Genomic DNA, 121,896 nt, shown 5'->3' with positions numbered 1-121,896 from the left:
ACACCACAAATACAGGAAGTTCCAACACCCATGATTACAACCTAGAAAGAACAACCAATAAAAATTGAACAGCGACGGCACAGTACCACCTTGACCAAAAAGCCCGGGTCACGCCCTATAAGAATGAAGGAGCCCTGGACGATTCCTCCCTTGAGGATTGCACAGACTGGGGTCAAGGAGGAGGAGATTCCATTGGGTTGAAACAACAAGAGGAGACTGGGGAACAAAGCAACTATAAGGGGAGTATGTATTTGGGTCCTGTCTCCACAGGGGCACCAGGAGAGTCTCAACATCAAGTAACAGAACAGACTACTAGCAGTCGCCACTTTCAAAGTGGGCAACCTCAAGAAGAGGAAGCATCGACCAAAAAAAGGCAATCGATGAAACAACACCAAAAACAGAGGAGAAAAGGGAGGAACAAAATCTTATCCATGATGTTTTACTTTCAAGCAGAGACTAAGTCCCTGGCAGGAGATCAAGCAGGCCAGAGGGTGAGTAGGGCATCGCTAACCCCACATGCCAAGCAGATTATCTCCAGAGAACTCTGCAAAAATGTGGTCAACCACATAGGAAAGACAAATCGGCGTGAGGGCAAGGCCATTGTGACTGCCAATGTGATAGGTAAGCTTGAAAATAAATTAAAAGCAGATATAGCAAACGTAGTGGGAACTGAACCTTAGCCAGCCCCAAATCCTTAGAGGAAGGAAGTGGAGCTAATCACAGGAACACCCCCAAAATAGTTACCGATGGTAGGAATCCAAGATAATTCTGTTCATCCCAGAGTACAAATCGAAAGGCTGGCGTGACATTCTAAACAGAGGAAATATTCTCCGATTGCTAACTTCCATCTGCAACCTGACCAGGACAGACTCACAAGGTCTGGAATCCATAGAATTTGAAGTTCATAAACACCTGTCGGAGCAAGAGGTAACGGAAATAACTTGGGACACATGGGAAATAGGTTACCCAGAGTCACTGCTCAGACATCAACAAGAGCAGAATGACAAAAGGCCCAGAAACAGAAGGACCGCAGAGACAATCCAATCCGTGCTCAAAGGGGCCCTACAGTACCTCTGTCATGGCTACAGAGAGAAACATCCCGAGCCCTCTGCATATAGGCGATCAGGATTTATTAAACGATTGGTCCTGGATAGCGAGAACCATAAACGTCAGGCCCAAGAGCCCATGACAGATCACGGAACAGCCAAAAAATGATCCACCCAACGGCATAAAAGCAATAAACATGGGCATAGCAGGCCCTAACAATAACCAACTGTTAATACTTGTAAATATTTACTTACATCCGCGTGAGAAAAAAGCTGGCGCAAAACTCCTTTTGGCGAGCTCACAAGGCTAATTACAGAAGAGGTAACCCCGAATCACATTGTCTCAGGAGATTTCAATATGTTCCTCTCAGGGCGCGTCGATAAGGACCAGCCACTGGAAGACCAGCTGTTAGCATAGGGGGTTCTGCACCAGGAACAGTGCAAGTGGGGCAAACAACCTAGGACATCCAAAGACCTCTTAAAGGACTTAGAAAGTCTGTGTCTGGTAGCACTAAATGGTCAATTAGCGGGAGACCGCTTGCAAGCCGCAACCTTTCACAATGCTTCAGCAAACAAAGCAATAGACGACACCTTTTCATCATTATCACTTTTCAAAACAGTTAAAGGATAGGAACGTTAGACCACAGCGACCATTTACAGCAAGAGCTCACACTCTACGTACAGGGGACAACACTCACCCATTCAACTGGGGACCCAAGCACAATGGTCATGTCGAATTACAAAAGAATCAAATGCAAAACGAGCGACTAGGAAAAGCTTTTGGCAGAGAAAAAAACCCAGTGGAAGGAAAGTAAGCCGCTGAACGACAACATTTTGATTGGCTGGGAAAAATTTAGTAAAAGCCTTGGTGCAGCTAATTTTGAAACAAAAGCGACAAGTGCAACTGCAGGACTAAAGGCCCAACAAGAAACACTCTTCAGGCCGTCCAGTAAGCAAAGAATCCATCTCTCGACAATTCAAACCGCCCAACTAAGGTGAATAAAGAGTAAAATAAATAGAGCAATTCACAGTCTCTGTCATACGGGCCCAGTCAACAACATACAGACAGAATTAAAGAGGTTAGAGACTAGAAAGAAGAAAATTATCTGGCAAGCAAAAGAAGAAAATTATCTGGCAAGCAAAACAGGAAAATGCTGACAAGGCATGGGCCAAACTACTATATGACGCAAAAACCAACAACAGCGCCAGGTTTTGGCACACCATGAACAACGTAGAGAATCCAAGGGCTCCCGGAATCAACTCTCATGTGACTGAAGAAGCCTGGGCAAAGTATCTATGGCACCACTGCAACAAGGAAGAAGACAACATCAAACAAGATGCTGTGGTTCACAGATGCGATTAGCCGGCCCAAGAGCAGCAAGTTTTGGAGACCTACTATTCCTACACAACTAAACAGATCAAGATTAGAATCGTAAAAGGCAGAATGGAGGGTGCACCCAGGTCTAACGGTATTCCTCCAGTTTTATACAAGCAGGATCTAATCTACTGGGCCGAAGCATTATTACCCCAATTTAGGCACATTATGGAAGTTGAAAGAATTCCTGATTCCTGGAAGGGATCAATTTTATCCCCTATCCATAAGAAAGGCAGTAAGAATGAAGCGAAGAATTATAGGCTCATTGCGTTAATAGACATTGACGCTAAATATTATGCAGGCCTTCTACTGGAAGAACTTATAGAGTGGGCATCGGAAAAAGCCTTAATCTCCATTAAGCAAACAGGATTAAAAACATGTATGGGGACAACAATAAATATCCTTGCCCTTTCACTCTTAATAGACGTTGCCAAAAATATCAATAAGCTGTTATTTGTCTGCTTCATAGACCACACAGCCGCCTTCGACGGAATTGACAGGGAGAAACTTTGGGCAAAACTATTGGGCTGGGAAATCGCCCCAAGACTCCTAAATCAATTAAATCTACTCCACACCCACATATGGGTTCAAATAAAACTGGGGGCAGGTGAATGTCTTTCGAGGATCATACCGACTACCAAGGGGCTGAAGCAGGGTTGCGTCCTGGCCCTGACCCTGTTTAATCTTTTCATGTCAGATCTCACAACAGAGCTAGATAACTGTAACCATCAAGCCCGAATTTGGGCGGCTTTACTCTTTCAAACCTACTGTACGCCGATGACCTAGTATTAATCAGCCGTACTGCAATCGGCCTACAGCATCTGATAAGCACTACAAACAACTTTTCGGCCAAGAATGGGATAAGCATAAATCTAGACAAATCCAAAGTGATGATACTAAACCAGAGATGGAACAAATACCAGTATCATTGGGAGCTTGGGGGTTGCCGACTCAAGATGGTTGAAGACTCTAAGGCCCACATGCATCATTGTTACATTTTGCGATTTCTTAATTGCGAAAATTAAGGAATCACAATTAAGAAATCGCAAAATGCTACGCATTAAAAAATCGCAATATTTTTTGCAATACAGTATTTTTCCTTAATTGCGATTCACAATTTGCGAATCGCAATTAAGGAAAACCCTTCCCATTGATTCCTATGGGCCAAAAGGCCCATGGGAATGAATGGGAAGGCATTCACATTTTGCGAATTTCAAAAAGCGAATCGCAAAATGTGAATGCAATTTCAAGGGTGCAGGGGGGGTCCAAAGAACCCCTCCCTGCACCCCTGAAATGTAACTTTAAATGCAATTTACACACACACATGCCCCAAGGGCATGTGTGTGTGTAAATTAAAAGTTTCAAAAATGCAATTTGTGTATATTTGAAAGTTTTCGGTAAATTAGCATGAAGTTCAACTTCATGCTAATTTACTCCTTCCAAATTGCGAATTCGCTATTTAAAAATAATCATGCATTGCATTTAAGAAATCTCAAATTGCGATTACTTAAATGCCATTGCAATTTTAGAAATCGCAACATGGTTGCGATTCCTAAAATTGCGAAATGCATGATGCATTCCAAATTAGTCAATTGCATTCGCAAACGGCCGAAAATTGCGATTCGCACCATTTGCGAATGCAATTGACTTTGATGCATGTGGTCCTAAGTGCCTGGGCATAATCTTTGATAGAAAATGCACTTTCCTTCAACAAAAAGCAGCCATTAGAGGAAGAAGGACTTCACTGGCTGCCACATTAAAAAATATCAAACACAAAATAGCTGGTCCCAGCCTCACCCTCTACTATAGGTGCTTTGAGCGAGGCTGCTACCGACTATCACTTATGGCAGCGAATGCCTGAAAGGGAGAGATGAGGGTACTCTGGATAAAGCGGTGTCCAAGGCCATGAGAATAATATTTGATCTCCCACAGTATACTTTCCCAGCACAAATAAGGTTAGAGTTTGCCTCCAAAAGCAGCAAAAAGCACACAACTATGTTAAATGCGGGCACAAAATAAATGGAGCCCAGACTGGATCACTGAACTCATATTTATGGAAGGAGCTCAAACAGAAAAAAGACAGTCCCGCAATGGCCTACCTTCAATCTGCTAAAGCAGTTTTGCCTTACAGGGCCTTAGGGAAACTGGTGGCTCCCATAAAAGTTTCAATGAACTAATAAATAAATCAGTAAAGTTACTCTCCTTTGGAGAAGACAAAGCTGCATTAAAGGAGAGGGCCCATGGCTGGTTTGTCATTCAGAGCTATTCCAGGTGCTCGCCACAATCATACCTTGGCATAGGTTTTTCGAGAGCAGAGAAGGAAAGATTCCTGCATCTGAGACTGGGTATCTTACCAGCAATGCAGCACCCTCCACCATGGTAATGGTCAGATACAATAACACAGTGTAGATTATGAAGTGATCTGAAAGAAAATGTACTACACCTACTGTGCATCTGTAAGGGTCTAGACAAGGAACGAAGATCATTGCTAAAACCGGTCATTAATGAAAGACAGATTCGAACATGCAGAAAGGCAGTGAAAGCCTGCTTCGAATGAGGAGATATTCAGCTAGCCTGCAGCGGTCTGCTTTATGAGTGCAATCAGAAAAAAAAGTTAAACCCAGTAGCTAACTGATTCACTGGACACAAACCTGCAATTATTGCTTATTTTAGAATAAGCTGGAAGTTTTTAATTGAAAAAGTCTAAATGGACTTTAACCTCCACAATGAAATCCTACGTTTTAACATAGATATTATGGCATACATTGTTTTAAATCACTGTGTTTTTTTTAGTTTTATTAACATGGTTTTATGAATTTGGGGATAGATACTATGGCATACGTTGTCTAAAATGACAGAGCTTCTAGATTTATTAACATGGTTTTATTTTGGGGCACAGCTGTAACTCTGCAATGGTTTTAAGTAATCATGCAAATAAAGATTGATTGGTAATTGATTAAATACCCTAGAAAATCCGTACTATATACTAGTTACATTGAACTTTGTCATACACATAGTTTAGAGATGCATCATTGGAATAAATAAAATTAATAATTTCTCCACCATATATGTTTATTGCTTAGCCTTTATTATGAAGAATTATTAAACTTCTGTACCCATCGAATATTGTATTTGAATGTAATACCTCTATTCTTTCCTATTCCAATATGGCTGAAACACTTTTGTATTACCTAAAATCTTGTTTGGCACTATTTTAATGGAGTCCATTTGAGTCTGAGAGCAGTTTTTGTTTGTTTTCTTCTTGTTCTTTGCCTTACTGATTGGTCTGTACAATTGGAAGGCTTTTCTGGGTTCCAGTTTTTCCCTTCCTGCTAAAAATTATTTCCTGGAAAAGCTCTAGACTCCCAGTTTTATTCTTGCATCTTGGTTTGTTTCTTGAAATGGTACACTTTTCCTACGTACCTCCTCTTGACATCTACTTCTTGGGATGGGGATTTTAGGTTTCTTAGGTGGGGCAGAGCCAGGTGGTTATATGGAGGGAGGATGATGGGAATGGTGGGGATGTGGAAGTGTTTGAGGATATGGGAGTTTTTAGGTCTTTGGCTGTGGTTGCAACAGCTGGAATGGTGAAGGGAGGTGGATGGAAAGTGTTCAAAAGAGAAATTGGGGTGGGATTTTTTTATTTTTATCAATGTATTTATAAGGTTTCATATAGCACCAACATGACCTGTGAAGGTATCAGAGCACTTTACAAATGCTCAGAAGAAAAAAAACAAAAAAGCAAACAACAACATAATCACGAGAGGTATCAACTGTGAAAGTTCACGAAATGCGGAAGGTCTAGTGATAATCTCATGGGTGCAATTCTTGAGTTGAATTGTTTGACCTAGGGCAGGAATTTGTTCATAAGCAGAATTTTCACTTCTTCTTTTAAAGGATGCAAATGGGGGAATACTTCTGATTTCAGGTGGTAGGGCATTCCAAATTTGTGGGGTAATATCAGAGAAGACTCAGTTGCTTTTTTCTTTTTATGGAATTTTGGTGGTTTCAGTAACACAGTTTTGTTGCTTATAGAGGATCTGCATCCACCAGATAATTCTAGTTACTGTGCCAGGTACCTATAGGTGTTGTAATGTAGTGCTTTGAGGGTCATGCAGGCAATGTATAACTGTATCCTTGCCTCATGTGGAAGCTAGTTTAGGGTTTCAAGATCTGGGGAAATGTGATTGTTTCTTTCTGATCCTATGATGAGCCTGGCCGCGGCATTGAGAGAGGCTCTTAGAAGTGACAACTTGGATCGAGAAAAACCACAGAGGGTTGCACCTCCATAGTCCAAACTGGGAATGACTAGTGCCAGGACTACTGATTTGAAGTCGTCTTGAGGGAGAAAGGGTTTTAATTTCCTTAAAACATTCACTTGGTAGTTCTCAGCTTTGACTGTGGAACAGATGTGTCCCTGCATGTTCAAGTTCTTGTCAAGTGTTATTCCCAGAGATCTTGTGGAGGCTATAATGTGTGGTGTGCAGTTGAGTACAGTTAGATGATTTATTCATAGATCGATCTTGGGCAAGTGATTGGGTGGGACAATTATGAGGAATTCCATTTGGATGGCTTTGAGTTTGAGGTGGTTGGGTGTTAGCCATTTTTGAGTTTTTAGTAGGCTTGTGTAGAGTGAGCTAATATCTTCTGGGGAAGAGATTTTCAGGTACAGTTGGATGTCATCCATGTACATGTGTTTGTGGGTGTTGGAGGAATTCAAAATGTTGGCTAGAGACTCCATGAAAAGGTTGAAGAGCATAGTTGATAGACAGGAAACGTAGCCAGTGTGGCATTGGACAGGGAATGGTATACTTCATTTCTTTGAGTACTGTTGTGGAGAAAAGAGGAGAACCTATTTAAAATGGACCCTGCAAGCCCCATCCTCCTTTCAAGTAAGTCAAGGAGACTGGCATGTTTAACCGTAGTCTGCCTAACAGAAAGGCTCCTCAGATCTTCCAGGTCATCCTCTGAAACCAGTGCTTTTGGGATATGTGCAGGGGAGAAGCGCCTGGGACGAAGGAGACACTAGCCCATTCATGGCCTGTATGTTTTTCCATGGGGCAGTGGTGAGGGTGCTGAATGTAATAGTAGCAGTTGCTGTCACAGGAACAGATGGAACATCCTGCGATGGTTCTTCCTCTACTGCAAGGGCCTGGCCCTATTCGGAGGCCTCACATTCCAGTTTTAATGAGGCAGTCTTGGCCAACCCCATCAACCTCAGTGTCACTGGGTCCCTTCGAGTCAGTGGCTCCACCTTCCAACTCCCTTTGCACCCCCCCCCCCCGTTTCTCACGCGCAGTCTGGCCGACATCTAACTTTCTAGTTCCAAAAGAGGCTGAAAAGCACACATCAGTTACAGACTACAGAGGTCATGTACAAAACTTACATACTTCAAAAAGGACCAAACATAATACCTTTTATTGTACAATTCTCAATGGAAACCACACATATCAAAAAAAGGGCCTGATTGGGATATCAAACTACCGGTCGCTACTTCACATATGGCAAGTATATTATGCCCACTGTATCACAAGTGGATACATTAACTAACACCTGTAATAAGTGAACAAACGAGCCTGGCAGTGGAACCCTCTGATCAACAGCACTTGAACTGCTATCCCTCTGCCAATACCAACCCCTCTATACTTGCTGGGGTCTGTGTGCACACTGAAAGGCACCCACCGTCACAATGCAAGTCCGCTTAGGAACCTAACAGTTTACCACATAAGCACAGGTGCACCACACATCAATTTCAATACAACTTGAGCAATTATATAGTCCTTGTCCAATACTGATATTCTTAAAAAAAAAAATCTTTTATTCCAATTTCAGTCGTTTTAAAACGAGGTCAATGACAGGATTTTTCACAATGATTCAGTCTTTTTCACACTGATACAGCCATGTTTCGTCCCTCTACAGGACTTCTTCAGGGCACTGAGAAATTAGAGGGATCAATCTCATCAAGAAGGAAGCCAGTAAGTAACCGGATCCGTAGCCTATAAGTCGTTACCTATCAGGTTATTCAATATAAAATATGTACACCGACTTCATCATAACCATGAAGAGGTAAGAGGATCTGCTAATCCAAGATAACGGGTAGGTCCAATACTAAGATGCAGATGACCGAAATGATGTATAAAACGGGGTCACACCCAAAATGATAGATATTACAATTAAATATTAGCCAAGCGTATAGGTTCCTTGTCGTGAAAGGAATCTGCCAAGAGTATAGCGAGAAGCCCACGGATTGAGCAAGCACCAACAGAAGGCTGTTATAAGCCTAAATAATGTTGACCACTGGAGTTACATAAAGCATTGTGCCGTGGGCCACAACAAGGTTAGAGGACGGTCCAAACTGCGTCACTTCAAAAAAAATATTGTGTAGATGATCAAGGAATCAACAGCCGAAATGAGGCCGTCACGGTATCTCCAAATGCCAAGCGTCACGGCAAGAGAGATATGGAAAACACATGTAATAAGGTGGGAATCATAATGCAAACTCAAATTCATGCCCAAAACCTGAGACAAAATCTAATATATTTTATGTTCCTTCTATTTGCAACAGTTTTTAAACTTGAATGTCTGGAATTCTGATCTCACGGACTCGTCAGATGTCACATTAGTCTACTGCAATACATCCTATGGCATGTCTAATAAAGTAGATGGGATCTGCATCACACTTGGGATGGAGTAACCTTTGGCAAAACTCTACACCAGACCATAAATCTGGGTCTTTGAAGTCTTATTTAATGTTACAACACCCAAGATGAAGAAATTATTAATACCAACTTGCAAAGTTTTAAAGATCAATACACTTAACCCCTTGACGCTGCTCCCCATCAGGTATTAGTAGGCCACCGCCAGTATGTGCAGAATCATGGTGGTCTGCGACTGCCGCACCCACTTCTTTTGCTATGCGGACCCTCCCAGATTTGCAAGGAAAATTAGACAGGCCCACCATGAAGTATCCTCCCTCCTTTTTGTGCCAGTGGATGCTGAGGCACTTAAGATCCCCTGCTGCAGGACTTGCTTGGCAATGGCCCGCCAGATCTTCTTTTTGAAATGGGGTTGACCTATCAAAAGTAAGACAAGAAAAAACTAAAAAAAGACACAATAACTACAGAGTTTTCTGAAACCACAATAGATAACAAATATACTTATAATCAAGAATGTTGTTGAATTACTTTTTGTTTCGCATTTCACATGCTAGTTTGTCAATGCACTGAGAAAAATATCATCTACATTAGTGTAAGTACATGATGTACAATGTAGCATTGCATATGGGTTATCATTTTCCTTTTGATTCAATTAGATGGCAAATAACTTAATAATTAAGGCAAACCTTATACGGAGAATATTCTTTTCAAAAGTGAATTTAAGTCTTCATTTGTGCAGAACTCAGTTTGGGAAATACTATTCCATTCGCAAAAAGTTAGTGCACAATTTTTGGGAATCGAATAAGTGCACATGAGGCCCATAGTCAAGCCTCTGAACAAGCAATGCAAGCAGGCCCAAATATTGCAAATACATTAAATGAAATTATATAAGTGTTAATTGAGGATGCACGTTCAGGTCAATGCCACCTTATACAAGTCAGACATGGCATGAGAGTGCAACATAGGCAACATTTCATGCATATAGCGGCTGACCGTGCAAACCGGAGAGTAATAGGATGTATGGCATCTGGTATTATAGATTGCACACAATAGATGACACAGGTGCATGTTTCAATTCAAGACATTGTAGCACAAGTGGCACTGGACTTCATACCATCACTCCATATATATGCAGGAACACACACATACCCTACAAAGAATGTAGGCTCACATGCTGAGTTTTCATCCAGAAAGAACGTGTGACTCAGAGTAAAGCACCACAACTCCATCCCCTACCGTAACATCATTTTCAAATTCTGATGTTTCAAGCCAAGCAACACCTATCAGATCAAAGAAAAGTAAGTAAGTAATTTTAATATGCATGATTAATTAAAACCTTTGCATACATGGAACAGTAACACATTTCTTATTTGCAATTCAATAAATAAAACAGTATTAAAAAAGCCATTGTTATGCATTATTTAAAATTACGCAATTGGGCATTACGCTCCTCAATGAGTCTAAAGTGCTTAAATGACAGACAGAGCTAGGCTGGCAATAGCTTTCCTGAGTTAAGCAGCTGATACCCATCGTTGGTTTAAAGTGCCATCGTTGGTTTAAAGTGCCTGTGCGACTGTAAGGTGCTGCTGTTAGTTTTTGGGTCTACCTTCAGGTGCTGTTGTTAATTTTTTGGGTCTAGCTTCAAGGGGTGCCCGGTTCAGCTATATTTTGTGGCCAGTGTCCACTTGCGGGATGTTTTTAAGTCTCTTGGTTACTGTGTCAACATTTTTTGTGAGCCAGCAGTTTAGCTGTACCTCGGCTGGATTGAAGCACAGCTTCACTGCCTGCAGGTCCTGGTGCTGTGCCGCTTGAATAATAGTTGTAATAAAGTGCTTCTTAGTCCTTTAAAATAGGGGAGATGCAGATAACATGGATGATATCCTCCTTGCCTCTTCCGCATAGGCTTCAGGGCTGCGGACCTCCTCTCCTTTCCCATGATGATCGGACGACTCCTAGTCCTAACTTTCGAAATCTTTCCTTCGTCCTTATTTTGACTCCTGTTTTCAAGTAAGATTGCAGTGTGAGTGCTTCATAATCACTGAACACTATACAGCCATGTGCCTTTTTAGCGAGCGTTTCCTTGTCTTCTAAGATAGATACCTTTTGTATTGCTTTTGTTACAATTTTTTTGAAGGGTAAATTATCTGCTGGGGTTCCTCAAAGGCCCGACAATCCCAGTATCTTAAGGTAGTCAAAAAAATGTTCCCTGGCTGGTGATTTTCCGCGGCGAAGCAACTCGATCCAGAGATGCGAGTTTAGGGATCCTGCCTCAGCGCTATGGATCTTGTGCCAACTCTTTATGTATGTGCCACTTCTTTCCACCGATTGTTTTTGGAGCCCAAATACTAGCTGTATTTGGGCCGGTGAAACATATTTTGGTAGATGGTAAATTGCTCTGTAAGAATTAGCTATTACTATGTCCAGAGCTGCTGCATCTTTCCCTTTAAGAGATTCACTCCCATATGTTAAAGTTGGCTGCAATTTTGCACGGATCAAGTATTAGGTCAGGTAGCATTTTCTTCAGTGGTTTCATCGCTAGATAGGTCATATTTCCCTTTCTCCGAAGGGACTCCAGCTGGGGCTTAAATGAGCTTTGGTGGTCCAGAAGTATTCCATGGTATTTGTAGCTGGTTGTCTGGTCCAGACATTGCCCGTCTAAATACCAGTTTATTTTTTTCTTTTTTATGATAACTTACTGCCATGATTTTTGTTTTCTTAAGATTTATTTTTAGGGAGTTCCATTGTGAGAAGTTGTTTGTCATATTCAAGAGGTGTTGAAGACCGATGGGGGTCCAATTTATCAGCACTAGGTTGTCTGTGTATAACAGATTTAACAGCAACATTTTTCCCAATTTTGGAGCACGGTATGTGCTCCTGTCTAGTTCCCCGGGGAGATCAGCTAGGAAAAGGTTAAAGAGTAGAGGCGCTAGGACGCACCATTGCTTAAGCCCTTTAGAGGTGGGGATTTGTTTGGAGAGGTGTGTTCTAGCACCTAGTTTAATCCTGATCCAGGTATCAGTATGTAACAGTTTGAGATGGTCTAGGAGGGGTTTTGGTATCCCCCAACATTCCAGTTTTTTACAAAGTTTGGCTCAGTCAACATGATCAAAGGCAGCAGTATAGTCAATAAAGAAAAGAAATAAGGAAATGTTTGCCTCTTTAGCTGCATCCATTAACAAGGTTAATGCCATGATGTTGGTTGCAGTTACTTGTTGCCGGCAGAACCCAGTTTGGTTTGTGGGAATAATAGAGTTTTCTGATGCCCAGGATGTTAGTTAATCCAAAATTGTTCCCGCGTAGTACTTTGCCTCTACGTCAATGAGAGTGATTAGTCAATAGTTATTTGGAGTCTTCCTGTTACCCTGTTTGAAAATTGGACTGATAATTGATCCTTTCCAGGATTCAAGGATTGTTGTTGCACAGTTTATGTCCTTAAAAAACGGTGATAGTGCTTTGCTCCGGTATTCCACGTCGTGTTTGTACAGCATTGGGGGGATGCCGTTGGGGTCTGGGGTGCCTGCAAGTCTGCCCTTGGCTATTTGTTTCTTTATCTGCATTGCTGTTGGACTATACCATTCCTCATTGGCAGAAAATGAGAGGTCTAAGCCTGCTGCCGGATCACTCCTCTGATGTTGTTGCGATTTCCTGGGGAGTTGTGTTGCACTACTAAAATGGGGTTGTGCATCATTTCTTCCCTGTTAATACCGCTTTTATCCTTTCTCGTGTTCTCCATTTCTTTGTCCGCTTCTTCATCCTTTTGAGCTTTGTTGTTAAAGTGGTTGAAGAGGTAATCTACCCAGACAGCCTCTGGTATGTTAGAGTTTATTCCAGGATGATTTGGTCCCTCGATTCTGTTGTCTCCCAAAACTTGCCGCTATTTACTTTTTTGGCGTTGTGAAGTAACCTTGCCCATGGTTCCTCATTCTTTGATCTTTTTTTTCCTATTTCTTTCTTTTCATTAGTGCCTTCAGTTTCTGGAGGATACATTGCATGTCCAGGTTTTGCGGAGGTTTGCGAAGCCACCTTAGTGTTTGGTTTATGTTGCGTTTGTGTTTTTTTGATTATGGGCTAGTTGTCATCTGTGTTACGGTGTCATCCGTTTGCCTTGATTTTGTCCCTATCCCGGTTGCAAGTTTCCTACCAGGGGTTGTAATAACGCTTTCCCATGCTTTCACTGGTTGGGTTGGTGTATCGTTCCCTTAGTTGTATAATGTTTTAGCAGTGGTTGATATTGCTTCGATGTTGCTGGGGATAACACCTTATTCGCTTGAGGTTTGAGGTCAGATCAAAGAAGAAGCCTAGACCCAAACCAAAAAATTATATAAAAATGCTGTGACCCCTGCAAAGCAGTAACGTTTTATACTTAAATTGTAAAAGATCTATGAGTTACATCATTTTAATAAAACAAGTTTAAAGTTGTTCCTAATAGGTAAATAATTGATAGTTATATACACTTTAAAGAATGTATTGTGTTTTTATAAAAGATATGTAATGTGTAATATGATTTATATCACTTGTCTGTTTCCATTTATAGTGACTTGGAGATAGACATGTTGCTAATATTTAGCTAAAACTTATTTCCTTATATATAATTAAACTATAAGAAAAATATTCATATGTTAAAAGTTAGATTCTGCATTATAAACCATGGAAAATATAAAGTAACTTAACTATTCTGATTTATCAGTCATACCTGTATCGATAATTGTGTTAACTATAACTTTAAAAAATAGAAGGTTCCTTGAAAACAGAAACAACCATACAATAAACCACACATTAAAAAAATTAATCCAGGCCCTTATAATAATTAAGGGGGGTTTGTTTTGTTTGTAGTGTCTCTACTTTTCAAGGAACACCATCTAATGTTGTTGTGTGTCATTTGTATATATTGTACAGTAATGCTGTGTTCCTTTGTTTTTAACATGGGACACATTGCACTTATTTTATCTATGAAGAGCGATGGCTTTCTGCATCTACTTTTTGAGTACTTGTGTCTTCTATAATTATTTTTTAGAACAGTAAACATGTACCTAGCCATTGTGCTTTACATTATCATTTAATCCAAGTTATCACTAATAAGAACCACTGTTTTACCTTAATACTTTTAAAAAGTTGGCATTTTCCTACCATAGCCATTTGGTGCCTGCAGCCTGTTTCTGGGTTAGATAAAGGAAAATGTCAAAATAGCACTCAGAAGCGATAAGCACATATATGGGTTATCTGGTCACACTAAGCTAGGGCAAAGTTAAAAGTTCAGGATGACTATGATGGAGCGTGGGCCGGATACAGGGCCTCACCTGGGCCTGCTGAACCAAAGTACCTTGATCTGGGATGCGTTGTTGACAGGGTGTGATGTGCAGCCGAGGTGATGCATTGATGCCGAGTTACCCAGTGGATGAGATGTGTCGATTTTCTCCTCGTAACTGCAGTGATGTGCAAGGTCTTAGTACGAGGCACTGGTCAAAAGTGCGATGCACAGCTGCTGCTCCCTTAGTAGGTGATGAGTCGACTCTGAAGGTGATCCGTTGGTTCCCGGTCCGCTCCAAGTACTGATGAGGATGAGCTGCTTATGTCTCACACAAAGGCGAGCATTCACCGGTTCCATTGAGGATACGTGGGTTGTGTATGTAGAGCACCCTCAGCTTCACTTCTAAGGGTCCAGGATTGGGTGGCACCATTTGGCAGGGCAGACTCACAGCTTGCACAGTCCAGGTGCAGACGAAGGTGGTTCAAGTCTTCGATATTGTTGAGACTTGGAACAGGAGGCAAGCCGGCAAGCCCTTGGAGTTAGTTTGGGTCCAAGTGATACAGGTACTGTCCTTCTCACTCAGGCAGGAGAACAGCAAGCGGTAGGGCAGCTCAGCAAGGCAAGAGCACAGCACAGCATAGCAAAGCATCAGTCCAGCAGAGTTGCAGTCCTATCAGCAGCACAGCAGCTCGTGGTCCTGGCAGAGTAGTCACAGACCCATAAGCATACTGAAGACATGATGTCAAGGGTCCAGTACTTATACCCTGAGGGGCCTTTGAAGGGTTGGAGACTTCAAAGAAAGCTTTGAAGTGGCAGAGAGGTTCTCCCTGCCTGCACTGGCCTCAGACATACTACAGGGGACTAATCAACCATTTTTGTGGCCACAGGACAAATCCCTTTCAGGTGTAAGTGTCAGCTCTTCCCTCCCATCCTGCTCAGGATGACCCATCAGCAAGCAGATGGCCACTCAGTCACACCTACCCTTCCTTTGTGTGTGACTGTCTAGATGGAATAAGGAAGCCAGCTGTCACCCACCCACAGACGTGTATTCCAGAGACAGACTGAAGGCACCAAATGGCTAAGTAAGTACACGCCAACTTTCTAAAAGTGGCATTTGCTAAAATTGAATTTTAAAGTAAACTTCACCATAAATTGTGGTTTTAAATTGTGATTTCAGTGAAATCAAACTTGAAAAGTCTATCTCTTCAAAATTTGCAATTACACTTAAGAGGTAATAAGGTAATCCAAATGTAATCCTATGGGAGAGATAGGCCTTGCAGTAGTGAAAAACTAAATTGAGAGTTTTTTACTACCACAACATGTCAATCCTAAGTCTATGGCCTGCTTTGTACATACATGGCACCCTGGACTGTGGGTAAGACAGTGCCTACGTGAGGTGTGACTTACTTGTATAAGCCTGGCAAGAGGTTTAACTTGCCAGGTTGACGTGGCAGCTTAAATCTGCATATACAGGCTCTCTAATGGCAGGCCTGAGCCATGATTAGAGGACACTTAAGTGGATGGTAAAATAAGTGTTTCAGGCCCACTAGTAGCATTTAATTAATAGGCCCTAGGCATATGCAGTGCACGTTCCTAGAGACTTATAAGAAAATAAAAAATTACAATTAGGATTAAACCAATTTTGCCATGGTTAGGGGAGAGAGTACACGCACTGTAGTACTGGACAGCAATAGTAAAATGTGCAGAGTCCTAAAACCAGCAAAAATAACTGCAGAAAACGGGAGGTTGACAGGCAAAAAGTTGAGAGAACACCCCCTAAATCTGTTAGGTTCAACAATAAGTATTACACATTTTGCACTAATGTCATTTTTTTTGAGGGGGGGGAATTCTGAGGTAAACCAATGTCATTTATTTATAGGTGTGTACCGGAATAAACACCTCTCTTTCTGTGTTTTTTTCTTTGGAGCTTTGACCCAAATTTTTACTGGTACCCTTTGCTCCCCTTATCTTTTTTTTGTTTCTCTACCTTTGGATGGAAATCTTTCTTTCTCTACTTGCCCCATACTATCCCTTTCCAATTTCCTTTTGAAATAAAGGCTTTCTTCACCCAGTACCTTTCTCCTAGCATTGCCATTATCATTTTTCTACATAACTTCTAGGATGTTTTTCATCATTTTTTTGCTTTCTCAATGCATTTACTGGTGTAAATAATTTCAGAAAAGAATATTTCACCCCCTTAACCAGATCACTGAAATTAACATATGCCATTATTGCTAAAGGATACTAAAAGGTGGGTGGTACCTTAAGAAGGGGCACTCTGTATCACTTAAAGAGTCCTCTTCACAGTACTCCAGCTTTCATATCCACACAGAGAGATAGGCACAATCAGAGAACTAGACAAACTAGAAGTAGTTTATGTTCTTCAAACTGAATTATTTTCTGGTAAGTGTAGATGAACATGTTGTGGACATTCCTTCTTCTGGTGTTTGTGAGGGAAAACTGCATAACTTATATTGAGATCACCAGTACATTTTCAATGCTCCAAAGAGTCAGTGGGGAGGTACTTCAACTCTGGAAAAATGCAAGTATACAGGAGCAGCAAAGGTGTCATCCTTATGGGTAAAATAACTTAATGTGAATTTGGAGAAGAGTTTTTTCCTAAGTAGAAATAATTCCTATTTAGATGTGGTTCAGTTGGCCTGACTAGGCCTTAGATAGTTTGCAATGACAGCTATTCAAATTTGCAGTTTAATGGTGTTTTTTCTTATATGAGTAAAGCCTTTTTTCTCTCTCCCTGTATGCTTGTGTTTTTTCCATTCCATTAAAATCATTAAAACCCTCAGAGGAGTCTGCAATGGAATAGTTTGTGTTCTGTCAAGAAAGCAGTGTTCAGGTTGTTCTTTATTCTGTAACGTTTTAGGGTTTCCAACTGAGGCTCTGTGTATGTCATGAACACCTTGGCTGCTAGGGGGTTTTCCCCTCCTGTGCTGATGATTTATGAATACTATAGTTTCATGACAAGGTCAACTCGCCATAAGCACAGCGCAGGTAACACCCATGACGAGTTGACCTTGTCATGAGCATGGAAGGGGTTAATAAGCTGAACATACTATAGCCTTAGAGCCCACCGTAGCAGGCTCTACAGGCCGTTAAAGGCCTTTTCCAGCCTTTATTGGCCGGTAGAGAACGCTGCAAAGGGCTCTAAGGCTATTAGAGCATTCTGCTACTAGAGGGCAGAATGTTCTAATTTGTAAAAACAAGGGCCTCATAGAGCCCAAGGGGCTTGAAATTCCCTCGGGCCTCATGTGGCCTTTGTAAAACACTGGAATGTTGTTGCACCGAGCTTCTACCAGCCATTAGAAGCCCTGAGCAGTCCATTGTTTTCAATGAAGCTCCAAACATTGCAATGTTCCAATATTGTTTTGCTTTCTTATATAAACATGCCGATTCATTTAAATAATTAGGTATGTATAGGCTAACCAATGAAACGTAGGTGTCTCTGGAAATATTTTATGAACTAAAATATTGAATGATCCATGTCTTGTAACATTGCTGGTCCAACCCTGTCATGCCATAACAAATAATGACGTGCATGGCTTCAGTTTGTTGAAACCTTATCAAACTGGTATATTTTGTAGATCTTTCAGGATTTCATTAGAGAGGGGACTATATGTTGGTCAATCTATTTGGTTCTTGTTTTGATTTCTTCAGAGAGTCGCCATATGTTTGTCCTCTCGCAGAACTTAACTTTGACGTTTGTGTGGGCTAATTCATGGGTAACTAACTAAATACCGTTTGATATCTGTAATATCTAAAATCTGTCCCAGGATGCTTGTTTCCGGTCCTGGGAAGGCATGGCTTGGCAGTTCGGGCTGGACTGTTCCCATGAAGCACAGGGTCAGGACTGATTTGCATATAGCTGTGTCTGAACTGAGACGGCAAAGTGAGCTAAAGAATGATGATGGATTGGTGCACAGACATAATATCGAGTCCAAAATATCGATTGGACATAATATCGAGTTGTAAATATAGATTGGACAAAATATCGACAGGACAGAATATAGATATCCAAAATATAGTTTTTAAGGTAAGTGATGTAATATTGACTGTTAAAAATATAGAAAGTTAAAATATCGAAGTATATAATAAAGATAGTTAAAAATATCGATTTTTTAATAATATCTAATTTTTTATAGCGTGTTTTTATGTTATATTATGTGTGAAAAGTGTGTATTTTTGTTATAATTAATTTTAATGAATGAATTTTGTTTTTATAATTATTGCGTAATTTAATTCTGTAGCGGGTGTGGGTTTATAGGGGAATAGGGTGGGAAGTAATTTAATTATATTTAATTAAATATGTAAATGTATTTATTGGTAGTAATTTTTAATTATTTGTTAATTAACTTATATTTGTTAGTTAATTAAATTTTTATTGGTAATTAATTTTAATTATTGATTAATTGGTAATTATGTAAATGTTACTCATTTATTTTCTGTAGCCGGTTGTGGGTTTATAGGGGAATTGGGTGGGAAGTAATTAAATTATAATTAATTAAATATGTAAAATTATTTATTGGTATTTATTTAGAATTAATTATTCATTAGGTTTTTATGGGTAATTATAAAATTTGTATTTGGCAATTAATTTATTTTAATTGATTAATTGCTAATTATGTTAATTTTAATAATTTATTTTCTGTAGCGTGTTGTGGCTTTATAGGGGAATAGGGTGGGAAGTAATTTATTAATAATTAATTACAAAAAAAACATTTATTTAATTGTATTTAGTTCGAAATATTTGTTAAATAATTTTTAATTATTAAATAATTAATTGTGAATTTGTAATTAATTTGTATTAATAGGTAATTAATTGAAATAATGATTTTTAATTAGTAATTTTAATATATTAATTATTATATTATATTGTTAATTATTTTTTATTAATTATTTTTAGATATTAATTTATAATTTTTCTAATAATATATGAAGTATTTACTCTCCCTAATGTTGTATTCTCTGGAGTGGGAATAGTAATTTTAACCCTTACGCTATCCAAAGCTTTTCCTACTGTTGCACTCTTTGGAGTGGGAATAGTAATTTTGACCCCTACGCTATACAACCCTTTCCCTACTGTTGCACCCACTGTAGTGGGAATAGAAAATTTTACCTATACGCTATCCAACGCTTTCCCTACTGTTTCACCCACTGGAGTGGGAATAGTAATTTTAACCCCTACGCTATCCAGCCCTTTCCCTACTGTTGCACCCACTGGAGTGGGAATAGTAAATTTTACTTCTACGCTATCCAATGCTTTCCCTACTGTTGCACCCACTGGAGTGGGAATAGTAATTTTAACCCCTACGCTATCCAACGCTTTCCGTACTGTTGCACTCTTTGGAGTGGGAACAGTAATTTTACCCTTACGCTATCCAACGCTTTCCCTACTGTTGCACCCACTGGAGTGGGAATAGTAATTTTTACCCCCACGCTATCCAACGCTTTCCCTAATGTTGCACTCTTTGGAGTGGGAATAGTAATTTTTACCCCTACGCTACCCAATGCTTTCCCTACTGTTTCATTCTTTGGAGTGGGAATAGTAAGTTTTACCCTTACGCTATCCAACGCTTTCCCTACTGTTGCACCCACTGGAGTGGGAATAGTCATTTTTACCCCTACGCTATCTAACGTTTTCCCTACTGTTGCACTCACTGGAGTGGGAATAGTAATTTTTACCCCTATGCTATCCAACGCTTTCCCTACTGTTGCACCCACTGGAGTGGGAATAGTAAATTTTACTTCTACGCTATCCAACGTTTTCCCTACTGTTGCACCCACTGGAGTGGGAATAGTAAATTTTACTTCTACGTTATCCAACGCTTTCCCTACTGTTGCACCCACTGGAGTGGGAATAGTAATTTTAACCCCTACGCTATCCAACGCTTTCCCTACTGTTGCACTCTTTGGAGTGGGAATAGTAATTTTTACCCTTACGCTATCCAACGCTTTCCCTACTGTTGCACCCACTGGAGTGGGAATATTAATTTTTACCCCAACGCTATTCAACGCTTTCCCTACTGTTGCACCCACTGGAGTGGGAATAGTAATTTTAACCCCTAGGCTATCCAACGCTTTCCCTACGATTGCACTCTTTGGAGTGGGAATAGTAATTTTTACACTTTTGTTATTGTACGTTAATAATATTGGATATTATTTAATTATATTTTGTTACTATATATATATGTTTTACCAAATATGAATTAAAAAAAAGTATAACATTTATTAATTATTTAATTATTATAAGTTAATTTAAGTATTTTTAAGTATATTTTAGTAATTACTTTTTAATATTAATTTAATTTAACATTGTTTTTAGTAAAATCGATATTTTTTTTAACTATATTTTAGTAAACGATATTTTTAACTTGATATTTTTGTACTTACCTGTTTGTAGATAGAAACTCGATATTCTGTCTGTCGATATTTTTTCAACAATATTCTTGATGGTCGATATTCTGTCCCTCGATATTATGTCAGTGATACAATGGATTTAATCCAGATCTGTGACTAGGGGTGAGTGTCTGAAAAGTTTCAGCACTCCATCTATCATCTCCTTCTGTTTGCATTGTTCGCCCTAAGTTGGCAGGGTATGCCCAGACATAGATCCCTTGCTCCCTTTGCCACTGGATTCAGGCTAGCCTGGCTGATTTGGGTAAGTTTGCCCGAAACCTGTCCCAGGATGCTTGTTTCCGGTCCAGGGAAGACATGGCTTGGCAGTTCGGGCTGGACTGTTCCCATGAGGCAGAGAGTCAAGACTCATTTGCCTATAGCTGTGTCTGGACTGGGGTGGCAAAGTGAGCTAAAGAATGATAATGGATTCAACCGAGATCTGTGACTGGGGTTGAGTGTTTGAAATGTTTCAACACTCTGTGCATCATCTCCTTGTGTTTTAAATGTTCACCCGAAGTTGGCAGGGTATGCCCAGACGTGGGTCCCTTGCTCACTTTGCCACTGGATTCAAGCTAGCCTGACTGATGAGGGCTGTTTGCCCGAAACCGGTCCCAGGATGCTTGTTTCTGGGCCAGGGAAGACATGGCTTGGCAGTTCGGGCTGGATTGTTCCCATGAGGGACAGGGTCAAGACTGTTTTGCATAGAACTGTGTCTGAACTGAGGTGGCAAAGTGAGCTAAAGAATGATGATGTATTCAACCCAGATCTGTGACTGGGGTGAGTGTTCAAAAAGTTTCAGCGCTCCATCCATCATCTCCTTGTGTTTCTATCTGTAATGAAAACATTTTTTAATAAAACCCTGACATTTTAACATGGAATCTTGCCTTTCAAGAAGTCTTACGAAGGCTCAAAAGGTGTTTTGAAGACAGCCTGGATCTTGTGCATCACCCCTCCTAATTAGTTAATTAGAGCATCTACAACTTTATCACAAACATGTTCAAATACCAGAATAAGCAACTTTGCCATTGACATTTCTAAAATTAATAAAGCGGACGTTGGTGAGAATTGTCTGTTATTTGTGCACATAAAAATATTTCCTTTTGTACATTACATTGGTATCAGATTTAATAATGTTAATTGTCGAATCCCAATCCTGACATGGTGGTCTGCATCACATATACATGTGGCACAGAAGTGCCAGCAGAAGTCATGAAAAAATAAATTAACAGCTGAAAGGGAATAAAAGAGGAATATAATCACATCAAAAAATGGAACCAAAAAAATATGTTATTTTTCATTTATTGATTTTGATCATTCAGTACTGACAAAAACCGCAAGGCCCTGTAATCACATTATGCTACTGAGAAAGACTATTCATTAACAGGGAATAAACATTATATGTTAATTTAATTTGTTACATCAACATTCATTTAATGTTTTTGGTATAAGGGTGAAAGTGGGGGCAACTTGTGGTCAGGATCTGATGGACAACCTGCTGAATCTGAAGGGTGAAGGGGGAATGGCTGTGGTTCTGGATCATGAAATTGTCCAATAAAACCTGGAACAACAGGTTGTTCTGGCCCAACAGGCCTTTGAACTGGTGGAGATCCTGGGAGAGTAATGGGGTGTGAGGGGCCAGGATTGCTGGGAGAGGGAAACACATCAGTTTCATTGATCATAGCATAGTAATCCACAAAACCAATAGGTCCTCTCGTAGGTGGAGGGATATGCTTTCCTTCCATTCTTTTGGCAGATGAGCCTTCAACAGGTTTTTTGGCAGGGTGAATCTGAGGTTCACCAGAGGGAGCTTCATGTTCATGATCCTCCTCATGCTTTTCCTTATGGTGGTCTTTGCTGCCTTCTGGATTGTAGACAATTCTTCCACTAGGATCAAATTCGAATTCATGAAATATGTGAACATCCACATGGTCTTTACTGTGATGATGATGGTGTCTCATGCGTGGAAGACCGATTTTCTGTAACAGTAACAAACACAAAATAATGGAAACATGAGAGATGTTTTTTTAAGTAGTAATGACAGCTTGTCAATCAATTTTAATAAGATTATATACCTAATTAATCTCAGTATTACTTTTTACATTGTTACACACTTTTATAAAATCCAAACTGCAGGTTGTGGACACTGCACCAGGTAAATGAAAAATACAAGCACTTAACCCAAATGATAAGTATGGCTACTTTTAATTTTAAATGCCAAGCCTTTTTTTTATTTGAAATGTTGGTTTTTATGGTGTAGCTATCACTCTGTTTGTAAGATTAAAACCTGTTTCGATGTGTTTATTCTGCTTTTTGATAGAAATCAATTCTATGAATATTGTTTAGTATTTAAAATTGCTAATGTCATAAATCTTGATCAAATATGCGGTTTGGTCAAAATGTAACCCACAAAATATTTTAAACACATTGAACAATGAATGATTGATAGCCAAAGAAGAAAGTGGTGACTCGCCCTTCCTTTACCATTTCATAGTGACAAATCTTCCTTCCTCGCTCAAAATATATTTTTAACTAGTGCATTCTTCACCAAATAGCCTAATCACGTTTCCATTCAAATTTTGTTTCTGGAAAAAATTGAGTTAAACTACACTACATTTTTCTTTTCTGTGTTTCTGTCCTGTGGTTTGGATGTGTCATTTGTTTATCCTTCCTGCTGAAATTCAAAAAATATTTTGGGTATCTTACCATGCATTAAACAGTTAGAACAGATACATTTAAAACGGATTGCTTTTGACATCTTGCGGAAGTACTGGCACTATGACTGTAAGTACTCTATGAACTTAGGGTTATGGTAACAGTCAGAACGCAACATTTGATATCTGCTTTTTTATTTGGTTAGCCTTATGTCTCAGGCAGCTTCTCTATCAAGAGGTTAAAATGTCAGGTGATGTCCCCTGTCCTCTGGGAGACTTTCTATCAGTAATACCAACCCTGGATCTCAGCACCTCTTTGATTACTTTCTGGAGTACTCCTTACCTTGGTTAGTGAAATATCTTGGAACTGATGTCAAGTGATAAGGTGTGTTTCCCACTTTTATACATGATTTACTTATAGGGTTGTGGGTCTACTGTCCATTGTTCAGGAACTAGCTAGGGATGGTCCCTTTTTGATGACTTCTCCAGTGCAAACTATTCGTTGTGTAAGGTAGACAAATAGATGGTGACATCAGTGCACAGTCTGGGCACACCATACACGCAGAACGTTACCTGAGCTGGTCAATAAGTAGTATATGAATAGAAAGCTGCAGAAGTTATCCAAAAGGAAGCTGTGAGTCTGTCTGAGACACGAGGGTCCCCGCCTACAGAGTGGGTAAACGTGAGTGCCTTTTTCTGCATGGGTTTTCTGCCCAAGAAGGAGAAGCCCAGATACTGATTCTAGGCAGAGAAGCACACCAAAAGAAGCAGAATGCCAAAGGAATGTGTTCAAAGTTGCCCAACGTGAGCCTGAGAGATTCAAGGTCTTTCTAGCTGACAGAAGATAGACCAAAGACCAACTTCATACGTAATAACCAACCAGAGCGCCTGCTCCGTTACTGCAATGGAGGGAGACAAAGGACTTGTGCTGACTCTGTCCTCTCCGTACCCAAAGAGCTCACTACAGTGTCAGAGACCAGAGCGAAAGGAATCCCCACCACATGTGATAGATCAGTTTTTCAGAATTACATTTACCAAGCTACTGCGGTCTTCACAGACCCAAGAGGGAGAGGACCTGGCAGGTCTGCTGAAACAAGCTCCAGTGACTTTGAGCACAATTGCTCAACCCATGAGTTCCACAGCTACATAGCTGCATTTGGAAGTTCTGAGTGATACAATCATCAAAGAATATGAAACAATGACTCTGTATGGTATAAGCACATTTTTGATAGGACTTAGAAAGATAACTGCAGCCAACATTCAAGAACTGTCTAGTCAAAGATTACAGGCTGACCTGTTGGTCATAAAGTACAGTAAAGGTACTCTACTTCCATTGGTCAGCGCCATGAAACCGCCTGGTTTAAGTGCGCTCTAAAAGTAATTTTAACATAACTTAACATAACATAGTGAGTCTGCACCAGAGCTTAATTATAGGACTTCCCGTTTATCTGTGAAATGAACCCACTTTTAGTGTGCACTCAAATTGAGCTACTTTTTCTCTATGTATCAAATTACATTTTGGTGTCATTCTCTCTCTCTCAAAGTTTTATATAGCGCGAACTTGACCCGAAATCAGGTATCAGAGTGCTTTACATGAGTGCCAGTTGCGTTACATGAGGACACATTAATTTTTTGTTAGGCACGGGGTGGAGCGTGGTTGCCGAGACTCGAACCCGGTTCCCCAGATTTGAAGTCCACCGCCCTAACCGTTATGCTACATCCTCTCCCACTTATGTTTATCTTAAAAAAAACAGCACTGGCTGGGCATTCACTTCCGATGGTGGGGAGCGGCACTTTGGGTGGTTTCGGGATCCGACGAATGTGTGACTACAGGACAACGCCCCAACCCTACCCAGGGTTCAGAGATGCAATACAATAACAAGTTACATTTCTAGTCTCATGAACTAAGGAGACAAGTAAGGTCACTGCATGACAATGCATCAATACATCTTACTAATAAACGGAAGCGAGCAATGGTGATGGTGATTCTAGGGATCTTAGTCCTGAGGAAGGCCACTGACCCTAAGTGGTGATAGATGATTGGCCGAAACATGTTGATAGCATAAAGAGATGATAGAGCAATAATATCTCCAATACCATCTCATGGGGAGTTTTTACCCATACCTAGGAGACCCAGAATAAACTGATAGGGATACGTACAAGGTAGTTTTAACAAAACATTGCACAGTAGATCCCTAATATTGTTTCTTTGAAACTTTCAAAAAATCATTGTTCCACCCTTTGTGTTACTTATGCAGGGAGTGTTGTAGCAGGTCCTATGATGAAGTATGCCACCATTAGTGGGTGAGGGCACTTTTAACCCATATATGGGTTACAAGAGAGTGAGATAATCTTTTTATTCTTACCTTCTCATCTTTTTTTGTGTGTTAGACATTCACTCATTGTACCTTTCATTTAATTGCATAAGGTCTGAGTCTCTAACTCCCAAGCTACAGTCCTAAGACATCTTGGGCCTCTTACCCTCACTACCCTGAATGCCAAGTGTGGTAGGGGTGTACTTGGTGCTGTTATAAAACAGCCAATAATGGTAGAAGGCTCCCACCCTCCCATTTGTAACCACTGATTGCCTTGTCCCACCACGTCAAATTAATTTTGACAATGGCTCAAAGACAAATTCTAAATTAACTATGAACATTTTCGTCATCTTAACAATTGTTTAGCATACACTGGGATAGAGCAGCTCATTTATGGATGAGATGCTTATTCTGGCATATTGGAATAACCTACAAAAATAAATATTATAATATTTTAACATATTGATGGACACACCAGTGGATTAGCTTCCATGTATTGCAGTTTGCTCTGTTTGGCAGTATAGCCACAGATTAGATTTAAGAATGTGGCAATTATCCACAAAGCAATAGAAAGGCAAACCCATAATTGCTTGAACAATAGGTAAAACATGTAAAATCCTATTTAGAATACACAAACCTTCGGTAAATGTAATGTAAAGTTACCTTAGGTACAATACAGCATGTGTGGGTAACAAGTCCTTTTGTGTCATCACAGTAAATTCTGCTGGCATTTCAACACATGCTAGCATCATTTTGACCAATAGAAAGTTTAACAGTAACTTTCCTGTTCTCTACAATGAATTTTAAAGTCAAAGTAGCCATTCTTCAACGAGAACCTCACATATAGGCTCACTACTTAATAATCACTTTTAGTCACATCTATCTTCCACAGTTTCTTAACCAAATAAAGCTTCACTCTTTTCGGGCAGACTGCAAAATAAATATGAATGACTGACACACCTATAACTTTTATACTTGAACTTGAAGCCCACAAAACAGTATTGAGTGCAGGCTTCATCACATTATAATTACGACACCTGATTAAGATTCAAAGGTAATCAGAAAATTAAACCATCTAAAAAATAGTCCCACATTAAACTATCCATCTTTAAATAAGGTATGAAAAAATCAGTGGCATATGGCATCTCACTAGCAATGATACTGATAGAAAACAATGTAAAATATACATGCAAGGATATTCAAGCTGCATAAAGGGTCATAATATTCAGGTAGTGACTTGGGTAAATATACCACTGATGCACATGGACGACTTTGTCTCATTGACCTGAAAGCTCTTAATCTGGTACAAAGGTCACCTGAAGGGACATATTCGGGGACAAATTCTGGCTAGAGCCATACGAAGCGTTGTTATCATTGATGTCTTAACATATGTTGCAGTTTTGTTATCAATTATGTTATGGAAAATGTCATGAGTGATGTTTTATGTTAGGTAATTAGCAGTGCATGGCGAGGGTGCAAGTTATACTTACTTTATGGCAAAAGTTATAGCGCCATACATAAAAAAATATTTATGTGTTCCGCAAAGGACAGCAAGAATACTTTTACATATGTAAGAGTGCACAAATTACGATTCAGTAACATGTTACTGAATAGCAACTATGTGTTTAGTGATTTGGTATGTGAAAGGGGCATGTTTAGGAAGTCCTATCCTAATACCAAATTGCAGTGGTATGTATGAATGTTTTGCGACTGAAGTATGGTCGCAAATCATTAATTCTTTACCAACACCTCAGGAGTGGTGGTAACCATTCACAAATGGGAAGGGATCCCCACAGGACCACTCCCACTTTGTGAATGCTGAACCAAATATGTTTTAAGAGCAGGCAGTGGTTTAATGGACTGTTGACAGCTCTTAAAAAAAGAAACTTCAAAGTTTCCTTTTTTCTTTGTAAATGTATCCTGTTTTCTTTTAAGGAAAACAGGCTGCATTTAAAAAAGAAAGGTCTTCTTTATTAAAATGCAATCATTTACTTAGTGGTCTGCGGGACCCTACAGGCCACCATCCCTGTGCTAGCGGTGATTCCTAATGGATCGCAAATTGCGACCCGGATCATTAATGTTCATGAGGTAGGTCGATTGTGCCCCCCATTAGGAATCACTAAATGAAACTCAATGGGTTTCATACATTAAGAATTGCAATTTCCTAATTGCGATTCACAAAGAATCGTAATAGGAACTTGCAATCCCTAAAATTCTTACATATGTCCAAGAGTTATTTAGGATAGCTATAATTGGTGAATTTCAGTGTTGTTTAGTTTCGAATGGTATGTTTTAACTGACCTTTATACCTAACTATAACTGTTGCGTTAATCTTTGTTTTTTCAGTAAATATCTAGGGTCTTTTTTATGTAAATTACTTTCAATATATATACGGCAAGTCTATTTATTTTATCAATAAACCTTTCAATAAAGCAATAAAAGTAAAAGAAAACCATGTATGATTCATTTTTTACACTCCTCAGGCCACATAATGCAGCCATAAAACCAAGCACAAGGGGTCCCTACATTCCAAATCAGAATAGAAAAATCTCCACCTCTGGGATATACGTTTCCTGGGGTCATATTCTATAGATCCCCAAAAACATAGGGTTAATTTGTTTAAGAATTTGTGCAAAGATATGTGTAAATTAGTCCCACTTGTAAATCAATATACTGTGACCTGCCTTCACACAAAGGACTTCACACTGGAGCCAGGGCAGGGGAGGCAAGAAATCCCAAGGACTTCTACTATAAGCTATAGAAACTTCTCCCTACTTCAAAGTTGGCACCAGTTGTAAATATAGGACACACAAACACAATCTTCAGTTCACTTTCTGGACTGTTGCAAAAGGACGCTCTGAGGACTGCCTGTTGCTGTGGCCTGCTGTGTACGTCAGAAGACTTCTTTCCTGCACCATGAAGGACTGCTTTGCTACCTGAAGCCTGCCTTGAACCCTCAGAGGCCTGCCCTTCTGCTTGAGCCTTGTTACACTCTTTGAACCCAGAACTACCAGAGTGATTCCAAGGATTAGTTGGCTGGCCTCGTAATCAGAGCTTCAGAGACAGAAAAGGCTCCAACAATCTTGAATCTGCACATGGACCAAGCCAGAGTGAGTCCTGGCCCTCCAAGTTGTGCCTCTACAGTACAAGATCTTTGGAAGTGGTGTTTAAGTAGCCAACATCAAAATTTTTGAGCTAAAAAGTGCTCTGAGAACTGAGAGGAGACTGGGACCTACCTGTTTGTTGATCCGCCCAAGGTTCATCTCCGGCCAGCCTGACTTTTTGCAGCAGCACATGCTGCGTACTTCTCCACAGCAGGAAATCCTATTCAGCGGTCTTTCACAGAAGGTCTGTCCTTGTGGAGCCCTCGTTGGGTACAGCTTGCAGCTTCATCCAATTAGAGATTTTCAACTTCCAAAATTAATGACTAAGGGCCTGATTACAACTTTGTTGGTCCAACTACCATGGTTGTATCGGCATTGGACCGAACGCGGCGCTGATGACAGTCCGACGACGAATTTCCAGTACATCAGTCTGTTGTTCGACAGACCACTAGAGAACCACCAACTCTGAAAGCTTTTATCCGACCTACCAGATGGCGGTGGGAGAAAAACAGCAGCCACAGGGCATTGCTGAGAACTTCCCCGCCTACGGATTATTAGTTGGCTTTCTGGCAAGTCGACTGTAGTGGTCAGGCTGCTTGCTTCAAGTCATCGGAAACAATGGTTTTGGGGTACATTCTCATCAATTTCCTCCACTCCCTTGCAGCCTCTGACCTGGATCCCGTCCTCCAGGACCCCCTTCACATCAGCACCTTGATCCTGAAGAAAACTACCCTGTTGGTGCTGGAGTCCAAGTATGTTGTGCTATGCGTACCCATTGACTGACCTGTGCACATATGGTCCACACTCCAGCAATGGGTACATACTAGCACAAGGCATTTTTTAATGTGCCATTCATGTGTATACATTCCACATTTTTTATGTGTAAATATACACACCTGCATCAACAAATTCAGAAATAACTACACTGCTGGCAATGACACTGCCGCAGTACCCGCGGTTGCATTGTAATATAGCAGGCAGGAGTCCGCGGACTCAGCAGTCTTTTTCGGACTGCTGCCTCTGTGGTCAGGGGTCAGACTGGAGAAGTCGTAATCAGGCCCTAAGTCCAAACAGAGAAATCTTCACCACACCTTAATTAAGTGGCTCCCCGACGATGTCTCCTCAGACACCGCCTGTAGCCTTGTATTGCTGAACTTTTCCTTCTCAGCCATTTTTCCATGAGATTTCTTTTAAGTCTGAAGGTAAGCATGGCTGGCTCCAATACACTTCTTGTATTTAACCCGTGCTTCTACGCACCATATTATTTGACTTTGACCCTGTCTAGCGAGAGTACATGTCAGTGGTTGGTGCTTTAATCTTTTAGACACTAGTTTTTACCTTAAACTTTAACAATTCATAACTCCTGTTCTGCTAATTGGATCTTTGTTGTTTTAGTGTCAAATAATTTATTTAAATATGTATATATAATTAAGAAGTATAAAATAATCACCACTGTGGCTTCACATAGAACAAATCACCCTGATGGTGTTCCATCTTGTATATATCGTATCCATGATATTGACTACAGCATATCGTCAGTGTGAGTAGATGGTAAGAATATTAAAGTAATATTCCAATATGTACAATAACCTGGACAATAATTTAGCATTTATATTATGGATAGTATATATTTGTGAGGATCAATATGAAAGATGCTGAATCCTGACCTACATACAGCTGATGAATAAATGACAAATTCAAGTTCTGTAGTCTTAACCCGCGGAAAGAATTGTTTGCAACTTTAACAACAGTTAGTAGGGTTTTATTAAGGGATTCAAAAAGAGGGGAGTTAGACATGGTTTTACAAGTATTAGGGTTACTCTAGACAGCAAAGAAACCCTATTCACTGGGAAATTGAAAATGCCTCGGTTTAATCAAACACCAACACAACTTCACTTACTTAGGGGTTATTGGTTAAATATATAAACAGAATAAGAGATAATGGCCACGAGGTCCATCCAGTATATGCCTTTCTTTGTTTTATTGATTTCTGGGTGCAACAGAATCAAACCCTTAATAAAATCTAACTAGTCATATCCTTCACTTTTCCATTCTCTAGGCTGCAAATCAGAAACTCAAACTATTCTTTATACCTCATCAGGGAGTTACATTCTGTCCCAAAGGCGGACACAAAGCTACTTTGAGATACTCCATCATTGTTCTGCAACCATTTTTTCTTGAGCATTCCTTTTACCTTTTTCACCACCCAGGCCAAGTTTACAGACACATAGATGCCATCTTGCTTCCTGCTCACACATGTGAAAGGTAGGACAGTATGTATTCTTCTTCTTGTAACTCTTTAAGGAACATTAAAACTGCCCTATCTTCCCTCATGATATTACAGTGAATCCTGTCTTGGAAAATTACTTCATGCACCTTTAGGTTTCCACATTTCAATTTATTCTTACATCACTTGAACAATGATCATGACACATCTACATGGGAGAATGGTGTCATGTGAATGGCTGCCATCATTTGTTTTATATCAGTTACGCATTACCATCACTTGATATGTATACATCTGAGACTATTTATTACATATAAGCAGAGTATACAGTACCTTGGGTTCATAGATTTCACAGGAAACAGATACTCCATCCTCCCCAAGTTTGCCTATTTGGCTTCCCTTGCAGTATCCAAGGCGCTGTTCAAGCAAGAAAACACATTATTGTTCTTAGCTGTTAACTGTAGCCTATTCTTGTCATTTTTCAAATAAATATTTTCTTTTTACAGTGACTTAGATCGTGTATCTCACTGGATGACCCTTTTATGCCAATATAACTCAAGTTTCTACCATTACTTTTGGTACAAACCATTGCAAACTGTGTTCACACCCTAAGGTGGGTATCCATGCATAGGAACCTACATCTGGAGTAGAAGTAGTTTTTTCAAAATCTTAAATAGTTCTATTAGTTTCCCTTGGAAGTTGAGGCAGTCACAGTGTTCCAGAAGTAATAATATGCATAAATGTACGTGGTGTACATTACACATATTTACACTTTGAAAAAGTGCATAGGGACATGCTATATTTATATTTCCTTCTTAATTCACTCCCTCATTTTATATAGTTTTTCTTGCCCTTGACAAGAGCAATTCTCAATTTGCATCCTGGGTGAAATTATACCACCATGCAAAAGTTTTTAAATAGCAATCCATACAGATGTTTGTTGGTGTTCTCAAGTTGATGCATCAACTCTCTCCTCTGTTATGTTATGTTATGTTAACAACGGTTTGTATAGCGCACTGACACCGATTGGTTTCCTGGCGCTGTAGAGACAGAGGGCAGTCAGAGTTGGATGCCTGCCGATTTAGTAGTATGCTTGTCGGTAAAGCCAGGTCTTTAGGGATTTCCTGAATAACATGAGATTAGGGCATATTCCCCATATAATTTTTTACCATGGTAGAATATCAATAAGCACCAATAAATCAATTTATAAGTGTAAACTCACTATGAGTGAATTAAAAACAAATTTAAAGCATGACACTTTTGCACATAATTTGAACTTTGGTCCAAAGCTGACCTTGTTAGTCTCACCATGTGAGTGAAAATGATTTAAATTTCCTTTCCTAAAATGAAGTGCTTTAAGTTGAGAACGAGTGGCTGGTGTATCAAAGGGCTTCACCCATTTTGTGCCCATAGTCCGTTATGGCCTAAAATTCTTGTATTGTTTGTTATCTCTTCTGAAAAGTGATCCTTAAGCAACTGAAACAGCAATGACTTGACATCTTTCATTTAGTAGCTCATACCCACATTTCTATGTTTAATAGTTTTTTATTGATATAACACAGATTGCATTTAGATTAATGCTGGGCTGTAGGCATCCAACCATGAACTCCAAAAGATAAGGAACAATTTCTATTACTAACTTTTTGCATCATAAACATTGATGTCTGTGTGACGTTAAACATCACAGACTGCTTCTGTCAACCAGTACCAAGTCTAATTTTAATATTCCTGCTTTTAAAAGCCTTGAAAAGCCCCAGCCTTAATGTGGCATAGGGGTGAAGCATGAGTTGGCTGTTCACTCGATACTGTCTCCTGGAAGCACATACTGGGGCTGATTCACAAAGTGAAATTAGACTTTTGTATAAGTTTCCGATTTGTTTCTATTCACAAATACATTTTACGAGTAGTATCTTTACGACTATGGAGTCTCCGCACAAGTGGTGGAGACTCTTCACATAAAGACAGGACAATAATATCTTTTTATGTGTGAAGTCTCCCCTATCAGTTCTGAGACCCCGCATTCATAAAGATACTAATCGTTAAATTCCTTTGTGAATAGCAAAAAATCATAAAGTAATACAAAGAGTTAAGTTTCCCTTTCTTACTCAGGTACAAAGTTATCAATAAACTGGGATAGTGCACCATTTCATCACCACATGTAAAATAGTATACAATAGTATATGAACTACAATAAAACACAGGATAACTAAAAGCAGTGACGGAGAACTATACTTAATATTAAATCTGATTACAAATTATCAGTAGATTGCATAGGTTCATACAGGAAGGTAAGAAATAATATAAGGAAAATGCAAATTTTGAGTTAAGGAGAAAACAAAAACAGAAACAAACAGAAAATAAAATGATGGAAGAAAAGAGAAAGACAAATAAACATGTGATACCAAGTTGAGGAAAACGATAGGGCATCAGAATCAAATTAATATGTTATAATTGATCTAAATAAGAGATAATTAGAAATAAAAAAAGCTATATAATGTTGATAAGTTCTCTTAGAATAAGCAACTAAAGTTAAATGAAATACACTATGTCACATATATATATATATATACATATATATGTATATCTATCTATCTATATTTAGTTTGGACCTGGGGGAGCCTCGAAAATGGGTTTCCTAGGGCGCAACGGACCTCACATCTGAAGCTACAAGTAGAGACGAACACTTTGTTCTGTATACTGACCTAATGAAAGGCTTAAAAACAATTAACAAATAACTTCAAAATATGTGAACTACAAGCACCAAGAGACATTGCGGCCACTGGAGCGGTCCAACGAGGACGAATGATTTAATAACGACTCATCCTGGACATCCCCCGTCGCAACCACATCTCCGGACACCTGAGAGACCTGCACTGGCTCCCGGTCAACAAGAGAATCACATTCCATCTCCTCACCCACGCACACAAAGCCTTTCGCAACCAAGGCCCAGGATACCTCAACAGCCGCCTCAACTTCTACGCTCCCAAACGCCAGCTTCGATCGACCGGCCACGCCCTGGCCGCCGTCCCCCGCATCCGAAGAGCCACCACAGGGGGAAGGTCCTTCTCCTACCTCGCCGCCAAGACCTGGAACTCCCTCCCGACCCACCTCCGCCTGACCCAGGACCACCTCGCCTTCAGGAAGCAGCTCAAGACCTGGCTGTTCGAGCAGTAGCGGACCCCCCCTCCCCAAGCGCCTTGAGACCCTCCGGGTGAGTAGCGCGCTATACAAATGCTTTGATTGATTGATTGAATAAGTGCAAGGCTTGTGGTCACACTAATCACGGCAACAGAGACCAATCGGCGTACCTTTGAGAAAGTTCCAGGGTGGAACGAAACATGTCAGGATTGCCGACTTGAATTGCTGAAATAAAGATGTAAGCTCCGTTGTCTGGTGTGCGGCTAAAATCTTTCTGCAAGGAAGAAGTGGGTAAATATATAACGGTGTGGTTCTACCGTATAGCGACGCACCTCCTACAATGTGCGCCATGGCCCTCCCGAAGCTGAACCGTTGTGTGTTGGGATCGTGAAGACGAAAGGGAGCGGCAGGTGAACACCAAAGACCGCCTTTGGTTTGGACCTGGGGGAGCCTCAAAAATGGGTTTCCTAGGGCGCAACGGACCTCACATCTGAAGCTACAAGTAGAGACAAACACTTTGTTCTGTATACTGACCTAGTGAAAGGCTTAAAACAATTAACAAATAACTTCAAAATATGTGAACTACAAGCACCAAGAGACATTGCGGCCATTCGGGCGGTCCAACGAGGACAAACAATTTAATAAGTGCAAGGCTTGTGGTCACACTAATCACTGCAACAGAGTTCAATCGGCGTACCTTTGAGAAAGTTCCAGGGTGGAACGAAACATGTCAGGATTGCCGACTTGAATTGCTGAAATAAAGATGTAAGCTCCGTTGTCTGGTGTGCGGCTAAAATCTTTCTGCAAGGAAGAAGTGGGTAAATAAATATATATATATATATATATATATATATGTTCAAAGAGTTCAAAACCAAAGGTCAGGTCCGCAATCCTCGGAACACCAACACCGACACAGCAATGAACACGAGACCCAGGAATCAGGTGAGCTTTTCATTTTAGTAGCACCTTCGTCAGCATAACGTTTCGGCCTGCACAGAGGCCTTTGTTCACATGACGCAATGGAGAGCGTGGGCCAAATTTAAAGTGCAAGTGCTTGAATTTTAAAACATTTGATTGGACAGCAGTGTGTATAGAAAAACACAATAGAAGACAGATTTGTCTAAGCACATGTTGGGATATATATATATATATATATATATATATATATATATATATATATATATATATATATATATATATATATATATATATATATATATATATATACACATATATATATATTATTTCCGCGTTTGCTCCGAGTGATTGCAGAAGGCCCCTTGGGAAGTGGCGTGTACTCCGCCCCACCAAAAGACGGCAGACATCTTAGAGTGGTAAATTTGTATACAAATTAACAACATCTCAAGGGTCAGCCTAGTATATAAGACAAATATACAAATAATCTGATATAAATATAGCTGTCCCTTCTAAGGATAGTACCCCCACGCGGTAAAGAGCATATCGCACAGAAATATCCATGCATCTCGTGATGTCATACAAATCCTAAACTGGATACATAACGCTGAAAATGCAGAATGCACAGGAAAATTACTGTTGTGGACTGCCGGCCGGAGTAGGATGTAGGATGTTGTGGGCTGTAAATTGGATGGAGCAGCATCGTCCAATTTCTCTTGAGGAGCTTTCCGTGGCACTGGGTATTACCATCTCCAAGGGATGGTTTCAACGAAACTCATGGACATAGGGTCTGTTCAGCATGGCAAGGCGGGAATCTATGCAGAGTTCCAGCTCTGTGATAGCAAACTTTTGCTTCGCTTGATGGAAGCGAAAGGAGGAAATTTGGTGTAGGTTTAAAATGGTTCGGGTGAGGCGGTGTAATGAAACTTGAGGGGGCCCTCCTGCAAGGTAGGCGAAGGGGCTCTCTCCTGATTAAATAAGGAGATTTCTGGCTGGAGCACTGCACTGAAGGGGCCTGGGAACCCCCCCTGCAGCACGGGGGCCTGTGTTACTGAGTTATAGGGTGGCTCTAAAAAGGAGAAGTGTGGCTCAATGGTTAGAGCGGCAGACCCTGAAGCAGAAGTCTGGACCGGGACCAGGTTCAATTCCCGCCTCAGCGGGTCTTGGGCTCAATTTCCTTGGACCTGAGAATTCTCGCCTCGGTGCCTATTCTAATCATGGGTCCCACTCTGCAACTCTGGGCAATAGCTTGCTTAATCTCCACAACGGCCCCAACAGCACTGGGATGCCTGGCTTCACCTTGGGGGTGCTCAGAAGTGGGCATTTCACAGGGAAAAGCCAGGAAGGGTTCAGAGCATATTTTATGTACGAATCTGTTCAAACTGTTGATGTACAAGTGAATACAAATGGAGGAAATTTCCAGGGTCTCTCCCTGAATCTGTTTATATTAGAGGTCTGGCAGATCAAGTGTTTGGTAATGATATGCCCGTTGACCCCCTCTTCCCCCCTTCTTTGCTCAAACTCTTTAACGGTTTGTGTCCTGTCGTTTGTAAAAGGAACGTAAGAGAGGCCCATGTACCCTGAGAAATAGCACTTAGACGTTGATTGGCTCGTTGGTTGTAATCGGTTTGAGTGGTATACGAGTGCAGTGTGTAATGTTGCAAAGATTACATGGTGCTGTGTCTAAGGTGCAGGGCAGTAGCGGCTCGCCAAGGGAATGCTGCATGAGTGGGGCCAGGGAGGGGCGGGGGGGTAGCAGAGTCTGACATACAATGGACAAGAGTAACGTAAGTAATGGAATAAATAAATAAATTTACCTTGTGTGTAGTGCATCACCAACCCGGCGCTGAAGCGCTCGCAAGGTAAATTGTTTTATGATATGATATGAAACAAGCTTTATTTCGATATATTACACATATCTTAAAAAGCATTACAAAAGCACATATATATTAAAAAAAATCAGTACAATGATAAAACATTTCAATTCATAATTTACATAAGGACAATTTAGGCATTAGTGCAGAATAGGGGGCTGACTATTGGGGTACTGTTGATAGCCTCAGTGATCGAATCCGCCATGCCCAGGCCAAAAATTTAGCAAGACAAAAAGCAAGCAGAGGGCGGGGGTCAGATCTTAAAATTCGTAGAGCCTCAAGATGGAATCTAGTTCCGAGACTCCTACACAGAGGCTTTAGCCAGATGCGGCGCGGGGCAATGTAGGCTGGGCACTCGAAAAGTAGGTGGGGCACAGACTCTGGCCTATTGTTACAAAATGGACAAAATGAAGATGATTGCGAAGATGCCCTCCAGCTAGCAATCAATTTTCCCACTGGCAGTAACCCCAACCCGAATTTAATATATAGCGCCCTATCCCAAGATTTGGTAATCAGGTCCATATATGGTTCACAATGAGGGACATCCTTGATCATCAGGAATTCGACAGAAGTTCTACAAAGTTTGGAGTTACAATTTCTGGTGACCATCACCCATGACCAATAGAGCGTCTTTAGTGTCTGTTTGGGCGGGGCAGATCTGTTGGCCCATGCATCCTCGAGGCCCAGTTCGGTGAGAAGACACTTGACTTCCTTTAGCCAACGGATTTTGGACCAACCAGGTGTTAAAAGCAGTTCCCTTAAGCCTTCAGCATAGCTAGACAATTCTGGTACCCTCCAGATACGTGCCCAGAGGAGGAGGGGGCGCAACCTCGCCTGATCCCCTATGGGACGAGTGCCTGCGTCTAGCAAGATTGGGAGGACAGGAGTGCTATACGGCAGGTTTTATTTATTTAATTACTTACCTTACTCCTGTCCATGGTATGTTGGAGTCTACTACCCCCCTTCCTGCCCTTCCCTGCCCCGCAGTACTCCCTCAGCGAGCCGCTACTGGTACAGGGATGAATTGGGGTCTAAAGTCGGCCGGGGTAATGTAGAAGAAATGGCCTTCTACAGATTGAAGGTTGTGGAAAAATAATGGGGGGGATGCTTTAACACAGAAATGGTTTAGTAACTTTAATGAGATGAAAAAAATGAAATGTTGTTTGCAGACTTTGTACATTGGTTTGTAGACATTTGTAAAGCACACTTGAATATAAGTTTAGGTATTGTCAAGCTTCCTGCTTGTGCTGAACTTGTGTACATCACAGGGGCGGCAGATCGAGAGACTGGGAATGACACGTCCCTTGGGCCCCCCTTCCTTCCTCCTACTCTCTAACAGTTTGTCTCCCGTTGTTTTTAAAAAGAAGGTAACAGAGGCCCGTGTACCTTGAAAAAATAGCAGTTAGACTTTCACTGGCTTGTTGGTGGCATCTGTGCAGCACACAGAAAGTTGCAGTTGGTTTCAGTGGTGAATGACTGCAGTGTGTGATGTTGGAGAGGTCCTGGGGTCTTGTGTCTAAGGCACAGGAATGAATTGAGGTCTAAAATGCGCCGGGGTAATGTACAAGAAATCGTGTTCTGCAGATTGAAGCTCGTGGGAAAATACTGTTTGGGCGTGGCTTTAAAACGGACATGCTTTAGTAACTTCAGTGAGATGCAAAAAATGAAATGTTGTTTGCACACTTCGTGTATTGGTTTGTGCATACTTGTGCAGCACACATGAATATAAGGTAAGGTATTGTCAAGCTTCCTGCGTGTGCTGAATCTGCATACATCACAGGGTTGGCAGATTGAGAGACTGGAATGACATATCCTTTGAACCCCACTTCCCTCTCCTGTTTCCTCCCGATGTGTAATAGTTCCTGTTTCCTTCTTTGCAAAAGGAAGTTAACAGAGGCCTATCTGCAATGGTCCTCACTGGTTTTCTGGGGACATGTGAGGAGCACAGAGAAAGTCGTAATGTAGTTCTATGGTATAGAGAAAAACTGCACACAGTTGCAAGTTACATATGACTCCAATTTACATTGCTCGATGATTTGTCTTAACAGTTTAATGTTGCTGAGGTATGTCTATGCTTCACCATCTATTTTCACACGAGTTATGAGTTAGAATATCTGATACCTATAAAACACAGGTATATATCTAGTTGTATGTTTTTTTTAAGTATGATGCCACTCGGAAAAGGCTTAGGGAGGTGTATGCATCCTTTGATTAATATGGTGACACTTTGAACTGTCTTATGGAAAGGGTTTCTTGTTTGCGTTTGGAAGGCCGAACATTGTCAGTAGTTTCTGAGTAGTGAGATGCGAGAGGCCAATGATGTTAAAGACATGATAAGAAATGATTTAGTGATTAAGGTACTTTGTATAAGTGTTTGGGAAGGTATTGTTGAAGAACACAGTATATATTTGTGTGAAATGAGTAGTGTTTTGATATTTCAAATACAGAAAATAGTAATGAAAATCTTTGCTTGGTAATTATTATCAGTAGTTATATGAAATTATTTTAAAATATTGAATAAATGTGAGAAACTAATGAAACTGTTCTTTGCTTTTCAGAAAATGATTCTATTTGGATCACAAATTGAAGATGGCAAGAAAAGATGTAAGGAGAAGGAAACGAAAAAAAAGATCTACCAAAAGAAAAAGAAACAAAATGTGTCAAAAGCAAATGAGAGTGTCATTAATGATAAAGTTTGTTTAGGTAAGACCACGAAACAGTTTCTTAAAAAAGTGGTGGAGAAATTATATGAGACGAATAGGAATGAAAGGACAAAGAAGAGTTTTTCAACTAATGAAAAGGAGAATGACAATTCAAAATTTATTGAAAGACTGTAAAAAGTATAAAAAAATATTACTAGCTTACAAACAAAAGCAGCCGATTGAAACTGTAGTAGATTCTGCTTTTAACTTGAAACCATTTTTTTTAATTATTTCTAAAAAGGATGACATTTTTGAATAAAATAATGAAGTTTCTGAAAGACAAAAGAAAAAGAAAAAGGCTTGTTAATAGAAGTAACTTTTGTAAAACTTTCAGTAGTGAGTGGAAGCACACTTCTGCTAGTGAGCCTTTCTTTAATGAAGAAAGCTACTTTCAAGACAACAATTTACCATTTGCAGTTGATACTAGTGGTCGTTGTTATGAAGTGTGGAATGGGTGTCCCATCGCAAATGAAGAAATAGTTGTTGAGTGCAGAAGAAGTAATAGCTCAAGAAGTGCAAGGGAAACACATGCAAGCTCCTGTATATAAGTAAGATTGTAGCAGTATTTGCAACATTCAACAGAAATCTATTAACATAATGCAACTTTTTGTGTGACCATATGCACAGAAAAGTGTTAAACAGAAGATTAGGTTGTTACAAGGGTTAGATCCATGTAATGTAGAAAATATACTAAAAGGCACGCTCGTTCTCTGGCTTGTTTTTCGAAAAAAGTATGTAAAAGTAATGTTCATAACCTAAGAATGTTAGCAGTACACCACTCAGGAATGCAGAAGTTTGTAAGGAAAGTGTACGATGTAAAGACTCCTGCATTATGTTTAAGTGAACTGAACACAGCTCTTTTACATGGTTGTTTACCAGATGTAGAAAAAATGTGTGATGAAATTGAATTTTGTTTTTTTGGCTCAGAACAGCAGTGTGTAGAAACTGAGAGCTTGACAAGATCAGATGTTGAAGAACATGGGAAAGAGATTAGCATTGACCAGTTTGAAGAAGAAATTACAAAGTTTTAGACAGCGTGTTCTGAAACACCGAACTATGGGGTCAATTAGGGTGGCGGACGGACAAAGTAAGTCCGCCATCCTGTCGGGGGACGGGACCGTCCACCACAGGGGCGGAGGTCCCGTGCCTCAAATTAGGATGCACTCGCCACAGTGGCGGGCGCATCCCGCATTTTTAACATTGTGGTGAGCGGTGCTGAAAGCACCGCCCGCCGCAATGCTAAAAATGCATGTTGTGCGTTTGAAAGCACAACATGACAGGCACTGCGGGGTGCCTGCCATGTTGTATTTTACCCCCCATGTACACCCCCCACCCCTCTTCACCCTGGGGGCCCACAATGGGCCCCCAAAGCAAAGACTGTATGCCTTTTCGTGGCGGCATTGCCGCCACAGAAAAGCATTGCCCAGAGCACATCCTAATATGGCTGGCGGTGTCTGATAGACACCACCACCATATTAGACCTTTTCCGCCACGGTCTCAAGGCGACCGCGGCGGAAAAGCGCCGGACGGTCTTCCCGTCCGCCGCGGTCCCCCCGCCATTGAAATATGGCGGGGGGAAATAAGTGGCGGACGAGCACGGATGGCGGACGGATCGCACCGCCTGCATGCGGGTGGCGATCCGTCCGCCATCCTAATCGGCCCCTATGTTTGCATTAGTTGTCAACATACTCATTATAAAAGTCAAACTAGGAATGTTAATTTGAATTTAAAAAGTAAAAAGGAGAACAATGATAGGTGGCAGCAATTTGGAGGTTACTTGTTCGTAGAAGGTCGATTTGAGTTGGGCACTGATCAACATATTTGTAAATATTGCTAAAACAAATTAGAAGAGAACAAAATGCCAGATAGAGGAATATATAACAACTTACAAATAGTACCTATTCCAGAGGAACTGGCAGATTTGAACATATATGAGTCAGTTCTTATTCAATCTGTTTACCCATTTTAAGCTATAACTCGTATGGAGCCTAAAACAGGCAAACTGCCAACAACAGACTTACAAAGAGGTCTGAAAGGAAGAGTTGTGTACTTACCTTTAGATGTTTAAAATGTTGGTGGAGACATAGAGGAAAATGAGGCAGTAGTTATTCTAGTAAACGGTGTACCAACAAAGAGTTGGAAAATATGGCAAGAGTTTGTAGATGTTAATAAACTTCAAAAGGCTGGGGAGGAGCTTCGCGAGCGACCAAGATGGCCGCGTAAGCTCGGAGCTCCGCGGACCCTCCGACCCTCCGCAAATATCCTGCTGAGAATCCTGCTCCACGTTAGTGGATTCCGATTGGTGAGAGGTCGCTGACGCAGGAACTGCTTTCCGCTTTCAAATCCGTTGCTCCTAGGCGAAGCTACGTCGAGCTGAACTTCGTGCCAGGGATGCGCCATTGTCTCATGGGTGGCTGCTGCTCGTACCGAAACTCCGCATGATTGGAATGCGAAGTGGACGTTTTCGGTCCCTGCTGGCGAAGTGCATGTAGCTGCGAAGTCGCCTGCTATCGGCCTGGTTTATTTGCTGGCTTCGCCTCTGTTTTGCACATCTGCTTCCTTGTCCGGGCGGCGTAGCCCTTTGTTCTCCTTGGGTCCATCATGGCCGGCAGAGGGGACCCCGACAAGACGTCGAACAGAGGCGTTCGAAGGACGACTAAGACGCAGTTGAATAAAATTGACCGGTATGCCCAGCAGCGGACCTCGCCCACTGTGGTGGCCTCCTCTAAGGACTCGCAACGTGCGGGCTCGCCTGATGGTTCTGAGCCTACTCTGAGTGATATTATGGGGGCCATCGCGGGCATTCGGACTGAAATGCAGAAGCAACACGAGGTCCTGACTCATAAGGTGGGCACTCTGGCAGTGGATCTCAACCTGATCAGGGCCGACTTGGGAAAGACCAACGATCGGGTGAAATCCCTTGATATCAAGACCTCCAGTTTGACTACCGATGTTTCGGACCTGCAAGCAGAGGTCCGGACCCTAAGATCGGTCAATGACCAATTCTCCAGAAGGCTGGAGGATTTTGAAGGGCGTGCAAGGTGGCAGAATGTTCGCATTATTGGTATACCGGAGGGAGCGGAGGAGGCGGCAGTGGACCTTTTTGTGGAAGATTTGATACAGACACATCTCGCACCATCTGGCCTGAGTAACTTCTTTTCTGTGGAACGGGCCCATCGGATACCTGGCGGCCCTCCGAAGTCGGGTGTTGCACCTAGACCCATCATTGCCCGGCTCTTCAACTTTAGAGACCGGGATGTGATCCTTCAAGCCTCCAGGAGACATGGGCCGCTCAAATTTCAGAACTCTGAGGTGCACTTTTACCCGGACTTCACCAGGGCCGTTCAGAGACAACGTCAGAGCCTTGCAGGGGTGAAACGGCGCCTAAGAGACATGGGTTTTAAGTACTCTATGCTCTTCCCTGCTAAACTACGGATTGAGTACGAGGGCCGAGCTCTGTTCTTCGATGTGCCAGAGAATGCGAGCAACTGGCTGGACACTTTGCCACAAAGGCGTGAAGACCACGACGAACACTCCGGTGGCGCAACTGGTGGCTCTGATCTCTAGGACTAGGTTCTGCTGTGCCGAATATGGCGGTTGGTGTTCCTGATGTCGGTGACTGCTGATACCAATGCTTTTCCGATTTTGATATTTCTTCTGTTTCTACATGGAGGGTGGCGGGAGGGGATTGCAGAGATTCCTTACTCCTCTAGGGTCTTTTTGTAGATTAGTTTATGGGGCGACAGGCGCACTGCTGGTTGGGGGGGCTTTTTAGTCTGCTGCAGGGGTGCAGGGTGGAGGGTGGTGGTGGGGAAGTTTGTTTGTTTGTTCTTTCTTTTCTCTTTCCATCTCTTAGGCAATGGGTTGTATATATTGATCTGTTTCACTTGTTGTTGTGGCTTGCTGGGGTTGGGTGGGGCCGGGGTCACGATGATGGGGGGTAGGAAACTACGAGTTCTCAGTTGGAATGTTAACGGGTTGGGTGACCGTATTAAGAGAGGAGTTGTGATTCAACTGATTAAACGTCATATGCCAGATGTCGTTCTCCTGCAGGAGACGCATCTGGTTGGAAATACGTGTAAAGCGCTTAATCGTAAAGGGTACAAAATGGTGGCTCATTCGGGGTTCTCCTCGGGATCTCGGGGGGCAGGTGTTCTTGTTCGTGCGTCCCTTCCGCTTGAGGTCGACACCACTGTGATCGATGAGAGGGGGCGGTACACCGCTGTGGCGGGTCGATGGGAAGGGCGTGCCCTGACATTACTTTCAGTTTACGTTCCCCCGGGCCTACAGTCTAGTACTTTCCAGGACCTCGGTGGCGCCATTTTGAATTTGCCTGCTGGATTGCTGATAGTGGGGGGTGATTTCAACTTGGTTTGCTCCGGCTCCTTGGACCGCCATCCGCCTAGAGACCTCCGTGGCTTCCAACTGTGGCTGCCATCTTTCCTTGAGAAGTTGGGGCTGGTAGATAGTTGGCGGCTTTTGCATCCCACGCAACGTCATTACTCCTTCCACTCTGGCGCCCATGGTAGTCTTGCTAGGATCGACTACGTTCTTACATTGGCTGCTCACGCGCCTGCTGTTTCTGAGGCTCGTTTTCTGGCGCGGGGTGTTTCTGATCATTCTCCGCTGTGGGTCTCTTTTGACTTTGACATTGTCATGTCGGAACGACCGGCGGTTGTCAACCCGTGGTATTTCCGTAATCCCAAGACTCGTAATCTCCTAGCCAAGGCCATCGATCTCTAATTTTACTGAAAACGAGGTTTCGGTTGCGTCGGCCGCAACTTTGTGGGAGGCGTTTAAGACAGTTTTGAGGGGCGAGGCATTTGCTCTTATAGCGGAAGCCCGTAGAGTTAGGGATGCTGATTTACTACGCATTGAGGAGGAGATCATGGAGCTTGACTCCCAATTGGAGGCTGAGCCCGATCCCGCTCGCCTACATGACCTCTCCCTCAAACAGTCGGAGTACCGTGACCTTGCTACAAACGCTGCCCTCGCCTTAGCTAAAGAACAGCAGGGTCGGGTATACAACGTCGGCGACAAGGCCGGGAAGTTGCTGGCCTGGCTGGACAGGAGGGAGATGGCTAGCCGTGTTGTACCCGAGATACTGGGGGAGGACGGAGTTGTCGTCACTGATCCAAGTGCCATTGCTGAGTCCTTCACTGACCACTTCCAAGGCGTCTACACCTCTGTCACGGACCGGTCTGAGACCGATTCGACAGTGTTTCTTTCGGCTGTCGATCTTCCGTGCCTGTCGGACGAAGAGCGCGAAGGCCTGGACAGGGACGTCTCTGTGGATGAGGTCGCGCTTGCGATCCGCTCACTGCGATCGGGCAAGACACCTGGTCCCAATGGTATCCCAGTTGAGTTATACAAGATCAGGCCGGATGTGGTTTCCCCACACCTGCGTAAAATGTTCCTGGAAGCGCGAGAAAATGGCCTACTTCCCCTTGACCAGAGGTTGGCCACCATTGTGGTCATCCATAAGGAAGGGAAGCCGAGAGATTTGTGTCGGTCGTACCGCCCCATCTCTCTCCTGAATGCTGAGCCTAAGATTCTCGCCAAGATACTCGCTAATCGCCTGGTTGGTGTTATCAGCGACTTAGTGCATCCGGACCAGTCGGGCTTTATTCCACACCGCAACACTGCCCTTAACTTGCGTAGACTCCACGGCGCCCTGGCCAGGGCCCATACTCTTGAGGAGCCGGCAGTCCTTGCGTCCTTGGACGCCACGATGGCTTTCGACTCTCTCGAATGGAGTTACCTTTGGGCGGTGTTGGCGAAGCTCGGTTTTGGCCCGGTGTTTGTGGGATGGGTAAAGCTTTTGTACGCTGACCCGCTGGCTAACGTTGCTGTCAATGGCCGTATCTCGGCGACTTTTGCCCTTCACAGGTGCACCAGGCAGGGTTGCCCCTTGTCGCCTCTTTTGTTTGCGCTCGCTCTTGAGCCACTCGCGGCCTTGCTACGGACACACCCGGATCTACATGGTATTAGCTGGGCCCCTGGCTTCGAGGACAGAGTCTCCCTTTATGCGGATGATATTCTGCTTTACCTCACTTTCCCCTGCAAGTCACTTATTGTGGCATGTGACGTACTTAGACTTTTTGGCCAGTATTCTGGCCTTGTCATTAACTGGGCCAAGAATTCCCTCTATGTACTGAAAGGGGACACACCGCGCCTCCCTAGAGTCTGCGGCATCCAGGTGGCCAGCCAGGGCTTTAAATACTTAGGGATCTATATCTCTGGTAATGCGAAGGCGCGCTATGAACGCAATCTGCGTCCCCCTCTTCTCCGCCTCCGGCGAGACGTGGAGGGTTGGCGCAAACTTCCGCTTTCCTTACTCGGGCCCGCGGCATTATTTAAGATGATGTCTTTGCCCAGGTTCTTGTACGCCCTGCAGAACACCCAAGATCCGGTTCCAGCCCGATACTTCCGGGAGATCGAAGGCCTTCAACGTGCCCTGCTCTGGGATGGCCGACCACGCATCGCTATCACGAAGCTAACGCTTCCGTGGTACGACGGGGGTATAGCGCTACCAGACGTGCGTAGATACTACTGGGCCTCCCAATTGGCGGCCATCAATCACGGTTTCTATGATCCGGAAAATAACCCTGGATACCCAATGGATAAGTGGCTCTTGAGTGGCGGCAATTATTACAGAGCGCTTTATTCGAGGTCTCTGGACAGGCGGATGTCGGGCCCAACGAGAACGGCGGTCCATGTTTGGAGGGCTATCACCAAGGCTCAGGGCTGGCAAGGCAGGCTGACTAGATTCACCCCACTGTACGATTCAGACATTTTGGGCAAGTTATGGCACACCAAAGGGTTTGATAAGTGGGACCTTATAGGTATTTCCAGGGTGGATGACATGTTATCGAAAGGTGAGATCAAGACCTTCTCCCAACTGCAGGCTGAATACCAGCTGGGTACCTCAGAGTCTTTCCGGTATGCCCAGTTGAGACACGCATTGCTTTCTGCTAAACCAGATGAGGGGGCGATTCCAGAAAGCTCCCCGTTGGAAGACAGGGTGCTGGACGGCCATATGCCTGACAGTACCATCTCACTGTCTTATAAGAAACTTATTAATGTTCGCACTGACCTCCTCCTGGGTGTGCTGGATCAGTGGGTGCGTGACGGATTGGAATTCGACGATGAGGATTGGCAGAGTGCAGTTTCTTCCCCTAAGGAGGTTGCCATATCCTCCCCTCTCAGGCTGGTGCAGCTCAAAATCCTACATAGAGTGTACGTGACTGGCCCCCGGCTTGTGCATATGGGCTACTCGGTCGATGGGCTTTGTCGCCGCGGCTGTGGTGCCCTTGCCACCTTTATGCACATTCCCTGGGAATGTCCCGCTATAGCCTCCTACTGGAGGCGAGTGCACCAGATTATGGATGAAGTAACTGGGGTGGTAGCGAATGCGGAAGCTAGGAGATGCCTCCTCATTATTTGGGGACCGACGGACCACAATGTGGCTCAGACGCAGTGGGTGACCCTTGGCAACATGGTGGCTAAACGCGATATTGCTCAGAAGTGGGGGGCTTCGGTAGCTCCCATGGTGGTGCAATGGAAAGCCAACATGGACTGGTGTATGTTCAGGGAAAAGACAGTCTATGTTGCCAGGGGTAAGCCCAAAAAATGGTTGAAGGTGTGGGGTGCCTGGAACACCTATAGAGGAGACATTTGTGTACCCCCGGAACCTGTCTCATTAGAGGAACATTTGTCGCCATAGCCTGTGACACCAGCTGTGACACGTTGCAAAATTTTTATCCTGTTCTCTCTTCTTCCCCCCACTTGTCCTGATCTATTCTCCTGTTTCCGTGCTTGTGTTCCCACTGCTCCCCCCCTACCCCGCTGCCAATGCTTCACTGGTCTTTTCTACCCCATTGCCACTCTTTCTGCGCCTTTCTGGCGCCTTTTTCTTCTTCTCCCTTTATGTTCCTTTATGCAACAAAACAATAAAATCAACCTTCATTGTACTGTGACATCGATTCTTGCACTATTGCTCTCCTGTTTACAAATGCTGCCTTGCCTCCGGGATGTCAGGCTGAATAGCTGTGTGCACTTTTTCAAATAAAGGTTTTAAAAAATTAAAAAAAAAAAAAAACTTCAAAAGGCTATGTTATGTCATGTACAGAACAATATTTTTTATAAACATGTAAATGTTGATGAAGAGGTAATAAGTTTAGAAGATGAATCAGAAATTTCAAGTGGTCAAATAGAGAAAGTGGACAAGTCGAGGAATGAAGAGATTCATGAACATTGTACAATATGTCCTCTACATTCAAAAGAAGGAATAGGAAACAGCATTGAGTTATTTGAAATGAAAAAATCAAAGGGAACTCCAATGAGCGAATGGGAGAACGGCTTTGAAGCTCGTTGTTTTCCACAGCTGTTCCCTACTGGACACGGTGGACGATTTGATGAGCGACCTGTACGGATTCCAGCTTCAGAATATCGCTCAAGATTATACTCTGAAGATTCTAGATTTCGACAGTGCATTCCATAAATATTTCACCTTTTGTTTGAAAGTGATTTGTCTTCTCTTTCGTATGCAGTGAACCACATAGTTAAAAAGGGAGTTCATCAATCACTTGCTTCAGCCTAAGAATTCATGGACAAAGTTGAATGTACAGATGAAAATTTAGAAGCACAGTTAAATAATTTGATGGCATGTCATTGTGGCACCAATGAGTATTGGTTTCGTCGTCATGGAGAACTTAAGTGTATGTTAAGAAACTTAGGTACACCAACATGGTTTGTAACACTTAGCTGTGCAGAGTATGCATGGGAAGATTTACTCGAATTTCTATGAGAAGCAAATTTCCACTATCAAAAATATTGAAATGAAGAAACCTGGAGAACTGTGTTTATTGGATCCTGTAAATGTCTGCGGGTATTTTAATCATAGGTTTCAAACGTTGATGTCTTTTATCTGCAATAAAAATAATTGTCCTCTTGGAGAAGTTATTGATTTTTTTGGCAAAAAGAGTATCAAGTGAGTGGTGCTCCACATATACACATGCTATGGATGAAGAATGCTGTGAAATTTGGAACGGATACTGATGAAACAGTATTGTCTTTTATCACACAGTATGTTACGTGTGAGATTCCAAGAGAAGGATGAGAAAAAAGCTTGAGACAACAAGTTTTATGTTTCCAGAGTCAACGTTGTTGAAAGTATTGTCAACGAAAATACAAGTCTAAAGGAACATTTTATACCAAGTGTCTGTTTGGATTCCCACGTCCCGTAATTTCTGAAGGAAGAGTAAATTATTTTATGCCTGCTGTGAGGCACACAATAACTCAGAAATTGCTGAAAAATACGTATAACTTAAAAAGAACAGTCAAAGTATATTAATGACTACAATCCAGGTATTTAGAAAATGTGGAATGCAAACATGGACATTCGGTATGTTGCAGATACCTCAATCGCAGTTGCATGCTATGTTACATCATATATAACGAAATCAGAAAAGACAGAAATGAAAGAAATGTGGGAAGACATTTTACAGGAGAAGAGCCTTAGCAAAAAAATGTACAGCTTTAGCTTGAAAATGCTTTCCGACAGAGAAATTGAATCATGCAAATGTTCGGATCCCTTGTGCTCTTCTAGTTTATATTCAAAGTCACATGGAATCATTTAGGTAAGTTTAGGTCTTGCCTGCACATGAAATAGAGTATTTAAAACATTAGAAGAAATTCAATACTTAGCAGAAAATGATCCGGAAAGTAAAGAAATTGTTAAAACAAATATGTTGGATACATACTATCCTAAAAGGAGTCCACATTTGGAAGAGCTTTGTTTGTATGAAATACTTCAACATTACAGCTTTAAAAGAAATGTTACACAGAATTTAAAACAAAGAAAATATGCAGTAATTGGATGTGACAGTTGTTTAGTGAAACATTCCAAAGGAAATCTCATTACTCATCGAAAATTCAGTTGCAAAACTCTAGATAAGAGAGGATTTTTATTATTGAGCACTTTTGCAACTGTTCAAGCCATGCATGGTGTAGCAAAACTGAATTACTTCGACATTTTGACTGCATTCAAGATTCTTTTAATGCATGCAAAGATAACATTGGATGTACAATTTTTCCTACATATCTACGAATGTTAAATGATGAAATTGAACAAGAAAAGACTATTACAGCAGAAATAACTAACAACAGTTCTCAAGATAGTTGAAGTTCTGGTCCAGCTAGTCAAGATCCACTGTGAAAACCGATTATCGAAAATGAAGCAGCCATAGCCATGTATGAAGTAGAAATTCCAATGCAACAAGCACAACAAGAAAATACTATGCTGGAAAACTTAGAAGAACAGCTAAATGTTGAACAGAAAGAAATATATGTACAAGATGCATAAAAAAGTAATGTATATGTTCATCATTTAAACCTATTCTTATGTACATCAGTGGTCAAGCTGGAACAGGTAAATGTTTTGTAATCAAAGTTTTGACAAGTTATCTCCCAAAAACTACAGATTCACATTTATCTTGCGTTGTAACAGCTCCTACTGAATTAGCAGCGCACAATATTAAAGGAATTACTTTACATAGACTACTTATGTTACCAGTTAAACATGATAAATTCGAATATCAGAAGTTGTCTGGCAATGTTTCTTATGAAGTGTCAAAAGTGCTGAAGAAAATTAAACTTCTCCTCATAGATGAGGTGAGCATGGTCTCAAATTTAATGCTTGCCTTTGAACACTTGAGAATGCAACAGGTTTTAAAAACAGATTACAATGTTCTGTTTGGAGGCAAACATGTAATTGTATTTGAAGATCTACTACAACTAACTCCTTTACAAGGACAACCAGTTTTTAAAACAGTTGTGCATGAAGACAGTAGGAAATGTTTGGAAAGTATTGGAAATGTGAATATATGGTTACAATACAATACAAAGAACTTATAAAGAATATGCGACAAGCAACTGATGAAGATTATAGAAATATCTTGAAAGACATAGGAATTGGTGTCCTAAACAAACATGGCAAACAAGCTTTAGAAAGTCGGTTACTAAGGAAATTGTTTACAACTGAAAATACAGCAGCTGAAGTAATATATACGAAAATTGGAGAAAAGTTTGGCTAATGCCTACACTGCAAGAGTGTTGTACATTTAACCAAGAGCTTATGAAATTGGAATAACAAGAAATAGTTCAGTTTCAAGCTATTGATAAAATAGAGCATCAGGGAGTGGCCATTCTTCTCTCAGAAAAACTACAGACTAAATAGGACTCTTTGGAAAAGTCTGTATCTAAGGCTGCTGGCTTAGAAAAAAGTTTAGATGTATGTTTAAACTGTCGGGTAATTTTGCGGCGTAATTTAAATGTAGAAGGAGGTTTAGTAAATGGAGCAATGGGGAAAGTTGTTGATTTTGTAAAATATCAGAACAGAGATGGAATATAATTTCTGAAAATAAAATTTTATCAGATTACAGAGGTAAAACAGATTGGGCCTTGTGCTATATATTTCCTGCTTGTAAAAGACTTTGGTAAATATTGGAAGTCCTTTGTTCAAAGAGGGGATGGCATATGTTGCATTATCTCAAGTTAGAACATTTTCTGGTTTGAATTTGATTGATTTCGATAACAACAAGATTAGTGCTGAGGTAAATTGCATAAAAGAATATAATCTGTTAAGAAGACTTTATGCACCACACTTAGGTAAATATCCCATTTATGAGAAATGTCTTAAATGTTCTAAACAAAAATGTGTTAATGAATCAAGTGCGGTTGAAAAGCATAAAAAAATTGAACAGAAAAGAAAAGATGTAAATAAACAGAAAATGGAAAGTGTTGATGACGTTGAGGGATACCATTTGGAAAACAGTTATCAACTGCTATGGTAATGTTATTCCGAATGTTGTATTTCACCTAAAAGATCTTCATAATGAAATTATGGGAAATCAGGAAAAAAGATTATGTTCTGCACTTTATGATCTATTTCAACAATTGACAGCTGACAGAAGTAAAATGCATACTGTTTGTGGTATTCGCCAACTCTTGGATATATGTACTGGTTTCAGGGATGTTATAGTTAGTTGGACATTTTACTCGAACATAACCAGAGAAATTCAGCCGTTATAGTTAGTTGACTTAACTATAACTTGCGCCCCCACAATGCACTGCTGATGACATCACATGTTATATCATTCATGGACATAGATCACTAACTATAACAGCTGAATTTCACCTGTTTTATATTAGTGAAACCTGAGCCTAACTATGATGTCCCTGTAACCTTTGGCTTTTTCAGTGAATTTCAATGTAAAAAAAAGAATTCTATTAACTAACTGTAACGTCCCTGTTACCTTTGGTTGTTTCAGTAAAAAAAAGTATATATATATATATATATATATATACCCAAGTTGATTTCTTCAGCTTTATGAGGCGGTTGTAGCTCCTTAAATATTTTACTATCAAGGATATCATGAGACCACACTCCACAGGTGCAAGCAGTATTGTATCTAGCAACTTGGCAGTAGCTCACATGGAACTGCTGACAGAAATGGATAAATTAGAGAGCGGGAATGAAGGAGAAAGTTCAGTTAACTCTACTCTAAAAGCGCAAATACACTTGGCATAGACATTTATGGAAGCATATCAACTCCTTTCAAACCTAAGTCGGTGTTCTTGCCTATTTTACATAGAGACTCCTTTTTTTTTGTCCTCATCTCACCTTAGATCAGTGCAGGTTTAACAAGCCGTCTGTGGTCGATCTGGGCGCCCTTCGACTAACTGCTTAGATCTATGCCCCCTGGGCGACCTCTTGTGACTGAGGTGAGGTGTAATCATTGGACCGGGGAACCTACAACTTTATGCTTAGAGATTGGTCAGGTGTAGGCGTCTGCCCCAGTTCAGAATGGGGGACCATATGTTGATCTGTCTCCCTGGCTGGTCTCCCTGGTCCCTTTGGGCGATGTTAAACATAGATTTTACCCAGCTCTCTCTATTAGGGGGTATCGGATCTTTCCATTTTAAGCAGATTTCTCTCCTGGCTAAAATTATCAGATACAGTAATAAACCTTTGTCCAGCTGGAGGAGCCTCTCATCAGTAAAGTCATTTTTTCCAAATATGACCAGGTTAATATCCATATCTAGATTGATACTAAAGATTGCAGCCAGTATTTCTCTCAAATTTTTCCAAAATAAAATTAATTCTGAACAGTCAAAAAACATATGTAGGTCGTCGGCCCTATCGAAATTACATCTGGGGCATTTGGGGGTAGAGATTGGGGCAAACCTTGCAATTTTGGCTGGTGCAAAGTAGAGTCTATTTAACACAAAAAAGTGATTCCTTTTTAAGCTTGCTGGTTTTATATATTTATACAGTGTTTTAAAGGATGATTCAAACCTTTCCTCTACCGGACAAACTTGTGGAAGGGAGTTTCATACAGCGGATTGGGGTGGAATCACACTATCCTCCGCCTCGAGCAGTTTTGCGTACCAATAGGCTATTTCTTTTTTTTTTGGATGTGGATCTAAAAAGAGCTGTTCGAGCTCCCAATCTCCTTTGATCTCGCTCTCTTCCGCTTCATACCATGATCTCAATTGTATGTATTTAAATCTTGAAAGTATGGGACCAATCTTGGCCGATAGATATTCCCAAGGTAATAAACCATCCCCGTCTGTCAGCTCTGACCAGGTCTGCAGACCCTCCCTCCTCAATGGAGACACTAGGCTGTCCTTCAAGCACTCTGGGATCCCGGGTGAGTCCCATATTGGGGCTAAGTTGGAAAAGTACCCCAGCCCCCATGCTCGCCTCAGCCTGTACCATGTTGACAAGGCAGCTTTCAGGACCTTCAAGCGTACTCGTTTAAAGAATCTGGGCACCCCAAATTTAAACAGGAATCGGTCTTGCCCGTTATCTCCTTCTGCAATAGTCATTTCTCTCAAAAGGCTACCCCACTTAGATTCGGCTGGTGTTGTAAGCAACATTCTAATGCTTTTAAACTGAAATGCCATTAAATACCAGTTAATATCTGGTAAAAGCTAAACCGCCTTTTAGTAGCTTCCTTCTCAGTTTCTTCCACGACAGTCTAGCACTTTTTTGTCCCCATATAAAACTTCCAATCTTCCCCTGGATTTTATTAATAGCTTTGTGTGAAAAAGTGAGAGGGATGGTGTTAAACAAGTAGGTCAATTTGGGGAGGACTGTCATCTTTACCAGGTTGACCCGACCATAAATAGACAAGGGGAGGTTTTTCCATCTTGCAAAGAGGTACTCTATATCTTTTTCGACTTTAGCTAGATTTAACATGGGGATTTTTTTTAGATCTTTTACAATTTTAAACCCCAAATACCTAAACTCCTCACTTTCTGAGCCACCTCTGTACACTGTATTCGAATACATGATTTCCGTTTTGGATGAGTTAGCAAGATAACCCGACAGTGTCCCAAACTCTCGCAGCAATGTCTCAATCCGAGGGATGGCTAAATTAGGATCACAAGTATATATAATGACATTGTCTGCATAAAGAGCTATTTTACACTGATACTGTTGTGATTTAAATGGACTGATGATATTGTCCAACCTGATCATTTGTGTCGTGGGTTAGATGTACATATTAAATAATAGAGGGGACAGAGGGCATCCCTGCCTTGTTCCCCTATTTATTTCAAAACTCGGGATAAGGGAGCCGTTTACCAGGATTTTCGCTGATGCCCCAGAATAGCATTTTATTAAGGTTTGTATGAATACAGGGCCCATTCCGGCAGTTTCCAGTACTCCCCAAAGGTATCTCCAGCACACTCGGTTAAATGCGTTAGCGGCATCTAAGGCCACAACTACTAAGGGGTTGTTCCTCCTCTCAGCCAAGTAGATGTTGCCAATCAAGGTCTGCGTTTGTTCCTGGATAAACCCTCCGACCATAAAACCTTTCTGGTCAGAATTGATCAAATTTGGTACAAGTTTTGCCAGCCTCCCTGCTAAGATGCCCATAAAGATTTTATAATCTCTATTCTTCAGGGAGATTGGTCAGTCGGAATCGGGCAACAATGGGTTCTTTCCTGGCTTCAATATTAAAATTATTGTAGCCTCTTTCCAGGATCCTGGAACCACCCCAGAAGTAGTGTAAACTGAGTTGAAGAGAGTCTGGAAGATAGGTGACAACTCTTCGCTTAATAGCTTATAGACTTCATTGGGGAGGGAATTGGGTCCCGCAGCTTTCTTATTTTTAGCTTTGTTGATTTGAGTCTTTATTAACTCCACCGAGATGGGTCTTTCTAGTGATTCATTTTCTGTTTTCGTTAAGGCAGGCATGGACTTATCCCTGAGCCATGCGCTAATTACTTCTGGGGAAGGTGCTTTTTCCTTGCTATATAAAGTTGTAAATAGAGACCGAAGGCAATCTTGAATATCCTCTGAATTACTAGATTTTGTTCCTACATTATCAATGATAAGTTCATTTATATCATTTCTTGCTCGGTCTACTCTGGCTTTCAACGCCAACAATGCTCCAGCTCTCTCCCCATACTCAAAATTTTCCATATTGCGTGTTTGCCATTGAGCCTTACATTTCCCATCCAGAAAGATCCTTAGTTTTTGTCTCGCATTCTCAAGATCTTTTTCCAGTTGTGCCAAGCGCCTAGGACTAGCCTGGATTACTTGGTTTCTTTCTCTCTCGAGGTCTGTTATTCTTTCCTCTAGAGTCTTAGGCTCTTGCACACTTTTCTTATGTTTTATTCTTAATTGAGTGCCCAACACCCCTCTTAAATTAGCTTTATAGGCGTCCCAAATTTGGTCCAATGAACTAGAACCCATATTAAGGGGGTCATTAGGATGGAGGATTTTTCGCATCCTCCGGGCCGGCGGAAGCCACCGCCGGCCCGGAGGATGTGAAAAATCCTCTGCGGACCCACCAGGACCCACCGCCACATTAGGATGGCTGGTGGGTCATGGTTTAGGTCCGCAGCTTTTCCGCCGCGGCTGGCTTACAACTGCGGCGGAAAAGCACTAAAATGGTGACGGTGTCTCTCAAACACCGTCTGCCAGATTAGGATGTGCTTGGGAACATGCTTTTCCACGGCGGCTTTTCCGCCGTGGAAAAGCAAGTGTAACTGCACTGCGGGGGCCCGTTGCAGGCCCCCTAGGTGTAGTGGGGAGTGGGGGGTGCACATGGGGGGTACCTATGGTACCCCCCTGCATTTGCGTGCACAATGCAGCAGGCACCGCGCGGTGCTTGCCGCTTTGTGCACGCAAATGCTGTGCATGCATTTTTAACATTGCTGCGGGTGCAGCTTGAAGCTCCACCCGCCGCAATGTTAAAATAGAGGATGTGACCGCCACCCAGGCGGTCACATCCTAATCTGCACAGAGGGAACGCCGCAGCCCATGCAGACATTCCCTCATGCTCTGGGGTCGCGGACAGACTCAAGTCCGTCCGCGATCCTAATGACACCCTAAATGTGAGAAATTCAGTGGAGGCCGCTTTTGTTACCTGGATGATATTTATGTCATTCAAATAGGCTCTATTAAGAGTCCACCTCGACTGTCGGCTTGCTCCGCTAGTGGTGAAATTAAAAAGTAAAGGGGCATGATCCGAAAGATGCCTAGGTGCTACAGAGATATTTTGAATCTTCTCAATGTCTTCTTTGTTAACTAAGACATAATCTGTACTTGCATGATGGTGGTATTTCTTGCTATGGAAAGTAAAGCCTTGTGTGGCTCCCATCTTCTCAATGTCTTCTTTGTTAACTAAGACATAATCTATCCTTGCATGATGGTGGTATTTCTTGCTATGGAAAGTAAAGCCTTGTGTGGCTCCCATCTTCGCTCTCCAGACATCTACAATGTTGGTATTGAGAAGAAGATTCTTTAGAACCCTTCTCGATCTTGGAGATCCAATCACTCTACTGCGATTGGACATATCCATTACTGGGTCTAGGCGGATGTTAAAGTCGCCCCCCACAATAATTGGAGGTGACGCTAAAATAAGATTCTCTTGCAGTTTGATCAAAGAATAGGGGTCGTCCACATTCGGACCATAAAAATAACTACATGTAATTTTTTCACCTTCCACCTCTAAGTGGGCAATAATCCATCTTCCTGATTGGTCTGTGAGGACCGATTTTATCTCGCACTTTAGACCTTTCTTAACCAATATTGCCACTCCTCGACAATGTACCACTTGCTGAGAGTGGCAGTAACACTGTAACCACGATAATTTAGTGAAGATGTTCTCAGCCTCTATTTGAGTTAAGTGCGTTTCTTGAAGTAGACAAACCTGTATTGGCAACATCTCTATATATTTAAGGATTCGTCTCTGTCGTCTTGGGCATCTTAGACCATTCACATTCCAGGAAATAAATTGGATATTAGGACCTTTCATCTTACCTCCCGTACTTAACAGACAACCATCACCATACCGTATATATATATATATATATAGCCTGTGAGATGAGAAACTTTTTTTCTTTATTTTTTCTGCCACCCTGTGCTTCCCCCCCCCCCGACTGACCTTCCATCCTTCCCACCCCGTGCCTCCCTAACCCATTACTCCCTTGAGGAACACTACCTACCAGAAAAAGGCTAACTGCCTATTCGGCCATTCCCCTGCCCCGGGCTTTTTGAAAAAAAAAACGTTTTAGTATATATTTAAACTGGCGGCTTGACTTGAGGCTCTATTTAGACTTTCATATCATCCTTTTCCTGCCCCTCCCTGTTTTTCAAGCTTTATATCCACAATCAGGGTATCGGCCTCCTGTGGAGAGCGAATTATATGCCTGTGGTTGTTCCACATTACGCGCAAGGTCGCTGGGAATCTCAGTTGGGCCCTTGCCCCCAGTCCGTTCAGCTCTGGCAATGTCTTTCCTAGTTCCCACTGCCTCTCAGCCGTTATGTGGGAGACATCTGATCTAATGAAAAATGAAAATGGATATTGATCTGCAAAGGGGGAGGAAATTGCACCTTCCTTCGGAGCTGCGGTCAAAATTTGTTCTTTTACTGTATAGGATAAAAAGTTCACCAAGATCCTCCGAGGCTTTATCCAGCCAGGATTCCTTTTGAACGGGTCTCTATGGACCCTTTGTATCTCGTGGTTTAGGACAATTCCCGATTGGTCTTTAAGCACTGTTCGTTTTAGGCCCAACCCGGGACGCTCCGAGGCTCGCCGAGGCCGACACCAGCAAAGACACGGACGCAAACAATGCTGACACCAGCTCCCTCGGCCACAAGTGGGTCCAAATAATTTCCAGGTACTTTTACATGAGGGGGGATTCAGATTGCAGATTCAATTCATGCCGCCGTTAGAGCCCTGAGGGGGAGCGCCCGCGGCCATTTCAGTCGGCGGCCGCCATGTTCCTCGCCACCAGAGACTCCTTGAACATTTTCTCAAAACTAGTAATTGCTGATTTGAAGGGGCTATCCGTAGAGTCATGTCAGGGATTTAAGTGCCACAAGGCAGTCCAAATGGCAAAATATCATCTGTTATAGACAAATTGAAATGGAGGAAGGATGTAGTCATCCCCCAACCAGACGGGGGAAGCATTGTCTTGTGGCCTCTTGATACGTACGAAGTAAAGGCAGAATGACAGTTAAGTGATTTGAATTATTACTGCTAGGTGTCTTAGACAAATATTAGGGATGTAAAAGAGAACTACTTTAGAGAACTATCCAGATGGAGAGGGATGGGGGTGATTTCACAAGAACAATATCTGTTCCTGAAGGTTGATTACCCAGTGACACCAATATTTTACCTTATCCCTAAGATGCATACACTTGTACAGAATCCTCCGGGGAGACCTATAATCTCTGCCATTGGGTATTTATTGAAGAATACATCATGATTCATTTACCATTTTCTGCAGGACTGTGTCTGTAATTTGCCCTCATTTATACAAAATTCTCCTGCAGAGAATCTATGACTACCCATGGGAGGACTCCTTTGTCTTTATGAGAATGGATGTCACCTACCTCTATACCAGTTTCTACCACCAGGATAGTTTAGGAGCAATGAAGCACTTGTTAGGCATAAGACCAATGTACTTGCATCAGCAGACCAAAATGCTCCTAGAAATAATAGAATGGTGCCTGCAGAACAATTTCTTCCTATTTTGTAAAGACACCTATAGGCAAGTCAGAGGGATTGCCATGGGCACCTGCTTCACCCCCAGCTAGGCTAATCTGCACATAGGCTGTTGAGCAGGTGCTAGTGGTAGAGTATGCCACAGAGTGGTCTAAAAACATAGTCCTTTGAATGAGTTTGATAGACAATCTTTTTATTATGTTGAAGGGTACACTCAAGTCAGCTAGAGTGTTCATGGAGAAACTGAATTCTAATAACCAAAACCTTGAGTTCACAACCAAAATCACTACCACAGAAATACACTTTCTAGACTTAATCATTTTTATGAAAACAAATAACATCAAATCACATTAAAACCTACAGAAAGCCCATGGCAGGGAATTCTATCCTGTTTGTGGGTAGCTTTCACCCCAGTAAACTTAAGAACAGCAATCCGTATGCAGAGAAGCTCCATATGAGGTGGAATTGCAGTGAGGTTACCTCATTGGGGGAGGCTCAGACAGAACTTCAAGGTAGATTTGTAGCGAGAGGTTCAAGCTAGGAGGTTATTGAGACAGCCAACGAGAAAGACGATCAGAAAGAAAGGGAAACACTGTTGTTTACCAGAACAGACACAAAGAAAGTTGAAACTGGACAGCTTAGAATGATTACTGGGTACAATGTATACCATCAGAAATTGAGGGTTATTCTTTCAAGACACTGGAATCTTATTAGACGCGATCCTGTGATAGGCCATACTGTTCCCAGAAAAACACTACTCACTTTTAGATGTGCCAAGGCAATGTGCCAAGAATTAGAAGTGAGCAGTCCTGAAATGATTAAATCAGAAACCTGGTTGAAAGGGAACCTAGTGTTTAAATGGTGCCATAGGTGTAAGGCTGGTAAGCATGGTTTCAATTTTAAGAAATGTATCTCACCATTGTTGAACGCCACACTCCAGATAAACAGGGCTTATAACTACAGGAGTGAACATGTTATCAATGTCTTACAATGTTCCTGTCCTAAGTGAATGTGGGCAGCACAATACATATGGTACATGTAAGAGCATTGCAACATTTGAGATCTATCAGCAATGCAGATTGGAACTATCCAATTGCTCGTCATATATACAAAATCCACAATGGCAATGTTGCTGATTTGGTCCATTTGGTGATAGAACCAGTGTCAGAAAAAATCAGAGGATGTAATAGGTAACTCCAATTAAGGAGACTGAAGTCCAGATACATAATTATTCTGAACAGTAAAATGCTGAATGACTGGAATTATGAGGAAATATATGTACACTTATGAAATATGAGTATTTACTTTTGTGATGACCTCCTCTCATCTCTAAACAGCCATGCAGAGAGACAAATATTATGATAATGTTTAGGCATATTAAGTATGCACTGTTTTATTTTATTTTCATCTTTGTTATCCTTTAATTTCTTATTGGTACTTGTAAATAGTCAATGTATTTTTGTTCATGGATTTATGTGAACTGTGTTTTTTAAGATAGAGTTAAGACACATTGATGACAATCATAGTTTAGCTGTAGGATTTAGGATTTAGATCATTTTATTTCAAGACCTGGGAGAAGCATTCATTACATACCAAAAGTGATTATAATATTGGTCAATATAGTGACGGTGAAAAGGGATTTTTTTTCCATTATGAAATCCCACTATGGGTTTGATAGGTGACTGCCCATCAGGCAATTTATAATGTCTTCTCTTTCCCCTTCCATCCCCACATGTATTTGATGACCTGAGATTTGCATTTGTTGATGCAAAGTGTGAAGGTGTAAAGTGATTTTTTTAACAGTTTGAATACCCACTTGGGGTTTAGATTAGTGAGGACATATCAGGGAATGTTTAATGTTGTTATTCCCTCCCTTAAGAACATGTATTCTTTTATACCATTGGTCCTTGATACTTTCATATGAGCTGTAACTTTTAAACCACTTGGGAAAGGGACTCTGGCACTTTTAGTTTAATGTTGCTCTCATAGAAATAATTCAAGCAAAGGTTTTATGGAGTGACTTCCATTCAGTATTGTTTTTCATAATAATAACATGATTGTCTTACCTTGATGTAATGTGATGCACTGTAGGTGTTTATTGTCCAATATGTTTGAATTTATTTGTTTGCCATACATGGAGAGCACATATTTGGATTTTAGAAAGAAATGAAACAGTATCTCTAGTATGTCTATGCCGCTGTACATGCAACAAGCGTCTGTGTAATAACAGAATTCAGAATGGCATCTTCGTTTTATGAGCAAGACGGCAGAATCCACAAACGCATCTAGCCATTAGCAATAAAAAAGTTTGCGTAAAGTCTCCATCCATGTCAGTACCTGTCCTTGTTGAGGAAGCAGGAGTGGGAGAGGATATATATTTATATATGTACTCTGCCCAGGAAGTTGTCCCATGGGTGTTCCCATGCATTCACTCATGGATTCTGAGACAATCCCAGATTTACCAACATCGGTAGACTTGGGAATGCATCAGAATTGTATGCCTACCCACCAGAGACACAAGGAGAAATATGTTTATTTCTCCTCGATTTTTCCTCTTTCTATAGTATAAGATAGTTTGTGTGCAGGGAGGTGCCCTTTCCTACACAAAAACAATTATGCCTGCAATGCAGGCATGCTTGCAACATTGTGCAAAGGTGTTTGCATTGGCGCTAGGCAGCAAAAGGAGTGCCAGTGCTATGTAAGAACAGGAACGTGCCGTAGAATGGTAATTACGGTGCACTCCTGCCATTTCCCTTTCACGCAGTGCAGCAAAGCAAGAATGCTACCTGCTTTGCATTTCATGAATTATTGATAACTATGGCCCTAATTGTGGTGTAAACTATATTTCACACTTTCAATTTTGAAAGTGCAAAATAGGGGCTGATTATTATGTTGACGGCCCAACAATGATGGCACGTTGGTATCAGACCCAGCGACATCTTACCCTTTGGTCTGCTCGCTGCATTACGATGCCATGGGTGGAGGCATTGGGCAGAGGAACCAGCCGCTGCTGTTCTGATGGGCTCCTTGACCCTGTTGGATCATCCAAAAAGTTCATAGTCTCCAATTAACTATGGCTCCGCCATCGGGATTATGACATCATTTTCTAACAGCCTTTCCATGTCGGCCTAAGGGGGAATATAGTTCTGTACAGTGTACTTACATTTTATTCAAATGACATATGTAAAAATTGCAAATAATAATCTACTGCACTATATTTACTATTAAAACCCACAATGCATATTAAGTGTCGGCTAAACAATATGATACTATACTACTGCAGGACTCTGCAAACTTTTTCTAAAATATAGAAAGTAAAAAAACGTTACTTATCTTTACACACTTATATAAACTTCCTCGTCCCTTCCTATACACTTATAAAACAGTAGGACAGTATATTTACACTTAAAAGACAGAATACAGCCAAAGTGTGGTCTAAACAATATGGCTACCTTTCACTTTTGTAAGGGAAATCTTTAGCCAATCATACACTGTTGTCATTGGCATACACCACAGTATGCTGCGAAATTACCAAAATATACCTCAGACCTATATATTATTAAGCTTTTGTGCATTATGGGCCTGATTCCACTTTATGGTTGTTTGCTATTCACAAAGGTAATTTACTAGCACTAGCTTTACGATTGTGGAGTCTCCGCATATAAAAAGATAGGACTGTCCTATGTTTATATGTTCGGAAACTACACAAGATACTACTCATAAAATACCTTTGTGTATAGAAAACAATCTTAAACTTACACAAAATTGCCAGTTTACCTTTGGGAATCGGACCCTATAACTTGAAAACTACTGAAACAATTCAGATCTACTACCAAATTCGACCCTCTACACACAATAGTATATATTTCTGTCACATTTCATCAAAATCCGTTCACCCATTTTCAAGCTACCTCTGTTCAAACAATAATCTATGACACAACACGACAGGCGACTCCACTCTATGACACGTCACTCCAATCTATGACAGCCCAGTCCACTCCATAGTCCCTCCATACCACTCTACGCCACGCCACTGGGATTCAACCCAAGAACCACCATGTCGGAAGGATATTAGGAGCAGGGGCATCAGCCTAAAAAAAAACATGTTTTATTTCTGAAGAATTATATTTTCGCATTTGGGACACTAATTATATGGCGAAGGTTTTGGAGGCACATGTGGCCAACTGCCTGTCTAACTTCATCGAAACATCTAACTGCCTAGACATCCATCAAGCGGGCTTCCGACCTGCGCATTCAACTGAGGCTGTGGTTGTGGCAGTTATAGACACCCTCAGGGACTGTGCAGATAACCGCACCCGCAGGCCTTAGTGCTTCTAGACTTGTCAGCCGCCTTTGACACGGTCGACCATACCATTCTGATCGACCGTGTCACACAGGCTGGCATTCAGGGCTCGGCAGCGGCTTGGCTAAAGTCCTTCTTGTCGAACCGCTCTCAAGCGGTCCGACTGGGTAACTTAGTGGGCACTAAACAAGCCATCACTTGCGGTGTTCCTCAGGGCTCGTCCCTATCACCTCACCTGTTCAACCTTTACATCTCCCCTTTAATCCAGGCCCTTAGGAAGAAACAGGTCACGGTACTAAACTATGCGGACGACCTACAGCTCTTATTCACAATCGACAATTCAGACACGTCCATTGCTTTTTTCCAGTCTACAATGAGGTTCATCCAAGCTTGGATGAACCAGAATCATCTAAAACTGAACCCTGGGAAAACAGAGCTGGTCCTGACCGGGGACAGTGTTAAATACTGGGCCCACACTATTGGCCACCAGACATGGGCCCTGCCCCGTCCCCCTCACCATCGGCAAAAACACTTGGCATCACCTTAAACAGTGACCTCTCGCTTAAAACGCAAGTTGGCCAGGTAGTTTCCAAATGCCTCTTTCAACTTAGGAAAATTCGGAAGGTCCGTCGCCTTTTGACCCACGAAGCCCTGATACAAGTGGTGATCGCCACTGTGATCTCCCACTTAGACTATGCCAATTCAACCTACTTGGGTCTTCCTCAGTTTCTCCTAAAACGCCTGCAGATGGTGCAGAACCAGGCAGCTAGACTGATCTTAAGCCAGCCTAGATGGCACCCAGCTACCCCCCTTTTGAAATCACTCCACTGGCTCCCTGTTACCCAGCGATGCATCTTCAAAGTCAGCTGCATGATGTTTAAAGCACTCTACGGCAAAAGCCCCAAATTCATTTCTAAACTGATCATAAAGTACTCTCCGCCTCGAAGTCTTCGCTCTGCTCACCACTGTCTCCTACAAACGCCATCTTTTAAACGCAAACGGTCTGGTGGTTGCAGATTTGGCACCCTGGCACCCCGCCTATGGAACTCCCTTCCCCTCGAGATCAGGCTATGTCCTGACCTCTTGTCATTCAGGAAACTCCTAAAGACATGGCTCTTTCTACAAGCATACCACTAACCCATAAGCTCCCATCCCTGACCACACTCTGTCCTCTCAGCGCCAGGAAACCAACCGGTGTCAGTGCGCTATACAAGCTTTTGTTAACATAACATAACATATATGACATGCCACGCCACTTTATGTCACTCCACTCAATGCCACAGTACAACACTCTACTCCACTCTACGCTCTTCCAATCTGCAACACTTTACTCCATTCTATGCTAACTCTGACACTCTACTTCATTGTACAACACTCTACGCAGCTCCTTACACGCCACTCCACACCACCTTGCTCCACTCTATGATACAGTACTGCACTATACACCACTGTGCTATGCTACTCCACTCTACACCATGTCCCACTACACCACTGATTGCCATTCCCCTCATACATACGGTACAACCCGCCAGTCCTCTCTTCGCTACTCTGCTCTACAACACTCTGCTCCACTTTATGCTCTTCCACTGTACGTCATTCTACTCTATTCTACAACACTCTAAAACTTGCCACTCCACAGCATAACAGGCCACTTCAATCTACGACTTGTGACGCCACTCTATGACGCTTCACTCCCCTCTACAACACTTCATGCCACTCCACTCTATGACACACTACTCCACGCTATGACATACCATGGAACTGTACAACACTCTACTGTACGCCACTCAACTGCACACCATTCCAATCTATGCCACACAACTCTATGCCACCCCACTCTACACAACACTCGGTTCACTGACAGAATATCGACCCCCAAAATATCGCAATCCAAACATTCTGTGACAAAAATGTTGTTGTAAAAAATATTGTCATCCTATAGTTATAATGGCAAGTACAAAAATATCGAAAATAAATATTGCTTTTTTAAATATATATAAAATAAAATAATACATATTAAATAGTTTAAATAATAACAATACTTTATTTTGTTATAGATTATATATATATATTTGAACAAATATAACAAATACACTTAATTTAAAAAAGTTAAACAGACATATATAAAAATTAATTTGTATATTTACATATATTTACTTAAAAACAATTTATAAATAAAATTTTTTAATGTACATTACAATTTCATAATTATTAAAAAATATAATAATGTTACAAATACAAACCACAACTTAAAAAAATTAAAATGTTGTAGAAAATATTTCACACATTAAAAAATCAATAACAAATAATATAATTTTAAATAAACAAAAACATAATAATATAAATGATAACAATTTAAACAAAATATAAAATCTAATATTAATACCACTACAATTTATGCAAAACTACGCAAACTATTATAATAAATATATAAAAAACCTACAACTCCCACTTCAGGCAACGCAAAAATAATCAAACTTGTTAAAATTTAAAAATCTCCCTCCAGTAAATGCAATTCTAGTAAAAATGTTTCATTGCTGTTAGATAATATTTACTATATCCATTCCAGCCAGTACAACAGTAGGGAAACTATTCGATTGCAGAGGGATAACATGTACTATTCCCAGTCAATACTACAGTATGGAAAGTGTTGGATAACAAAAAAGTAAAATGTACAATTCCCACTCCATTCAGTACAACAGTAGGAAAAGTGTTGAAGAGCGGGGGGGGGGGGGAATGTACTATTCCCACTCCAAAAACTGCAACAGTTTGGAAAGTGTTAGATTGTGGAGAGGTAAAATTTACCATTTTCACTCCAATAAGTGCACCAGTAGGAAAAGCCTTGGATAGGTGAGGGGTACAATGTATTATTACCACTCCATTAACTGCAACAGTAGGGAAAGTACTGGATAGCGGAGGGATAACATTTACTATTCCTACTCCAGTCAGTACAACAGTAGGGAAAGTGTTGGATTGTGGATGGGCAAAATTTACTATTCCCACTCCAATCCATGCAACAATAAAAACAAACCTCCGACCTGAGGAGGCTTTCCAACACATCGTAATAAGGCCCTATATTTTTTAAAACAATATTAATGACTTCGATATTTCAAAAAACGATATTACTTACCTTCAAATCAATGTTCTTGACATCAATATTCTTGCTATCGATATTTCCACATCATGATATTTTAGACTCGATATTCTGGAATGTCGATATTTTCAACTCAATATTTTGTCTGCATACTACTATTCCACTCTACACCACAACACTCTACCCCACTATAGTCTAAGTCATACCACTCTATGCAATTCAGTTATACATCACTCAAATCTATGCGACGCTACTCTGCACCACTCTATTACAGGTCACTCTATTATGCACAACTCTATGTCAATCTAATCTACCCAACGCCACTCTACGATATTTCACTCTACGCCACTCTACTATACATCACTCTATGCCACTCCACTGTACGGCATTCCACTCTACGCCACTACACTATTCCACTGTATGCCTCTCCACTATGTTCCACTCCACTGTGTGCCACTCCTATTTAAGACACTCCACTCTTTGTCACTCCTCTCTAAGCTATTCAACTGTATACCACTTAACTTTATGCCACCCCACTCTATGTCATTTCACTCTACACTATTCTACTCTACACTATCCCAGCATACAAAACTCCACTGTACAACACTGCACGTTATTTAACTCAACGCCACTCTGCTGTACGCCATTCCACTCTACGTTATTCCTCTCTACGTCACTCGACTCTAGGCCACTTTACTGTATTCCACTCTATGCCACTCCACTGTACTGAAGTCAACTCTATGCCACTGCAATTTCTGCTCCTCCATTCTATACCACTCCACTCTATATTATTCTACTCTGCGCCTATCCGCTCTTCGCTCTTCTACTCTATGCCACTCTATTCTATGCCACTTCACTCTATGCCACTCCACTCTACGCTATTCCACTATACGGCACTCCAATCTATGTAACTACACCCTACGCTATTCCATTCTACTCCACTTTACTATAGCCACTCCATTCTATGCCACTCCGCTCTATGCCACTCGCCTCTATGCCACTCGCCTCTGTGTCATTCCATTCTACACCACTCATCTCTACTCCACTGTATGCTATTCCACTCTATTCCACTCCACGCTATTTGATTCTACGCCACTCCCCTCTACACCATTGTACTGTACACCACTCTATTCTATGCCATTCCACTCTACACCACTGCACTCTATGCTATTCTACTTAACACCACTCCACTCTACACCATTCCACTCTACGCCACTACACTCTACGGTTTTCCACTCTATGCCACACCACTCTATGGTATTCCACTCTATGCAAGTCCACTCTATGCCTCTCTGTGCTATTCTAGTCTACTCCACTCCACTCTATACTATTCCCCTCTGCCACTCCACTCTACACTATTTCACTCTATACCACTCTATGCCACTATACTTTATACCACTGCACTCTGTCACTCCTATCTACGCCCCTTCAATGTACTCTATTTCACTCTATGTCACTCCGCACTATGCCGCTCCACTCCACGCCACTAAACTGTACGGCCATTCGACTGCCACCACTCCACTCTACACCACTGAGGTAGAGAGGCGTGGCATAGAGTGGAGTGGTGTAAAGTGTTGTGACGTAGAGTGGAACAGCATAAGGTGGAGTAGTCTAGTGCTGTGTAGAGTGGAGTAACGTAGAGTGTAGTGGCATAGATCAGAGTAGCTTGCAGTGAAGTAGCATACAGTAGAGTGTTGTACTGTACACCACTCCACTTTATGCCTCTCCACTCTATGCCATTTGGCTCCAAGTTTTTGCACTCTATGTCACTCCTCTCTATGCTACTCTATGCCACTCCACTCAATGGTATTCCACTCTACGCATTTCCACTGTATGCTATGGCACTGTATGAGATTCCACTCTATGCCACTCTACTTTATTTTCTGACACTCCACTGTACGACACTACACTCCACAACACTCTACACCACTTAACACTTTAAAAAAATCCTTTTTTTCGGCAAGAAATGTGCCCATAAACGCACAATGAACAAAAAGACAGTACATGTGAAGTTAAAAATACATTGCAAATTGGATAGCATTTTATCATAAAAAAGAAAACAATCAGTGACCTTATTGGCATTAAAATGCATATATCGTATAGCCCCTGTAGCTGATTATCCAAATAAAACCAGCTAAATACAGAGCAGATAAATAGGCAACACCGTGGTGCTACTATCTGTGCTTACAAATTAGTCAGAGATAAAAACCAGCTAAAACAACAAGTTCCATCTTTTTAAGGCATGTTTTAGAAAGGAGCAATTATTGACACCGTTCGAAAAGCACTCCATGGTTTGCAGATACTCCAGGGCAGACAGAGGAATCTGAATACCCGGGTTCCTGACATTGGGAAGCAGATACATCAAAAGAAAGCAAAGTGTGACAGGTTCTGAGGTGACACTTCGTAGCAAAAATATGGTGCCATTCCCACGACCGTGTGCAGGGCAGCATGCTCTCTGATCATGGCCTTGGAGGACTCAATTATTTCTCTAGTGGTTTGTATATTTTGCTTGAACATGGGAGGGTCATGGGCTTTTCCCTGATGCGTCCGGCCAGAGTAAAAACAAACTCAATAAAACCACAAAATGTTTGCCTTACAGCAGAGATTCAAAGCCCCCAATTCCCCCTTTGAGTCAAAAATCACTCCCAGATAGGAGGATTCAGGGGTGATGGCCACAGGTTGGACTTGTAACTTGGTGCCCTTCATCTTAGTTTGCCTAAAGTTACACATCATTATGAATGTTTTGGAGCGGTTTGTCACCAGACCCAGAGATCCCACAAATAAGACAAATTCATCAATTAAAATCTTTCAGCCATTTGGGAAAGAAAACTGCATCATCCACATATAACAATACGGGGACCTTTTTCTGATCTATGGATGGGGCATCAGTGACGCTGTCCGGAAAGACAGGACCAAGGCTATTAATATATAATAGGAATAATACTGGAGCTAAAAGACTGTACCTCTGACGTACCCCAGGCCCGACCTTGAATCCCTCTGTCCTCTCGCCTAAAGGATTGTACCGACTGAGGTCATAATGAAGGGCCAGATTGCCATTAACCCCCAGAGCAGTCAATATTCTCCAGAGCTTTGATCTCACCACACTGTTGAAGGTGCAAGACAAGTCAACATGGAGCTCTGCTTGGTGATGGTATTCTTGCTTACCAGCAAGTGCAGGTTTAAACATTGCTCCATTGAGCCCAGGCCCTCATGAAATCCGTACTGCTCCTCTGACAGTATACCAGTTGCCACCACCCAATGCAAAAGGTGACCCAGAAACACCGGACCCAATTTCTCAACAGCTGAGTCCAATAATGAAATTGGACAATAGAATTCAAAAAGTATGGTCTCCCAGGACAGCCTGGTGTGCCTCAGCCACCTCTACTTGATATGGAAGACTCCCCATGGGTTAGCAGAATTATGATCCCCCATAATTAATTAGGTCGTATATTTGTATGAAGGTTTTATGTTGTGTCAGCATCTGTTCTTAAGTATTTTTCTGTTTCTTATATGTAACTAACTGTTTTTTCTTCTTCTTGTTTATGAGCGTACTATGCTTCTTTTTTCTTTATGTTCGAAGAATATGTATATAACTGTAAAGGAATTGTTCTCACAAAAATAAAAAAATAAAAAGGACAATAGAATACAGGTAATTGGGGGTTGCCCTTTTTTAAAACAGGAACAATGAGGGATGAACACCAAGATTGTAGTGAGCCAGTCTTACATAAGGCATTAAAGCAGTTACAAAGTAAGGGGGCCCATAGGTCAGGGCGGTTTTAAATAAATCCATTGGCACCGCATCTGGACCTGGCACCTTCATACATGGGCTTTTGTTTATGGCTCTTACTTCTTCGACAGAGAATTCTTGTGACAAGGGAAATTCTACCTCCTCCTTTACAGCCATCCCCAGGTCACTTAGTGAGCCATAAACTGTATTAAAGTGTTCGACCCAGGCTTGCTGGCTTATGGCGGTGATTACAGTGTTCGAGTGTACCTCCATTGACTTGATGTTTCTGGCTACAGCCCAAAAGGTTTTGGAATCTTTCAGCCTACAGGCCCTCACCATATCTCCCCAGGACTCATCCTGTAATTGCATCTGCCTGATCCTTTGAGCACCCCTGTAGGCCTGTCAATAATGACGCACCTTCTGCCCACCCCTAGGGTTGGCCTTCAGGACCTCATGCAGGGATGTGGAGGCCTTTCTGCAGACTTGATCAAACCAAGTGAAACCATCTAGCCTAGGTCTGCTAGAGTTCATTAACATGCCCCTTGCCACTAGTCCTAAATCTACAGAGTCGGAGGACACGGCAAGAAGGCATTCAGGTGGCTTTAGGCAGGCAAGTACCAGTGTGAGACAGTTGGAGCAAATGTTACCTAAGAGGGCAGTCATATCCACATTCTCCACACCAGACATCACCCTTGTGTTTTGGTATCTAGAGTGAGTTTGTGTGGGCACGTTTGGTGATCATCCCCCAATCGAGTTGCATAATTCAAGGCTCAGGGAGTTGCGATCGCTAAACAGACTTAAAATAATTTTTGCCTCCCCAACACAGGTACAAAGTTCCTGATCTATGGAAATGTAGTCAATCACAGAGCACCTCTCCCCGCTCTCAAAGGTTACTTTAGTTGTGTCTAGAGGGTGGAATGTCTTTGTGATATTCAGCAGGTTGAATGACTTAATGAGTTGGAATAGGGCTTGATGCCCCTTATCTTTTGCTTGGCTAACACATCCTGTAGAAGAAGTTTCAAACATGTACTGAATATTCTCCACTTGTGTACGCCCCAGTTTCAAATCGAAGTCACCCTCTACAATAATCTTAAATCCATGACACACGGAGGCCAGGATCTCCTCCAAACCTGATATATAATTCATCAGCTCTTTAAGGTTGGCAACATGATCTGCGTTGACATTTTTTTAATAGAAATTCATGTTATGTTAAAATATTTATAGAGCGATTGCTGTCCCAGCAATGGGACATCCCAGCGCTAAAAGCAGCACAGTAGAGTAGGTCGGCTGAGGCACCTAATGATCATAGAATAGCCAGGTTTTCACAGCCCTTCTAAAAGCCCAGTGGTTGGAAGTGCTATGGATGGAGTGAGGCAGGGAGTTCCACTGGGCAGGCGAGATCGCCTGGAACGATCACCCTAAAGCTCTGGCTCTGTGTACCCGATGCATGGGGGCCAGATGGTGGTCCGCCGAGTGCAAGGCACGGCAGGTACATGAGGAAGGCACAGATCACTCAGAATCGCAGGGCAATCTTGTGGGTGATGCACAAAGCTTTAAAGTGGATTCTTTGCTCCATTGGCAGCCAGTTTAGTCAGCGGTGGAGGCCAGAGTGCAGGCTGCGGCATTCTTGGTGCGCTGGAGCCTTTTAATCACTGCCTTATTAGAGCCAAGGAGCAGTGCATTGCAATAGTCCAGCCTAGCTAAGACAGTGGATTGGACAATCATCTGACGGGTGTGAAATTCAAATAGTCCTAGAAAGGGCTTACGGCCCGTAACAGTCCGAAAAAGGTGCCTGCTACTGATTTGGCATGGGCATCGAAGGAGAGGGAGCTTCCACCCAGACACCAACATTCTTGACAGCAGGTTTAGGCAAGGGGGGTACCAAGCTCCAGAGACCACCAATGTCCACCCCAAAGGTCGGGGTCTCTCCCTAAAAGGAGGATCACCGACTTAGTGGAGTTCAATTGGAAACAATTGTCTGCCATCCAGTCAGAGATGGCAGTCAGGTCCTCCTGAAACTTTGCGGGGTCCTGACTAGGATCATTAGTAAAGGAGAGCACCAGCTGTGTGTCATGAGCATACAACACAAAGGAGATGTTGCAGGCTTTTACTACCAGAGCCAGAGGCCGGATTTAGACATTAAACAATGTGGGATAGGTGCCGAACTCTAGGGGACGCCACAGCATAAAGGGTGAGTATGGGAATGGAAAGGAAGGAAATTACTTGAAGTGTGCTATTTGCCAGGAAAGACGCAAACTAGGAAAGGGCTATGCCATTGATGTCGATCTCCTGCAACCAGTGCAGCAGGATCTTGTGGGAGACGTTTAAAATGCTGCACTCAGGTCGAGAAGAATCAGAGCTGAAGTTCTGCACTTGTCCAGCGAGGCTCGCAGCTGCTCGGTGACTGCGAGCAGAGCAGATTCCATACTATGCCTTGGCCTGAAACCGTTTTGATAGGGGTCCAGTATTGAATTGAGTTCCAAATACTGAGTTAGAATGGTGTTAACATGTGATTCTGTTATTTTGGCCAAGAATGGAAGCAGGGAAATGGAGCAAATGTTTTCAGGCCTAGAAGTAGTTTTTTTCTGCAGAGGGAGGAGCGTGTTTCTATGATTCCAGGATGGACGCCGAGGATAGAGATATATTAGTCAGATCCATGCCCTCGGGTAAAAGCAAGTGTTGGAACTTTATAAAGAGGTCAGGTTTAAGAGGATTGTCCTGAGGCCCTGACTTGACCTTAGAGAACAGGACTTCGAGGGCTTTGGCGGAGATGGAAAGGAAGGAAAGGAAGACAGAGAATGAATCACAGAGCCAGAGGTGGGGAATGGGTCAATGCTCTCAGGACAGAGACTGCCATCGATACGCTCAACCTTGCTGTTGAAGTGTTTGGCCAGTACTTTATTTATTTATTTATTGAGTTTCTAAGGCGCTCAGCTACCCAAAAAGGGTTTCCCGGTACCAGGACGGACATAGGCCACGTGCGGGTCCTTCAGTTGACATTATTGATCAAATAACCAGGTTTTAAGGTTTTTGAGAAAACGCATGTAATTAGTTTCTTTTAGGATGAAAGTGGGAAGAGTATTCCAGATGCAGGGTCCCAGATAGGAGAATGATCTTCCTCCCATTCTGGAGAGTTTAACCCTGGGCACACAAAAGTTTCCCAAGGTTTCAGTACTTCACACTGTTCGAGGATATAAAGCTATCAGGGGTGGGAGGGGATTTCACCATGTCTTTTAGTAGAGAAAGAATCGTTTTAGAGGGGTTGCTACTTGAGTTCATTTTATTATCATAATAAGTGGCCCTAACCTTCTGTCCCAGTTTATGGTAGGCCTTGATCGCATTTCTGTACTGCAGTTTGGCTATGGGATCGTAGGACCATCTCCAGGCTTGCTCTAGAACCTTGCACTTCTTCCTTTCCAATGTTAGAGATTCATCGAACCAGGCTTTAGCCCGCACAATTTTTGGGTAGGTCAGTTTGTCAGTTTGGCCGGGATACACTTGTCGAATGCTTGAGTGACCCACCCTAGAAAAGAGTTGTTAGCTGCCTCTGTGTTAGTAGGCAGTTCCGGTCACTGAGCGCTTAGGGCTGCTCGGAAGGTGATGGGATCCAATTTGTGCCCAGGAAGTTTATTCAGAGGGTTGCAATGAGGTTGTGATTTAGAGCCTGCTAAATGTATGAGAAAAAAATGAGGGCGTGATTGGTCTATCTCACGGGGAGGGGGACCTGACCCTCTAAGGATGGGATGTTAGAAAAAACAGGGTTGAGGAGATGGCTAGCCGGGTGTGTGGGTCCCAGGAACATTTGCAACAGTTGACAAGCTGCCAAATCACCTAAAAACTTTGAGATATCCTTGTGACTCCAGATGAAGATTCAGGTAACCTAAACTATTAAAATTGGCTGTTTTAAGTACCTGTGCGGGGATAGCATTAGCTAAAGCTTCTCTGAAAGTTTTAGACAGGCTGGGTGGATGATAGATGAGCAGCCCGGAGAAGGGAAAATTGTACGTCAATGCAATTTTAAAGAGAGCGCTTTCACAGTCAGGGAAGGTATCCTGCGTGAGACTACAAGCATAGGTAGCTTTGTATATATTTGCAAGTACCCCACCACTCCCCACTCAGGTTATTCATGGCATAGCCAGCGGATAGGGCCAGGACTGGAATAGCAATGGAGTCCTGCGAGAGCCAGGTCTCCGTAAGGAATAACATATCAGGAGACCAGTCAGATACCAGGTTGAACACCTCTGCATGATGCTTGGCCAGGGAGCAGCAATTTAGACTGCAGATTTTGTATTCCTTCTTGTAGGAGAGTACTTGCCCTGCGTGCCATAGCAGGTGCCTGGCCAGCTTTAGATTTACTAACAGTGATGATGACTCAATCTCTCTCTAGCTCCTTGTGCATTCTTCCGAGTAATCCCATCCTCCAAGCCATAAGAATTTATGTCAATAAGCTACCTTGCAATGTAGAGTTCCACCTGATCCATTGGACCACTTTGTTGATCAGATCTATGGTGGTCTCACTTGCTTTAGCATGCGGTTTGGGAATATCTACCAATATGGCCATGTAGGGAGTATATGTAACATGAGGCAGAGATTCTTACCAAGGGCACGAAAACTAAGGGAGTAGCCACGCCCAGGATCCTCCTGGCATTGACGGGAGCAGGACGGATCTGCCCTTGCCTGTTCACAGCCTATAACGCTGTAAGTTCAAAGCGCTTCATGCTTAGCAGCAATGGGCGTGAAGCAGGCAGCTCCTCGCTGGCTACAATGCATCCTGGAATACATAATCCTGTACCCCTTCTGACCTCCAGGCTAGCAATAGCAGTGAAGGCGTCCCACGCTGCAGAAAATCTCAAAGCGCTTAACGCGCAGCGTCAACTGTGTGAAGCAGGCCCTTCTTCGCACGCTACAAGGCATCGTGGGACATAGAGTTCTGTCCTCCTTCTGACCTCCAGGCCAGTGATAGCAGTTAAGCCGTCCCGGGCCAAAGGAAATTTCAAAGCGCTTAATGCACAGCGGTAACAGGTGTGAAGCATGCCCTTCCTTGAGGGCAGCAAGGCATCGTAGGACACAGAGTTCTGTCTCTCTCCTGACCTCGAGGCCAGTGATAGCAGTGAAGGCGTCCCGGGCCGCTGGAAAGTTCAAAGGACTTAGGGCCTTAGTCCAATGTCAGGCAGACGGCCATCCCACAGCTTGTCGGTGGTGATCGGCCCAACATCTGCTGCGCTCCAATTGCCGAATTACAATGCGTGCGGTCGGAGGCACAGCAGTAGGGATTACAATGTCCCTTTCCATCTGCCTGTCTATGGCAGTATGACCGCCATAGAAAAGTAGATGGAAAGGGACTTTGAGGGCTCCTAGCAGAGCCCCCATCCCTCTAGGCCTCTGCTATTGGGCTTGGGGGCACTTGTGGTGCCCCCTAAACATCCCTGCAATGTGTGGCTGGCACCACATGGTGCCTGCTACACAGTGCAGGGATATTGAAAAAGTGCATATTTCCTACTGTGTTTTGTTCTGTGACCTGCAGCACAAGCCACAATAGAAAAGATACATTTTTCGACTGCCGTGAAGGTGGTCACATCATTATTAGGAAGCAGGACCTGCGGTCCGTTACGAATTGATGCCCTAAATGCGCAGCAGCAACGGGCATGAAGCAGGCCCCTCCTCGCAGGCTGCAAGGCATCCTGGGACACAGAATCATGTCCCCCTCCTGACCTCCAGGGCAGTAAAAGCAGTGAAGGCATTCCTGCACACTTTACTCGCTGACAGTCCACTCTGCGATTTGAAACACTTTTTAATAGAAAAATGTATCCTTTCTGTACAAACCAAAATTGAACTACACAAACAAAAAAGTTCTAAAGTTATACTTATATGTAAAATTTATGCACCACATTCAAATTACCATAATTTGTGCACCTCCGAATACAGTGTTGTCAAATCACTAGCTAGACTACATTAACTATTAGTCACACCTTTATGATGCACTGCTTATACCCTGTCATATTAGATCACTTGCAATATGTGAAATGATATCATTTACAACACTTACGACATCTCAAATTACATCTTTTGTGACAATCCTGTGCACAGTGGAGTGGCGAGTTATAGTTCATGTTGTAAATAATTGAGTTAATAGCTATCTAGTATGTGATAACCACAGTGAGTTATAACCAAAATATCCTATTGCTTCACGATGAGAAACATTATTTAGAGACAAAAAAAATTGGCACACAGTATATTAAAGAAATCCAAAATCTTTTTTAAATAGTTAAACTTTAGAGCTTGTGGAAAACATAAGTATATATGTACTTCTTTAGCACTCACAATGTATTATGTTCCATCTTATGCATAAACACTGTAGTATAATATGACACGTTGTAAAAGAAGAAAAGTGACTGGGTAAAATTTGGACCCCTTGAAGTAGAATTAATGTTGTGCCATATTTTATCCCAAGTTCAAGTTCAAACTCTTCCCCCACGCCTACAAATCCTTAAACAACATCTGACCCAGATACCTCAACAAGATACTATCCTTCCACGTACCCAAGAGGAACCTCGGCTCCGCCGACCTCACCATGGCTACGCAGACACAGAACCGGCGCGAGAGCTTTCTCCTACATCGCAGCCAAGATGTGAAAAAAGCTCCTTGTGAACATCAGACGCTCCCTGACCCTGCACACGTTCAGGAAAGACCTCAAGTCCTGGCTCTTCAACTGACTCCGGAGCTGTCCCCGGCGCCTTGAGACCCTCACAAGCCCCCTGCTTGGTTGATTGATTGATTGATTGAAGTTGATATAGAGATGGTCAAGTCTGTTCCCAACGCTACCCAAAATGTCTCAGTCACAATTTTATTTACAAGGATTACGTTTTAGGATTGAAAAATCCTGAGTGGACTTCTGCTGATGTTTATTGAGGGAGAAAAGGAGTTTGTTATAGTGAATAAAATAATTTACGGATCATATATTTGTATTTGAGGTCTGTCATGGAGATTATATATTCATCTTCCTTAAATTGAAAGACTAAGATAATTTTCTTTGACTTCCAAAAATTCCCCTTACCATTTCTTTTAATCCATTTGTAATACCAGATAGAATTATCTTTGAAGTGTTCTAGGGATTAAATCCTTTTGTCAATGAATAGGTTTAATTAGGAAACATGAGTGGTAAAATGTTAATGGTTTCCAAAACTTTGGAAGATTGGAATATTAAGATGATGCGATTGTGTGAATAGGGAGATGTAAAAAAGTGTTCTAAGCAAAACCCCAATTTAATACTAATTATGTCTGGATCAAGAATATAAGATATTATGTGTTTGAACCTGAATGCAGTGTCATACTTAGCAAAACCTGGAAAATTGATTCTCCAATTTGATTGGGGTGTTTTAAAGTTTATTAAGAGATATTCTTGCTTTCTTAATATTACATAAAAAGCTAAAAATGCAACTTCTAGCACTCGAAAGAGTTTTACGATGAGTAAGATCATCATTTTGATTGTGTGTAAATGTTCCCACCAAGAGGGACTCAAAGGGAACCATTTTTCAATGAAACATTTAACTTTCAACAGTACCTCATTATGGTTGATAATTATTGAATTTGTCACTGAATTACTATGCCAAATTCCTGGCATTAAGTTCTGATAAAGTTCCAGAATCAATCATTTTTCTGAAAAGATCCATAATATAAACAGACAAGGCTTCAGATGTATCAGCAATTAGGGCCACATGTACGATCATTTCTTGCGACCACAAACTGATATTTGGGCCATTTGCGACCACTAAAAAGGGTTGTAGAAGTATCAACCCTATTTTGTGAGTTGGTAAACTGTTACTGACTCGCAAAATAGTGTTTTCAAGCTATTAGGAAGGGGTGTGCCAATCGCGTTGGACCAAGGTGGCCCCACCAAGCATATGGATGCCGCTGGACCGCCGTGCCACTGTCAGGGAATGGCAGTTCCCAGGCTGAGACGGGGGTCCCAGAGTGGCACAACTACTAAGGTCATAGTGACCGCCAACGTTGCCCTACCACAAGTCTGGCGGTCCTCGGACCACCAGACTCATAATCAGGCGCTTAGGGTGCAACAGGGAACTCGTATCAATCAGTTCAGATTGTCTAGAGCCACACTGCATGGCTGAATTTCCGGTGTTCTAATATCACAGCCCTTACTCTCAAAGGTCGTTGGGAAGAAGGGCAGAGGAATGTAGGCTACTGCGGTCTAGCTGTCCTTGTAAAAAGAAACTGTGGACAGAGCATTAACCCTTAACTTCTGATCATCAGATTTGAGACTGAGAGTGAAATTTAGAATGTTGAATGAGGAAGATGGGAGCTTCACTTTTTCTAACTTCTAGCATGCCAAACCTTCAGCTGTGTTGCTGAGATGAGAGGGGATAGTAAGAATTGGAATACAAGGGCATATGAATGCTCCCAATCTTCTTTTGACCCCCTTCCCACCCTTGCAAAAAAGGCAACCAAGAGCTGAATACTGTGGGCCTGATTCACAAAGGTAAACTTGGACCAAAAAGTTTGCGAGTTTCAGTATACACAAAGTTAAGTTACAAGTAGTATCTTTACATCCACACTCGTGGCAAAGTTTCCACACTCTGGGAGGAATCTCCACACTCAGGGTGGAGTTCCACCCCGAGTGTCGAGAATCAATCCCAAGTGCAGACGTAAAGATACTACTTGTAATTTACCTTTGTAAATACCGAAAGTCTAAAACTTAGACTTTTGGTCTGTTTAACTTTGAGAACCGGCCCTGTGTGTTTATGTTGAGGCTTTGCCATAAAGTTGTACACTTATGGTTGGCACTGGTAGGAAGTAAGGATGCATGACTCCAGTCACATATCAGAAAACCACATTAATTCACGTGAACTGAATCAGACACAAAATAGTTCCTAGGTTGTAGGCACCTAAACTAAAATTGATAACAAAATTTTGACTTTATACTGATGGGGAAATTTTAAGTTTGGTAGAGAACTGCCAAACCACTTCTCCATTTCTGTTAGGCTAGTGGTGGTGCACCCTCTACATGATGATTTGGTAATGCTTTTTCTGTGAAATAAAAAAATGATTGTCTCTCACATAGGGTCATTTTTGCCTTTTCAGGGATAGTCTGCCATGCCGTACGTGAATGGGCAACTGGAGTTGAATATCTAATGGTAGAGCGAGCTGATGCCCTGCTGTCAGAAACCCAGTTGTTTCTGCATCTTTCCCTCCGGTGGAGTAACCACAAGCGACGGACAACATCTTTTCTCATTACCACCAAACCGTAAGAGCCTGAGTCACAAGGGGCGCAGCACTGGTGGCGGAGGCCCCACAGTTGTGGGGGGAATCCCTGCACCACAACTGCGGGGCATCCGCCATCTGTTTGGAGGCCTTTGTCAATCAGGCCCTAGGTGACAACCTCAGTCTTTCTAGGCCAAGCTGTCATTAGGCTACAATATGCAATTTCAATTGTTACCAAGATTACTGAGAGCCAAATGAAGGATTTCTTTGTAGTTTATCCTCATGAAACTTTGGTTCCAATTGTAGAGCTGTCACTGGTAAGTGCAGCTCTCTAAACTGTGTGAATTTATGCTTTGCAATCCAATAAATGGCCCACATAGTACAGATAGCATGGCCTGAACGTTTATACACTGTTCTGGCTCAATCATTAATACTTCATTGTTGTGAAGAATCACCCTGAAGCCCTCACAGGGAGTCAAGTCAGTTTCACATTTGCAGGGCTGCACTGAGCCAAAAAATACAAACCTTTTTAGCAAAGCACATTTCAATGAGTGCTGTTTAGCAGGCCTCAGTCCACAAAGAGATGAAGTAATGCACAAAAACCAGTAGAAACACACAATGCAAATGAATTTCCTTACAGTAAATTAGAAAGGTAGCAGTTCTGCTCACAGATCCCATCCTCCCACCAAAATGGATATGGTTTTTGCAGTGAATTCCCACAATCACATATTCCTGCCTTAAGACGTGCCCTGCTTTCTGCCCAATCAATTGACAGTATACCATTGTGCATAAAAAACAGCCCACGCGTAATCATTTTTAAGCTTCTCTGACATCATCCTAATGCTCACATACATTTTTTTCCAGGTACTGTTGGCTGGTCACACTATATATTTGGCACCTCATAGATATAGCAATGATTTAAAAATAAACAGTAGTGAAAGGGTGAAATGTTAGCAAATTTGATTATGGAAACTTCCTAAAAATGTTGTCACCTATCCTAACAGGGTTGCATATATTGTAATAGCATAAGATGCATTATACCATTGGTGTAGATTAGCTATCATTTACAAGGACTGTATTTTGAATTCTGCACTTACAGCTTGTTCATCCTCCAGGAAGTGACAGTCAGTAACATGAGTTTCTGATTTAGAGCACTTTGTTTCCTTAATAACGAATTCCAAAAAATATGTTAGATCAACCACCCTCTGAAATAGAACAAATGCTTTTGTCAGTGATAGTCAAATGATGGGAAACACCTAATGTAGCAGCTAAACTTTACAACTATATTGATGCATAATGTCTGCAATGTGGGAAGCTGCACTTAACCACGTTTTACATTTTGCATTAGTGAGCACATTTCCCTTGTTTCACTGTGCCTATTCAACACCTATTATGGGAATGACCAGTAGAGCTGCTGTAGTGAAAGGCAAATGTTCATTGTAATTTGCAACCTCACATTTAAGATGACTATAACTATATCCCATAACCTCCGTTGCTTCTCAAATTATGTGTTGCCAGAGAGATAACTCAGGGAGGTAAGTACAGACAACTTAATGTTAAAATAAGAATTAGTGACACTTCATCCCTACAATACCCAGAAACTACAAAACTGATGTGTCAAGTGCTTTAGTAAAAACAAATCTTAATGTGTTGTTGTGTTTGGGCAATTAAGAGTGCCAGCTTTGTACTAACTAGTTATCTTTAGAAGTACATTAAAAAAAGCCATTTTAACTTTCATTCTCAATGTGGTCTTTATAGCAGAGACAGCAAATTCGTTCTTCCCCTTTTAATAAGGAACACACTTGTGGGTCCTCCTAACAAGTGTATTTACCTACAACAGTACTGACTTCTCAATATCAGCTACATTACATTGTCAAGGTAAGTAGAAGCTGAAATGAAATATTAAATCTATACTTCCTTACATGTACCTGAGAATATAATGGTAGCTGATATTGTGAAGCAGATATTTGTGTGGGTCTGTATTTTTGTTGATGATGTAGTGACATATAACAAATGTTTTTTTGCTGGAAACTAAATAACCTTGTTATTGGCAAAGGCATTTGGGCTTCCTGTGGTACATGACATCTTCTTCCTATGTCAGATCTCTTGGACATTCCTTGTAAAATTCATGACCTTGACCAGATGCTTCGTACAGTCAGGTCTGCCTGAATTAGGAAAATATACAATGAATGAGCCCTCTCACTGTGTCCTTTCTCTAAATAATGAGAATGACAAAGCTGCTTCTATAATACCTGTTGTAGTAAAAACATAACATGCCTAGCCCAAGTTGTTTACTGCCAAACTATAAAGAAGAGACACAACTGCAATGGATGGCAGCGGAGAGGAGGGCTCCTTATTTTACTTGATTTATCTGAAGCCTTAGACACTATCCAGTGCTCATTTATTCTTTAGAAACTGGCAGAGCCCTTGGAAGTGGGCTGTATAGCTATCACTAATTATAAACAATTGATTCCAAGAGTCAAGGATGAGGACTTTCTCCATTTTGTTTATTCGACCATCATTTGGTCAAAAAGTTGGAGATCAATTTCTAGCAATTTCTTAAAAATAAACTCTACAAAGTCCATAATTCTGTTGAACAAGAAAAAAAAAACCTCTTTGCAGGACCGATGTTTGGCTACGATGAGTGCTCAGTTCCCCAACTACATCTAGCACCATTGTGCGAAACCTGTGTCTTCCTGTTGATCATCTCTCCTTACCACCTTAAATTTGAGTAGTGTTAACAAACTCTTTACTTCAACACAAGCAAATTAAATACAAGTTATCTTTCTATTTCCCAAAGTGGCAGCTACAAATGCATGTGCTTTCGCAGGGCTGCTTTATGACAAATGAATATTATCTTTGAATGCTTGAGAAGATTTTGCACAGATTACAGCACATTAAGATCAGTGTTGCACTTCTATTGGAAGTGAAGAAATATGACTACATTATACAAACTCTTTCTCAACCTCATTGGCCTGCTGTGGTTTAAGTCGTCCCCCCCCCCCCAGTTTGTGCCAAGGACCTTCTGTGGCATGGACCAGTACTTTTGGAGATCAAAATCTTCAACTATATTAAATTTTTTGCAGCTTGAGGCTCTCCTCTGATCTCTAATCTGTTATCCCTTCTTTCAGTTTAGAGAGCTCTGTAGTGACAATTTTTATATCTGAGCAGCCCGGAACAATCTACATTTAATGTAAATAGGCAAGAAATAGCATCTGTTTGTCTGTAGGGCTTTGAAAAATATTTTGTGATGACCACTTAATTGCCCCTATGGAGCTGTTATGGTTCTCATGTACGCCTGTTTCCATCGTAACGTACCGTGAGAATTTCACAGCTGTAGGTAGATGTTTATGAATAGTACATAATAATAATAACTAAACAAATTATAATAAATCATGTAACTTAAAACAAGATAACAGTTCTGCAGCATGTATCAGCTTTTGATGTTTAGTGAGAAAACATTTTGAAATTACCTGTACGTATGTGAGTTCTAACATGAAATCCTTGAAGTACTGTGTGTTATTACTATCTTTGTTGTATTTTGCAACCATGATATCAGCTACTGATTGGTAGGAAGGCGCATCTATGCCAGGAGTGGGGCAGTCTGGACACATGGAGGATGGTGAAGGTTGATGAACTGTGAAGGTGAAAAAAGTAATAGTTTTTTTCTGAGCTGCAGTTCACATGCTACATTATGCCAACGTTGTGTTGGCTTTACATTAAATGCATTTCTCGTGCATGGATCATTCTACAATGACAGAAATGTAAAGATATAGCAGTCACCTGGGTCACATGATAAGTTACTTCACATCCTATTTAAAACCCACATACAAACCTCCAAATGCAATTCAGAAGCTGCAGCAAGTACAATTTTGAAAATGGCGCAAAAGCACAGCCACAGGCTTTTTAGTTTTATCGACAAAGTTGGAAGTCAAATCAAATATGGAGCCGAGCTGCAGGGATTTGACAAGACAAGTGTGTATGTGTAGGTCACTGTGAGAGGAGATTCTGGAAATATATGCTCAAACTGCCAGCAAGCTTCCCTCCAGCAGTGTTGTAATCAGACATCAGCTACTCTTCCATTGAGACCAAATGTCAGATGGCTACCATGAAGTATGAGTTCAAAAGGCTGAGTTTAAAGGACGCCAACCTTGTGGACCAAGCTTGGAAAGAACTTTTTTCTATGCAGTAGAAATCCATGTGATTCAATGGGAGGACAAGAAAGCTGAGAGGCTGGGTTTATCCCCTGATAACATGTAAGAAGTGAAATGCCACTGTCAGCAAGCCATTCATGAGTTTAAAGTACCATCCCAAAATCAAAGTTTTAGGAGATTTGCCACTGAGCTTGCTACACCGGCAAATTTGATCGATCCCCGAACACTTAATAATAGCTAAGAGGGCATGCCTGCTATTGAAAACAACCAAGATTAGAAGAAACCCTGCTGGTTCAGACAAATGCTTCTGTGGTAAAAGAGAGGACATGGATCATTGTATTCTGTTCTGCAAACTCTACAAAAAGATCAAGGCCACTACAATACCCAAGATACTACACAAAGAACGGTTTGATAGTACAGTAGGTGAAATATTTTATCTGCTAAGTGACAGTGACATACCGAAATTTGAGGGGGCCCCCTTGCAAGGTGCATGGAGGGGTCCCTTGATCTTACGAACTATGAAACAAAATAACTGGCCTATATTTAAGACTAAGGGGTTAATTATGATGTCGTTCGGGAAGGCTCCAAACGGCAATCTTTTTGGTCAAATCCAATTGATTCGGAAGCCTTATTTCCGACCGACTCTGACACATTTCCGGATGAACGAATATGATCTCTGGAAACCATTAGAACTGTCCGACTCGGCTCCGAACGGCATCCGGAGAAACAGAGTTGGTCGGAGTCGACTCGTACAGGACTACGGGCAAATGTTTCAGAACGAGTGATTAGGATGTTGGATTCAGACGACCTTTCCTAATTGGTTGTTCTGACACGGATCGGCTGTCGGAATCTGACTTTGGGAGCCCGTAGCAGGCCCACCTTCACTCGTGCCGGAATCTGACTTTGGGAGCCTGTAGCAGGCCCCCTTTACCCGGGGTACTCCAAATCAGACCCTTTGGGGTACCCATGGGTCCCCCCTTTCCATGCATGCACAGAGTGCCACAGGCAGCAAGGTTTTCCCCAACCACCCCTTTTTTCATTTTTCATTGTTCAGACACATCGTAATTGGTCAGACTCACCGTAGCCGAGTCGTTCGGAAAGCATTCCAAAACCGATTCGGTCAGACTGCTTTCCAAACGACATCGTAATCGGCCCCTAAGCTGGGACATTCATGTAAAAAGCCATGCCAACTAAAAATAACTTTTAGTGTTAAGGCATTCCTATAAGGTTACACACTGTGTTTAGCATGGTTTTATTCTTTTATGCATTTGATTGATACAGAAAGATACATCCTGTTTATATCATATTGCATTTTAGGTTTCCATTAAAAATTTTAATTTTATTTATCTGTATGTGTGAAAGGCATCTATGCTTTGTACTGTGGGGCAAAACCACTTAAAGAAACTCATATTTAAATTAAACATCATAATTACTGTATATTGATATGTCAGGCCTTTTTTAAGCCACTTCCTTCAAAATGGTGATCAATGTCAATCACATACATACAGACGACATCTTAAAATGGAAACAACAACGTACCTGGGTTGAGGATACAGTTATAACCGTACAGTTTGACTCTCCTCCAAGGCAAACTCAGATAGAGGATAGCTTTACACTGACCATAAATCTGAAAATGAAGGTTTGGCAAGTTAGACGTAAAACAAAAATATTTGTTTCAATTTTAAACAGCTTTATGATTTTTAGGTTTAAGTATATACTACAATACAAAACGTAATCTATGTTGGCATATGTCAAAGGAAACTTTATTCAGTAATTCCTAACCATAAAGTGCATTTCTTATATTAAAATATACGTTCTTACACTGTATAACATTTCACTTTCGAAAATACAATGCATCTTAACAGTTGATTAAAATTGATGGGAACAAGACCCTTATCCCAGGATAAGATTGATTAAAGATTATGTTATAAGGCTCCAGGAAGTTGTCTTTTTTGTGTTCCTCTGCCTGGATCAGAATCCTGGGTCCTAGGGCTACCAACATTTTATCTGGGATCACAAGTGCAATGTAATTAAAGCCATGCAAGTCTTTCCCTCAGTTTTAATGTATATTGTGTGATGTTTATATTGTGTTTGATAAAACATTGGGTTCTATTTTTTCCCCGGGTTGGGCTGTCCTTATGTTAAAATTACGTGTGCAAATCTGCTTTTCATAGAAGTTCATTTACTGGCGAAAAAAATGTTACTCCTCGACACGCCAGTTGGATGGATTCACAGCCCAGCTGATGACTGCTTGCCAGCCAGCAGGGTATGAATATTTAGTTCCAGGAAGATTGGTTTAAGGAGTGTCTCCTTTGGACCATGACCATTGGGCACGTACACATAAGATGACTAATTGATTCCATGTCATAGTCATTGCTTCCTGCCCTTCCATGTTGGAAGCAGATCTTTTGAGTCTTAAAAACCAAGATGATGAAAATGCGCTGAGATATATGCTTGTGGCCTCAAATTGTTATACGAATGTATCACGAGCCAAGCATGCCGCCACTTTGCAAGGATTGTTTCATCTTGCAAAAGCGACACATTGTTTGCTGCGGCATTACTTAACCGAGCAAATGCTGCTTGGCCCATCTTGCTGTCCCATGCTTCGTGTATTTCCTGATCAACTAATGTTTTCCTCAAGTCACCCCATGAGTTGGCTTGGTTTTTTCTCCATCTGAGCCTTTACCTCAACTCAACATCAATTATTCAGTGGTCCACTCTCTGAAGTGTGAAGTTTCCAGTACAGTTTGACAAAGGTGTTGATTCTTTAGAATTTCTGATTTTGAAGGCCAAATTTCAAATGAACTTAGGCTGGGGAGGATGTTTTGGGGAGAAACAATGTTTTGTACACCTTAGTTTGTAGCTCATTTAACATACTATCTCTTTGCTGTGACATATTTCCAGGGCATATGTCAGAGAAGGTAAGAGTTGTTCCACAATCAATGTCAGAAGCTTGCTGTGTGAAGGGCAACTCAATTTCTTTTTTCAAGAGCTTAAAAGTAAATATTAAAGATTGTGCTTTTGCTTGCAAAGACATAATATGATTTGTAATCTACAGATGGCACCCCAAAGTTATGCACAAATACTTGTATGAATGGGCTGACGTGACCTGCTAACCTTTGATAAACCACTTATACGTCTTGTATTTGGAATCCACAAGACGTACCACTTTGGTTTTCCGCAGGGTCAGCTCCAACCTTTGTAGCTCGATGTAACTTGCCAAGGCGTTGATTACTCTTTGAAGGCCGAGTGGGGTTTGACTCAGAACAACTTAGTAATTTGTATATGCAGGCAGTTGATGTACTCATTAGCCAATATGGGTGGATGGCTCTCTGCTTTTGTCAGAAAGTTGTTCATGTTAGGCAGATACAAATTAAATAGACTTAGTGCCAGCACGCAACCTTGTTTCAGGTCATTATTGATGTTAATTTTTGAGGTCTATCTGCTGCTGTATCCAAGTTTCCTCTATGCACAGTTATCGTTATATAATTATATAATTGCATTGAGCGTTTTTTGTGGTATACCCCATGCTTTCAGTTTTGTCCAAATGATGTCTTGCGGCTCTTTTAAGATCTTTAAAGCAGGGAAACAACCGGGATTTCCTCCTTATTGCATTTTTCATTAAAATTGCCAATGTTGCTAGGTTTGTTATCATACCCATCCTTGGCCTAAACCCGGTTTTGGTTTTTGGATTCAGGCATTTCTCCTCCACCCAGGCTTGTCGATCCTGCAAGATGCAAGAAGCACACAGTTTTGCTTCCACGTTAATGAAGGCTAAAAACCTATAATTTTCCGGTGATGTGTGGCTTCCATTCTATTGATAGATTAAACCAAAAAGTGGTATTAAATACCTAACCCAGAAACCTGCGTTATGCTTCAATAATTCATTGAGGAGACCATTTGGTCTGGCTGCTCCCTCTGTCTTCAATTTTTTTATGTTTCCATCTAATTGTTTTATTTGATTTAAGCACTGTGTTGCTATTGGTCTGTGCGTAATTGAGCGTATGTTGGCCTAATTTTTAGACATCAATATCTAGACACCCAGGTATAAGGGCCCGAATTTGCAAGTTTTTTCGCTCTATATAATTTTTACAGGCTGCAAATGGTGCTGTTTTTGAAAATTTGCAATGTAGTTTTAAAGATTTTGAAGTAATACTGTAATTATTGATTGAATTAACAGTTTTAATATAAGCAACATGCTGACGTGATTCAAGCAAGCTTTAGCTTGCGTTCCCTGTTTGCCCTTCAACAGAGCTAAACAAAAATACGTATTCTGAGGCACGCTTATCCTTATACAATGGATATCTCAAGTAAGTTCATTGTATATTTGCATTTGTTAGGTCATGCTGCCAAGTACATATTAATAACCTATTATACTTCCTATCTCTGACATTGTAGACTTTATGCTGACAGATCCTTTTATATGTTACCCACTAGGTCACGTTTTGGGTTAATATCCAAGAATCAGGAAGAGGAAGATTCATTCAGTTTGTGATTCATTTTATTGCTCAGCCGACCTGGTAGCATTACTAGCACTTTAGGTTAACACCGATTTGAAATATGTGGCTCTATAAGTTTTTATTGTAAATGTGCATTGTGTTTTTGAATTGATTAAATGGTGTTTTGACTTTGTTTTTTAAAACTTTCCTAAGAAATTTCTTGATTATTGTCGGGAATCGTGCATAGTATTAAGAGGGTAGAGTATCTGTCATTATTGCTCTACAGTGGCTTGTATATGTTGACTGGTTAACAGAAAATACTGTGTTTGTGGGAGTGCAGTAATTAACATGTTTTTTGGATGATGACATGCATTGATTTAGTTGAATAATGGTGTTTAGTCTCTCAGTAGAATTATTGCAAGTACTGTGATACCCTAAGTATGGTGTGTCCTATTTTAGTGTGGTTTTGTCATGTATTTCCTTACTTGGATGTAATTTTTAGTAACTATGTTGCATGGAAGCCAACATGTATTTTCTGAGCCAGGTGACACTGGTCACATATAATATATTAGTTTAGTGTATTCTTGTAATGCTAGTTAATGGATGTGGTTGCATTGAAATCTGTGTTGTGTTTGTATGTTGAAATATTAACTGGGTAGTGACATGCACAGTGTAATTTGGCCGAAGGCATACATTTTTTCACAGGCAGGATGTCACGGACTTTATTAGGTTAAATATAGTATGTAAGATGTTGACTAAGGGGCGGCGTGTACACAGGCGAATGGTGGCGTATTGTTTTATTATGCAATGCAAGGTGCAATTATAGATTATGTCATGTAGCGTCAGCTTGTAGTGGACTTGCTGGAGTAAATAGAATATAGGATAAATGGACCCAGATTTATCAAGGTTTTGCGTCGCCCATGTGCCAGGCAAGGTGTTGCAGGGCAATGCAAAACCTAGAATGAGATTTGTAATGCCACTGGAGCAGCGTCATTTATGCACCACCCTTAGACGTCATAGAAATGCAATGATATACTCCCATTTGACATTATATTCACTGTGTCCCTTAACTTCATTAACATGTGTTAAACATTTTAATGTATTCATGAAACATTAACATTGTAGGGACTGAAGATGTATACACGTGTGCACTAATGTTCAGTTTAAACATGTAAGCATGTATTCTTTATTCATGTTTAACACTTAAACTTCATGTTATATTTGTACATGTAAACGTGCTCTTTTACTCATGTTTTACCGTTAATCTTCAAGTTACATGTATGTATGTATGATCATGTATTTGAGTTCATACTAACTACTTCGTTAAATTAGCCTGACTACAGGCCTCAGTTGAAATGCATTTCGCTTTGCCAGTATGTTCTCTTTTTGGCCTTGCAGGTTAATTATCATGCTTTTCGTTAGATATAGAAAGGATTATTGTCTGTATTAGACTACTGAAAGAGAGGCCTGGAGGGGAAACCTGGCAGTGAACGTAGAGATACAATGGTCCTCAAGTACCTTGATGGCAAGATTTCCAAGGTTGAGAACTGCAGTCCCAGTTTAATGCGTTGGGAAACTGAAGCGATGTTGCAGATGCATTCCAATAATGGGTTGATTGGTTACTGGTGGTGTGAAAGGAGATAAGGTCATTTCTGAATCTCCTGTTACTTTAAAATTGGTGTTCTCCTAGTTGGCTGTAGGGGAGATACCCTTTAGACTTGGAGAGGTATAGACCTCTCTGCTTGCCCTATTCTTGCAAGTTTGAAGCTTTATGCTAAACACTTATTTCTTCTTCCCAAGACTTCTACTGAGGTCTGATCATGCTGACACTTTCTATGCTCCCTTAATAGTAACCCTTAAAAGATGACCCAATACCTGACTTCTGTTCAGAAGAGAGAGAGGAAGTTCCTTTATGAAACACCTCTTTGCCTTAATCTGTTTTTTTATTGTTGTGGTTATCACAATTCAGTATTTCATTCTATTGTGCCACAACCTATTGAGACATATCAGTTTACTTACTGTATTTCTGGATTTATTGAACTTACTTGTAATTTGCATGCACTCTGGATTGATTGGTTATCTAAAAGAAAACCCTTTAACCCTAGTTGGCGAGTCCTGGTCCTTAATGTGGAGTCACATTGACTTAACAAATTAGAAATGTATTGTTGATGTCTTCTCCCTTTTAAAGCTTCATGTCAACTAACAAAGGTCCATACTACCAATGGAGAAAAATCTTTAACAACTTGACTAAGAGATTACGTTGTAAGGCCCAGTGCTCTTTCAGATGGTAGCATGTCGGATGGTTTGGTGCTGAAGCAAAGGAGAATTAGAGTATCCCCTGTAGAAATTCTAGACTTGCCCAAACATGATCCTCGCCTTTAAAGCCCATGTCTCGATTAGGAAGTTCAGCGCGGTTCCAGTGGTTCGGAAAAGAGCATTAGTAGGGTTGCATGTTGTAATTGTGTATGTCGAGCTTGGGAACTATTGTGAAGAATATGTGGTGTGATGCGATGATGTTTTTGTTGTTGTTGCATAGATGTGAATGCATTTAAAGCTGAGCAGTTGATTATGTTATCGGTCCGGACGCTGCCTAAGATCCGGGGATGGATATATAAATGTTGAATAAATTGTGTTGTAATTTGTGGTGCTAGTTGTGAGGTACCATGAGCTGCACAATTGAGATAGGGACTTATACCTTTGTGTGAGAATAAGGTGTGGCTGGTGTAGTGCATCTTGCTGTGCAAAGGAGCAGCTGCACTGATCCAGGTGATTCCCCACTGGTCGAGGTTTCACTTGAGTGTGTGTCTGAGTAGGTTGGAAAGTGTTACTCTGTACCCTTTCTTGTATGATTGAACATTTTGAATTTTTTAGTGGAGCAGACAAACATTATTTTTTTAAATCACTTAGAGTTTTGTTTTATGTTCGCTTAGTGTTGAGAAAAAGGTGCGCTTGTGAAAATTGTAAAGTAGGGTGAACCAATGCGAGGAGTGGGAAGTACGTCATAGGTGCTGTGCTGAGATTGGATGCTTGGTGTTAGTGCCGCACTGCTAGTGGTTGACTACATCACAGAGTGCCATGCTGAGGTTTGTTGTTTGCGCTGAACAAGAATTTTGAGTAAAGAAATTATTTTCTGGTTTGAACGAAAATCCTTTTTATGATTCCTGTTGAAAAATGAAATGTTTAAGGGCTATTTGAGATTTGATATGGGGAGATGTGAGAGTCCCTGTTTGAGAAGGAGAATAATGCTTCCAGAAGGCATGATAGGTCATTATATGGCTATTAATGTGGGGCTCCACATATGCATTTAGCTGAGTCAATGACAGACGATCACTGAAAAAGAAGGTGCTATGACATTTCCACACAAGGCACATTTAATTTAAGAACTATTGAAAATCTGAGAACGATACTGTTCAAGATGAAGCAGCCTCCTAGATCAACACAGTATGAGGAACTTAATGCCTGGGAGCACGCAGTTCATGTCAAAGAAAAAGAGAAGTATCAGGCTACAGTGAGAAAGGCAGTAAGTAGCTGTGCTGAAGCTAGATGAGATGAGGAACCACAAAAATGGAGAGCTAACATAATTGAGGGAACTAGGTTATACCCTGCATTAATGAGGGAGGAACCTCAGAAAGAGAAAAAGAAAAAGGAGGATAAAGTACAGAGTGTAGAGGGATCAGGTGAAGATAGTGATTCTAGGAGGCGGAGCTTGCCGGCAACGATGGCGGACGCCTGAAGAGCGAGCTCCACATCGTCACTTAAAATTATCCTGACATTATCCTGATCCCGCCGAGCCCCGAGGGCAGCAACGCTGTTGCTGAGCCCCCGGGAGCCCCTGTCCCTGAGTACGGAGCCTCGGGAAGAATCTGCACTGCCGGAGGGGAGAGCGACGGTAGGGGGCATCCGAGGAGCTCAGGGCCGCTAAGCCGGGTCCTTGCCTGATACCAGCCCCGGTGTACGTCATCCGACGTGCGGCCTGCAGAGCGGGACCCGGACTGCGGATCCAGACCGAGGGGGAAAGCAGCGAAAGACAGCGGGTGCTGCTGCCCCTACCTACCCCCCCCCCGCGAGAGTTCTGGGGGCCGCTGGTGCTGCCTGCTGCGACTGCGCAGAGCCGACACGAAGGGAGAAGCGGCCGGCTGAGGCGTTGCGCCTATCCGCCCCTCTCGTGTTGAACATTGTGGAGCGGGGGCGCCAGACTACTGGGCGAAGCCCGGGACATTTGGAGTGATCCTGCGCTCTGCGCCCCATGGAGAGGGGTGCGGCGGCGGGTCCTGTGCCCCCGCGGCTCGGGCCTGTCTCTCGGTGGGGCTGGGCTGCGGTAGAGGACGGGGGCTGCCCTCACCAACATAATATTCCTGGAACAATTGGGCGGATTCAGAGTCCACCGGAGTGCATCACGGTGAGAGAGCGCCGACTACACGGGAGGGAGCCGTAGGGCGTCATAGCGCTTAGCTCCTCCGAGCGTGAAGGCAGATCATCGGAGCGGGTGACGCGGGGGTGCGGTTGTCCCTTCTTCCCCCCCGGGGCCCGGCTCGAGGAACCACGCGGGAGCTGCACACAACCTGCGGAACAGAGGGTGATCCGGTGAGTGCCCACCCCCTGCAGATTAGTCCTGAGACTCGGAGGTGTCGCGTCTGTACCCTGGATGGGGAGCCCAGACTAGCAGAGGACGTTGGGTGTTGGCCCCGGCCCTGTGGGACGTGTGAGGGCCTTAGCTGGTGGTGCAGGGAAATACTCCAGTTGACGGCGGAATAGTGCACGGAAGGGAGACCTGCTACGCATAATCAGGGTCACTCAGAGATACTAGAGGGTAGCAGGGACCTGCTCTGTGGTCACTGAACAAGGCAACATGGGCAAAGGAGATAAAACGCAGTCCAAGCTCGCGTTTGAGGAGCGCAGAACGAGGCCCCCAGAAACGCAGGAATCCTCGCCAACGCAGCAGGGCAAAGGTCCGGAGAACTCATTCTATGCGGACATCAAAGGGCTCCTGGTCACCATGGAGAAGGGCCTTCAGGATAGCATGTCAGCCATAGGAACGAAAATTGATGCCCTCACATACCGCATGGACCGGATGTCTGAGAGAGTGGACAAACATGCGGAGAGGCTGGACATGTCTGAGAGGCGCCTGACCGAAGTGGAAGAGGCCCAAATGGATCTTGACAAAGACCGTAAGCAGATTGGGTAGCTCCTCCAGGTCATACAGGATAAGTCAGAGGATTTGGAGGCCCGCTCTCGGCGCTCCAACATACGTATCATGGGCATACCGGAAACGACGCAGGTTGGAAAGATGGAGCTGTTCGTAGAGAAAATGCTTATCACCCTTTTGGGAGACGATGTCTTCTCGCCCATGTTCATTGTGGAGAAGGCACATCGCACACTGGGCCCGCGACCGCACCCGGGTGCGCCCCGAGACCAATTATTGCAAAGCTACTGAATTACAGAGACAGAGACACTGCACTACGACTGGCCAGAGAGAAGGGTAAGCTGCAATTTGAGGGATCACCAATCTCACTATACCCGGACTTCACGGTGAAGGTACAGGAGGAACTACGCCATTTTGCCCCATACAAACAGCAAATCCGTGACCTAGGCCTAGACTATGCTATGCTATTCCCGGCAAAGCTGCGCATCAACCGACAGGGGCACTCTCACTTTTTCACCGATCCAAAGGAACTGCAGAAGGCTCTGAAAACATGGTCTAAGGAACGGAGGAATAGTCCCAGAGCCCAGGATGGAGAACAAGAACCGACCAGCGGCTTGGAAGACCAGGAATAAAGCCTTTGGAACGTGATGTGGTCCAGCTGACTCTTGAGATCTGATGGGGGCGGACTCCCGAGGGAGAATGAAACTGTGTTGTACAAGGCCCCTGGCGTTCCGGGACCCAGATGGAGCCCGCTTCTGGAGGGACTACGCGGGCGGCGATCCTGCTGAGACCTGGTGAGATCTTTCCAAGTTGTTGTTCTACTTGAATGCAAATAGACATTGAAAAGTTTGGTTGATGCAGCGGCTTGCGGCCCCTGGTCGTGGGTGGTCGGTGCCTGTTGGACCTGGGGAGGAGGAAGGGGGGGGGGGGAAACTGTATAGACGTTATTGGGGTTTGTCTTGGTGGTGGGTGATGGCTCGCGATCTGGGGCTCTAGCGCAAGGACACTGAAGGGGTGACGGCGCTGGGAAGCTCCCAACGCTGAGATGTAGTATGCAATTGCTACCTGTACTGATTTTGGCGACCTCCGCCCTCGCGCTGATCGCAAAAATGGGTCCCGTCAGGGACTACCTGGTTCATATGGGAGGGAGGAAGGGGGACTTTTTCCTCATGCTAGGCCGTGTTGGGGTAGGTCTGCTGTGGGAGGGGGATCCATGGGAATTGGGGAATGTTGTTGTTTGAAAGTTGTTTCACGATGTACTATCCCTCAGAGAGGTCTCAAAGTGCTTGCCATAACCTTCTGCAGGTCCAAGACGCACTCAACTTGTGGATGCATTACGCAGCCACAGCTACCTTATCTTAGCCTGCCCACACTTCCGCACCATGCGGCGATCCCCCGTGGCTGACATAACGGGAGAACGGGCCAATGCTCAGCCTGCCTCACTCAGCGCACTCACATGGAATGTCAGAGGGTTGAACGACTTTAGGAACTTAAGAAAGGTGTTAAGCTACCTCAAACGACACAATGTAGATATAGCACTATTTCAGGAAACGCACCTACCACTCACGAGTAGAATGTTACACAGTAGAAGCTTAGAAGGACATGTAGCAGTGGCTGGGTTCACCACTCATGCAAGGGGTGTCATTACATGGGTCAATCCGAAAACAAACATCCAAATACAGACGCTTAAGGCGGACACAGAAATCAGGTATGTGATAGCGTCCAGTAGGGGCCTGGGGATGGGCCTGCTAGTGGTTAATACTTATGGCCCCAACTATGACTCCCCTGAGTTCTACGAGACACTGGCTAATGAGATCGGGGGATACAGTAACCCTCACATACTATGGGGAGGGGACTTCAATCTGACGCTTAACCCGGACATGGACAGATCTTCGGGCCCGCTCGATGGCCATCGGCAGCAGCACAGATGTTCACGGCAAAGCTAGTACTTGTAGATATGGATGATGTGTGGAGGAGTAGGAATGTGGGGAATGTGGGGCGGGATGGCTTTACTCACTACTCTGCTTACCACGAGATACACACTAGAATTGACTACTGGTTCGCCACTGCGGGGATTAACCGTAATATTAAGCAATGCAATGTGCTTCCACGAATACTGTCGGATCATTTCCCCATACTAATAGTCATAGAGGCCCTGGCGAGAAGGATCCCTCCTTTTACATGGCGCTTCCCACCGTATTCGCTCCTAGACCCAATCTTCCGCGGGGAACTTGCGGAGTCGATTGACGTGTTCTTCGAAAAGAATGTGGGCTCGGTGGATGACTTCCAGACCGTGTGGGAGGCATTCAAAGTCTATATACGGGGCATTGCGATGTCTAAACATTCCAGCGTCCTGAAGGCAACGAGGAGTAGGCTAGCTGAGCTGGAAGGCCAGCTACAAGCCCTCGAGGAGAGGAGACGCACCAGTCCGGATGACCCTACTGAGGAGGAGATCAAGCGCCTTCTAGTGGAGTTCCACGAAGTTGCGGACAGGGAGGTTCAGCATTTGGGAAAATATGCCACGGCCTGCCCATACGGTGAGGGGGAGAGGCCTGGCTTGGTACTGGCCAACATCCTCAAGGGACGAAGGGGGAAGTCGATGATCTCGGAACTGAGAAATACAGACAGCACCATAGTCACAGACGAGGCAGAGATTGCCTCGGTCTTCAGAGATTACTATGCAACGCTGTACTCCTCCAGGGGCGGAGGCATGTCGGCTGAAATACTAGAATACCTAGAGCACATTAAGCTCCCGTTCCTTCCGAACTCTCATAGGGAATTCCTCATGTGCCCTATACAGTTGGACGAAATCAGAGACGCCTTAGCCTCCATGCGGTCGGGTAGCACGCCGGGTATAGACGGGCTAACGGTCTACTTCTACAAAACATTTCTAGAAAAGCTGCTGCCACATATACACAAGCTCTTGGAGGACATCTGCGTCCGGGGCAGCATGCCTAGCTCGATGATTGTCACCATTTTTAAGCCGGGCAAAGCACTTGACGACTGTGGATCATACCGACCACTGTCGCTGCTCAATGTTGACACTAAGATATACGCAAAAGTCCTAGCGACTAGGCTGGCCTTATTGACCCCAGAACTGGTGGCCCCAGAACAAGCAGGGTTCATACCTACCAGAAACCTGACATACAATATCAGGACTGTGTTAGGAACCATGCAACATGTCAAGCAGGATGTGCCAGCCGTGGCGCTCTTTCTGGACATGGAGAAGGTGTTCGACTCGGTTGAATGGCCGTTCCTCCTTCAGGTACTGCGACGAATGGGACTTGGTGAGCCCTTTCTCCAAATATTGGGCGCCCTCTACGAGGGACCTTCGGCTAGAGTGCGAGTGGGAAAAGCGATCTCGACACCATTATACATAGGCAGGGGAACTCGTCAGGGATGCACCGTATCCCCCTTACTATATGCACTGGGCCGCAGAGCCCCTGGCCTGCGCGTTGAGAGAATACCACAGTCACGAAGGTATACGCTTCCCGACATACAAAATAGTGGTGTCTATGTACGCAGATGCACGCTATTGTATGGGCATGACCCGGCTACTACACTCCCTCCGCTTTTGAGAGAGGTGGTAAGATTTGGCACGCTATCTGGACTCAAAGTCAACTGGGCAAAATCGGTGATGCTGCCACTGGCGCCGGTGACCAGACAGGTAGAGACGGAGTTCCCCCTACAGTGGACCGAAGACCCAATCAGACATCTGGGGGTACAGATTCACGTGAACCCGGACCTGCTCATCAGCCAAAACTACGGCAGGGCGGTCAGCAAATTGGAAGACGACATAGTGCTATGGAGTAAACTGCCTCTTTATTTATTTATTTATTTTTGGCAATTTTTAAAGCGCTACAATTACCCGTAGGTGTCTCGGCGCTAGCAGCTAAAGGCTAACTAACCAGATAATAAACATTGAAACAGTGAATAAAAGTGATCTACAGGAATGTCATTGAGAAAACAGCCAAGTCTTTAGCTGCTTTCTGAAGACAATCAAAGATGGACTAATCTTTATGTTAAGGGGAAGGGAGTTCCACAATTTCGCCGCTGCTATGGTGAAACATCTGTCTCCCCAGGTCACTTTTCTTGTTCTGGGAATCTGAAGCATGTGAGCCGTGTTAGAGCGCAACGTTCTGGGGGTTGCCAAAGGTTTAAAGGAACTTCTCAGGAATCTAGGTCCCGTGTTGTTTATTGCCTTATAGACAATACAGAGGGTCTTGAACTTCGTGCGACTTCTGACTGGAAGCCAGTGCAGTTGGTCTAGATGTCCAGAGACAGAGCTGTATTTGGGAATGCCCAGTAGAATTCTGGCGGAGGCATTTTGTATTAGTTGCAGTTTGGAGATAACCTTTTTTTGAGCATTGAGGAAGAGGGCGTTGCAGTAATCGATGCGAGAAAACACCAGTGTGGATATGAGTGTTTTTCCCATAGCTATGGGAAGGTACGGTAGAAGTTTCTTTATTTTCCTTAAGATGTTAAAGGAAGATGACACTACCGAATTCGCATGATGATGGAAAAGGAGCTTGTTGTCGAATATCACTCCCAGATTTCTAACTTTACTGACAGGTTGTGGTGGAGTTCCCAATTCCTCAGGCCACCATGAGGGGGACCACACAGGTTGAATATTTCCAAACAGCATAACTTCTGTCTTAGCTGAGTTGAGTTTTAAGCAGTTGGAAGCCATCCAACTGCTAATGGCCCTCATACCATTCTTGAAATTTGCTGCGACCGTGGGTCCATCTTTGTGAATAGACAACACCAGCTGAGTATCATCAGCGTATGTTGTCAAATTGATGTTATGCTCCTTTATTACCCTCGCTAAGTCCGAAACATAGATATTAAAAAGGGTCGGACTTAGCGAGGAACCCTGAGGTACTCCACAGGGAAGGCTGAAAGTAGGTGAAGTAAAAGTGCCCAACTTGACCGCTTGGCTACGATCCGCCAAGAATGATGCAATGAGATCCCTAGCTTTATGTTTGATGCCGATGGCCTCGACACGGCCGATCAGGGTTGCATGATCGACCGTGTCGAAAGCCGCGGACAAGTCCAGCAAAATCAGGACAGCCTGTCCACCCTTATCCATTGTAGCCCTGATTTCATCTGCCGCCTTGATCAGGGCGGTCTCTGTTCCATGACCTTGCCGGAAACCAAACTGGGTTTCGTCTAACAAGTCATTAATATGAATATAGTCAGAAAGTTGTTTGTTCATGACTGATTCAAAGATCTTGGCAGGAAACGGCAGAGATGCAATGGGACGATAACTGGAGGATAGTGTGGGATCCAGGGAAGGTTTTTTGAGAAGCGGCCTGATAATGGTGTTTTTCCAGATGGTAGGATAGGATCCTGTAACAAACATACTATTGCAGATACGTGTAAGTGGCATAGAAATAATGTCTGGGATGTTATTGAGTATGGATGGATGACAAGGATCCACAGAGCCTCTTACGCTTATGGGCCGCATTGCCATTATGAAGATGGTGGTGCTGCCGAGATTTTTGTTCCTTTCCAACGCTATCCTAATAGTGCTCTCTAGGGCCTTCTTCCATTGACTGACAAGCCTCATGATAAACCTGGCGTGGGCAGGGAAACAGCCGAGAGTCAAATGGACGACGCTCACCCTGCCTTACAGCATGGGGGGGTCTGGCGGCTCCAGACCTTGAACTGTACTACAGGGCAGCCCAGGCTTCGCATCTCCACACCTGGATACACGGGGACAAAATGATCCTGCATGTCTGCATGGAGCGACTATTTGTGCATCCGCTGCCGCTTCCGGCAACAATTTGCAAGCCGCAAGATCGCCGAACAGGAATACTGGACTCTATCACCTCTACCAACCACGCTTGGCACTCGCTCCTGCTACGGCAGGGAGGGGCGTTACTATATTCGCCAGAGATGTCACTGGAATGGATGCTTTGGCTTCCACCCATGGCAGAAAGGGCGGTCACTACTGAACTAGCACAGCTTGGAATAAGTAAGGCAGGCGATCTCTTCCAGGACGGAGTTGTTAAAACCTGGGAACAGGTGCGGGGGGACGACACCGAACCCACACTTCTGCAACGCTTCCATTTTCATAGGGCCCGAAGTGCGCTCTTGGAGCTACTGGGTCCGGATATGGCGGAACCTCCGGACGTTCCTGAATTGACTTACGTTATTAAGCATAAGGAACCTCGGAAGCTCCTTACAAACCTTTACAAAGAAGCAAGGTCACGTGGTGAGCACCAGCTCATGAAGGCTAGACTAGCCTGGCAGAGAGACCTAAATATTACATTGGACGACGCAACATGGCGATACTGCTGTGAAAATACGAAGCGACTCTCCCTCAACGGAAAGCACCGACTTATCCACTTCAAGTTCTTACAAAGGGTGTACAACACCCCGGAGAGGCTTCATAGGTACGGTCTGCGGGCAACTGTAAACTGTGAACGATGCCAGGCGGCTGATGCTGACTTCCTGCATTTAGCCTGGAATTGTCCGGGCATTCAGACATTCTGGCACGAGGTGTTCACGAAAATGAGCAAAATTCTGGAGGTGGATGTCGCCCCGGATCCGGGCATTGCGCTTATTGGCAATACTAGAGGGCTTCCGGTCGCGCTACGCAGAATCACTGACATGGGGATGTTAATGGCCAGGAGAGTTGTGGCACAGTGCTGGATGAGAGGCCCGAAACCAACCAAGTCCAGATGGGTACGGGACATGCTGTACTGTAGTACTCAGGCAGAAACATACAGCGAACTGCTACCCCCAAAAAAGCCGTCCAAAACATTTCTGGCTGCTATACAACTCTTACATACAGGGGCAGCAGCGTGAGGGCATCAGCAACTCTGACAATGAATCCCTGTGATGGGTGGGGCACGACAAAACGACTCTACATCAGAATGAATGGAAGCCATGATTGCACGAGCGAATGAGTGAGGGTGTCCTTACAGGAGGGTGAAGCGACGTGGCAAGAGAGGAGTGAGGAGCAGAGGTGTGGAATGATACTAGTGGGAATGGAACGCACACACAACTAGGTTGAGGCTCTACTTTGGGTGCGGGCATACAGGCAGGCTGTGGCGAGGGGAGACTTGCATGCAAACAAGGGACACACGAGCAGCTGAGGCAGATGCTAGACAGGTCAGGACAACACAATCTTGGACTAAACGGCGTGGCACGAGACGACCACCTGGAGGGAAAGGTACGGGGGGTGGGTTCCTTCTTTTCTTTTTGTTTGCACTGAGGGTCATTGTAAGACCGTTAAATCACGAGCTTTCAGGTCTATCTGCTAGACTGGTACACTATGGAGTAAGGGGATAGCAGGGTAGAGCAGAGGGCGAAAAATTGGAAAATGCATATGGGGACTGCATCCTGCACTGCTGGGGACTGCACCTGGATTTTGATTAACTGTCTATCGGAAAACGCCGCTGGACCCCCGGGTTGTCGGCTCACGGGCTGTGTAAAACAATGTCTAAGACTTGCCAGGAAGGTATATGATGCGGCCGGCCCGTGAGGTTGTAGGCCTGAAGCTGTGTGATTTGAGTTTATGCAATAAAAATAAAAATAAAAAAAGAAGATAGTGATTCTAATGGTAACCTTCCAGATGTGTTATTGTCTACTCCTCCTCTTCCAGTTATTATGAGACTAAACGTGAATGGATGATGGTGTTGTTACCGGTGGAGACTCTGAGAGAACCCCAGCCCAAGTGAGTACAAGTCAGAACCCTATGGGAGAGAGTTCAGGGATTTGTGCCAAGCCGGGTCCTCCCTGGACTACAAACAAGCATCCTAGGACCGGTTTCGGGCTTTCAGCCCTTATCAGCCAGGATAGCTTGATTCCAGTGGCATGGAGAGCATGGGACTCACGTCTGAGCATACCCGTCCCACTCGGGGTGGCAAATGCAAAAACAACAGTTGATGGACAGAATGCAGAACAATAACATACATTCACCCCAGTACAGAGATCTGGGCCTAAATCCATCGTTTTTTATCACCATGCCATTCCAGTTTGAACCCAGCCATATGCAAATCAGTCTTGACCCTGTGCCCCATGGGAACAGTCCAGTCCGCACAGCCAAGCCAGGTCCTCCCTGGACTACAAACAAGCATCCTAGGACCGGTTTCGGGCTTTCAGCCCTCATCAGCCAGGATAGCTTGATTCCAGTGGCATGGAGAGCATGGGACTCACGTCGGAGCACGTCTTAAAACTCATTGCCAAGTCTTAAACTCCCCTCTTTATTACATATATGTCACCCCTAAGGTAACCCCTAAGTAACGCATAGGGCAGTGTGATGTGCAACTAAAAGTAGGGCATCTACATTTAAGTTTTGCATGTCCTGGTAGTGACAAATACCAACATTTGTTTTTCACTACTGTGAGGTCAATTCTCCTCACAGAATAACATTGGGAATTCCTTATTACAATTTTAAAATGTAATTCTTGATTTGAGAAGGAGTGGCTGTGTCATTTCTTTATCTTTGGCATAGTAATGAGAAATCCTTTTTACTGGTAAAGTTAGATTTAACATTACTATTTTAGAAATGCCAATTTTAGAAAGTTATACCAAAGGGGATGAGGGACGGAGAGTTTGAGCAAATCAAACACCCACTCCCAGTCAACTGATCTGGGTTTAATCCAACATCATTCTTTAGCTCACTCCACCACCCCAGTTCAGACATGGCCATATGCAAATCAGTCTGACCATGTGCCTCATGGGAACAGTCCAGCCCAAACTGCCAAGCCATGTCTTCCCTGGACTGGAAACAAGCATCCTGGGACCGGTTTCGGGTTCATAACCCTCATCAGCCAGGCTATTTTGCATCCAGGGCAAAGTGAGCAAGAGACTCACGTCTGGCCATACCCTGCCAACTTAGGGCGAGCAAAGCAATACCAAAGGGGATGATGGACGGAGCGTTTGAGCAAATCAAACACCCACCACCAGTCAACTGATCTGGGTTTAATCCATCATCATTCTTTAGCTCACTCCACCACCCAAGTTCATACATGGCCATATGCAAATCAGTCTGACCCTGTCTTTCCTGGACCGGAAACAAGCATCCTTGGACCAGGTTCGGGTTCATACCCCTCATCAGCCAGGCTATCTTGAATCCAGTGGCAAAGTGAGCGAGTGGTACGGGTAGCTCAGACGTGAGTCCCATGCTCTCCATGCCACTGGAATCAAGCTATCCTGGCTGATGAGGACTGAAAGCCCGAAACCGGTCCTAGGATGCTTGTTTCCGGTCCAGGGAGGACCGGGCCTGGCAGTTCAGGCTGTACTGTTCCCATTGGGCAATTGGTCAAGACTTATTTGCATAAGGATCTGTCCAAACTGGAATGGCATGGTGAGCAAAAAACAATGGTTTTAGGCCCAGATCTCTGTACTGGGGTAAATGCATGACATTGTTCTGCATTCTGTCCATCAATTGTTCTTTTTGCATTTGCCAGCTCAAGCTGGGCAGACAACAGGTTTTCAAACTATGGCATGAATGTTAGTTTGATGGCGGCATGTACATCTCTTTTTTAAATGTCATATCTGCCTTTACCATAAGAAAATTAATATCAAGACATGTCAAAGAAATCCCAAACTGTGTACCCTATTTATATTTCAAATACGCCTTATGTGAAGCGTACATTCTGCTGTAAATCTCGCTCTCATTGTACTTACTGTTTTATTGAAGGGGGTGAGGTTGCAATCCTTCCAGCTCTTTCGACTTACAATATGGCAATCTGTTTCAAGCACATCAATTGTGAAATAATAGATATTTCCAGCACCCTAAAAAACACGGAACATAAAGCTTATTTATAAACAGGGAATAACATTTTTTTCATCAAATATACCACCCAGTTCTCGAAACTCATAACATTGAAACTGTTTTCCACCTATATCGGCCCCTTTCACCTCTGTACGATGAATCTCGTGCTAATGACCAGCACTGTTAATTTAATTGCTTTTCCACATGGCATTAGTCAGGTTATAGTCCAGGATGGTAGCAGGTGATTTAATTAGTGGAATACACAGTTACAGCTGATGTATGTCACACACTTTCTATGATGATTACTCAAGAGTGTTTTGTAGGTGATAATCATAACAAAATTACCATTAAATCATTTTTTGTAATTGTAGTTGTTTATTTAAACCTCAAAAGATCTTCAGTAAAAGTTCATTAACCCCTTCCATGCTAATGACGGCCCCCAGCCGTCATGCACTACGGTGCTCGTGTGCTGATGGCGGCTGGGGGCCGTCATGAACCCGCCCACTCGCGATTCTGCTGCACAGGTGCAGAATTGCGGCCGCATGGAAGGGGTTAAAAAGAGGGTGTAGGAGCATGCCACTCGGCCCCAAAATGCATGCCCCTTTAGCAAGAGTTGTTGACAAAAGAAGTACTGGAAGATTGGACACCATTCCACGGTGTACATGGTAAAAACTATTATGGGGTAGATTTACAAGGAACTGACGCATCTGCATAGATGAGTCAGTTTCCTTGCGACTGCGTCAAATGTCCTTGCGCCACCATGGATGCGCTGTATTTACAATATAGTGCTCCATGGTGCAAGCATTACCAGATGCGTCCGAAATTCTGACGCATCTGTGTGCCCAAAAGCCACGTTTTGCTGGAGTTTTGTCGCAAGCACGACACAACTCCAGCACTGTATTTTGAGGCCTATACTTACTGTACTGCGACACTTCTTACGCCTGCTTCAAGTAGGCATACGGTTTTGACGCAGTGGCTTCCGAAAAGTGGTGCAGTGAAATCTTGTGGATTTCACTGCGTCACTTTTACGAGGCCTTCCTGCGTGGGAACGCCCACCCTGCATACAATATACCTGAAGCAGGTATAATGTGATGCAGGGCTTTACAACGAGGCGCATCTCCCTAGATGCACCACGTTGTAAATAGGCTGCATTGTTTGAGCTGCCGTTGCGTCAAAAAAAGTGACGCAAGGGCCGCGCAAGAGCTTGTAAATCTGCCCCTAAATATTTAAAAAATCATGTATGCTATGAAAGATGACACTATAATAGCAGGTTAAAATGTCACACCGAGTGGATTCACAAAGGCATTTTGGGTATGAAGTAGCTCTCCTGTAGTAGTCTTTTACGTACTCTTACAAGCATCTGAGAATTACCCTAAAACAATGAAAATACAAATAAAATAGGAATATTCAGTTAATATTCACAGATAAATTTTATAAATAGAAAGGATTGTGCCCTTTTTCAGTTTTCTTAATTAGGATTTGAAGGTTTCCACAAAGATTGACAAAAGTATCTACAAGTACGCCTATGGTACCACCTCGCAAATACCTTTGTGAATCAGCCCTTGGAGATTTGGAATTTCCAATATTTAAATAATGGAAACTATTCTGCTACGCCCCATCGTCTAAGACATGATGAGCTAAATAGATATGGAAACAAGCATAGAAAGGAGGTGGTAGCACTGGCGGATAACTGTTTCTACAGAGAATTCCAATGAGATGGCAAATTGATAAAAAGGTGTGCCAATGGGTACTACCGACCCCCAAAATAGATGAGACAAGAATTAGTGAGCAACACCTCATCCAGTATTTGCAGGGAGATCTCCAGTGCCCGGTCTAAAAGAAATACACCTGGATAAGCGAGTTCCTTCATAGATTGGCAAGAACAAACCCATGTTGCACCTTGAAGCGGGCAATATAAACTTCAAATACAAATTCACAAAGAGATGTAGGAACATTTATTAATGGACATTACTCCTTCTAAACAGGCGTAAAGAGCATGTTCTCCCCCTTTAAACATTGTAAAATTTGCTTACCACGCCCAACAGATTTTATTTGCCAATAAGGTCCAAGTATGGTGGAGGAAATACACACAGGGTGTGGAAGTTAAATGCCTCCTGTCGACTACAGCAACTATGGCAACATTCACAAAGTTGGCCTGTAAAATATAGTTTCAGGTCAACCATGTTTAACCCGACTATAGGTGCCTTAAAACCTGCATTCAAACCTGTCAAAATAATGGTTTTTGACTGGCGGAAAGCCCTGCTTTTGAATATTTATAAGTCATCCCAAGTGCACCTTGTCACCCACAAGGTAGGGTGTCTGATATTTGCAAGTTGAACATATACAAAAGTAAGGTTTGCCTGTTCCTCCAGTGACTATAACCCAAAACTATTTTCACTGGCATGGCTGTAACTGGATCCTAAAAACTACCAACCTACAGATTCTGTTATGTTAAATGTATTTTATATAGCGCAAATCACCTTCAGGCCTCCAATCGCTTTTAGAGAAAAGAATGACCAGAATCACAGACGTCAACTGGTAACAAAGGCGGCGGATTATACTGTGGCTAATGTCTCCTTGAATAGGAGCGTTTTAAGTTGTTTCCTGAAAGTAAGGAAGACCGGTTCCCTACGGAGGGACTCAGACACATTGTTCAAAATTTGTGGGAGCATAACAGAAAACGCTCTACCTCCTTTGGAATTGGGGGTGTATCAGGGAAGGACTAGGCGGCAGGCCTCAGATGGTCGCAGTGTCCGGCCTGCAACATAGTTATCCAGGCGTTCTTTTATGTACACTGGGGCTTGGCAGTAGATTGCCTTGTGGGCAATATAGAGGCCCTTGAATTGAGCTCTCTGTTTGATGGGGAGCCAATGCAATTTGTGTAAAAGAGGAGTGACGCGGGACCTTCTGGGAAGTCTGAAAATTAGCCTGGATGCATAATTTTGCACTACCTGCAGTCTCTTAATAAGTTTCTGGGGGAGGCCAATATAAAGGGCGTTCCCATAATCGCACCTAGGGATGACAGTGGCGGATACATTCGTCTGTAGTGAGGCCGTTGACTGAAGAGTGGCTAGTTTCCGTAGCTGGCTCATCAACCCTATAAAGGTTCCTACCACAGTGGTGACCTGGCTAGACATGGACAAATCTGAGTCAATTTTTATACCCTGGCTTTTTATGACCGGGACTGGTATGGGAGCTAAGCCCAGTTCCGGTGGCCAAAAAAGGTCACACCAAGGGCTGCCTTTTGTGGGAATGACGACCACTTCAGTCTTTAATCTGTTTGTCAAGAAACAGCTGAAAAGAGTCATTCAAAGACTGTTAAGCCTTTGGTGAGGTTAATTAAAAATTATTTAGGGAAAGTGTCCTTTATAAAGTAGCCTTTTCCCTACCTGAAGCTCCAGGAGGCTAATTTACATGAACCTGTCAGCAGCTGCACAGCAATTGCATGACCTTTATTGAGGTGTGAAAAATGCTCCCAGAGCAGAACAATGGCTTATGTCTGACTACAGGATGGACTGTGTGTGGGGCAACTGATCGCTATCAGCTCGGGAAGAACAGTTGAGTGGACTCTTGAATTTCAATAACTTGCAAGAGATAGATGTAAAACCTGCCCATTTATAGTTTAGTATAAGGAAGACTTGAAGAATGGAAAGCTTTGTCCCAAGAGCTCCCACAAACCAGTCTGTCTCTGAACCTAGTGAGAGTGGAGCCAACCCAAGAAATTGCTTGGGGTGGGCACAGGGGAGGGGACTGGTCATTTAACTGGCCAAACCTTTGGGTAGACGCCAGAACTCTGCTCAAGGAAGGAAAGGTTCACCATCTTGGATTTTAGGAATGAGGTGCACTGTATGATTGTTTGCAGGAAAGCAAACAGGATGTGCTGCAAAAGCGGTGAGGTTGCCCTGGGAGCCTTTTTTTTCTCAATGGTTAGAGAGTGTCCATTAGTTTCCCCTGCCTTCTGACTAGTGCAAACAAACTACAACAGTAGCCCTCAAAAGAACCGTCCTCAAAACACTTTCTGGACCTGTGAAAGATACGAAGAGGACTGGCCCTGCAGTTTGTGAGCTGAAAGGAGCCATAATGGACGGTACCTGCTCCCTTTTGAACCCAGGACAAGGAAGTGAACTCCAAGGGTCAGTTGGCTGTCATCCTGTGTGGCTATATGGACACAACATTGATTGTCTGTGTAATTAGCACTATGCAATTGACACGTCATCTATAGGTTATGTTATGTTATTTATTTATTTATTTATATAGCGCTCGGCTACTCAAAAAGAGTGTCCCGGCGCTTTATTGGAGAAAGGAAAAACTGCGACAGAATAACATAACACCAGAGAAAAGAAAAACAAGAGTGCCAGACAAAAACTCATAATACACAGACTACTGAGTAAACAGCCAAGTTTTAAGGCCTTTTCTAAAGGCCAGCAGGCTAGTGGCTCCCCGCAGAGCAAGCGGCAAAGAGTTCCACAGCTGTGGCGCCAGCAATCCAAAAGAGCGGCCTCCGAGGCGCGCTTTCTTTACACGTGGAACAACTGCCAAGTACAGGGATTCCGACCTCAGAGACCTGGTTGGTTGATAGAAGACCAGTCTCTTTTGGAGGTACTTAGCTCCCCCCTTGTGAAGGGCTTTATAGGCCAGAGTCAGAGCCTTAAAGGCGATCCGCTTGCGGATGGGAAGCCAGTGCAAAGTTTTCAACAGGCCCGAGGCACTGGAACGCCTATTCAGACCATAGATTGCCCTTGCAGCGGCATTCTGCACTACTTGAAGCCGCTGCAGCAAGTACTCTGGGAGGCCCAGGTAAAGAATGTTGGAATAATCCAACCTGGACCCAATCAGAGCCTGGACTGTCAATCTCCTGTGTTCCTCGGAAAGCAGGGGCAGAAACCTCCGCAGCATCCTAAGGATGCCGAAGCAAGTGCCCGACACCCCCAAGATCTGGGATTTCAAGGTTAGCCTATTATCTATCTTGACCCCCAGATTCTTGGCAGCCTGAGAGGAACAAGACGGAGGGAACATATTCATTGGCCACCAGGCCTGCCAGTCTGGCTCTGTGTCACACCCAAAGAAAAGTACCTCGGACTTATCGGAATTGCACTTGAGGCTGTTCAGATGGAACCAGTGAAAAACAGCCCCAAGGCAATCCCGAATACTCTCCCCATCAAAGTCACTTCCTCTCTTACAAGAGAAGAGGAGCTGGGTGTCATCCGCGTAGGATACGATCTGGGCGCCCAGCGACTCCACCAACGCCGCCAATGGGGTCATAATGATATTGAAGAGGGTCGGGCTCAAGATAGAGCCCTGTGGGACCCCGACTCCCAGAGGCGGCATCACGGCGGAATCCGGCGGAGCCCAGATCGTTTGCCGGCGGCCGGCTAGAAAGGAAGAAAACCAATCGAACACCGTCCCCCGTAGGCCTATCTCAGAGAGTCTGGCGAGAAGACCATCATGGGGAACGGTGTCGAACGCGGCCGACAAATCTAACATCACCAGCATGACTTTGCCCCCCGAGTCCAGAACCCCTTTAATGGTTTCTGAGACCTCAAGGAGCGCAGTCTCTGTGCTAAGATGGGGACGAAAGCCCGATTGGGTGGCATGCAGGATCTCGTTAGTTTCAAGAAAATTGGACAACACACCTTGAACGTGTTTTTCCAAAATCTTCGTGAGAGCCGGCAACAGAGAGATGGGCCTATAATTAACTGGGGCCTTCGGATCTAGGCCAGGCTTTTTGAGCAAGGGGATCACCATCGCCTGTTTCCAAGCTTGTGGGACCACTCCATGCCTCAGCGAGAGATTTAACAGCGGGTTGGCCGGTGGGTTAATCACCTCCGCAACTTTCGCTAGAAATTTAGCAGGGCATGGGTCAAGGGGTGAGCCGATTTTAAATTGCCCATTAGAGCTAAGGAGTCAGTAGCAGAAATCGGTGGGAACACACTCAGCGTCACACCTGGCCCGGCCTGTGGCGATGTGGTGATGTCAGGTTCAATCTGGACCGTGGACACTGGTGTCAGGAATGCCTCCTGAATGCGTTGGATCTTGCTCGTAAAGAAATCCGCAAGGTCCGTAGCCCAGGTACCTGATGGCTTCTCGTCCGAGGTGTTGGACCATGAAGAAGTGAATTCTCTCACAATGGAGAAAATCTCCTTGCAGGAGTTCGAAGCAGCTTCTATTCTCCTGGCTAGATATGCCTTTTTTTCCAGGCGAATGTCCCGGTGATACGCCTTAACCACCGTTTTGTAGGTCTGCTTGGCAGCAGTATCATATTGTGCCCGCCAGGCTCTTTCGGCTACCTTGCACTGCTGCCGCGTAGCCGACAGTGCAGCGGTGAACCAAGGCGCAGAGACCCGTTTCGGTGTCGGGCGAGATGTCAATTCCGGGGCAAGATCATTTAGCCTGTCAAGAAGCCAGTCCTGCAGGGTCTGCAGATCCCTGTCCAGATCGCCGGAGAGGGGGCAAGGATGGACCACTGCTGCCTGAGCCAGCATCTCTGGGGTTACTCGGTGATATGCCCTATGGACACGACCCTGTTGAGGTGCCAAGATAGGCAGTGGTTTGACTATGCCCTTGATCACAAATTTGGCAAGAAAATGGTCTGACCATAGCAAGTTAATACATTTATTTTATTGTTTGCCTTTAATTCACAGATAACTGCACTTTTACCTTGTTGCGCCCTGTTTCTGCCTCTTTCATTGTCCTTGGAAATTTAATAAAATAGTTTAAACAGAAGAAAAGAGAAGAAATTACATAGCTGCCAAGGTTTCAGATTGCTCATGTGCGACAATTTCATAATGTCAGTGTAATTATGAGTGACATTCACAGACAGTGAGTGACACTTTCTCGCGGACAGTATAATGTCACTTAGCAGTAGAATGGTACAGCCCACATTCTAGGTCAGACACCAGTTGCTGAGCATGGCTGCAGACAAACAATACATTAAACAGAGATTCCCTGCCTTAGGCAGTCTACGCCTCCCTGGCTGGCAATCAATCAAATTAATGGCATGATCACATCATGATCAATTGACAGTACAGTTCTTCAATTAGGCCCCTCTTGTCCTACAGTTTAGACTGACCCAGTTTTGGGGATTTATCTAGAAGCTTTGTTTTGTGGCTGGGCAGCCACATCTGTTTGATACTATGGATTGAGCAGGGGGTGGTTCTTTACAGTAATTAGGTGCGGGTGTGGTTTTGTGTTTTGGTCTTCAAAACTCCGAAGTTTGTTTGGCTTATTGTGATAGCAGGATATTTTCACCTCATAATATATGGAGAATCATGTATCTTCCGTTGTACACTAGCGCCATCTTTTGGCATTTGAAAAACTGCACTCGAGCTCAGCTCGATCCTGCAAAGCGAAAAACTGGAACCATCGCACTTCAGGACACGGTTCTTTTGCGTGGCAATCTCAGGCAATACGGTAATGCGGGAAAAATTACCGGAAATGCTTATTCTAATGCAAAATGTGACACACTTGGCAGGGCTGAAATAATTATGCACGCGTGAAACAACTGTATTAATTAACATTGAGATTGGTGAAGATGGAAAACGATGAGACATTTAATAAGTAATCGAAAGGGGAATGGAAGGGAATTTTGCAGTTGAATTAGTTACTTTTCCAGCACCCCTAACAAACGGCCACAAGCATCATTGCACCCGTTTGCGATTCCTAAATTGCGAAAATTAAGGAATCGCAATTTAGAAATCGCAAACAGAAATGCATGAACAATTCGCAATTTTTTGGCGAATCGGTATTTTTCCTTAATTGCGATTCACAATTTGCAAATCGCAATTAAGGAAAACCCTTCCCATTGATTCCTATGGGCCAAAAGGCCCATAGGAATGAATGGGAAGGCATTCACATTTTGCGAATTTCAAATTGCGATTCGCAAAATGTGAATGCAATTTCAAGGGTGCAGGGGGGGTCCAAAGAACCCCTTCCTGCACCCCTGAAATTCAACTTTTAATGCAATTTACACACACATGCCCCAAGGGCATGTGTGTGTGTAAATTAAAACTTTAAAAAATGCAATTTGTGCATATTTGAAAGTTTTACCACTTCCAAATTACGAATTTGCAATTAAAAATGATCATGCATTGCATTTAAGAATTCTGAAATTGCGATTTCTTAAATGCAATCGCAATTTTTGAAATCGCAACAAGGTTGCGATTCCTAAAATTGCGAAATGCATGATGCACTCCAAATCAGTCAATTGCATTCGCAAACGGCCGAAAATTGCGATTCGCACCGTTTGCGAATGCAATTGACTTTGATGCATGTGGGCAAAAATGCTTTGCGAAGAAAGAACATCTGAAATGAACTTATAAAAACGTATATGCCTGAGACAAGACCAAAAAAACGGAATGACCCCCCCCCGTAATCTCACCCACCTGAGAGGGATAAGAGAGATGCACGTCATTTATGTGATAAGGGGGCTTCATGAACTTGATAAGCACTGCATGTGAGATGGCTGAGTGAGCTGAATGCTTTCTTCTGTACAAAGTAGTTTGAATCCTGTCAAGACCGAATCATCTGTCCGAGCTTGCTAAAATGAGTATTCCTAAAAAGTTACTTTTTTTAGTAGGTGCAAATTGTCACACATGAATACCCCCCCCCCCCCCCCCCCCCGTGTTTTCTGGGCCCGATAAAAAGGAGAAATACTTTTCTTACCACGGGTTGGCGGTGGGCGTCAACGACACGGTAAAGGCCGACAACATAGCCTTCTTCTCTGTCTTTATTGATCTCTTCCAGGGCCAGACCCGCTTGAAATACTGTAGCGTTGCAGTCTTCGGGTATCACAGGCATGGGGGGGATGGGGGGCACAGAGCTGAGGGCACCGCTCAGGAAGAGCAGTGTGAGACATAGAAAAGGGACAAAGGGCTTCATGTTCTTCAAAGTCTGAAGGAGGGTTCTTTTACTCTCAGCTGCTCAACTAGCTACCCTGAGGACTCACCCTTAATGGGAAGTAATCCAGCTCAGGTTGACATGTTTTTATACAACCCCATTAATCAGAGGTGAATACAGCCTTGACATTAGCCCGAACTGAACCAACAGTTTGGAGTAAATGATCGATCTGTGATGTTTAGACAAAGTCACAACTCACGAACGACAGGTCACTGTTATGAAAAAGTTCACCTGGTGTCAGTGTTTCACAGTATTTTGGTTAATAATTCATCAGATCTCTTCAACCAGAGTGCTGGTTCCTTTTTAATGTATCTTTTATAGAAGCATTTTACAAAACTATGTCAACTAACACTATTAATGCAGGTAGGTATTTTGTATTAAAATGATTGAAGAAATATATCTTTTATATTTGGCATTATTTTCAGTGTTTCAACAAAGCTTTGCTTTTAGAATGCAAAAGAAAATTGAAGTTAGCAAACTAGCTGTTGCAGACAGCATGTCTGTCCTTCAGCATAGCTCCTGCACACTCCACACGTGAACTGAGATAACCTGGCAGCTGGTGGGCTAGGGAACTCAGGCATACATTTCTCAAAAGGGTTGTATATAAGATATCTCATACATAAATACCATGTGTCACAAAAATTGCGTCCTAAATATTGTTTACGAAAATATTGTCTCACTGCCTATCGATTTTCCTTAATGAACTCCAGAGAGGAAACATTTTGTAGGAGATATTTAGGCCACAATATTTACATCAGACAATATTCTCACCACAATATCCAGCTACCATGCTCACAATGGCCTATGGATGACTATGGATCTACGACTCAGCATGGGCTCTAAGGGTGAGTCCGGCTAAGCTAAGGAGTGGCTGGTGGTGTGGTGCATGAAAGAAGGCACCCTCTGCTGCCCCTGATAAAATGACCGCTGAGAAGGTTGAAGTTGAGGTGGGTCTCTTGCAGAGTCCCAACCCCCATTGTGACCTGGGCTTGATGAGTTCATGCTCTAGGCCAGGGGTCTCCAAACCGGTCCTGGAGGGCCGGATCCATGCCAGATTTTTTGGATATCCCCATTGAGATACATGTCGTTATTTTAAAAATCTGGCATGGATCCGGCCATCCAGGACCGGTTTGGAGACCCCTGCTCTAGGCAATCTGCTGCTACACCAGGTGATAAGGCAGCTAACAGAGTTATGGCGTAGTCAACGCTTTTGCACAGAAGAGTTCCAGACCCTAGATTGAACCGTACCTAATGAGTCATCGTTCTTGTAGAAATCTTGGGACCTGCCAGGTACACAAAATTAGAGAGCCTTAAAAAAAAGTGATGTCTGAGGGTCAGTGAGAACTTGCTTTTAAGAAGATGAAGACCTGGACGCAGATTTACTAACGGTTTGCGCTGTGTTTGCATCACAAAAGTGATGCAAACACATAACAAAGAGTTGGGAGTGTGATTTAGTATCATACACAAACGAGGATTTGAATGAGAAAGTTCCCCAAAGTAATGCTTGGCTGAGCTGTTTGCTACTTTGCACTGCTTTGACTCAAGAAGGCATTTCATAGGGGGTACAGGGGCATTCCCATGCAACTGCACACAATACATTTGCAGTGGAGTAAGTCTCTTAGGGAGAATAGCCCTTTAAGGAAAAAAATAAAAGCAAATGGGGCCTCATAGGGGCAGCTGCTGAAAATGTGTTTGGTCAAATGAAGGCAGTAGTCTTCACTCTTTTATTCTGAGTCCTCTTTGAGTGAAAAAAGAAGGAATTGGTCCTCAGGGAAGTAAATTGCAAAACAGTGTGATGGTGAAACATGGGCATTGCAGACACATAGCTTTAAAACATAAGGGAGATTTTTCAAGGCTCAAGACAGCAGAAATGACATGCTATTCAGAGATGAATTGCAAACTATACCCTCTAAAGTATTAAGGTTGTCTCTATGAGTGACCCTGTCAATGTGAAGGATTTCCATAACCTCTGGAGTTATTGATACTGGGAGTACCAGTAACTCCTGGACTGGAGATATGGCCCATTGCAAGTTAGACCTGAGGGCCCACTAACATATGATGAATTACTGAGGGAATCCGTAATATCAGGTCCAAATCCCTGCCAGGCCTTAGTCACGCTCTGCCATGGAAAAAAACGAACTCCAATCTACTGTGCAGACTCTGCAAAGGTGGAGAAGAAAATATTGTCCACCTCCTATGTATCTGTCCTGGACTACGTAGGGAAAGTTGTGCATTACTCAAACCTCACCTCAATTTCCGGGGTATAAGAACATTCAGGCAGGCACTGAAAATTTGTCTTCATCCAAATGATATAGTCATGAACGTTGCCTTTGTAAAAATTTTAAAGGTAATAACTACTGAACTAGAAAAATAGATGAGAAAAAACATTTTTTAACGAAAATAAATAAATAAATAATTTTAAAATTTTAATAATGTTTTTAAGATCTAAGCATCTCAACTTTAAGGACAAAATTGTCTATTTTATTTTTTTACTGTATCGTACTCTATAAACTGAATATGATTGTGTATTGGAAATATTGTAAGATTTTAAATAATCAAACAATAAAGAATTTACTTACTTAAAAAAAAAAAAGGTCCAAATCCCTGCTTATTTCAAAATTGGGCCACAATTTCACTCAGAGATGTCAATTGATTTTATCCGCTGAGATTTTGGGATGAAAGTCAAGACATCTGCGATCTTCTAGCAGATCCATAATTCTTGTGGGGGCCATTAGCAGTTACTTGTCCCATTGGATCTAGGAAACAAATTGTAATGAGGGCCTAAATGTTATAGCAAATGTAGCAGCTACAGAATCGTAAGTGGAAGTGACACAAGCTGAAAAGGCACAGCAGACGCAGAAGAAGTGCAACCTTCCTCAACTCAATCGATCAATCAATCAATCAGACAACATTTGTAAAGTGCAATACGGCACAACACTGTCACCCCTAGGGGTATCTGGGTGCTGTGTGTCTGTTGAAGGACCAGGTCTTGAGTCTCATTCTGAAGTCTGCCAGCGAGGTGGTTGTACGGAGCTGAAGGAGGTTATTCAGGTCTTGGCAGCAACATAGAGAAGGAGCCGCCACCAATGTGGCTGCACCTGATTCAGTGTGTGTGTGCAAGGGTGAGTGAAGGGGAGTGCAGGCGTATAGTGGGTTGGTAGAAGTTCATTCGGTGGTTGAGGTTGGCAGGTCCTAGGTCATGGTGGGCTTTGTAGGTGTGCGTGAGGATCTTGAACAGGCATCTTTTCTGGATGTGGAGCCAATGGAACTTTCTTGTGTGGGGTGGCGATGTGTGTTCGCTTGAGGAGGTCCAGGATGAGTCTTGCTGTAGCATTCTGTATGGTCTGGAGCTTTCTGAGGAGCTTGGTGGAGATGCTGGCGTATAGGGCGCTGCGTAGTTGAGATTGCTGTTAATGAGGACCTGGGGGACAGTCTTTCTGGTTACTGTTGAAATCCAACTGAAGATATTGCGCAGCATGCAAGTGTGTGGAAGCAGGAGGAGGCACATGTGTTAACTTGTCATTTCATGGTCAGATGGCTGTTGAGGATAATGCCAAAATTGCGTGCATTGCCGGTCGGTGTGGGTCAGAGTTCTGCAGGCCACCAGCTGTTGTCCCATGCAAGGGTATTCTTCCCGAAGATCAACACTTCGGTTTTGTTGGAGTTGAGTTGGAGGCAGTTGCCTCACATCCATTTAGCTATGTAGATCATGGTGTTGCAGGAGTTGGCTTTGGCATTGGAGTGGTCCTTGGTGAGCTCAAGGATTGGTTAGGTGGCATCTGCCTAGGAAATTATGTTGAGTCCAGCAAGGGGGGGTCATGTAGATGATTAACAGGGTGGGGCTGAGTAATGATCTTTGTGGTACGCAGCATATGTCTTTGGGTGCATAGGTAAAGGGAGGCAGTCGGATGCTCTTTGTGCAATCTGTGAGGAAGGAGGCGATCCACTTGAGTGCATCTTGCTGTATGCCTATGTAGTGGAGTCTGTTGATGAGGGTGTGTGGGAGACTGTGTCGAATGAAACAAACGGGCGGGACGGGAGGCAAGTTTAATGAGGTCCAGCATACATGCCCCACAGAAACAGTGTGCAAAGAGGGTATAAAGTTCCTCGAGGTCGGAGTAAATCACGTGAAGGTGGAGGTGGGGGAAACGCCACAAGGTGGTCTTCCCACCTGGATGGAAAAAGGGTATGGGGTATTTCCCTTGTTGGAACTAGGGCTCTCACACACCAAGCAAGCTAGGTGGCATGCTTCATCACATGAGCCTGCCCCTCATCAGGTCGGCACTGAAATACCTGTTGGGCACCCAGTACGGGGCACTTTGTCAAGGATCTTTAGTTCCTGCCGATGGGTGCAGTGGGCGTGAGGGGCCTAGTATGTGTAGATGTGAGATGTGAGTGGGTTAATTAAATCTTTGCTTGTATGCAATACATGCAAACCTTGGTTAGTGCCCTGAGGAGTCTTCTCAATAAGACAGTTTGTTAGAATACTCTGTGTGTATACATACCAGGCGTGGATTAAAACTAATGCAAATTCATATTTAAATCTGTCTTGCCTGCCATTCAATCATACCATTAGAAATCACTGCATTCTCCCTGAGTCATAAAGCATGGGAATAAATAGATATGAGTGTTTAAATATAAATCTTAAGATGTTATGAGGAGAAGACCTAATGAAAAATGTAAGAAATATGTTGTAGATTCAACTTATATCAAAAGAATATTAATTTTGTATTTTATAATATAACAATTGCAGTGTAGGTTTTAAGTAAGGACTGTTCTATTACTTCACTGTAGGAAAGTAGGATCTGCTTCTATGGTTACCCCCACTTTTTGCTTGATGTAATGCTGTTTTTGACTAGTGTGACCGGAATCCTGCCAATCTGGACCACAATCTCTCTGCTTTCTCCCCTAATATGGTAAGTACTTAGGTACATTCCAGATTGGATACTGGGGTACCCTTATCAGTCCCCAGTATCTAGTACTAAGGTACCCAGGGCATATGTACCCCAGAGATCCCCCATAGGCTGAAGCATGTAATATGCCACCTATGGGAGACCATTCCTACTATCTCTGCAGGCCTGCCATTGCAGCCTGTGTAAGGTGGTGCCAGCACCACTTATGAAAGATATAGGTTTCCCTATATCTAATCTCACTGCACTTAAAAAAACGATAAGTCACCCCTACAGCAGTCCTTTTCAATCCCGGGAGCTTGGGTCTAAGTGTGAGGGTGCCCCTCCATGAGCAGGACACCCCTACAGCCTTCGAAGTCCATCATTCCGAGTTGTAAGTGAGACAGCCATATAACATATAGAGGAGCACCCCGTCATTACGCGATGACCAGCTTGAAACTGGCTGTAACAAACCCTGTAGTGTTTGGTATCAAACACGTTGGAATGATACCTCCACACCATAAACGGTGAGGGAGGTATGATTGCAAGCACTGTAAAGGCCCTGTGTTAGGTCCTCAGTGCTCCTGGTACCAGTCTTCTAGACCCGGACAGTAAACTATGGCTGCTGCTGACCTGAGACACGATTCTGCCCTCCTGCTGCTGAGCCAAGTTCAAGCAGAGGAAGGCAGAACAATAGGCACACTGTCACAGGGAGGGGTGAACACCTCACAGTCAGGGTTTATTGTATTGGGGCAGGGTGGGAGCACCTGCCAGTGCCACAGTCTGCGTGCAGGGCACATTTGGTGCCCTTCATGTATAGTCCAGCTCAAACCAGTTCAGGGAGCTATTGGCTCCCGCTCTGGCGCAAAACTGGACAAAGGACAGTAGTAGTGTGATAAACACAAATAGAAATAGTAAACTAATCAACAATTTTATGCACTCAACACTTCAGAGAAATTCATATTGGGAGAACTATCAATAGTTCTAAAACATCAGCAGTTTTATTAAGAAGAGTTTAGAAATGATCATGATAGAGATTTTCAAATGAGTTGCTACTCAGATCTCACAACACCTTTTTGATTGCTAGAATATAGTGAGGGAGCTCCTTCATAGGGGTAGATATTGCAAATACCTCAGTTTTATCATTGTTGACTTTAATCAGATAGAGTGAAATGAAAACATTCAAAGATGCTGTAATTTTGATCTGCCTTACTCATATTCAGGGTCAAAGATGTAGCTTGCATGGATGGAGTATGCAACAGCTTTATCAATGCAATAGAGCATCTCCAGACCTCCTCCTTCATAAGGCATGAGTGTGCTTTGAAAAGTCTTTTCATGTAGCACGAGTAGGGGAACAAAGAGAGGCTGGACTACCAGGGAGCCCCCCCCCCCAAACATCTACTAAGCACTGCCTCAAATGGTGATGCACAAGACCAGGTAGATAGATCCCATAGGAGATTCAGGGAACATTGACATCATATGGCTCAATCAATCAATTAATCAGGGAATTGTAAGCGCACTACTCACATGCAGGGGGGGTCCACAGATCTGTTTTAGCCAAAGAGCCAGGTCTTGAGGGTCTTCCTGAAGGTGCTCAGGGAGGGGCCGCATCTGATGTCCGCCGGGAGCTCGTTCCAGGTCTTGGCCGCAATGTGAGAGAAGGATCTTCCGCCTGCCCTGGCTCTGTGTATGCGCGGGGTTTCGGCTAGTGCGAGGCTGTAGGATTGGACGTTTCTTTTGGGGACATGGAACTTTATTCTGTCGTTGCGGTATTTGGGTCCGGTGTTGTGTAGGCATTTGTAGGTGTGGGTGAGGATTTTGAAGGTGACTCTTTTCTCCAAGGGAAGCCAGTGGAGCCTTCGTAGATGTTGGCTGATGTGTTTGTGCTGGGGATGCCCAGGACGAGTCCGGCGGCGGTGTTCTGTATCATCTGGAGTTTGCGGAGTAGGGATTTGTTTATGCCGGCATAGAGTGCATTTCCATAGTCCAGTCTGCTGGTGATGAGTTCATGGGTGACCGTCTTCCTTCACTTGGGGGATCTATTTGAAGGTCTTGCGGAGGATGTAGAGGATGTTGAAGCATCTGGAGGTGACGGGGTTGACCTGTCGGTTCATGGTGAGGGATGAGTAAAGTATGATGTCGAGGTTTCTGGCATGGTCCGAAGCGGTCGGTGGACTTCCAAGGGTGGTTGGCCACCAGGTGTTGTCCCATGCTGAAGGGTTGGTTCCACGGAGGATGACTTCAGTCTTCTCGGTATTGAGCTTTAGGCAGCTGTTGGTCATCCAGACTGCGACGTCCTGCATTGCTTTGTGGAAGTTGGGGTACATGCTTATCAGTGTTCATGGTTCATGCTACCATATTCCTTACTCCTGCCACTCTTTCCCATTCATTGGAGAGATTATAAGACAAAACAAGCATTTGTAATGCAATGGGTCTCACCTTTGGGACCTTATATGTATTTAGCTATGCAGCACATTAGCCTGGGTGCTGAAACATCTACTGTTCTTTAACATGGAGGGAAAGTAAGCACCAAACTGCGCGGCATGCCAGGTAGGGGAACATGTGGAGAGAAATATTGCCTTTCAGCTGGAAATGGTATAGTCCAAAGCTCTGTTAAAGCTTTGTGAGAGACTGGCAGCAAAGGTGGAGAGTTCAGATCCAATAAATAAGTACAACTATAAATGAAATGTTTTAGGAGCATCTTAGATGAATGGGAGTATTAAATTGGTCCATTTCTATTTAAAAAGATCAATTTTATGTATGTCCTTAATATACTCAACAGATATTATTCTGCCCGTAAAGATAATTTACGTAAAGCAAGTTTTTGTCTGGAAAATCTGTGGCCCAAAGTTGCCAGCCATTCAACCGTCAGTCATATGACAGGCTCACAGGGGTAGATTTACAAGCCCCTTGCGCCCCTTTTATGCCGCCGTTGCGTCACTTTTGTGACGCAGCGGCGGCGCAAAAGATGGGCCATGGTGTGGGGTACTTACAACGTGACACATCTGGGAGATGCATCGCGTTGTAAAGCCCTGCGCCAGAAGAAGGCGTTCCTGGGCAGGAGGGGGGTGTTCCGACGCAGGAACGCCTCCTACAAGTGGCTGAATGAAATCTATAAGATTTCACTCAGTCACTTTTGGGCCCATGCTGTGTCAAAACCCTGTGCCTGCTTGAAGCAGGCGTAAGGATTGATGCAGCATTGTAACAATAGGGCCCCCCCCAGAGCATTGCTGGAGCTGCGCCGTGCTTGCGACGCAACTCCAGCAATGTGCCGCCTTTACGGCACAGATGCTTCACGCATCTGTGCCATTTTTGCCCCATGGTGCGCCGCATTGTAAATGCCTCAGAAAAGGGGGTGGTGATGGACAGAGTCTCTGAATTAAGCAGAAAACTCCTACCCCGTCAACAGATCAGGGCTTGATCCATCACCGTTTTTTAGCTCACTGCACCATCCCAGCTCAGAACCTGGCTACATGCAAATTAGTCTGTCCCTGGCCCAGTGCTTCATGGGAACAGGGCAGACCAAATGTAGCCAGGTTCTGAGCAGGGATGGTGCAGTGAGCTAAAAAACGGTGATGGATCAAGCCCTGATCTGTTGACTGGGTATGAGTGTTCTGCTTAATTCAGATACTCTGTCCATCACCACCCCCTTTTCTGAATCGTTTTGTCCACCACAAGCGTGGAAGGGTATGCTCAGACATGAGTCCCTTGCTCATTGCAGCATCAGGATTCAAGCAAGCCGGGCCGAAGACGGCTGTAATGCCAGAAACCGGTCCCCGGAAGCTTGTTTCCTTCCCAGTAAAAGAATTGGCTTGGTAGTTTGGTCTGTCCTGTTCCCATGATGCACTGGGCCAGGCACAGACTAATTTGCATGTAGCCAGGTTCTGAGCTGGGATGGTGCAGTGAGCTAAAAAACGGTGATGGATCAAGCCCTGATCTGTTGACTGGGTGTGAGTGTTCTGCTTAATTCAGATACTCTGTCCATCACCACCCCCTTTTCTGAATAGCATTGTAAATGCGGCGCTTCCATGGTGGCTGAGGCATGGCGCACAATAACTGGCTCATCCCTGCTGATAGGCAGGGATGGGCCAGTTATTGTAAATCTGCCCCACATTTTTTAGATGGCCACAAGCAAAGAATCTGACGGTTTTAACCACAGCACACTTAACCGCTCTCGCTCTTGCAGTGAAAGTATCTATGAAAAAAAAGAATGAGATCTACAACTGTTGACTCTGGATCTATGGCCCAGACACAGGAATAATTACCTGGAAAAAGTATTACCTTATTTTGTAACTGTTATAAAAAAATTAAAATATGTGTTTCATGCAGCACAATTCTGACGTCCTGATGTTAGTATCATATGAACCCATCCATTCCTCACTGCAGAGCCAAAATCCTGTGAGCATGAGTATTTCATGCTATGCTGAATATCTTCAGAGGGTTCAGCTCTTGAGAAAATGTCAACTATTTGGGATAAACAGAAATGTTAACATTTAACTAACTCGGACGCAGCTCTCTAGCTTCTGGGGGGAAAACTGATACACTGTAAAACCTGACTTGGAGCAATCAACTTGTACGAATGAAGTAAGACAACAAACCTGCCCCCGGCACCACTCCAAGTAAAACATGTTTTATGAAAAGAAAAACAGGAGTACGTTGCGCAAGAGTACTCTAGGGTAGAAAGTACCTACACTTATATCACTATATTTCAAACACTAATTGTAGCAGTTAGGTACAGGTAAAACAAATCCAAACTAGCAAGCCCTGATACACCACACACAGCACTGCAGCACAACACAGTTTGTTTTAGCTCAAAATCTTCAGATATGGCCAAACTCTATATATATTTTTCAAACACGCTGTTCCCTCCTCTACTGAATCCTTGGCACTTGGAACCTTCCCTCCACCATCGCACAGACTGACCCAGACTGATTATCTCTGTGAGCGTGACGCGGGAGCAAAAAAAGCGTGAGAAAGGTGTGCACGAACGGGGATTTCTGCTGTCACCAGAATAGCTATTACTGCTTTCGCCGGTTTAAAGTTGTGTCACTCATGTTGCTACAACTGTATGTGTCTCATGTTGGGCGACCCCCATGTGCTCTGAAAAATGGACAGTGTCGCATGCATGGCACTGTCATTGCCCACAAAATAGCTACACACCTTTCAGTGTCGACAACCTGAAAATGCCAAGGCAATGTGCATACGCAGAAAATGTGGGTACGAAGAGAGGAGCAGAGGGTGGTCTGGAATTTAAGTCGTGAGCGCGGCTAGTCTTCGGAAGTGCAGGGGTTCCTGACCCAACCAGGGTACCCCTTAGTGCCATCTGTTAACTGCTAACAAGTGCTCAGTTCACTGAAAGGAATAGCCGGCCCACCACCAGCTCTGCGCCGCAGCTGTCAGCGCACTGCTGGCAGAGCCCCTCACTCAGGGTCAGACTTGGGCACCAGGGCTGGCCTGTAGGTGTTTTCGCTACTGGGGTGAGTACTCACCCGGCGGCAGTGATGCGGGCCCCGAGGACGCCTCCCGCATGTAGTCCTGGAAATGCACCTCGCGCAGACCCAGCCACAGACGGTTGGTGGTCCTGCGCAGTGCGCAACGGGTGAGGGTGCTCAG

General features: G+C 43.1%; 1 protein-coding gene across 1 annotated transcript; it reads right to left on the bottom strand.

Moving 5' to 3' along the window:
* Nucleotides 1–22,019: 22,019 nt before the first annotated feature.
* On the bottom strand, nucleotides 22,020–111,595 carry LOC147665753 (fetuin-B-like). The gene is made up of 7 exons (XM_086949543.1): nucleotides 111,161–111,595; nucleotides 102,412–102,519; nucleotides 84,727–84,814; nucleotides 82,507–82,670; nucleotides 80,131–80,238; nucleotides 31,367–31,450; nucleotides 22,020–22,712 (listed from the first exon to the last, which is right to left on the bottom strand). The coding sequence occupies exons 1-7, from the start codon at nucleotides 111,374–111,376 to the stop codon at nucleotides 22,167–22,169; spliced, it is 1,314 nt and encodes a 437-aa protein (XP_086805669.1). The 5' UTR covers nucleotides 111,377–111,595; the 3' UTR covers nucleotides 22,020–22,166.
* Between the last annotated feature and the right edge of the window lie 10,301 nt (nucleotides 111,596–121,896).

Source organism: Lissotriton vulgaris, unplaced genomic scaffold, assembly GCF_964263255.1.
Source record: "Lissotriton vulgaris unplaced genomic scaffold, aLisVul1.2 SCAFFOLD_1182, whole genome shotgun sequence".
In the NCBI taxonomy this organism is placed as follows: domain Eukaryota; kingdom Metazoa; phylum Chordata; class Amphibia; order Caudata; family Salamandridae; genus Lissotriton; species Lissotriton vulgaris.
Note: the sequence above shows the minus strand (reverse complement) of the source record. Positions and strands in the feature narration are given on the sequence as shown.

Coding starts and splice junctions, on each gene's coding strand:
- LOC147665753 (XM_086949543.1), bottom strand. CDS start 111,376: ATGAAGCCCTTTGTCCCTTTTCTATGTCTCACACTGCTCTTCCTGAGC. Junction 82,671..84,726: donor TAACTGTATCCTCAACCCAG/GTACGTTGTTGT, acceptor TCACCTTCACAG/TTCATCAACCTTCACCATCC. Junction 22,713..31,366: donor GTGAAATCTATGAACCCAAG/GTACTGTATACT, acceptor TTACTGTTACAG/AAAATCGGTCTTCCACGCAT.